This window comes from Lactuca virosa, chromosome 3 (assembly GCF_052849685.1).
Source record: "Lactuca virosa cultivar CGN04683 chromosome 3, Lactuca_virosa_CGN04683_v6, whole genome shotgun sequence".
NCBI lineage: Eukaryota > Viridiplantae > Streptophyta > Magnoliopsida > Asterales > Asteraceae > Lactuca > Lactuca virosa.
The window spans coordinates 109,241,960-109,386,138 of NC_136428.1; the positions used below are offsets into that span (position 1 = coordinate 109,241,960).

At 38.8% G+C, this 144,179-nt stretch overlaps 1 pseudogene; it reads left to right on the forward strand.

Annotated features, from left to right (window-relative positions):
- Positions 1–17,261: 17,261 nt before the first annotated feature.
- Positions 17,262–83,279, forward strand: LOC145163917 (transcription factor ICE1-like; annotated as a pseudogene).
- The last annotated feature ends 60,900 nt before the right edge of the window (positions 83,280–144,179 follow it).

The following is a 144,179-nucleotide window of genomic DNA, read 5'->3' on the forward strand; positions in this document are numbered from 1 at the left end:
TTTTTAAATTACTTTTTCAACCAAAAAATTTAGATTTTAATTTTTGACTTTTAATTTTGACTTTTTACTTAAGATTTTGACTTTGACTTTCAAGTTTCACCTTTGACTTTAAACTTTGACTTTCTCGTTTAACCTTCAAATTTTCAAATTTAGCTTTTCGGTTTGACTTCTCAAGTTTGACTTTTTAAATTTGATTTTTTTAAGGTTGACTTTTGAGTTTTCAAGTTAAAGGGCATTTTTGGTAAACAATGAGTTCTTCAAAAATCAATATCAATGAAATTTCCTTGGAAAATTTACGTGAACACTATGAATTATTACGTAGAGAGAATGAGGACCTAATATATGAGAGGTACACTATTAGGAAAGAACAAATACCATTAAAAGCACAACTAGAAGCCAAAATCAAGGATTTCCGAAAACTTCAGGAAGAGTACAGCAATAAATGTGCTAACTATAGATATTTGACAGAACAACTTGTTGCTGTAACTGCCGAACTTGATGCATTGAAGGCTAAATTTAATGATGTTGAATTTAATTTTAAGAAATTTGATGTGTCGAGTGAAGTAGTTGCGACAATGATGGAAAATAGTTTGAGATTTAAAAATAATCAGTCAAAGGGTTTAGGGTATGATAAAGTGCCTCCTCCTTTTAATCACACCTATCAGTATAACCCTTTGACAAAGGAGGAAATGGACAGAGACCCACATCTCAAATATGGATTTGTGTCAGGAGGTAGTATTAATGTTGAAAGTACTAATGTTTCTACTTCTTCTACAGATCAACCACTAAGTCATTTCAAGCAAGCAGCTGAAGAGAGTGTGTCTGATAATGAAACTGTGTCAAAGTCTGATGACTTAAATTTTTTCGATATATTTGATGATATCTTTGATAATTTTGACGTGGATGTTCCAGAAAGTGTTGAGCTGAACGATTCTAATGCTTCTACTTCTTGTGCAGGTAAAGTAACGGAAGATGAGAACAAGGAGAAAACTATTGAACAAACCAATGTCTCCTTGAACTCTGAATCTGTTGCTTCGAACTCAGTTACTTATGATCAACCTGCCATTGAGAAGTACAGGCCACCAAATCAAGCGAAACAGAGTTCCTGGTGCAAGTGTGCATGTGGGAACAACCAGGAACAAGGCAAGGACACGCCACCAGGGGCAGGAAGAAACAACTCATATGTGAAGAAGCAGACTTGCTTTCACTGTGGGACACTTGGACACATTGCCAGACATTGTCCAAATCGCGCATACATTCCCTATTACGCACAAGGCTGACAAAATGCGCCAAGAAGGAGATTTTCCAAAAGAAATCCCTCAAGGTCACGATCAGACATTGGCGAATGGAATGCCAAGAAGGCCAAGAATTCAACTCCCAAGGCCAAGAATCAAAATCCCAAGGGCAAGAAGGGAATGTCGGCCAAGAAGTCCAATCCAAGAGATGCTCCAGTGAAATCAAGATCAATCAGATCAAAGTCATCTCAATGATCGGATTCCAGTTCAAAATCAAGTACCGAGACACCCATCGGATCGAAAAAGAAATGGGTTAAGCCCAACTACAGATGGGTACCAAATGTTCAATCTCCCAAATCACCCAATGACTCTAATATTTCTACATCTTCTGTTTGTGATAAACATGATATGTCATGGGAGAGAGTATCGTGCAAGGATGACAAAGGTCAACCCAGTTTCAAAATGGACTGGGTTCCAAAGACCAACTAATCCCGCTCTGTGTCGGAGCAGCTATGGAGGCATATCATCAGACTTCGGTTTGTTGGTAGTGGCTGTTCCAGGTACATGATAGGAGGCATCTCTCAACTGTACAACATTCAGAACATTGTTTGAGAGTATGTGTCCTTTGCGGGAAAGGAAGAAAGGAAGGGATCACTCATGGGGTTTGTGCTTAACGACATGAAGAATTTTCGGATCTGTTCTGAGATTATGTGTGCTGTTCTCAGACCTTCTGGATGCAAATTCAATCGGTGACTTACGGTTTGATTTTTCTTCTTGATACTCCTGAGTTTATCTTACATTGATTCATTTCAAAGACAATTTTCTTTAATTTCCTTATATGTCTTTCTTTAGTAGGCGTTTTTGGGAAGTGATATGAAGTCTAGTGCTAAAGGGCAATATGCAATTCGTGTAATGCACTAAAGCCGAATTGTCTAGACTCTGTATTCAATGTGCTGGTAGGCACAATGGATTCAAAAGGACTAGACATTGATTGACCATGAAAGGACTTGGCTAATATGAACTTAGATAGTTTCATTTGGACTGACCATACGACGCTCGGGTAGATTGAGCAGTGAGATAAACATGGGAACCTGCGAGATACACTAAAAGTTAATTATCTAGAACTGTGGCTCAACATTTCCTAGATGTATGGATTCATGTCCTTAATTCCGGTATTGATAGGGCAACTGGGGGGTTCTGATAAAGTAGGTCTGTAGGAAATTATTTTCTTGCTTTCTATTTTTCATTCATATGTTGCTTCCTTTGCGTGATTGGAACATATCCGACCTGGAATGCAACATATGCAACTCTATCTCTATGCATTTCCATATCTATGAAATTCTTTCTATCTGTTAGCCATATGTTGTTCCCTCTGCGTGATTGGAAGACATCCGACCTGGGATACAACATATGCACTTCTATATCTGACTTCTTTCTTAATGATTGAATACTCACCTAAAGTAAGGAGTTCTTTGGAAGTTCTTGATTACCGGGGTATATCGAGAAGTGGAAAACATGTTCTAGTTCATCTAAAATTGAACCATTTAATAGGTTGTCTGTAGATCTTGCTGCTTAATTTAAGTGGACAACAATATCCTTGGTCGTCGTCAGCTAAATGTCCATTTAGGAATATATATATATATATATCACAATGACTTGTCACTTATAATCTGTCCAAATTGTCAACATCCTTTGTGTTTAAGTGGACTACAATACCGGTGATTGACAAGATCTAGACATGCAGGCGTGTGCTGATAAACGATATTGGATTGCTTGACAACTTTGATCCCAAAATATTTTTGTTTTTGTTAAATTTTTTCATAGCTTTCCTCTATGCACAAATTTAGGGGGGAATTAAAAAAATTCAAAAATCAACCAAAAATCAGAAAATTAAAAATCCAAAAATAGTGTTATTTCTGTTTTATTTCTTGTTCAAGAAAATCAAAAATCCAAAGATATTTTTGTTTATGTTTTATTTTTTTAGAAAATATGAAAAATCCAAAAATATTGTGTGCTAAGTTTTCTTTTAGTTTTGTTTTGTCTTGAAAAGTGAATTTAGATGTAGATGAGACTCATGGAGACTGAATCGAAAATTTCCAAGCCAAGGCTTCATCCGTGATTATCGAAGAATTCTCATTCGAAGGAGCAAGAAATGAAGATTATTCTTTCAACATTCAATCCTTCAACCCCAGAAGCAAGGTCAAGCTGTTCTTGAAAATTATGTGACAGATTGTATTGAAACCTCCTCAATCAGTCTGCTGGTATCTATGAACCTGCTGAAGTGATCCAGAAGATTAGATTTCTCTATTGTTCTCTCTAAAGATTCTCAAGCCGAAAGCGCTATTTTTCAAGAATCTTTTCAAGAAGCCTCCTCACCCAACGTGCGTTCAAAGCCAAATCCTGAAGAAAAGCCCAACCGCTCAAGATGAAGTCATTCATTGAAGATTCATCAAGCTGTAAAGAAATTTGAAGATTAATGCTGAAGCCAAGCTCCCGATGAAGATTGACAAGAATAGCCAGCTACTTTTAGGGGGAGTTTGTTGGGTCAGTTACAAAAGAAAGCTATAAACCAAGGGGGAGATTGTTGGGTCAATATATTGGTTTATACTTTGCTTTTCTAGGAAAATATATTTTTATGTAATGTTGTATGTGTTTGCGGTTTGTGTGTATGGTCGTACACGGGTGTATGGCCGTACACCCATGTACGTCCCATATCTCATATATATATGGTGAGGAATGTGTAGAGGAGTGTAAGACTAGAGAGAAGAGGAGCATGTTCTAGAGAGAGAAACTAGAGAGAAGAATAGTGTGTGTGAGAGAATCTTGTGTAAGGAGCATCATTCATATCTTCAATACATTCAAGATTCAAGTTATTCTTCTTCTCCTTCTCTTCTATTTTGATCTGGCATCATCTATTTGATTGGGATTCCGCACCATCAAACGGATCTGATTGATACACAAGCAGATTGGGGACTTACACTTCCCTTGGCAGAGTTTTCCTACAATAATAGCCATCACGCGAGCATTGACCGTCCTCCCTTCGAGATGCTATACGGGAGGAAGTGCAGAACCCCGATATGTTGGGGTGAGGTTGGGCAGAGGGTCATGGGGAGTACCGAAGTGGTACTCAAGATGACGGAGAGGATCCAACATATCCGGATCAGGATTCAAAATGCTTATAGGCAGCAGAAAAGTTATGCCGACAAGCGTCGTTCGGACCTGGAGTTCCAGGTCGGGGATATGGTCCTCCTGAAGGTGTCATCCGGTTCAGGAAACGGGGCAAGTTGGGCCCCAGGTACATTCGGCCTTTCAGGGTTGCTGCCCGAGTGGGCAAGGTGGCGTATAGGCTGGATCTGCCAACTGAGCTTAGCCAGATACACAACACCTTTCACGTCTCCCAGCTGCGGAAGTGCCTGGTAGACGATTAAGAAGTGGTGCCTCTAGAGGATATTCAGGTGGATGACAGCCCGAACTACATCGAGCGGCCAGTATCTATCCTCGACAGGAAGTCGAAGGATCTGAGGAACAAGAGGGTCGAGCTGGTGAAGGTGCAATAGTAGCACCGCCAGGGCTCAGAATGGACTTGGGAGCCGGAGGACGAGATGAGAGAGCACTACCCCGAGCTTCTTCTAGACGCAGTAGCAGACTTCGGGGACGAAGTCTGAAATAAGTGGGGGAGATTTGTAGCGATCGGTTCCTGGTATGTACTTTAAATATGAATTTTTTTTTGAGAGTTTGCACCCTATTTAAACACCTTAACTGGCTTCATTTACAGCCTCCAGCACCCTCAGATCATCCTCACGAAACCCTAATCGATTTTTGAGTGTTCTTGAGCTCTTTGTGACATTTTATGTGTGTTAGAAGCTTGAGAAGAAAGAGAAGGCTTGAGAGATCAAGAGCAGGCAAGTAGATCCAGAAGTTTTGGCACATTTCCAGCTTGATTAAGGTAAAAAGCTTCAACCTTGACCATTTATGTCTTAGATCTCTAGTTAGGACAAGTTTCTACCTTTTCTAAGCTTTAGTAGAGCCACTTTCGGGATTTTGTGGTTCTAAGGGGGTATAACTTCAGATCTTGAACCATTGAGGGTTCCCATGGCATAAAGGTGCCAACTTTATTGCCATGGGAGTCCCATGCACCTTGTGGACCTCATTTTTGGGTCTTTTGAGCTTGAAGACCCATTCATGGACGTAAAGTTTGTGACTTTACGTGTAATATAGACCCTAGGAGGTTAGATCTATGTCCTGGAGGCATTAAGGCCGACTGAAATCGACCGAATAGTTTTGTACATGGAGGGACTCGGCGAGTCGCTCATATGACTCGGCGAGTCGAGTCGCAGTTACCCCCAAACCTTTTCTGATAACGAGCAATGTGTTGAGTTGGAAGAAGACTCGGCCAGTTGGGTTCGTTATGGACCTGAAGATCATGGAGCTAGGCAAGTTCAAGACTAAGTCCCAACTGCATGAAGAAGAACTCAACGATTTCATAGGGAACTCGGCGAGTCCAGGACTGGACGTGCCATTTTGCATGATGCAGGACTCAACAAGTTCAAGAATGAACTCGGCGAGTCAGTTGTAGAAGGTCCCGACCTTGTATGAAGGAGAACTCGGCGAGGTCTTGAAAGACTCGGCGAGTAGAGTCGAAGCTATTAGCATTCTAAGGATTATGGAACTCGGCGAGTTGATGGGTCAACTCGGCGAGTTGAGTCAACTAGATGTTGACTTTGACCCAAAAGTTAACTTTAACCAGGGTGTTGACCTTGACTTTGACCTGAGTTGACATTTGAAAGGGTCAAGTGTATGAAATGGTAATTAAGGAAGGTTGTTTTGTGTAGGAGTTGAGAGGAGTTGATCCCGTCATAAAGAATAGTTCAGACACTTCACGACATTGAGGTGAGTTACCTTCCAATAGGAGTGGGTCTAAAGCACCAAGGTTGGCCCACTAGTAAGATTTATAGTAGAGATGATTGTCTTCGTGATAATTATCTGGTATATGCTATTTGTTATGATTATGTACTAGCATGATATAATGTTAGGTAGTAGGGGGAATAGTCCCCATGTTACAGTCGTAAGGGCCGAAAGGTAGGTCGGGCACCCCATATATGCTCGACAGTATGTTTATGCTATGTGATTATGTGGTAGTAGTAGGGATGGAACAGTCCCCGTAGCTGGTTGAGTTAAGCCGGAGGGTAGGTCGGCACCCCCGAATAGCCCGACACGGTAGGTCGGCACCCCAGAATTGTCGGACAGGGTAAGTTGGTACCCCAAAATTGCCAGACAGGGTAGGTCGGGCACCCCAGAATTGTCCGACAGTATGTTAGTTATGTGGTATGTGGTATGATGGGGGAACTCACTAAGCTTCGTGCTTACAGTTTTCAGTTTTGTTTCAGGTACCTCTTCAACAAAGAGGAAAGAGCTGGCGCGGTAGCTGCGCATCACACACACAGGATTTCCGCACTATGACATTCTTGGGATTGTGCTCTGATAGTATTACTATTTTCATGATATGGTTTTGAGACATGTGATTGTGGTTTTGATGAAATGATATGACTTGATGATGTTTTCTTATAAATGTTTTTCTAAATTGTTATATCGAAAATGAATTTTATGGTCTTGAAAATTGGGATGTTACAAATATAATATAATATAATATAATATAATATAATATAATATAATATAATACGTATAATATAATATAATATAATATAATATAAAAAAGCTCGAGTAATCTAAGAGTTTAATTTTGTTATGATTGATTATCTTATTTTTAATTTATATAAGTTGTCTCAATAAAACCAAATCCAGATAATGTCTTTCTATAATCAAGTTCATAATAAATAACCATATGATATTGACTATTTTATATAACAAATTGTGATAAATATACATGTCCCAAACCCGGTTTTGAGCAGGGGCCACATGGGCATGTACACAGGGCCCTTTTTTTTTTCAGGGGCCCAAATTTTTTTTATATACATTCATTAATCAATCCCAAATGCAAAGGAAATGATAGTTAGATTAGTAGTCCGCACGTGAATGGGAAGGTAGTCGGCAAAAGCGAGCATGTGAGAAGCGGTCATTCAGCGAGAAGGCGAGAAACGATCATTCAGTCGATTACCAGGTCTGTCGTCCACTCCTGATTCCTGATAATCAGGTTATTAGGCAATCAATTATTCTAATCTTTATGTTATCATATTATCATAAATTGAATCTATTTATGTGATTAGAATTCAGTAATTGAATGAATCTGATTATCAAAAATTCTACTCATAAGGTTATAGATTAATAGAAACTGAATACTTGAAGTTAAGTGGTAGCTTTTCATATTTTTTTTTGAAGTTCTATTGTTGGACTAGGTTATATTGATTTTCATGTTAACTGGTTTTTGTAGTTCTATTGTTGGACTAGGTTACATTGATTTCCATGTTTTTGAAGTTGAGTGGTAGCTTTTCAAGAAATCGAAGTTACTTTGTTGAGGAATCTATAAACAAAGATGAATGAAAAGAAACACAATATGTAGGTGGAAGATGGATTATTGAATATACTTCTCAAATTCTTGATGCGTTTTTAAATGATGAAAGGTTATAAATTTTATGAAAAAGGTTATTTTGATAACATATGAATTATAAAGTATCATAAAATCTTGATTTTAGAGAAAAGAATATGCATAGTTGAGGGTATTTGAGCGTATTATTTTTTGTTAGTCTAATAATCATATCTAGATTTTATCTGTCTATACCATTTGTCATTTTTATTTTGTGGGTCTCATATGATAATGCTTAGTATTGTTGTATATGTTAGGTTTTCATAAACCATGAGATGCTATCATGCAAAACATAAGTAGCTTCCAATATTAATGTACTATATTTGACATCATGATAATTATATATTACACCTTAAAGATTTGTTTATTCAGAGATAATGAAAGATACAATAACTTGAGATGTCTTTTTACTCTAATCTTATATGTATCATGTGCATAATGTAATTTTAAACCACTTCAATCTTAATTTCCTAACAAGTGCAAAGTGCAGTCTTGAGATATAAGGATCATATGGTTACATGTGCAACTAGCCTCATAGCCTTATAGGACTTACTATACAATACCCAAAAGATATATACATGTATCATAATAACACTTATGAGACATCCACATTACAAATTATGATTTTGCTATGTTCTTTTGTTATAAAGTTCATTGTCATTAAAAAATTGTTATATAATTTAATTTGTTACATGTTAAGGTCTAACGGTCTTTTTTCGACACTTTCTAGATATTTAAATCCTGGTGACCGATCTTGACATGTACAAACATTCCCTTCAAAGTTCAAAACAAACAAAATTCAAATATAATGATTATTAAAATAAAGAAAAAGAATACGAAAACTTCATTGGCATTTACAAAGGGTTAAGGACTAAAATACGCCGTGGGCAAGATACACAAGTGTACAAGCCAACTTGCTTTTGTAGTACTCCAAAGAGGTAGGCCCCAGGTGGTTGATGGAGAAATGCAGGACCCTTTCTTTGATGAGTGAAAGTCTGTCTTGGACTGCTGTCAACACAATAATGTTTATTTATTTATTTGTTTAATATCGACAACTTTTAATTATGGCTAAACATGGTATCGTTTTGTTATTATTTACTATTACCGTATAAATATATTTGGTACCTTTTTTTTTTAATCAATAAGTTTGGTTTATACAAAATTGATGATATTGTATTACCAATTTTATTCTAATTTTTAATTGTTATAGTAAATAACTATTTTAATTATTAAAGAATTGTATTAAGTAACTTTGAATTAATTTTTCAGTTTTTTTCCTCTCATTTCGTTTTTTATTCATAATTTTTTTTTTAAAAAAATCTAATAAAACCAAAGTTCTTAAAATTTAATTTTCTACAAAATTAGCACAACCATTAAAATTTGAAAAAAAAATTAATTAATTTTTTTATAGAAAAATCTAGAAAAAGATTTTCTCCAAAAACCATAAAAATTTAAGGGATACTTCCACTCAATATACTAGTGACTTTGTAAAAAAATTCAAAAATAAGTATTTGAAGTATTTATTTTTAATTTTAAGAAATATTAATTTTATTGTAACACCACGTTTATTTATAAATTGATGAATGTATAGTAGCCCTAAAATCAATAATTATATATGCAGGGTGTTGGTTTCGAGGAGTTAATTGGCATAATTTAGAAGTTGAGGGTTAACAGTGCAAGTTTCGGACTCAGTTTATAATTATTTATGAAGACAGGGGGCTCCGTGGTAATTATTTGGATTTAATTTAAAAGGAAATGAGGTGGAAGGGCTGATTATGCCATAATTAAGATATTGGGGGCTGTTTGGTAAATTTTGTACCTATGGTGTAAAGGATTTTAATGTTGGGGTTTAAATCGTAGTTTATGGACTATGTTTGAAGAAATTGTGTATAGGAGGGACCGATTCTGCCACTTCTGTTATAATTTTGTATGGAAGCGGGATTTAACCCGAGGACCCCTTACCCTCCTGTTGCATTAGAAAAACCCAAGCCTCACTCGTTAGATCAGCCGCCACTACCCTTGGAACACCTCCAGTCGTCGCTGCTTCGCTGAGGAACTCCGCCATCACAGCTCCGCCACCGGAAACATTGTGTACAACCGGGATGGCCGCCAACTCCTCCGTTAATGTCGTTGTTGATCGTCACACTTACCTTCTGGCGAAGGTACGTCGACTACGCGATAATCGGGGGTGTCCGCTGCCACCACAATTCTACTCTCCTTCTCCCTCTATGTCGTTGCTACTGTTCGCAAGTCGGAGTCACGACTTCTTTTCTCCTTCGTTTTTCGGTGCCACGTCTCAGCCGCCGCCGCCGCAGCTCTGAGCGGCTGCCTCTTTGTGATTCGGTTGCCGTCTGTCACTAGAAGTGGCCGAGGTGGGTGTATGTTTCGTGTCGAACTCGTGTTTGTGTGGTTACTAATTCACTGTGAAGTGTCAATGGATGCTCCTTTGGCCAGCAAGCCCGAGAAAAACCACCATGGCTGCCAACCATGGTGGCTTCCGCCGCTATTTCTTTTCTGCCACCCTTAACCACCGTGTATGGGTGGCTGGGAGTGTGTGTATTGTGTGAGTGAGAGTATATTGTATGGGTTTGTCGGTATTATGGTGTATGTACGATTCCTTTGTCCGGAGATATAAAGAAAACCCTACTGCCACCACCGTGAGGTGGTGGCTGTCGTCCCAAAACCCCTGATGTCGCCGCCATGAGCCGCCATGTGGGTGGCTGAAGTGTATAGCGCAACATGAAGTGTGTGAATGTGTGTTTGGTGTAGCTGGAAGACCGAGAACTGCCACTGCCACCACCGTGAGGTGGTGGCTGCCGCCGCGTGCCACCGCCGGCCACCACAAGGTGGTTGCGGGTGTGTGTTTATTTAGTATAGTGTGTGTATTTATTTCGTGAGTTCATTGTAATTTGTAAAAAAATTGGAATAATGAAAGGAAAATCAAACCACCACTGTAGGGTGGTGGCTGCTGCTACCGGCCACCGTGTCGGGTGGCGGTGTGCTTGCCTTGTTGAGTTTGAATCGCTTGGGGTGCTTGAAACCCTAATGGGCCCAATGAAGCCCTATTGGACCTAAAAGCCCAAACATGAGACTGATGGGCCTAGTGAAAACCCTAATGGGTCTAATGGACCCTAATTGACCTAAGGAAAACCCTAATGGGCTTAAGGACCTAGCTATTGGGCGTATTGGGCTAATATGGGTTGGAAACCCTAATGCAATGAAACCCTAATTTGGGGAATTAATCGGGACACATGGGAATCATTTCATAACTTGAAATATTAAATAATAATCATTGGCAAAAATTAATCTAAGCAATATTGGACTTAATGGATTAAGTCCTTAATGGATTAAGTCCTTAATGGATTAAGTCCTTAGTGGATTAAGTCCTTAATGGGTTAAGTAGGAAACTTAACCCTAATCGTCATTTTATGTGAAACCCTAATTTCACTTGGGTTTATTGTTGGGCCTTTCTATTGGGCCTTGATGATTTGGGTTATTAATGGGTCATCCAAGATCAAGCAAATGGACTAGAATAATTAATGGGCCTTGAAGTAAGACCCATATGAGGAGTTGGGCCCAATTTGGAAATTTGGGCCATAGTTTGGGCCTTTATGATTATGTGATATTGGGCCATTAGAATATTGAATGTTGGACTGGACTAAATGGTTGGGCCTTATGGTAATACCTTATAAAGGTTTGGGCCCAATTTGGAAAATTGGGCCATATGTTAGGCTTTGAGCCATAGTTGGACTTTTGGGCCTTTGGACTAGGCCTCGGGCTTGAATCAAGCCAAGATAGGGGTAGAGTAGTCTTTTACCCCCAAGCATGGACTTATGGTTATGAATTGGAACCCAATTATTAATTGGGTGTTATTTTGGTGTTGACAGTTCGGGAACCTGTCATCCAGCAGCTGGGGTTGAATCTACGGGACTTCAGCAGTGTGGGGTTGAGTCTACGGGACTTCAGCAGTGTGAGGTGAGTTACCTTCCAGTACCGGTGGGTCTACGGCCACAATGTCGGCCCACTAGTAGAAGTTGTACGTTAGGTGATTGTCTTTGTGATATTCATCTAGGTTTGCTGCTATCTGTTATGTTTTATGTGCTAGCATGATATGATGTTATGTGATAGTGATAGTAGTTGGGGGTGAAATAGTCTCCGGTTACCGGTCGATAGGACCGAAGGTGTAGATTAGTACCCATCTATGCTAGACAAATTATGATATATGTGATATGATATTATGTGGTAGCAGTAGGGGGTGAAATAGTCCCCAGTTACCGGTCGAGAGGACCGAAGGGGTATGCCAGCACCCAGATATGCTAGGCAATGTCACCGGTCGAGAGGACCGAAGGGGTAGGCTAGCACCCAGATATGCTAGGCAAGGTCACCGGTCGAGAGGACCGAAGGGGTAGGTCGGGCACCCAGATATGCCTGGCAGTATGTATGTCATATGATTGTATGGTATGTGGTATGATGGGGGAACTCACTAAGCTTCGTGCTTACGGTTTTTAGTTTTGGTTTCAGGTACTTCATTTTCAAGGGAAAGGAGTCGGCTCGATCGCAGCGCATCACACTATGTTTTCCGCACATGAGATCTTTGGGATTACACTCTGATATTATTAAATGATAACATGTTTTGATTACTGACACTTTGTTTTTGACATGAGATGTTATTATGGATGTTTTCTTATACTGTTGATTTTATATTAACCTAATAAAAATGAAATTTTTGGTCTTGAATTTTGGGATGTTACAAGTTGGTATCAGAGCCTTGGTTTGAGGGATTCGGGCACACTCTCGGGTGGGTCTGGACTCAAACTAAGGACTTGGTATGAAAATTTTCAAAGAAAAAAAATCATTTTAAAAGAAGAAGTTTGAAAAGAATTTGAAAGAGAGAAAAGAAATTTTAAAAGAACAAGGTGTGTGATGCGTGCAATCAGCCGAGCTCAAGTAAGTTTACCCCAAGATACCCATACATGTTGTGTTATGAAATGATATGGTTATGAGAACTGCATGCTAGATTAGGGCTGAGGATCTAGGAGGTTGCCTTATATGTCTATTGTATGTGCTTGTAGACTTGCATGCTAGTACTGATCAGTCAGTGATAGGATAGCCTGTTTAGGTTATGCCTGATTGTATGAGCCTTTAAATTGCATGTACAGATTCCTGATTAGAGGATAGAACGGTTTGATTAGATTATGATGGTTAGATTTTCCATTGTCTGAATGCTGTTTGATTTGTGCTTTGTGGGACTCTTTGTGATGTGAGTTAGCTACTAGATGAATATGCTAAGTCACATGTGACACAGACCGGATAATCTCAGAGTGATGGACTTGACCATATTGTGCAACTCTTGTCTGAGTCCAACCGTTCTAGGGATGGGTCTCTTACTCGAAGGATTATCAGATCTCTGTTGCATGTGGCTATATTCATAAGGTAGCTAGTTAACATTACTGGGAATCTTTTAGCAGCTGAGGAATGGGTGAGTTCGGGAACCTAGGGAAGCCTAGGATATGTTTCAGTGGGTTAGTAGTGAGGATTAGTGAGACTTGGGTGCATCAGTTTGAGGAAGTGACTTGGAGGATTCGGGAGGATTACTGAGGAAAGTATGGATAGGTGTGGAAGGTAGTATTGGGCCCGTACTACTGAAAGAATAGGATCCATACTCGAATCGGTGAGAGTCCTGGAGAATCTGTAAAGCTTCAGGGAAGAGTTTGTGACCCAGTTTGGGGACAGAGGATGTTCCAGTTGTTACAGCTTAGTTGTTGGCAAGCGAGCTAGTGAGCGTGACAGGGTGTTAGACCCTGAAGGATATGATTTCTGGGAGTTGCAGATGCGAGATCGATTTGGAGCACCCTGGAAAGAGAGGGTTGTGCCAGGTGCGTATAGTAGAGGGTCCCGAGTAGAGACCCATGACTTATGATCATCTGGTGAAAGGCCAACAGGGCCGAAGTTAGTGCAGCACATACAGGAAAGTGCACAAGGGAGTTTTTCGCTCCAAGGGTTTAGGCTACTACAGGATAGCGGGGTTGGTCTTGTCAGGAGAAAGTGACCAGTATTCCTCCAAATGTTGCGGGTATGTCATCTTCTATTGCTACTAGATGGATGTTGGGGATTGTGAGTGATTTTGGATAAGTCAGATCTCGGGGCGGTTTCCTGCTAGTGTTTGGGTTATCAAGGATCATATATGCCATCCTGCATGCCGAAAGGTCCTTGATGAACCCACAGAGGGACGCATCTTGCGGAGTGGGTTCCGCGTGTACCGTTATCATTCCGGATCTTTGTCGGGTTCTATGCAGGAGTATTATTTAGAAGATACTCGGTCAGGGTTGGAGTGATAGTTCTCCAGTGAAGTCAGTGTTCAGGGGTTCTAACATTGTTCAGGTATGGTCGGTAATTGTCTATGGATGAACTTTGGAGTTCAAGGCACTACCGTTGCTAGGACAGAGCTGGTAACATGAAGAGGGTAGTGTCAGTCGCTGGTGTTATATGCATAAGTGGTTGGTCATCGCATGTTCAAGAGAATTGTATTTTCGCATGGGCTGTGTTCGATTAGAGTTCAGTGGTACTGCAAGATTGGAAGTGGGAACGAGGATTCGCCAGCCAGAGTGAAGATTGACGCCTTCAATTAACAGCATGGGAGGTGGATGGAGGTGTCAGACTGGACCAGATTTCAAGATTACTCATCAAGATTTCCGAGGATAGGCGATCTTAAGGTTTAACCGGTGGCTAATCGCTAGCATGGGTAAGCACAGGTTGTCATCAGGGGGATACTAGAAAGCGAGAATGATTGGGGATCCTTCAATTCTCGCGTGTCGTGAAGATTTAGTCGAATCTAAGTGGGGGAGAGACTTGTTATAAAGTTCCCCAAATGTGAATTCTGATTGCGTGAGGTGCAATCTCTTAGGCACCTTGTCAACCAGAAGGGTATTCTGGTCGATCCGACCAAGATAGAGGTTGTGATGCAGTGGGAGATTCCGACGTCCCCATCTGAGATTCGGAGTTTCCTGAGTCTAGCGGGTTATTACCAGAGGTTTATACGGTACTTCTCTAAGATTGTAGTTCCTTTGAACCGACTGACCAAGAAGTCGGTGGCCTTTCGTTGGGGGCCTGAGCAGCAGACAGCCTTCGAGATTCTCGGACAGCGATTGTGCGAGGCACCGATCCTCACCCTGCCAGAGGGTGTAAATGATTTCGTGGTTTACTGTGACGCTTTGATCACAGGCATGGGTGCGGAACTGATACAGTGGGGTCACATGATGGCAGGTTTCGGGAACCAAGTTAGAGTTCCGGTTAGGACTCAAGTTCAGTGGTGTGTTAGGTCGAGTGCATGTTCGACCCGGTATGGAAAGTGTTGTAAGACTACGGGGGTAGCCGTAGCATTCACTAACAGTCAGTTAGCATGGTAGGTGTTGTAAGTCTGCGGGTGTCGCCGTAGCATTCACCAGGTTTGCAGATAGTGTGAGGAGTGTTGTAAGTCTGTGGGTGTAGCTGTAGCATTCACCAGGTTAGCGGATAGTGCTAGAGTGTTGTAAGGCTGCGAGTGTAGCTGTAGCATACACTAGGTTGGTAGATGGCATGAGCGTGTTGTTAGATCGCGGAAGGAACAGTAGTAACCACCAGTTCGGGTGCAGCAGTGAGGATATGGAAATCCACGGATTGGATTTCGGAATTACCCAGATGGATTAGATCTGGTTGAGTCAGTGATAAGACTGTAGGAGCACCACTACAGTTATGGGATCAGGGAAGCAATGAACTGTATAATATTGCTTGTGATATAAGGCTACCATCGCTTAGGTAGCAATCAATTTTAGTCTTGGATTTGATGATGTCAGGATTCGACTCATGGACCCGATCGGTTAGATCAGGAGGTTGTTAGAGCCACAATGGTATGATAACTAGTGGAAACTAGTTCCAGAGAAGTAATTCGTTCAGAAGTCGTGTAAGGCGACTAAGTGGGAATCCCTTGGCTCCGCAGCCGTACCGGAACCTGGTAATTCAGAGGACTGACAAATGAACTTAGACCAGGAAGGTCTCAATAGTTTTGGAAAGCAACTATGTAGCAGCATGCTGTTTCAGGCAGTTTCAGCAGTTGGGCAGTATTAGTATTTGTGTTTTGGGTTGCAAATACGGACGAAATAGCTGGTTGATTGGGAAGTGACAAGTCACTCACAGCGGGATTAGCTGAACCTTGGCCAAGTATAAGTGACCAACAGGGATACTTGGGTTGGTTATCTTGTTATAGTGGGAACCTCGAGTTATCAAAATTTGAGTAATCAGTTGAGAGACAAGTGGACTGGTTCAACAATAATATTTTAGTATGAGTGGTATGTCAGGGATTCAGACCATCTCGAGACAGCAGGTTTCAGACGGAGTACATATGATCTTGTTGCGAGGAATTCGTTCACCGGCGGATTTTAGGGCTTAGCCCAAGGTTGGTCACGGTTACCCTGGAAATGCTAGGGTGTGACTAGGATGGTAACCATGTTACTTGAGTAGTTGGGCGTGCAAGGAGTGGTAAGGAATGATTTCGAGGATGAAATCTAATTTAAGTGGGGGAGAGTTGAAACACCCCGTTTATTTATAAATTGATGAATGTATAGTAACCCTAAAATTAATAATTATATATGCAGGGTGTTGGTTTCGAGGAGTTAATTGGCATAATTTAGAAGTTGAGGGTTAAAAGTGCAAGTTCCGGACTCAGTTTATAATTATTTATGAAGACAGGGGCTTCGTGGTAATTATTTGGATTTAATTTAAAAGGAAATGAGGTGGAAGGGCTGATTATGCCATAATTAAGATATTGGGGGCTGTTTGGTAAATTTTGTACCTAAGGTGTAAAGGATTTTAATGTTGGGGTTTAAATCGTAATTTATGGACTATGTTTGAAGAAATTGTGTATAGGAGGGACCGATTCTGCCACTTCTGTTATAATTTTGTATGGAAGCGGGATTTAACCCGAGGACCCCTTACCCTCCTGTTGCATTAGAAAAACCCTAGCCTCACTCGTTGGATCAGCTGCCACTACCCTTGGAACACCTCCAGCCGTCGCTGCTTTGCTGAGGAACTCCCCCATCACAGCTCCGCCACCGAAAACGTTGTATACAACCGAGATGGCCGCCAAATCCTCCGTTAATGCCGTCGTTGATCGTCACAACTACCTTCCGGCAAAGGTACGTCGACTACGCGATAACCGGGGGTTTCCGCTGGCACCACAATTCTACTCTCCTTCTCCCTCTCTGTCGCTGCTACTGTTCGCAAGTCGGAGTCACAACTTCTTTTCTCCTCCGTTCTTCGGTGCCACGTCTCAGCCGCCGCCGCCGCCGCAGCTCCGAGCGGCTGCCTCTTTGTGATTCGGTTGCCGTCTCTCACTAGAAGTGGCCGAGGTGGGTGCATGGTTCGTGTCGAACTCATGTTTGTGTGGTTACTACTTCACTGTGAAGTGTCAATGGATGCTCGTTTGGCCAGCAAGCCCGAGAAAAACCACCATGGCTGCCAACCATGGTGGTTGCCGCCGCTATTTCTTTTCTGCCACCCTTAACCACCGTGTATCGGTGGCTGGGAGTGTGTATGTTGTGTGAGTGAGAGTATATTATATGGGTTTGTGGGTTTTATGTTGTATGTACGATTCCTTTGCCCGGAGATATAATGAAAACCCTACTGCCACCACCGTAAGGCGATGGCTGTCGTCCCAAAACCCTTGATGTCGCCACCATGAGCCGCCATGTGGGTGGCTGAAGTGTATAACACAACATGAAGTGTGTGAATGTGTGTTTGGTGTAGCTGGAAGACCGAGAACCGCCACTGCCACCACCGTGAGGTGGTGGCTGCCGTCGCGTGCCACCGCCGGCTACCACAAGGTGGTTGCGGGTGTTTGTTTATTTAGTATAGTGTGTGTGTTTATTTCGTGAGTTCATTGTAAATTGTAAAAAATTGGAATAATGAAAGGAAAATCAAACCACCACCGTAGGGTGGTGGCTGCTGCCATCGGCCGCCGTGTCGGGTGGCAGTGTGCTTGCCTTGTTGAGTTTGAATCCCTTGGGGTGCTTGAAACCCTAATGGGCCCAATGAAGCCCTATTGGACCTAAAAGCCCAAACATGAGAATGATGGGCCTATTGAAAACCCTAATGGGTCTAATGGACCCTAATTGACCTAAGGAAAACCCTAATGGGCTTAAGGACCTAGCTATTGGGCCTATTGGGCTAATATGGGTTGGAAACCATAATTAGGGTTTGGAAAACCCTAATGCAATAAAACCCTAATTCGGGGAATTAATCGGGACAAACGGGAATCATTTGATAAATTGAAATATTAAATAATAATCATTGGAAAAAATTAATCTAAGCAATATTGGACTTAATGGATTAAGTCCTTAATGGATTAAGTCCTTAGTGGATTAAGTCCTTAATGGGTTAAGTAGGAAAATTAACCCTAATCGTCATTTAATGTGAAACCCTAATTTCACTTGGGTGTATTGTTGGGCCTTTCTATTGGGCCTTGATGATTTGGATTATTAATGGGACATCCAAGATCAAGCAAATGGACTAGAATAATTAATGGGCTTTGAGGTAAGGCCCATATGAGGAGTTGGGCCCAATTTGGAAAATTGGGCCATAGATGGGCCATAGTTTGGGCCTTTATGATTATGTGATATTGGGCCATTAGAATATTGAATGTTGGAGTGGACTAAATGGTTGGGCCTTATGGTAAGACCTTATAAAGGTTTGGGCCCAATTTGGAAAATTGGGCCATATGTTGGGCTTTGAGCCATAGTTGGACTTTTGGGCCTTTGGACTAGCGCTCGGGCTTGAATCAAGCCAAGTTAGGGGTAGAGTAGTCTTTTACCCCCAAGCATGGACTTATGGTTATGTATTGGAACCCAATTATTAATTGGGAGTTATTTTGGTGTTGACAGTTCGGGAACCTGTCATCCAGCAGCTGGGGTTGAATCTACGGGACTTTAGCAGTGTGGGGTTGAGTCTACGGGACTTCAGCAGTGTGAGGTGAGTTACCTTCCAGTAGCGGTGGGACTACGGCCACAATGTCGGCCCACTAGTAGGAGTTGTACGTTAGGTGATTGTCTTTGTGATATTCATTTAGGTTTGCTGCTATCTGTTATGTTTTATGTGCTAGCATAATATGATGTTATGTGATAGTGATAGTAGTAGGGGGTGAAATAGTCCTCGGTTACCGGTCGATAGGGCCGAAGGGGTAGATTAGTACCCAGATATGCTAGACAGATTATGATATATGTGATATGATATTATGTGGTAGTAGTAGGGGGTGAAATAGTCCCCAGTTACCAGTCGAGAGGACCGTAGGGGTAGGCCAGCACCCAGATATGTTAGGCAAGGTCACCGGTCGAGAGGACCGAAGGGGTAGGCCAGCACCCAGATATGCTAGGCAAGGTCACCGGTCGAGAGGACCAAAGGGGTATGTCGGGCACCCAAATATGCCTGGCAGTATGTATGTCATATGATTGTATGGTATGTGGTATGATGGGGGAACTCACTAAGTTTCGTGCTTACGGTTTTTAGTTTTGGTTTCAGGTACTTCATTTTCAAGGGAAAGGAGTCGGCTCGATCACAGCGCATCACACTATGTTTTCCGCACATGTGATCTTTGGGATTACACTCTGATATTATTTTATGATAACATGTTTTGATTACTGACACTTTGTTTTTGACATGAGATGTTATTATGGATGTTTTCTTATACTGTTGGTTTTATATTAACCTAATAAAAATGAAATTTTTGGTCTTGAATTTTGGGATGTTACATTTATAAAAAAAATATTGAACATAATTGATCCAAAATGTAATGACTCAAGATATTTATGATTCAAAAAAACTTTTGATTCAACTTGTTTATGATCTTTAATTTATTATAATCTAAAAATATTTAGACTCAAATATTTTATAATCTTTAATTATATATTTTATGATTTAAATTTAAATAATTCAAAATATATAATGATCCATATTTTTTTTTGAACAAAAACTATATTTAACTGAATATATTATTGATCCAAAATCATATGACTCAAAATATTACGATTCAAAATAATTTGATTCAAAATTTTATGATTCAAAAATAGTATGATTCAAAAAAAACTATGAACGAAAAATATTATAATCTTTAATATATTCTTATTATTTAAAATTTTATAATTATTAAACATTAAAAACTCAAATCGATAATTAGTTTAAAAAATCTAAAAAACCTAAAAAACAAAACAAAATCAAAAAATAAAAACAAAAATGAAGAAAAACACTTGTACCTTCATGTACGTAGTAAATATATTTAAAAAAACAAAAAAATGAAAAAAGAAATAATTTCTTTTTAAAAAAAAAAACAAAAAAAAAAATTTAAAAACGAAAAAAATTAAAAACGTTAAACCGAGCATATATCTATTTAAAAAAATAAATATTTTTAACGAAAAATAAAAATAAATAATAAATAATAAAATCCACTTAAATGACGTTCGCCGCAAGTGATTAAATCCTCGGGTCCGTATTGGTTATCACGGACACTGATCGCATGCGGACGCACCACAACTAACTATTTGGGTTTTACGTTTGTGTAATTGACGAAATGGTTGGTGGAGAATTGTCCTCGCAGTCATCACTATTTTTTTAGTATTCACTAGAACCGGACCATATATATATATATATATATATATATATATATATATATATATATATATATATATATATATATATATATATATTTTGGTACTTTATTATCATGTTATTTAAAATTTAATATCGTTATCATACTAAGTTTATTCAATTGGTACGGTACTACCAATCAAACATGTTAGCTACCAAACATATTGGTAACCAATTTTCTTGGTTCTGTTGGTAGTATGTTGGTAGGTTGTTTGTGGTAAATATTTGACAACCTTACTTTGTGATATATATATATATATATATATATATATATATATATATATATATATATATATATATATATATATATATATATATTACAATATAATTATATGTGAGAATCCCGTAGCATAATCAATAACATAATTTATGTAATGTCTCAAATTGATCATCAATTTTATTTGTTAGATCATTAAAGTTAATTATTTATTAATAGTTACACAACTTTAAGAATTGTGAAGCCGTCAATCAGTATGACATCTAAACAAAAGTCGTAGTAATCGTAAAAGCGAGAACGCGCATATATACAACGCCTAAATCTAACATCATATGAAAAAGCTACGATTTTTGAAAGTTTCACCACATCAGTGTGAACACATAAATCGAATTTTAAGATTGGTTGATTGTTAACCAAAACAATGTAAATGAGAATCGATGATCTCACAAGTATGATTCCATCAATATAAAAATAGTCAAGAACATTCTCGGGATTTGTATGGAAGAGTTATGATTTTTATACAAATTTTAACAGTCTAAGACTGTTAAAAATATAACTTTATAAATAAAATGAGAATTAGTGACGGAGTCTAAACGAAAGTTGTAGTACTCGTTGATAGCTACGTGTGGATACAAAGTACGTCAAAAATAGAGCTTGTATGAGAAATATACGATTTAAAAAAAAAGTTGAAAATTTGGGCGACATGCAAAAAGCGTGCGGCGCAAACCTTCTAGAAGGGTGACGAGGACCACCATCTTTTCGACACGTGTCACAAAGCTGAAAGAGCGGTGTAACTGGAGCGCGCAACGTGCAAAAATCATGAGAGACGCCTGGTAAAAATATGCCTATAAATATGTTGCAACCCCCCCCCCCCCCCAATTCATTCCTACACATATCTAGAACCATTCTCTGGAAAATTTGACCCTTTAGTCCCGAATTTCTTTAGAAACTAAGAGATCTTAGCAAGGCTTTGGGCATCTGAGAGTCCAACAGATTGAAGCTTTCAGGTCGGGTTTCTGCCTGCGAACTTTCCAGACTTTTTGTTAGAAATCTTTGTAAGTTAAGCTACACTTATTATGTTTTAGGTGTAACTTATATTTATGTTCATAGTCATTGTTATGAATTTATAAACAAGATTTATCAGTGATTCAAAATCATAATACTGATTGATCTACTTACGGGGTTGATGTATAGGCTAGATTTAGTGAAGTGTTTAAAGTGGGATTTCCAAACAGTATACTTTGTATACCAAATGGATCCTACATCCGATATGATCTTACCTAGTTGCTCCTTATCAGCTATAAATCAGTAGACATTGGGATTTTTGAGGAATCTAGACTATCATTAGTCGCAATACATGTAAGACCAAGACTTAGTGATAATTATATATGGGTCTTTCAAAAGGAAAAGCTAAGGTGTTAGGCAAAGCTCTGCTCAAATCACAAGTCATCCACTTTATCAAGTGAGTGCATAATTACTTTCAACTTACACATAAATATGAAGTATTTAGATAATTAAATTCTATACGTGTTGATTATCTGTGATTAAGATATTTCTTGTTAAGATGAAAACTATGAGATGATTTTGATTTAATCGTATGTGTATTTTCATACTATTAATATATTGGGTAGTACAGGGTGATGAGAGACGAAAATGATGATAAGAGGCTATGACTTTTATAGTACGATGAGAGATGAAAATGATGATAGGATGCCATGACTTTATTAGTACTATTATACTAATGATGTAGTAGTCTAACAAAGTATATATAACAACCACAGACTATTCAAGATAGTCCAGTGGAACATAGTCAGGTCCACAACCTGTAGGTGATGAACTACGTATTCATACAATGTACTTTATTCCTTATTGATACGTATTGTGGAGACATCCTCGAAGCAATATTGTCTACTTAATATTCACGATGATCCTTAGGATAGATCCTTGGAGATGAATATATAAGAAAACGGGGATGAGTAATCTGGTTATTTGTTTGATGCGAAATATATAATTGAAACAAATTAATTATAATATTGTGGGTTGAAAACCCTATGTACTCACCAGATTTCCCCGCCTGACCCATTCAATTTCTTTATATCACAAGTAGTAGTACAAAGGTACTTAGATAATGATGTTTGGATCTGATGAGAGATTTGAGGAGATATAGGGTGCTAGCATGATAAGATGTTGTAAGGCCTGTAAAGATTATGTTTATGCTTATGTTTCTTGTATCACTTATGACATCCCAAGTTTTAATAATCAATGAAAAATGTTTCTTCAGAAATACTTTTTATGGGACAAATTCTGCATTTATAAATAATACTCTATTTTAATACGCATAAACGAAAAAGGTATTATCGGGCTGTGAAAATGGTGATGTCACATATGCCAACAAAAATGAGCAAGAACTATATATAGAAACATACAAAATCAGCAACAATCGAACATGAACCCTTAGCCAATAAAAATAGAACCCACATCTTGAACCCTCGATGTAACATTCATAAAATTTCATAAAAACTTTAAACTTTTCCAAGCCAACCAAAAATCATAATTGTTTACATAATAGTTTTCAAAAAATGTTTATCATCAGAATTTTTCCCAAAATCCCAAAACATAACATGAGGAGGTGCACGATCACACCTTCGCCTTTCCGCGATCCTCTGAGGTACCTGAAACATAAACCAAAACTGTAAGCCCAAAGCTTAGTGAGTTTCCCCCAATGTACCAACACAACATAAAACCAAAATAATACAATAAAAAACATACATACAGAGCCTTCAATCTGACTGGAACGCCCCAACGGCCTACAATCTATCTAGTATGCTCACAAAACCTTCAGCATGACTGGTACGCCACTTCGGACCTTCAGTGTATCTGGAACGTTCTCCAGGCCTTCGGCCTGAATGGTACACCCGACTGGCCTTCAGTCTATCCGAGACACCCTGGGTCTGTTTGCCTTCAGCACAAAGCAGGTCCGCCTCAACCCAACCACTCATACCCGTGTCGACACACACACACACACACACACACACACACATATATATATATATATATATATATATATATATATATATATATATATATATATATATATATATATATATATATAGTTGGCTCACTAAAATCCCGAACTATCACAACAAATACACATCCAATTAAAAATTGAATTACCATCCTTGACTAATGATCCAAACAAAGGGTAAATGGACACTTTACCCTATCTATAGTTGGCTCCAAGAACCAGGCCCAATTCTTGATCCAAGAAGCCCAAAATTATACAAGGCCCATTATTGGCCCAATTTTCCAAATTGGGCCCAAACTCCTTATTGGGCCTTATCCGAAGGTACAATTATTCACTTGGCGCAAAACACTCATACTCAGGTAGACCAATATGGGCCCAAGAATTCAACCCCAAAAGGTGGCCCAACACCTGAAGCCCAAAATCCGAAATCCAACAGAAGGCGTACGCGGGGCGTACTCCTTTGGTACGCAGGGTGTACACCGAGCCTCGCATTGACCCACAACAAGGTGGCTGACCGAGTACCCGGACGTACCCTCGTAGAGTCCAAAATCCCAATAAGTGCTTAATGGCTTAAGCACTTAAGCCCAAACTTCAGATCCATGGTCCAAATGCACCTTATAGTCATAAAATCTCCAACTTTATGACTTTAGACGTCCAAAAAGTCCTTAATACATGGTCTTAATCCATTAAGACCTTCCATAAGAAGCATGGAGCAAAACAAGCTAAAGGGACCTCATTTTTATAGCTTAGAACCCAACCTAGGGTCTGAAAGGACTGCCCAAAACGACCAACACAAAGTGTGACATCCCCATTTTCACGGCCAGAAAATACCGATTATGTTTATGCTTTATAAAAATCAGAGTACCTCTTTTAATAAAAATGGTGCGGAATTTGTTCCCAGAAAAACATGATAAATACGTTATCAAAGCATTTCCGAAGAAATGTATTTTTATTCATTTTCAAAACCTTGGGATGTCATCGTCAATACAGAAACATAAGCATAAACAGAACTTACATTCATTTACACTAGTGATCTACATCTCTTTTAAATCCCTCAGTGTAAAGTAGCTTCATATCGACACCTGTGATACAAATAAGCTTGAGTGGGTTAGGTTGGGAAACCTGGTGAGTACATAGGGTTTTCAACCCACAATAATATAGTTAATTTTTTTCTTCACATAATACATGTCAAACAATTAACCCGATTGCCCATCCTCATTTTCTTCATTTAATATTCCCTAAAGAATTATCTTAAGGGTCATCTCCTATATCGTATTTACCTCTCATCTCTTTACATCACATTTCCTTATATGTTCGTTCCTAAGGACTTTTCCTGAGGATCATTGCCTACATCACATAATCAGTAATGATTCGGGGATTACCCCCTCAATATGCGCCTAGTAAGGGATGAAGTATCATCGCATGAATACGTAGTTACAACATCGCCTGAACTCGTAATTCATAGTAAGGGTTAGAGTATCATTACATGAATACGTAGTTACAACATCTCCTGAACTTGTAATTCATCACCTACAGGTTATGAGCCTGCTGGTGTTTCCATGGGGTTGTCTAGAATAGTCCGTGGTCGCCATCTATACTCTGGTAGATGACTACATCTCCACATTGTCGGACAAGGTTATGGTATTTTTCATCCTACATCACCAATTCATCATCACCTATCTCTCATCATTTTATTTCATTACACACCAACTATTTTATCTACCCATGTCATACCCAACATATTTGTAGATATAAAATACATATATAGTTTAAATCATTTTAAAACATGTATAAAATCATTCATCCAGCATAGACAGCAAGTATTCAGATAGTATGCACACATTGCACGTAATTTATATAAAATACTTCATATCTATGTGTAAGATGAAAGTAACTATGCACTCACTTGATAAGGTGGTGACTCGGTACTCGGACAACACTTCGTTATCTCAAAACAATTTTCCCTTGACAAAACCTAGTATCAATACCACTAGGGTTTAGTCTAACGTTAACCGTGACTAATTAATAGTCTAGCTATTATTACTATTATATAAGTGTTAAGCAACACTCTTATATAACTCATAATAATAGCCCAAATAATTATTTTAAGGTTCTAATAATGTTACTATATTAAAACATAAGTTATACTAAAGATAGGGTAGTCGTAGCTCACTTACAGCGAGTTTTTCTTAAAACTAGGCTCCGCCGAAGCAGAGTTTCTGAGCCGAAGGCTCTTCTTTTCGGAGCCGTCGGGCGCTCCAGGGCTTCCGCCTCGTGCTATGGGGTTCCCTAGGCTTTTTGGGGGGTTTTAGGGCTTAGAGAGTTGTTCTAGAGAGAGAGGAAGAAGTTGGAAGGTGTGAGGAATGAAGGGAACTTGGCACCTCTATTTATAGGCTTCCTGGAGCGTCACCACGTCGTGGTGTTGCGTAGGCTCCAAGGTTTCGCCTGGTGCTGACATGTGGCATCGCACACAGGGTGGAAATCAGCCGATTTTCAAAAATTCATAACTTTCGCATACGAGCTTCGTTTTCGACATTCTTTATATCCACGCGTAGGTAAAAATAAGATCTACAACTTTCATTTTGACTCCGTTGGCTAATTCTCGACCGATCTTAAATTTAACAGTACGAGGAGATTATACTATTAATTGTCCGCGTAAAATTCATAACTTCTACATACAGACTCTGTTTTCATCTGTCTTTTTGCCGTTGAGTTCCTATTAATGAGATCTTCAACTCTCATTTAGGTCGCGTAGGCCAAAAACCGCTCGATCTAAAATTCGAGTTTCGGGCCGTGCACTGCTATGCCAAATCTTAGAAAATTCATAACTTCCTCATACAAAGTCAGATTTGGGCGTTCTTTTTTTGTATGTTCTCGGTTTAACGTATACTACAACTTTTGTTTAGATTTATAAGGCTAAAAAGTCCTCCATCGTAAATTCACTATTTACGTCTCCTGGTGACGTGCCGGTTTTGCCGAAAAACTTCGACGGGTCATAACTTCTTCGTTATAACTCGGACTCCAACGTTCTTTATATGTACGGAACCCTTGTAATATATACAACCACTTGGAAAATATTATTCCTTCTAAATAATTTTCCATCAAAAACTCATTTTTGATGCTTATTGTCTCTAAATTGACTCGCCCGGATCTGTGGGCGTTACAATTATCTCCCCCTTAGGATGATTACGTCCCGAAATCATCAACAAAACAGGGCTGTATAATGACTCCATACATTATCTCTTCATCCTAGGTAATAATCGTAACTTCTATGCTCCTTCGAATGCGTATTTAACTCTTTGACTTCTTGACTGCAGGCGGTGCTCGATCTTGCACTTGCTCCCTATCTCACGTTAGACTCCAAATTATGGCCTTCAAGTCACAATCTCAATCCTCACTGGATACGAACTTAAGATAAGTTCTTTTATTACTACAATGGAATGATGTGTCATATTCTAATGACCCATCATCGTATGTTGAAACGCTTAGACTCAGGTCTCTTAGAGTCTTCCAGAACAGACTATAGTTTCATTCCTGTTCTAATCTCATCTTAAAAGGTAGCATTTCTAGCTACAAGCAACTATAACGATACCTCTACTGATCGCTTTGATTATCTTTTATTTCAATCTTCCGACTTAAGTTGGATGCTACATCGAACTTGGCTCTCTGAACCACGTAACATACTCCTCGTAGTTGGACTCAATTCGATATGACCACTAGGGTCGGAATAACAACAATCTTCTTAGTCATTACCGAAACAATGGTAACGACATACTTGAATAAAATGGTATCAATTACTAGCTTCTTGGTAACCTTGTGACTTTCACTGATCCAAGTGTGAGTCCTGTGCTTCCGGTAGTAGGCCTCTACTACCATTCACACCTACTCATACTCGTCCCAAGTATTGTCTCGTAGTTTTCCAATTAACCATACAAAAAAATCACATAACAACTTGACACATCAGATTACAAAGCCAGGGTTTATATTATTTCTTGAAAGTATTACATAGGTGTTCAAGTTCACCCTATACTATGCCTCTAATAGGCTACACTTCCTAATACTATCCACATGGCTACTTCATATCTTGATCTTTGGATATAAAGTCCTCATCCTTGGTTCCTCGCGTTGTTATCTGCTTCATCGATGATCATGTGGAATGCCCTTGGCTTTGGCGGTGCATTTGGTCTTTCTACTTCGTTTTTCTTTGGACAATTCTTCGAAATATGCCCATCATTTCCACATTCGTAGCACTTCTTGTTGTCGAATGTACAATGTCTGGAATAGTGATCGGTCCTACCACACCTATAGCACGTCACTTCTCCATCGCATCTTCCGAAGTGCTTCTTCTTGCACTTCTCACACCACTTTGTTCACCTCCTCCGTCTCCAGACTTTGAGAATTTGCTTTCCTTGTTAGGCCTTGAAGATCCTTCAAACTTCCTCTTTTCTCCCGCCTTATCCTTTTCTAGACCCTTTTCTCTTATCTGGGTCTCTACATTCTTAGCTGCTTTAACGGCTGTCTTTAAAGTAGTTGTCATTTTAACCGTTGGGCCAAAGTCTATTGGCAGTCCGTTAGCAAACCTATCTATCTTGGAGAGTTCAGTAGGCACCAAGTAGGGAAACAACTTCATCCTCTCAGTGAATGCGGTGGCATACTCATCGATATTCATTTTCCCTTTCTTCAGGCTCTGAAACTCGTTGTTTAGGTCTATCAGATCTATCTGTATGCAGTATTGCATTTTCAGCTGTTCCATGAATGCTTCCCAAGATATCCGCATGGCTTCTCCCCGTGGCATTGTATCTGCCAAAAACTTCCACCAACTTAAAACACCAGTCTTTAGTTGTCTGACTGCAAAGACTGTCTTTTGCTTATTACTACATTCGCAGCTCTCAAATACCATCTCCATCTCGGAGATCCAGTCCATAATCTCCACTGGTTTTGGGCTTCCAGCAAGACTTGGTGGTTTGGCACTCAAAAAGTTCTTATACATCCACCCATCCTTGTTATTTCCCCTATCCGGGCCATTCATCCTTGCCCCTTGGGTTCCAGCTTGACTAATAATGCGGGTGTAGTTTCCTTCCTCCGATTGCTCGGGAACCAGTTCAGGTTGCACGATCGGTATTGTAGCTTCCTCTCGGTTCTGTTGAAGTAAACGCTTTGTTTCCTCCATTTGACGATCCAACATCATATGGATCATTGCTTGTACTCCGGCCATCGTGATTGGCTCAGGAGCGGCTACGAAAACAGGTATTTGCTCAATCACTGGTGGTTGATTCCTATTTCCATTCGCATTCCTAACTCCACTTCGAGTTCTTTCCATTTCGATCTATACACCAAATCAGACGTCCGGTGTGCAATGACGAGAATTAAGATAGGAAAGATTTTATTTACGATCGACGTGTAAATCTCCCTATTACTCCGAAAAATTACATGTCAGTTCTAATACTGTATTTAAACGTTTAGAAATCTGAACACATAAAGTTTCCAGATCCGGTCGGTAACAGACCATAGATCCGCTCAAACGATAGCATAAATCATCACAAATTATTTAGCACATAAAAGCGTTTTAGGCATCTTCCCTAATTAAGCTAGTGCTTGTGTCTATTCAGGTGTACTTCCTAAAATATATTAGACACACTCCTCACGATCATTGCTTAACATTCTAAGTTTAAGTCTAGAAATAAATCCTTATTCCTAGTTCGCTTAAACTAATGCTCTGATACCAACTGTGACATCCCCATTTTCACGGCCAGAAAATACCGATTATGTTTATGCTTTATAAAAATCAGAGTACCTCTTTTAATAAAAATGGTGCGGAATTTGTTCCCAGAAAAACATGATAAATACGTTATCAAAGCATTTCCAAAGAAATGTATTTTTATTCATTTTCAAAAACTTGGGATGTCATCGTCAATACAGAAACATAAGCATAAACAGAACTTACATTCATTTACACTAGTGATCTACATCTCTTTTAAATCCCTCAGTGTAAAGTAGCTTCATATCGACACCTGTGATACAAATAAGCTTGAGTGGGTCAGGTTGGGAAACCTGGTGAGTACATAGGGTTTTCAACCCACAATAATATAGTTAATTTTTTTCTTCACATAATACATGTCAAACAATTAACCCGATTGCCCATCCCCATTTTCTTCATTTAATATTCCCTAAAGAATTATCTTAAGGGTCATCTCCTATATCGTATTTACCTATCATCTCTTTACATCACATTTCCTTATATGTTCGTTCCTAAGGACTTTTCCTGAGGATCATTGCCTACATCACATAATCAGTAATGATTCGGGGATTACCCCCTCAATACGCGCCTAGTAAGGGATGGAGTATCATCGCATGAATACGTAGTTACAACATTGCCTGAACTCGTAATTCATAGTAAGGGTTAGAGTATTATCACATGAATACGTAGTTACAACATCTACTGAACTCGTAATTCATCACCTACAGGTTATGAGCCTACTGGTGTTTCCACGGGGTTGTCTAGAATAGTCCGTGGTCGCCATCTATACTCTGGTAGATGACTACATCTCCACATTGTCGGACAAAGTTATGGTATTTTTCATCCTACATCACCAATTCATGATCACCTATCTATCCTCACCTAATTATCATCACCTTCCTATCATCACCTATCTCTCATCATTTTATTTCATTACACACCAACTATTTTATCTACCCATGTCATACCCAACATATTTGTAGATATAAAATACATATACAGTTTAAATCATTTTAAAACATGTATAAAATCATTCATCCATCATAGACAACAAGTATTCGGATAGTATGCACACATTGCACGTAATTTATATAAAATACTTCATATCTATGTGTAAGATGAAAGTAACTATGCACTCACTTGATAAGGTGGTGACTCGGTACTCGGACAGCACTTCGTTATCTCAAAACAATTTTCCCTTGACAAAACCTAGTATCAATACCACTAGGGTTTAGTCTAACGTTAACCGTGACTAATTAATAGTCTAGCTATTATTACTATTATATAAGTGTTAAGCAACACTCTTATATAACTCATAATAATAGCCGAAATAATTATTTTATGGTCCTAATAATGTTACTATATTAAAACATAAGTTATACTAAAGATAGGGTAGTCGTAGCTCACTTACAGCGGGTTTTTCTCAAAACGGGGCTCCGCCGAAGCAGATTTTCTGAGCCGAAGGCTCTTTTTTTTGGAGCCGTCGGGCGCTCCGGGGCTTCTGCCTCGTGCTGGGGGGTTCCCTAGGCTTTTTGGGGGGTTTTAGGGCTTAGAGAGATGTTCTAGAGATAGAGGAAGAAGTTGGAAGGTGTAAGGAATGAAGGGAACTCGACACCTCTATTTATAGGCTTCCTGTAGCGTCACCACGTCGTGGTGCCTCTCACCACGTCGTGGTGTTGCGTAGGCTCCAAGGTTTCGCCTGGTGCTAACACGTGGCATCACACATAGGGTGGAAATCAGCCGATTTTCAAAAATTCATAACTTTTGCATACGAGCTCCGTTTTCGACGTTCTTTATATCCACGCGTAGGTAAAAATAAGATCTACAACTTTCATTTTGACTCTATTGGCTAATATTTGACCGATCTTAAATTTAGCAGTACGAGGAGATTATACTGTTAAATGTCCGCGTAAAATTCATAAGTTCTACATACGGACTCCGTTTTCGTCTGTCTTTTTACCGTTGAGTTCCTATTAATGATATCTTCAACTCTCATTTAGGTCGCGTAGGCCAAAAACCGCTCGATCTAAAATTCGAGTTTCGGGTCGTGCATTGCTATGCCAAATCTTAGAAAATTCATAACTTCCTCATACGAAGTCAGATTTTGGCGTTCTTTTTTTGTATGTTTTCGGTTTAACGTATACTACAACTTTTGTTTAGATTTCTAAGGCTAAAATGTCCTCCATCATAAATTCACTATTTACGTCTCCTGGTGCCGTGTCGGTTTTGCCGAAAAACTTCGACGGGTCATAACTTCTTCGTTATAACTCGGATTCCAGCGTTCTTTATATGTACAGAACCCTTGTAATATATTAAACCACTTGGAAAATATTATTCCTTCTAAATAATCTTCCATCAAAAAACTCATTTTTGATGCTTATTGTCTCTAAATTGACTCGCCTAATCTGCGGGCGTTACACAAAGCATGCACAACAATGTGACTTTTTGGGACAAAAGAACATCATAAAACCACCAAGATGAGATCCAAGAAAACCAAGCATAAAGGTAGCAAGTTTTTACCTTCTGAAGCTTACAAGGAAGATGATAATCCCAGATCTACAAGCTTGCTTTCCTTCCTAGACTCCTTGATGGACTTCCTTCTCCTTTAAGTATACAAATAACACACTTTAAGCTCAAAACACTCATTTATGGGGCTAGGGTTTGCAAAGAACGACTCAAGGACTTGGAGGCTGAAAGAGTGAGGCTAAATGATCCATAAAGATGTTTAAATACTCCTCAAACCCTAAAGATTAGGGTTTCACCCGGACTTTAGTACGCCCAGCGTACATATGTGTATGTCGAGCGTACTAGGGTGCACCCTAGTATGCTTAGCGTACTCAAACGTACGCCCAACATACTACTCCTGCCCCAAAAATTACTGTCGCACCCCCGAACCGATGAGACGGCGGAAACGTCCGGGGGTGGGCGACGTCATGTACAATATCATAACAATTAGATAATAAAGATCAAAGCAAACAAAACCATCATAAATATAATTCATAAAGTTACATGGTTTGTATGTGTTACATGTTTTAAAAATCAATTACAATATGATGATTTAAGACTTGACTGACGTCTTAGCGTCTCGTCTTCAAAAGCTTGTTGTTACCTCTCTTAATGATTCCCTGAGAATACAAGTAGTTTTGAAAAAGTGTCAACAATTAAGTTGGTGAGTTCATAAGCATTTTGTATGAGAAATATGTGTCTTTGTTCCTTGAAAATGGTAGTGTGTTCTTCCAGAAAATCCAATATTTTCTTTTATATGTAATGTAGTCTTAAATGTTCCAAGACCGTGGTGTACAAGTATTTTCCATACCTAAAATAGTAATATGTAGTTTTATACTTATATAAAACCATTTGAATGCAAGTTTCCAGAAATGTAAACTGTATTGTACTGAAAAAAAATGTTCCGTCGTCGTATGTATGTAAAACCCTATAAATGTATGTTTCCAGAATTTAAATTGTATTATACTTGAAAATCGTGTAATGTAGTTTGATCGTTAAATAAAATCGGTTGAAGATATGTTCGTATTTGTAAACCAAACATATTTTTATTACCCACTTGTGAGTTATTATAACCATACTTGATGACTGATGGCCTGTTACGACGTTCTTCAGGTGTCGGAATGGTACGACAGTTGTCACCCCAGACCTGCCGGCTAACTGTAGCTAACAGTTTAGGTGTGGGATGGTTAGTCTCGTATAGATCTATACACAAGTGTCACGTTCTCCCTCCAGGAGACTCTGGTTATAATACAAGACTTTTGTTGGTACTTAGGTAAGTACTTGAAGATAATGTCTCACAAAGCTATATCAGCGGTTTACGTATAGTGTAGAGAAAGCCCTTTTTCTTGTAATGTTTGTATGTATTACCTCTTCATAGTGTCTACATTGTATGAAAAATAATTATTCTTTTAAATAATTATTGTTCTATGCCCCAACTGGGTAAAATAGTGTGTATGTTCCATAAACTATACCTATTATAGTTTATATAAATGTTTCGCTGAAATAGTGACCCCTTTGTATGTTATTATCAAATTTGTCATGATAATAAATTGAAATGAAATAATTATATATGTTCGTTTATATAATTATACCCTTTTTGCTCGACATGTTACAAAAGGGTTAAAGTTTTATTGTAATCAAATATGTATCCATATGTATATTTATATTTTGTAAAAATATAAATGTAGCGGTTTGTATTTTAACACAAGTTTTCTGGTGTTTTACTTGTATCCCCCCCTCCTAAAAACATGGAAAAATCGTAAAAATTGTAGGGGTATGAATTCACCTCGGGTGTGTTCTTGGATGGATAACGAAGTGAGTGTCAATATTCTTCAAGTTAGAACACATGAATATAGTTGTATCCTAATTTGTTTTAAATACATAACAACATGTGTAAATTAGATAAATTAATATGTAAGTGTTATAATAACACTAGTTGTGTAAGGATACTTACAAGGTTTGAAGGGGTTTCCTGGGAAATTTTGATGAGGTTACTGGGCAAATATATGAATATTTGAAGATTGCTTGTAGATGGTTTGAAGATTGGGAGGATTTCTTATGAACTTTGAGAGCAAAAATGGGGTGAGTTTGGACGTAAATGAGGATTTGTGGATGGTGGTTTTCGGCCCTATATTTATATATGGAATAAAATTTGATATGAAAGATGCATTGGGATGTGTAATTTATCTAATTGGAAGGTGTGCCACCGTTTAAAAATGAGATTTCGGCTTGTCATACAAACCGAGAACAAGGTCTCAAAGGAGATTTCGGTCCAAGAGTTCTCGGTATCGCATGGTTCTCGGTCTAGGTTGGGTTTTCGGCTAAGAAAGTTCTCGCTCTAGGTAGGTCCTCGGCAAAAAATGGTTCTCGGTGGAGTTTGATTTCGGTTAGTAGGATTCTCGGCCATGAATAGATTTCGGTCTAGGATAAGATTTGATTCCTAAAACCGAAAACTCTAAATTAAGGCTTAATTTTGTACTTTATGCTTTATGAATAACTAAATTGACTTTTAATTTGACGTGTTTGACTTTATTGACTTGCTTTGAGTTTTGTTGACCCGAAATAACCGATTATTACATTATCCCCCCGTTAGAGGAATTTCGTCCCGAAATTGTTTCTAAAGTGGGTACTCCTGAACTAGTGAAAGAGATGCGGGTATTTTTGTTTCATCTGGTTTTCTCGTTCCCAAGTGAATTCAGGTCTTTGCTTGGCGTTCCAGTGGACCTTCACTATTGGTATACGACTTTGTTTCGTTCTCTTGATTTCCTTATCCATGATTTCTACAGGTTCTTCTACGAAGTGTAGCCTCTCGTTTATCTTGATTTCATCGAGTGGGATTACAAGGATCTCGTCGGATAGACACTTCTTTAGACTGGACACGTGGAAGGTGGGATGTATGTTACTGAGTTCCTACGGTAGTTGGAGTTTGTAAGCCACCGAGCCGATTCTAGCAAGAATCTCGAATGGCCCGATATACCTTGGATTTAGTTTCCCACGTTTTCTAAAATGTATCATTCCTTTCCAGGGTGAGACCTTTAACAGAACACGGTCACTAACCTGAAACTCCAAGGGTTTTCGTCGTTTATCAGCATAACTCTTTTGTCGATCTCTAGATGCTTTCAATCGTTCCCATATCTGAACAATCTTCTCTGCAGTTTCTCGTATTTTCTCGGGGCCGGTAAGAGTGCTGTCAGGAACTTGTCATTTTACTAGTTGCATGTCACCGATTTTAGCCCAGCATAGAGGGGATCTGCACTTACAGCCATAGAGGGCTTCAAACGAAGCAACTTTGATGCTAGTGTGATAACTAATGTTGTATGAGAATTCTATAAGTGGTAAATGGGTATCCCAAGCTTTACCAAAGTCTATCACACAAGCTCTCAACATGTCTTCCAGCATCTGAATGGTTCTCTTTCTTTTACCATCAGTTTGAGGATGGTACGCTGTACTCATGTCGAGTTTGGTTCCTAAGGACCTTTGTAATGATTGCCAAAACTGCAAGGTAAATCTACTATCTCGTTCGGAGATAATGGATATTGGCACACCATGCAATCGTACGATCTCTTTAATGTACGTCCTGGTCAACTTTTCCATTTTGTCTGTCTCTTTTATTGGTAGGAAGTGTGTGGATTTGGTTAGTCGTTCGATGATTACCCAAATAGTGTCAAGACCACCCGTTGTCTTGGGTAACATGGTTATGAAATCCAGGTACATCTTGTCTGAACCGGGATGAACAAAATATCTAGTCTTGTGAGCTTCGCTTATGACAACATCTCTGAATCCGCCGAATCTCAGTATCCAAATTCGATCCATGAGATAGCGAGTTTCGTCATCCTTGACTTCAAGGTTTTTGTCCATTACTCTTAAGGCTTCACCTGCCACATTCTCGAGTTTTAAGGCTTCCAGTTGAGCCTCTCTGATCTGTGGGGACATGTGTGAATGGATGGTCATGGTTAATGACATCACTCGGCGGCCCGAGTACTCCTTTCGACTAAGAACATCTGCTACTACATTAGGTTTGCCTGTATGATAGCGAATTTCGCATTCATAATCATTTAGTAGTTCCACCCATCATTGTTGCCTCATGTTGATTTCTTTTTGATCGAAGATGTGCTGGAGACTTTTATGATCCGTGAAGATTGTGCACTTCGTACCATAAAGGTAATGTCTCCAGATCTTCAGAGCAAATACTACTGCTCCTAGTTCAAGGTCGTGTGTGGTATAGTTGACCTCGTGGTTCTTAAGTTTTCTTGAGGCATAAGAAATGACATTTCCTCGTTGCATAAGAACACAGCCTAGCCATTGCTTGGATGCATAGTAGTAAACTACAAAATCTTCCGTCCCTTCTAGAAGGGACAAGATCGGTACGCTGCATAGAGCTTGCTTTAGTGTTTGGAAAGCAGTTTCCTGTTTCTCCTCCCAGTTGAAAGTTACACCCTTTTTAGTCAAGGTGGTGAGTGGCTTCGCGATCTTGGAGAAGTTTTGTATGAACCTCCTGTAGTAGCAAACGAGGCCTAAGAATTGACGAATTTCGGTTGGCGTTCTTGGGGTTGCCCAGTTTTTGATTGCCTTGATTTTGAAGGGATCCACATGAATTCCTTCCTCACTAACTACGTGACCTAGGAAGTCCACCTTTCGAATCCAAAATTCACATTTCGAGAACTTCGCATACAGCTTCTCTGCCCTTAATGTCTCCAAAACCTGTCGTAGGTGTTAATTATGTTCTTCCTTACTTCATGAGTAGACTAGTATGTCGTCAATGAATACTATCATGAATTTGTCTAAGTAAGGTTGGCATACACGGTTCACTAGATCCATGAACGCCGCAGACGCGTTAGTCAATCCGAAGGGCATCACTACAAACTCGTAGTGACCGTAACGAGTTCTGAATGCAGTCTTTGGGATATCTTCCTCCTGGACTCAGAGCTGATGGTATCCAGATCTTATGTCGATCTTTAAGAAGTAACTTGCTCCTTGTAGTTGGTCAAAGAGGTCGTCAATTCGGGGTAAAGGGTATCGTTTTTTATAGTGAGTTTATTTAGTTCCCGGTAGTCTATATACATGCGGAATGATCTATCATTCTTCTTCACGAACAAGACCGGTGCTCCCCAAGGTGAGAAGATTGGTCTGATGAACCCTTTGCTAAGTAGTTCGTTCAGTTGGCTGGATAATTCCTGTATTTCTGCCGGTGCTAAACGGTACGGGGATTTGGCTACAGGGGTAGCTCCGGGAATCAAGTCGATTCTGAACTCGACTTGGCGTTCGGGTGGTACTCCCGGAAGATCTTCGGAAAATACATCGGCGAAGTTACAGACTTCTGGAATATCCTTGATGTCTGTCACTTCTTGTTTCTTATCCACCACGTGAGCTATGAAAGAGTAGTATTCTTTGCGAATATACTTTTGAGCCTTGACACAAGAAATGATTGGAAGGTTCGTGTCGGGTTTATCGCCATAAATGACGAGGGTTTCATTATTGGGAAGATTTAGGCGAATGACTTTTTCATAACATAGGATATCGGCATGGTGAGGACTTAACCAATCCATGCCAATGATGACGTCAAAACTTTTTATTGTGACCGGCATCAGGTCGATTTGGAAAGAGTAGTTGTTTCGAGTGAGGGTACATCCTATGTATATATCATTTGTGTTCTCTGCCTTACCATTTGCCATTTATACGGTGAATGTGTCTTTTAGTGATTGAGGATTTTGTTTAAGTAAGTGTTTAAACTTGGGGCTCATGAAACTTCTCTCTGCACCAGTATCGAAAAGTATGCATGCATATGAGTTATTGAGGAGGAACGTACCGATAACCACATTGGGTCATTCATGGCTTCCTCATGCCCCATCGTTAAAAATCTTCCCACGCCTCCGGTATTCCTCGCTTTTGGGCAGTCCCTTTTGAAATGCCCTGTTTCACCACATCCGTAGCAAGCCTGGCTCACTCTGGCATTAGTGGTTTGGGTGTTTTGCTGTGCCGGTGTCTTGCAGCATTGGGCATTATGCCCTTTCTTTTTTCAATTGTTTCAGTACAGTTCTCGGCAGTCTCCAGTGTGATGGAAGTTGCACTTGTTACACTTTGGGAGGGTTCCAGCATATGGTTTGGTGGGTGTTGGAGTGTCAGGCACAATAACAGCGTTGACTGCCATCGTTTGTTGTTTCTTTGCGGGCTCTTGTGTCGATTGGCCCTTCCGTTTGTTCCAAAACTTATTCCTATTGTCGCCTCCTTTGGTTTGCTCCGGAGTGGCTGTCATAAAGCCCTGGAGGACTCCATAATCCACAAGTGTTTGTGCCAGGCATTTGGCACTGTCAAATGTAGATGGGTTGGCATCAATCACATTTCCTTGAATTTGGGGGGATTGTCCCCACATGTATCGTTCCACTTTCTTACTTTCCGGGGTGACCATCCCGAGATATAATACAGTCAGGTCACGAAATCTGGGTGTGTAGGCTGCAATGTCAGAGTCCTTCACGGTAAGTTTCTAGAGTTCTTTCTCTAGATTTTGTACCTCGCCCCTCGGGCAATATTCTGCTAGCATTAGAATTTTCAAGTCTTCCCAGCTCAAGGCGTTGGCCACTGGGAGAGTTAACGATTTAACATAACCGTTCTACCAGGAGAGTGCTCTATCAGCGAAAGTGCATGCTGCAAGTTTGACTTTGCTTCCCTCTGGGCATGCACAAATTTCAAACACCGACTTTGTTTTCTCGAACCACCATGGTAAGGCAATGACACCTCTGGTGCCATCGAAAGACTTTGGTTTACAATTGGTGAAGGCTTTGTAGGAGCATTCCCATGGGTGCCTCTGGCTATTCCCCTGGTTAGTATTACTTGTACCACCTCCCGTCCCACTTGCACTATTCGTGCTTATTTGCGCCATGGCGGCTGCCACAGCGGCTGTTACCGCAACTTAGAAGATGGCAGTGTCCATCTGTGGCGGTGATGGTGGTGGTGGAGTTGTTGGGGTGTTTTTTTGTTCCTGTTTGACATCTTTGGTGGCATATTGTTGCCATAAGGTTTAAAGATGTTATGGAATTAGAACATCTTAATTACAGGCCTGTTTATGTCAACTGTGCATAATAACAGTATGAAAGACACATAATGAGCCTAATTAAATAGTTCCATAGTATCATAAAATACTCCTATAGTATTTTTAATATTTATCTTTGGTTCTAGAGTTTCCTTGTATGAAGTGTTGGTAAGTTTTAGACTTGTTGTTCACCACAACCATTCCCAAACACATGCTGGTCGTATCTTGAATAAAAATAGTTGATCAGACTATATTTATCCCATATATGATTACATAACTATCTGACCTTAATCGTAGTGTTCAACTTATCTAAATACTTTCATATGGTTCTTACCATGATACTGTTTCTGGTATGTATGCATGTATGTATACTTTTATAAAAATATTATTATATTTTAAAAGTATACTTATCGGTCAGAGTGTTTTAGTCCCATTGTGTTTATAGTTGTATATCTTATGTGGTTTGATATACTTAGTTCACTATAAACAATGCTCTGATACCTATCTGTCGCACCCCCGAATCGATGAGACGGCAGAAACGTCCGGGGGCGGGCGACGTCATGTACAGTATCATAACAATTAGATAATAGAGATCAAAGAAAACACAACCATCATAAATATAATTGATAAAGTTACATGGTTTGTATGTGTTACATGTTTCAAAAATAAATTACAATATGATGATTTAAGACTTGACTGACGTCTTAGCGTCTCGTCTTCAAAAGCTTGTTGTTACCTGTCTTAATGATTCCCTGAGAATACAAGTAGTTTTGAAAAAGTGTCAACAATTAAGTTGGTGAGTTCATAAGCATTTTGTATGAGAAATATGTGTCTTTGTTCCTTGAAAATGGTAGTGTGTTCTTCCAGAAAATCCAATATTTTCTTTTATATGTAATGTAGTCTTAAATGGTCCAAGACCGTAGTGTACAAGTATTTTCCATACTTAAAATAGTAATATGTAGTTTTATACTTATATAAAACCATTTGAATGAAAGTTTCCAGAAATGTAAACTGTATTGTACTGGAAAATAATGTTCCGTCGTCGTATCTATGTAAAACCCTGTAAATGTATGTTTCCAGAATGTAAATTGTATTGTACTTGAAAATCGTGTAATGTAGTTTGATCGTTAAATAAAACCGGTTGAAGATATATTCGTATTTGTAAACCAAACATATTGTTATTATCCAATTGTGAGTTATTATAACCATACTTGATGACTGATGACCTGTTTTGACGTTCTTCAGGTGTCGGAATGGTACGACATTTGTCACCCCAGACCTGCCGATCTAACTATAGCTAATATTTTAGGTGCAGGATTGTCAGTCCCGTATAGATCTATACACAAGTGTCACGTTCTCCCACCAGGACACTCTGGTTATAATACAAGACTTTTGTTGGTACCTAGGTAAGTACTTGAAGATAATGTCTCACCAAGCTATATCAACGGTTTACGTATAGTGTAGTGAAATCCTTTTTTCTTGTAATGTTTATATGTATTAACTCTTCATAGTGTTTACATTGTTTGAAAAATAATTATTCTTTTAAATAATTATTTTTCTATGCCCCCAACTGGGTAAAATAGTGTGTATGTTCCATGAACTATACCTATTATAATTTATATAAATGTTTCGTTGAAATACTGACCCATTTTTATGTTATTATCAAATTTGTCATGATAATAAATTGAAATGAAATAATTATATATGTTCGTTTATATAATTATACCCTTTTTGCTCGACATGTTACGAAAGAGTTAAAGTTTTATTGTAATCAAATATTTATCCATATGTATATTTATATTTTGTAAAAATATAAATGTAGCGGTTTGTATTTTAACACAAGTTTTCTTGTGTTTTACTTGTATCCCCCCCCTAAAAACATGGAAAAATCATAAAAATTGTAGTGGTATGAACTTAACTCGGGTGTGTTCTAAGATGGATAACTAAGTGGGTGTCGATATTCTTCAAGTCAGAACACGTGAATATAGTTGTATCCTAATTTGTTTTAAACACATAACAGCATGTGTAAATTAGATTAATTAATATGTAAGTGTTATAATAACACTAGTTGTGTAAGGATACTTACAAGGTTTGAAGGGGTTTCCTGGGAAAGTTTGATGAGGTTACTGGGCAAATATATGAATATTTGAAGATTGCTTGTAGATGGTTTGAAGATTAGGAGGATCTCTTATGAACTTTGAGAGCAAAATGGAGTGAGTTTGGACGTAAATGAGGATTTGTGGATGGTGGTTTTCGGCCCTATATTTATATATGGAATAAAATTTGATATGACACATGGATTGGGATGTGTAATTTATCTAATTAGAAGGTGTGCCACCGTTCAAAAATGAGATTTCGGCTTATCTTACAAACCGAGAACAAGGTCTTCGGTGCAAAGGAGATTTCGGTCTCTCATGGTTCTCGGTCTAGGTGGGTTTTCGGCTAAGAGAGTTCTCGCTCTAGGTGGGCCCTCGGCAAAGAAGGGTTCTCGGTGGAGTTTGATTTCGGTTAGTAGGGTTCTCGGCCATGAATAGATTTCGGTCTAGGATAAGATTTGATTCCTAAAACGGAAAACTCTAAATTAAGGCTCAATTTTGAACTTTACACTCGAGTTTTGACTTTTAGACCACCAATAATAGCAGCATCACATGCGATATTGGAGGACTTGGGTTTAATCTGCCATTAACAACATTTGACGGTTTTCATGGCACATATCCTTATTTTGCAGCTAGTCTGAGGTTCTAAGGCCACTTGAGATTTCACCACTGGTCGAAGCTCAGCCTAACCTGTTTAAAAAAACAAGTTGCGTTAATATAGAGTTCACTTAAATTGGGGAAATTGGGAGGTGCAAATTGGGGGAAGGGAGCAGAGGAAATCAATAAGCATATGAGATTCAATGATCTTCATAGCAAACTATTGATAAGAAGAGGAAGATGAGCACGACAGAGGAGGGTGAACTTGACGAAACAACTATATGTATTAGGATTTAACTATGATTTTGATGAAATTTGACCAACTAGTGAAAATGCAAGCAGAAATGTAAGCAATTCCAATGCAAAGAGCTTTGTTACGATCGGCGTCGGGGATCATGAAAGGAAAAAGAAGGATTTTCTTGCTAAAAATTTAATGGTGAATAGATGCTAGAGGAAGAAGCTTAACGATAATCTTTATATGATTCGGTCCATTGTCGCCCAAATTAACAAATTATTGATTAATGAAATTTATGCAATTTTTCGATTCTTTTCTAGTTATTATAACATATGAATTGTGTTTCAGATGGTTATAACTTAAATTCTTGTGATGCTATTGATTACTTGAAGGAGCTTGTACAAACAATTAATGATCTTCATAACGAACTAGTGGCAACACCATAAGTTATTTAATTAAAAATTCACCAAGCTTCTATCCATTGACACCCACCCCGTCGACGCTTCTTTAACATGTGAAAGAAGAACTATGCCCAACCACCGTTTCCAACCCCAAAAACCACCTTACAAAAGGCAGTTAAAGCTCTTGACTCCATCATCGGAGCTGTGAATCTTGATTAAGTGAATGATTGACTCAAAACTTTTTTGTGTCTTAAATTTTGTAGGATGAGGTACAAGCGAGAGAATAGAGGGGTGTTAACATCCACAATTATGTGGGTGGTGACTAGGGTTTTTTCTTTGGACATTGAGAGTTTTGGATAATCTTGGGTTGCATATTCTGTAAGAGGTTATAAGTTGTTTTAATATGTTTGATTCGGGTGTATTTCAAGCCCAACAAGCGATTTCATTTGCAAAAACACATGTTGAATGATTCCATGAGGGTTTTGAAGGAGGGTGCAAAGTGTGATGGTGAAGAGACATTTAGGTCAATATAGAAAGGAATTATTTACCACATCATCAAATGCATGTTCTTTTGTAAAATATATTACAAGTTGTGTTGTTTTCACGTGCATTATGTCTCTCTACATCATATGTGCCACATAATTTAAGCAACCTGATTATTAGATTGAGTTTGTATAGTTCCCCTATTTAAAAAGGTAAAATGTTACTTTAACGAGTTATTGTGAAAAAAATAACTTTTATGACTAAATCGGGACAAAAACAAACTTCGTTATAATACAATGTCATTTTCGCTAATTATATAACATGTCTATTAACAAATAATAAAAATAGTTATTAAGTTTGAAATTTTGTAATTTTAAAATAAGGATATTAACTAAATTGCCATCTATATATGAGCTAATTAACAAAAATAACTTAGTTATTTCAAAATTTGAAGAAAAAAAACATTTTCTTTGGAATGCCGCATCCTAGACGAGTTATGTTCACTTCAGAATTGATAGAGGTTTCAGAATTGATGGAGGTAGGTGAGATGTGACATAAACGAATTATAGAATCTAAAATCCTACATTCCGGACCGAGATAAGTATAGTCTGAAATGTGATGTTGCAGAGTTACAAAAACCAGTCATTTTATATCTATTCTTGGTCCATTTTGAAGAAATGTTTTAGAAATTGTTTAGATAATCTTCACATTTTGTTTTTTATTATTGAAAATAAGAATTTGTAATAAGTTTTTTAGAGTACATGTTTGTAGTGGAGGACAAGGGGAGCAAATAAAATGTTATGTTCATTATATTGCTAAATGTTTGCACATGTTATGTTGTAGATTTAACAAATTATATCAACTTTTATGGATTGGTTAAAGTGGTTGCTTCGGAGTCCAAATTACATACTAATAAAAAAATGTCTGTCTTTTCATTATCCTTAATCAAATATAGTTATACAGATCATTGACGACAGTAATGTCAGATATTTTCTTAGGACTGTATTTAATATGTCTCCTAACACAACACACTTGTTTGTTGTTAATTATGTTATAGAAAGTGGTGTTAATCGAATCACGACGAGAAAATCATTTTGGTGGCAATGAGTCTTCCGATGCCAAAAATAACAAAATATGTAATTTATTACCTACGACAGCAAATCAAGTTGCTTGTTATGATAGGCTTGTATATAGGGGTGATGTTATGTATAAATGTAATGTTGTTGATGATGATGGTCCATCATTTGATGGTGATGAATCAAAAATCGATCAGTCAAATTAACGATGTTTGTTGATGCTGCAAACTTACTTCCACATGGAAACTCAGTGGAAAAATTGTAGTGTTTTGAGAATATGATGATGGTAACAATGATTAGACAAAACTGCAAGATTGGTCCCTCTGGTATTCAAAAACTTTGCATGAGGTCCAAAAACTTTCTCATTTGCAGAGAAGGTCCAAAATCAAGGTTTTTCCTTGTTTTTTTTTTCCAAAAAAATTTGAAAAGACGGTTATGCCCTTTTACGTTCTTTTTTGTATTTTTTATAATATTTCAAATACTAATTTAATTTAAAAATAAAAAGAAAATAAAATAATTATCCCCCAACCCCACCTCTCTCTCTCTCTCTCTCTCTCTCTCTCTCTCTCTCCTCCCCCTCATTTTAATACCCAGAATACAATCCATCACCATCATCTTCTTCAAAACCCAGCTCCACCCTTCTTCCTTTCTCACTCATCGGTCCTCTCCCCCATCTAGTCGAGCACCAAGTTCACATATTAGATGGAAGAAAAAGAAACCCATCAAGCAACACAACAACCATCATTGTCGAAAAAATCAACCCAAAATCTTTGTCGAGCTCCACCATCCACGAGACTAGAGCACTTAAAAAAAAACAAATCGGTGGTCTAACTGCCACCAACATCTTCGTCCTTAGATATACTGGAAAAGGAAACCCGTTTTTGTGTTGTGGTTTTGATCTTAAAGGTTAATCTACATATTCACATTCACTGGTGGGTTTCTATTACGGGGGTTAGCGAAATCGACGTCGCCGCCATCTAATTCCCATACTCTGCCACCAACAATAACCACCGCTGCAACCAACAGCGACCACTGTCGCTGCAATCTCATATAGGTTTTCTAACCTGCAAAACAACCAATCTATGATGGGTAGAAATTAAAAGTCTAGAATCGATCATCATAGCATTCTTTCAAGCTGGAAATCCACAGACCCTTATTACTGTTCTTGGTTTAGAGTCTCGTGAAACTCACTTGATAAAGTTTCTAAACTGAGGATACCAGGAGGAAATTTTGCTCATTCGATTTCTTGTTTGAGTAATCACCGTTTTGTGTAACAACCCAGAAACCAGGAGAAAATTTTCATTTTTAATTAAGTTTTACAACCATAAGTTTGATTCCAAAATCCATTACATAATCATCATAACAAATCATCAGAGTGTCAATATCAGTAAGTAGTGGAGAGTGAATGTTGTGCCATCAAGCTGGGCCCTTCCCTTTACTACCGGAAGTACCTGAAATCACGAAACAAGTTGTAAGCAAAAGCTTAGTGAGGTTTCCAAATACCACATAACATACAATCGCTAAATACCACACAACATACATATGATTGCAATGGGATACCCCCATGGTCTGATATCCAAGTGTGATGGGCTACCCCCATGGTCTTCCATGCAATGGGCTACCCCCATAGTCTTCCATACAAGTGCCACAGGCTACCCCGAGGTCTTTCAGACAAGCAAACACATAGACAACTAGTATTCCACATGTCAAGTAATGGGTTGGCATTGGTGCCTTCGACCCATTGATATAGTGAGAAGACTTACCTCGGTCTACTGATAAATACTAACTGCTCAGCTACCACTCCAACAATCTCACATTGAATACACAAATCACCCTAATCAGAATTAGGGCACAATCCCAAATCATGGGCCAAAACCCTAAGTCCAAACTCCTAAATTAAAAGCCCGATGCTTTTTCTTTTAATGGCCAAACTATTCCTGGTCCAAAAGCCATAACGGGCCTCAAGGCCCAAAAGTCCCAACAATGCCACTTAGGGCCCATTAGCAAGTTCAAAGGCCCACCCACTCTAAAAAGATCAAGGCCCAAAACAAAAGAGGGCCCAAATGAATTAAGAGCCCAACACAAGCCCAAAGGCTCACTGGAAGCATACGCGTGGCGTAATCCCCATGCACACAACGTACTAGCCCTCCATACGGTACGCGCTGCGTACACCATTGTACACTCAACATATTGCTCAGCCTACTACATTCAGCCGTTTGGTACTTAACCCATGTAGACTTTTGTAAGGGTCGAATTGTTGTAATTAGTCGAAATATATTTTGTCTCTTCGAATGTTTTGTAATGTATTTTACTAGGACGCTTTTATTCGAAGCTTAAGTGTCTATGCCTTAGTATATTTTTTGTACGCTTTCGGTTCCCTATAAATAGGGTTATTTACTAGAGTTAGATAAGAGTTTTTACAGACCTGTCTATTGTACTCTGTAAACATACGAAAGCGTAATAAAGCTGAAACAATATCATATTTAATCCCAATACCAGATCTCGATTACTAAAAGGGTCTTAGGGCATAAAGTTGGCAACTTTATGCCTTAGCATGAATTATGGGAGTCCAACATCCATTTTTGTTCATTAAAGCTCACTTAAAGATCCTTGACTCATGCATGGCTTCATATCCATCAACAAGTTGACATTTTTATGCTTCTAACATGCCAAAGGGACTAATATCTAGCATTTCTAACCTCTTTAGTTGCTGAAACGCACAAGAGAGAATCCATGGACCAAAAATGAGCTTAAAACCAAACCCTAACTCTCTCTAACAAAAGGATCAACAAGGTATGAGGTTTTTACCCCCAAAAGCTTCCCAAGATGATGTAAATTCAGGATCTTTAAGCTCAACCGCATCCAAGGCTTGCTCACTAACTTATTCTTCTTGCAAACACACCAAAAAGGGCCACTAATGTCACTTTCAAGCTCAAATATCACTCTCAATGGAAACTACGTTTTTTGGGATGTTCAAAGGAAGTGGAGGCTGATAAGAATGAGGGTTTAAGGTCATAAGTGAGCTTAAATAGGGCTCAAGCCTTAAAAATAGGGTTTTAGGGAATGGCTACGTACTCCTCGCGTACTCTTCGTACCCCCTGTGTACATGGCTTAAGGTCCCGACTTAGCATTCCCATCTACGCTAAGCGTACATAAACGTACGCCCAACATACGAAGGAGTCCTGTGTAATGAATTTAATAAGTCAAGGACTAAAAGTGACATACCAGAATCTGAGTGTTACAACTCTCCCCCACTTGAATTAGAGTTCATCCTCGAAGTAGCTACCACGAACAAATCTGGGTAGTGCTCCCTCATCTCGTCCTCTGGCTCCCACGTCCACTCGGAGCCCCTTTGGTTCTGCCATTGCACCTTCACCAAATTCACCACCTTGTTACGTAGAGTTTTAGTCTTCGTATCAAGAATCGCAATGGGCTTCTCCACATAATTCAGACACTTATCCACCTGAATATCATCTAATGAGATCACGGCAGAATCATCGGCTACACATTTCCGTAACTGAGATACATGGAAAGTGTTATCGATCTGACTGGGCTCATCAGGAAGATCCAGTCGATATGTAACCCTACCAACCCGGGCAGAAATCCTAAATGGACCAATAAATCGGGGACCCAGCTTGCCCCTATTCCGAAATCGGATGACACCTTTCCAAGGTGACACCTTCAGCAACACAAAGACTCCCACCTGAAACTCGAGATCCGAGCGACGTCGGTCAGCATAACTCTTCTGACGACTCCACGCGACCCTCAGGCTGTCGTGTACCTGCTGAATCAACTCAACGGGCTTAAGCACCACCTCTGTGCTTCCCATGACCCGATGTCCAACTTCCCCCCAACAAATCGGGGTCCTACACCTTCTCCCATACAACATCTCGAACGGTGGTCGACCAATACTAGCATGATAACTGTTGTTGTAGGAGAACTCTTCCATTGGAAGGCAAGTATCCCAAATCCTTCCAAAATCCAACACGCAAGCCCTAAGCATATCCCCGAGCGTCTGCATCGTCCGCTTGCTCTAACCGTCGGTCTGGGGGTGGTATGTCATACTGAAATGTAATTGTGTGCCCAACTCCTCATGGAACTTCCTCCAAAATCTAGAGGTGAAACGAACATCGCAGTCCGAGACCACGGATACTGGCACCCCGTGCCTGACTCCCACCTCCCGAACATAGATATCCGCTAACTTTTCTGTGGATATAGTCTCGGAAATCGGAATAAAATGCGTACTTTTACTCAATCTGTCCACAATGACCCAAATAGAATCAACACCCTACGCCGTACTAGGCAATTTCGTGATAAACTCCATAGTAATCTCTTCCCATTTCCACATAGGGATGGGTAACGGATACACCTTTCCATGAGGTCTCTGGTGTTCGGCTTTGACCTTCCTCCAATTCAAACACCGCTCAACAAACCAAGTAACTTCCATTGTCATACAGGGTCACCAGTAACTCAAACTCAAATCTTGGTACATCTTCGTGGCCCCCGGGTGAATAGAAAACTTTGGTTTATGCGCTTCCTCCAAAATCGTCCTTCTCACCCCACCTGATGTCGGAACCCAGACCCTACCACACTGAGTCAATAACCCCCGACTGTCTCTAACAAACAAAGGAATTTACCCTCTAATCTGCCCAGTCTTCCAATTTTCCTTCTTCAATCCTTCTACCAAAACCTCCTTGATCAAATCCATCAAGGGCGAAGTAATAGTCATCCTCAAACAAATATCTCGAATTGATGAGCACGCCGCCTTATGGCTCAAAGCATCGGCCACCACATTGGCCTTCTCGGGGTGATACAAAATCTCACAGTCACAGTCTTTTACCACATCTAACCACCTCCGTTGCTGCATATTCAAGTTTGGTTGATCCATAAAATACTTCAAACTATTATGATCAGTGTAGATAGTGCATCTGAACCCGTACAAGTAGTGCCTCCAGATTTTGAGGGCAAACACCACCGCCCCCAATTCCAAATCATGTGTGGGGTAATTCGCCTCATGAGGATTCTGCTGCCTTGAGGCGTAAGCAATCACATGCCCTGTTTGCATAAGGATATCTCTTAATCCAAAAAAATAGAAGCGTCACAATAAAGCACAAAATCATCCAATCCCTTAGGCAACACGAGAATCATGGACTCGCACAATCTCAGCATCAAAGTCTCAAAGGCCAACTGCTGATTCGGACCCCACCGAAAGGTCACATTCTTCTTGGTGAGGCGGGTCAAAGGCACTACAATCTTGGAGAAGTCCTGAATAAATCTCCGATAATACCCCACAAGACCCAAGAAACTCTTAATCTCAGGTGCGTTCTTCGGAACTTCCCAACGCATCACAACCTTGATGTTGGTCGGGTCCACCAAGATACCACCCTGGTTGATGATGTGCCCCAAAAACTGCACCTCACGCAACCAAAACTCACATTTGGAGAATTTGTCATAAAGCATCTCCCTCCTCAAGGTCTCCAACACCTCTCACAAATGGTGCTCATGCTACTCCTTGGACTTGGAGTACACCGGAATATCATTAATGAAAACAATCACAAAACGATCCAGCATCGGCCTGCAAACCCGGTTCATGAGATCCATGAACGCTACTAGTGCATTGGTGAGCTCGAAAGGCATCACCACAAACTCATAATGACCATAACGAGTTCTAAAGGTCGTCTTCTATACATCCTCATACCTGATCCTCATCTAATGGTATCCTGATCGAAGGTTAATCTTGGAGAATGAAGATGCACCCTGAAGCTGATCAAATAAGTCTTCGATCCTCAGAAGTGGGTAACGGTTCTTCACCGTTAGTTTGTTTAATTTACGATAATCGATACACATCCTGTGTGACCCGTCCTTATTTTTCACAAATAGAATCGGTGCTCCCAATGGGGAACTGCTCGGATGGATAAAACCCTTTCCTAATAGCTCCTGTAGCTGTGTGGACAACTCCTGCATCTCAGGCGGTGCTAGGTGATATGGCGCCTTGGCTATCGGAGCCGAACCAGGCACCAGATCAATCTGAAACTCAACCTGGCTCTTGGGAGGCACTCCCGACAACTCCTCGGGAAAAAAGTCGCGAAAATTCCCGCATAATGGGTACCCTACTCAATTCTGACATGGTCTCAGCCCGTGAATCCAAAACATATGCCAAAAACCCAGAACAACCCTGCTAAAGAAGCCTCCTAGACCTTGCATCAGAACAGAGAGTTGGCCCATGCGAAGCTCTCTCACCAGTAATGACTAGTTCTCCCCTACTTGGGGTTCGAACTCTCACCAACTTCCTCACACAATCAATCACAACCCCATTGGGCGCCAACAAGTCCATCCCGATGATCACCTCCAATCCCCTCAAGGGGATTGGTACCAAATCGATAGGAAACCTATCACTGAACATGTTCAGAACACATCCTCAGAATAACCTTGCAACGCTCACAGTACGATCATCTGTGATCTCCACCTCCAGAGGGGAGTCCAAATTTACCAGAGCGTCTCGAAACTTCTTGCTGAGCGCAAGACATACAAAAGATCGGGTAGCCCCCGAATCAAATAAAACATGAGCTGACAATCCATTGAGCAAATAGGTGCCTAAAAACGATCATAAAAAATATAAGCATAACAAGAAAACAATAAAAGATAGAGTTAAGTCACATACCAGTAACTACATCCTGCACTGCTCGGGCCTCATCGGTGGTCAACTAAAATGCTATGCTCTTCACCGCATGAGTCTCCGCCTTGCCCTGGCAGCCATCGGTAATCCTCGAGGTGGTTGGCGCATGCGCCACCACTGCACCCCAGAAAACCTTGGATAATCGGCCTTTTATGGTCGGTCTGGTTGTAGTGAAAAGAAACCAAGCCCTTCTTGGGGCACTCCCTGATCATGTGGCCCGACTGACCACAACTATAACGTACTGAGCCTGCTACCCGACAGGCCCTGCTGTGCGGCTTGCCACACTTGGCACAATGAGCCCAGCCCTGCTGGCCTCTGCTATAAGTATCGGAGGTCTTGGACTTCTTGGCCTGGCCCACTACTGTATGCACCTGCTTTGGCTTCCGCTTCGTCCGGAGCTCCAACTCGATTTCCCGCTCACAGGCCTTCTCAATCGTATCATTCAGGGTCTTGCACCCATAAAAGCTCACGAACTCCCTGATATCATCCCTCAACATTGTTGGGTTATGAGCATTCTAACACTCCTAAGTGTACATGCAACCCTAAATACCTTAGATCTATGTTTTCTCTATTATACATATAATTATGAACATCCAAGGTATTATCCTAATCTAGCATACAAAATAATAAATATAACAAGATAGAATACATACCTCTTTAATGTAGAATGTCTTCATGAAGCTTGAGTGCCTAGTGCCCCAAGTGTGACACCTCAAATGGTTCACACAACACCAAATACACTTGGAATAACTTGAGAGAAATGGAACACTCCTTGAAATCGTCTAGCCCTCATATTCACACATTAGTGCACGATTTCTTGAGCCATGGGATTCTTTTATATGGTGGCTATTAGGGTTACACCATGTAACTCATAACTTTACCCATTCCTTATGCTCCATGGATTTTAACCTCCATGGAGTATCCATGGGTCACCCCATGGACTTAGTCCAACATAAGGAATCTTGGATCACAAGCCCACATATACAAGAATGAATGATTTACACAATCAACCCATATATTTAATTAGTCTCCTTTTGATCACTTAATTAATTCCAAATTAATTCTTGATCAATACTAATTAAATAACCTTATTAATATATTAGAACTTATAATATATTAACCAACCTTAAGTGTTATTTCTCTCATTATAGTCTATCCAAATGCATGATGCCATGCAACCCAAATGGACCATGCCGGGTCGGGTCAAGTCTTACCAATTATAGTTATGGACTTAGACATTAATCCAACAGTCTCCCACTTGGATAAGTCTAAAACTATTATTGCGTATGACTTCAGGAACCGATCAGCAATCGTAGCTCTCAAAAGCTTTTGTCGAACTCTGACCTTGTCGATGAACTCTGACCTTTGTCAATGACTTGTCCATTAGATAAGGGATCATATATTCCTCCATTCTAGATATCATATGGACTGAGACATGGATTATCAATCATTCTCTCTGTCCATTTGTTGTTTCCCGATTCCCGATTCATGATAACTGACTGATTGAACAAATCAAATCAGTCCTGGCTTGGCCAAGCACTCACATGTGTCATCACTAAATTATCGAGGGGCCCACAGATATCACTTTTATCCCGAAGGTAAAAGGAATGGATAAACTTCGACTCATATGGCTTGTTCTACTACTTGTTGAATCATACACAAAGACACGTTTTATAACATCGAGTTACCAATGCGTTTTCGTGCAATCAATGTATAACCAACTCATGGTAACAACTCATATCTCTAGGTTTTAAGAATATAAGATATTATCGTCTCATGATCACTCGTGATAAAATCCATGAAGTGATTCAAATGAGCGCGGGTTGAATCCAATACTCAGAACTTATGAGCACTCATGAGTGTTGTAGCCCTTTGTCCAACATCTTAGACCTCTACAAGCCAACCCATGACAGTCTTGATTCATATCTACTTCCAACATATGACCGACTGTGGATGGTTTGAATAACTTAGTCATCCAGAACAATGACCTAGTTATTCTGGAAGTTAAAACATGCACAGTGAAACACAATAATAATTGAATCCAATATGGTATCAAAACCTATGAACATAAATAAAACACCTTTTATTTATCACCATATGATTACACATTATTCATTGTATACTGTTTCAGCTATCAACTTTATTCTTGAATTTAAAACAATAGTTGTCCCATGCTCCAAGCATGTACACTATGTTTTCTAAACACTAGTCATGCCATACACCAAGTATGCATACTATGTTTGTCTATGATCTTTACTTTGTAAAATAGATCAATTGAACATCACTCCAATGATCCTCTTTTCACAGTCCCAAATCCTTACTGCAAATGCAAGAATTCCAAATTCATGCCATTTACTGAAATCTGTTAGATTCTAAACTTATATGCATTGATCCTCTTAATGATTATGCACAAAGTCAGAAAGACTTGACAACAATCATTACAGAGCATTCCAAAGGAGATCAGCTCCTTGGAAACATCCTTCTTTCATTAAGTTTCCTAATCTTACACAGATTGAATAATTTCTAACTTTGAAACATTTCCATATTCCATTTTGACTATCACTTCTGAACAAGAGTTGCCTCCTTACAGATTATGTCAATATGGTCCTTCCAGAATTAACATTATACTTCCAACTGTCCTTGAGCAACCAATCTTTGGTAAACCTTAGATTGTCCTCGACAATTGCTTAATCATTTTAGTCATATCCAATTCTAGACCTTTTCCCTTCATAATGCCCCAGGCATTTGGAAAATTTTAGAAAGGATGAATATAGCACATGTAATCGATCCTATATCCGAAGCATATGGGACACGATTCATGATGTCTCACATAAAGACTAAACCAGTCTTTTGCTATAATATTTCCATTTCAATTTGCCAAGTTCTCAAAATTCAGATTATGAAAAGGGATGCCGTAATCATAATCGAATTTTAGAACGCATATAATGGACCCATATATAGAATTTCCTTATGTTGAGCCATTCCAACATGAAATTCATATATATATATATATATCCTTGATTAAATACGATTAAAATCTCAATCTAAGGTTTTAGAATTGAAATGAAGTATAATTTCCTCTCCCTTAATTATAGCAAAACAACTTTTTCAACCCCTGCAACCTCACGAATTGAAACTTTTGTTTTCTATAATTAACATTGCTAACTTGCAACCTTTGTCATAATTATCATGCTCCCACTAACATGATGATTATTAGCATAACACTTATGCTCCCACTAGCTTTGACATGTACTCATAAATCAGCTGACTTTCTTACCAAAGTTCAGATTTCTGATACTAGATTGTTTTGATAAAACTTTATCAAAATCATACACCTCTCTTAGATAGCTCACATGTGTGTCTAAACAATTTTAGAACTATGAAAAGGGATGCCGTAATCATAGTCTCAATTGTTTAGACCTTTGCCACTTCTCACAAGTCCATGTTAGTGTGCCGGTAAACCACACACGCTCCACTAACGACTTTGAGAATGCAAATATCACAATTGCTATCTAGCTAAAATCTACTTAGTGAAAGTGTTTCCTCACCATCATTTTCATGAATCGGAGAGAAACCTTATGACACTTAGATTTAATAGTGTATGTGTTCTTATCCACGTGAATTTGTCAAAACCATAATCACAAGACAAGGTTAGTGACAAATCCAAACTCATATTGATTAAACTTGTGCAATCTTAAATTCTTGCCATTTGGCAGCTCAGGTGCCTGCCATTACTTCCAAGTAGTTGTGCAACCAATTGAGAACTCTCAGAACTCCTATGCAAAGCCAACTTGAATAGGCACAAAAATTTCAACACGATAGGTTATAAACCTCAAGTCGTGTGCTAGTGAAGGACTTTAGGTTTTATTCTTGATTAAGTCTTGAAACTTTCAAGAGCTTTAAGAGCATTCTTAGAGGGGAAGAATGGAAGATTGAATGCTGATGTTGAGGGGGAGCATAATGTTGAGGGGGAGCATTTAGAAAACAGTGAGAATAATAATGATTTTGATGATGTTTGTTCGATTGCAGGATCAGTGAATGATGATATGTATGAAGATGCACCTTTGGAATTTGATCCAGCATATCCACCAATGGAAAAGTGGACAAAAGATCATCCGAAGGTTCAAGTAATTGGGAATCCACAAGAGGGAGTATTAACAAGAGCTCAAATTCGTGCAAAGAATGAGGTATTGAATACTCATCAAGAATTTTGCATGTTCAATGTTTTCATCTCTAAAATTGAACCAAAAACAGTTAAGAATGCAATGGAACACTCAGATTGGGTTGTTGCAATGCAATCTGAATTGTCTGAATTTGAACAAAACAAGGTTTGGAGATTAATTCCTAAACCTGAAAATGTTTCAATTGTTGGGTTTAAATGGATTTTCAAAAATAAAACCGTCAAAGATGGAAACATTGTTCGAAACAAAGCCAGACTTGTTGTTAAAGGATATTCACAACAAGAAGGAATCGACTATGAAGAAACTTTTGCCCCTGTCGCAAGACTCGAGGCTGATCGTATATTTCTGGCTTATGCAGCTCACAAAGATTTTGATGTTTATCAAATGGTCGTGAAGTGTGCATTTCTAAATGGAGAGCTTGAAGAAACGGTTTACGTGGAACAACCCCAGGTTTTATTAACGAAGAATTTTGAAATCATGTTTATATTTTAGATAAGGCAGATTATGGTTTGAAACAAGCACCACGAGCATGGTATGCAACACTTACTTCATTTTTGAAACAATCTAAATTTAAACAAGGATCTGTTGATCCCACATTATTTCGAAAGAAAGTTGGGAATCATCTAATGCTTGTTCAAATATATGTTGATGATATTATTTTTGGCTTAACTAACCCTGCCTTGTCTAGAGAATTCAAAGATCTGATGAAAAGCAAGTTTGAAATGAGCATGATGGGAAAAATCAATAATTTTCTTGGACTGAATATTCGTCAAAACAGAGAAGGGATTTTTATTAATCAGGAAAAATATACGAAAAATCTTCTAGAGAAGTTTGGATTGACGAATAGCACAAAGTTACGAGTTCCTATGGCAACTGGCATAAAATTGACACCTTCGTTAGATAAACCTGCAGTTGACCTAACTCTGTACAGGAGCATGCTTGGTTCATTACTTTATCTTACAGCAAGTAGACCTGATATCATGTTTTCTGTGTGTAATTGTGCTAGGTATCAGTCAAATCCACGAGAACCACATCTCACTGTTGTGAAGAATATATTTCGTTATCTTAAAGGAACAATTTCGTTAGGATTGTGGTATCCTTCGAACACTGGGTTCTTTGTACAAGCATATTCGGATGCAGACTTGGGTGGTTGTAATCTTGATAGGAAAAGCACAAGTGGTGGATGTCAATTTCTTGATGGCAAATTGGTGAGCTGGCAGTCGAAAAAGCAAACATGTGTCTCAATCTCAACAGCTGAAGCAGAATATGTGGCTGCTGCTGGTTGCACTTCACAAATTATATGGATTCAAAGTCAATTGCGTGATTATGCAATCAATATGAAAAAGATTCCATTATATTGTGATTCTCAAAGTGCAATAAGAATTTGTCATAATCCTGTGCAGCATTCGAAAACTAAACATATAGCACTTCGTTATCATTTCATCAAAGATCACGTGGAAGATGGAAATATTGAAGTGCATTTCGTGAAAACAACTGATCAGTTAGCTGACATTTTCACGAAACCTTTGGATGAAAAATCCCTTGTGAAAATTATAGAAGGACTTGGAATGATCGATGGAAATTATGTTCCATGCGAAAAAGGAGAATGACGGTTGACAAGAAATGATTCAGAGGCAGTGAATAAAAGACAATGCAAAGTCATTCAACATTCAGAGGTTACTGTTCATAGTCAATGCTTCGACCCATTCGAATTCGTAAATTTGTTACTTATTTTACGGGTTGATTCAGAGGTTACTGTTCATAGTCAACGCTTCGACCCCTTCGAATTCGTACATTTGTCACTAATGAGGGAATGATAAAATTTCGTGTTTTTGCAACAATTATAGTATATTTTCATTTTCGAAAATTCAAAAATCCAAAAAGATTTTCGTTTGTTTTGTCATTTAATTTTCGAAAATTCAAAAATCCAAAAATATTTTCGTTTGTTTTGTCATTTAATTTTCGAAAATTCAAAAATCCAAAAAGATTTTCGTTTGTTTTGTCATTTAATTTTCGAAAATTCAAAAATCCAAAAATATTTTCGTTTGTTTTGTCATTTAATTTTCGAAAATTCAAAAATCCAAAAAGATTTTCGGTTGTTTTGTCATTTAATTTTCGAAAATTCAAAAATCCAAAAAGATTTTCGTTTGTTTCGTCATTTAATTTTCGAAAATTTAAAAATCCAAAAAGATTTTCGTTTGTTCTGTCTTTACTTTCGAAAAATCAAAACAACAAAAATATTTTGATTCTTATTTTTTTTTAGTATTTTGTTGCAGTTAATCTTGAAGATACAGAGTGGATTATGCTAGCAATTCTAGGGTCAGGTATCTTTTTCGTTTGAATTGATAAATTTTTCATCCTTTGAACTAGTTAAGATGTCCCTAGAAGTATGCTGCTGCATGTTGTCCAAAAGCCTCCAATGACTCAATGTGTGTGTACGAAAGCCTTAATGAAATTTTTCATACGAAAATTTCTTCCCAATCAGGCTTACATTCACATTAGTCTCTGAGCTACCTGACTCTTCTCAAAATGAGTTAAGAGTTTACTATTTGGTCCTACTATAACAGAGGTACTTTTCGTGTCTTACAACAATCTTTTTCATCTATAAAATTCTTACACAATCACACACGAAGACATATGTCCGAGAGGTCTCTGATCAAACCCATCGAGACTTAGACATATCAAAAATCTGTGTTTATGATCTGACATCATGAGACCGTGATGAAAGTGAAACCCAATTTTCACTATCCTTTTAAGAAATTGACGGGGATCAATGATCCAGATTCTCACGAAACTTTTGTTTCTGTACCAAAATTCGAAACTCCAAATCATATTCATTTCGAATGAGTGGTCTTGATCAAACATTCGAAACCTATGATGTTTCTTATCCAACAAGATCCAACACAAATTTTTGTTCTTGAATATGATTTCCGTGTGAGTTTCATTCGAATGTCAAAGTCATTTCAAATTTCTCAAAGCAAACTTGTCACTGACTACACTGGTCAAACAAGTCATTTCGGTTACAATTTATCACCTTATGTTTAGGTTGACATGTAACGAAATATTTTAACTAGCCACGATGCTTAATAAAAGAAGCCCTTCGATACTTATCAACAAGTATTCGATTGTAATTCACGGGAACCCACACAAGCAATTGATCATTTCTCTTAATGATTAATGAAGTAATCTTTGCCCGGGATTTTATCTGCTTTTGTGTCAATTGTTTGACATCACGATATTCTAAAATTTTCTTATATTTGTTTCTCGTCTACATTCTTTGGAACACTGCACTCACGAAATATTTGAGGTTCTGAGTAATACCAAATCAGGCTGATGATTTCAAAACTTCTGGCATATGACTTTGCTTTTCATCCCAAAAGTGAAAGAGCCTTGCTTCCATTCGAAGGGTTCTGACGGTTACAATATTCTAAGGGAAAACAAGACAGGCTGTTTATAAATGACGTATAGTATTCTGTTTGTTTTTCAAGGCGATGTGACAGCTACTTTTTGACGCATGGCTACTTTTACGCAGTAATGGTCCGATTTTCAAGGTGCCACGTCGGATATCATTAATTATCAATCCCGCTTCAAATTCAAACTTCAGGGTTACATATAAAAAGGGGATTCAAGGGTTCATTATCAGTTTACGCGAACAAAAAGAAAAAAAATTCCCAAATTCTCTGCTCATCAAAATCTTCAAACCCTAACAATGGCGACTTCTGCTCATGTTGATTCTCATACCACTGAAGATGCCTCTTCATTACCAATAATGAAGATTCAAGCAACAAACTATCACTTGGAGGGTGATGTTTCTCAATACCCAGAAGACTTGAAGATGCTAATTGTTGCTTTGAAGAATTCTGTTCTGTCAAAGGCGATGTTTAGTTCATTCTCTGTTCCAATGTCATGGCTGTCTCAAGTAGGATCTACTGCTACATACAACAAAGCTTCTGATACAATTACTTTTCATCTGGTGAATGACAAAAAGGTCAGGCTAACCAAGAAACTCTTTTGTCAAATTCTTGAAATTCCGAATTCACCTCCCTATGTTGCTTTCACATTCCCTCAAATCGTTAACATGTTTAATGAGATGGGATATCAGCCTCCATTGTCTAAGATCAGTGATTTTAAGAAATCTGGTCTTCCACGACTATGGAATTTCTTGTATGGAATCTTTCTACGATGTTTAACAGGGAGAACAGTTGGTCTGGATAAGGGAAGAATGGAGGTTTATGCTATGGTTGCTGGCATCTATTATGATCTGCAAGTGGACTATTCTACACAATTATGGAAGGAATTCCAAAAGGGTGTAGAACATACGAATGCTATTCATGGTATTTCGTGTGCAAGATACTGGAGCTTGATTTTGCAGTATTTTTACAACAAGGAAGGGATTTTGGTACCCAATGATGAAGAAAGAGCCGTTTTTCAGTCGTACCACTATCCGAAGGATGTCATAGACAGTGGTGAAGTTTTTCCATCAGTTGCTCGTATTCCTGATGCAATGCTTAAAAGAGTTGATCCTTCGAATTCTGTTTTGGTAGCATATTTGAAGACTATTGATTCAACAATCGAAACTGGCATACTATTAGGAAGAGATGATAAGAAATCCAAGAAGACGAAGAAGAATGAAACTGAGTCAAAATCTTCGAAATCTCCAAAGAAGAAGCCTGAAACCATTGATGTGTCTGTTGCTGAGACTCAAGTGATTGAGCCTATTAATGAAGAAACACAAGAGAATGTAATTATTCCTTCGAAGACTGGTATGTTTCGAAGAATCAAAATGAAGTCATCCCATAAAAGCAAGTCTCCTACACACAAAGTGATTCGAAAACCTCAAATCACTCATCAAGGTGTGTTAATTCGAGAAGTGCCAGCACCTGTTTCTCCGGTGTCCAAGAAACGACGGGCTGAGGATATGGCAAAACAGTTGTCAAAGAAGAAGAAGAAGAAGAAGACTCGAAAACTCGTGATTTCTACTGAGTCAACAGAAGATGATGATGAAAGAATTCCAGAAACCCCAGAGTTAAATCCTAATGCAGGAAGTTCAACTCCTGAGCAGACAGTCATCATTCCACCCGAAGATTCGGTTGCCAAATCAGTTTCTGAGGCGGTACGAACTTCAGGCATCCCTGCAAACGTATCTGCGGATGCACATGTTCATATGGGTGATGGAGGTTCGAAAAATGATGATCAAAATAAATCTATTTCTGCCCCTTTTGAAAGTATTGTTTCTTTACCTTCATCCACTATTCCCATTACATCTACCACTGATTCTCCTACATTCTAACACATTATCAATCAACCATTCACTTCTATTTTTTCTTCTCAATCCACTAACACACCCAAACCGACTTCGAATGTTCAAGAAACCATTTTTATGGAGACAGATGCTGATACTGAGGGGTTTGGAGGCACGTTTGACGAATTGGAATTTTATGAAGAAGAAGAGCAATTTCCAGATCATATGCTGATGACCATGAAGCAGTTTAAAATTCTGAATCAGAAGTTGAATTTGATAATTCAATCTCAAGCTGATCTGGGGGGTGGTTCATCTGTTTCTAGTTTGGAGGTTGATTCAATGTTGAAAATGCTCGAAGCCAGAGTTGTGAGCAAAGTCTCTGGCATGATTACTGATTCCGAATCTCGAATTTTGGAGAAAGTTGATTATAATGATCAAAATAATGAACTTCGGATCAAATCTCAAAATTCAATGTTTTCTAGTGATGTGAAAAATTTGAAGAATGTCACAAAGGAAAGGCATGTTCTTTTTGTCCAAGAAGTGAAGAAGGTCAGGGAGGATGTAAATTTGCAGATTCACGAACTTCGTGAAGACATGCAAAAAGAAGTTGCTACTGTTCAACAAGATTATTCATCCTTGAATCAAAAGGTTGATATAATTTGTGATGCAGTCACAAGATTTGTTAAATTGTATGAAAATTTGAGTCCGCAACTTACTCAACTTTCAACATCCGAAAAAACAAACTTTGAGGAAGTGATAACTTTGCTCAATGAGTTAAAAGAAATTTTTGACAGACCGGTTTCTTCTTCCTTGATTACTCCTGAATTTTTATCATAGAAGTTTATCCAATTCGAAGCCATCCTCAACAAACAACTTGCTCCTCTCTTTTGAATATCTAGCCTACTTCCAACAACAAATGCCCCACCTGTTTTCATAGGGGTGCAAGGGGGAGAAAGAAAAATTGGTGAATCGAAGGTTGGCGGTGAAAATGCAAAAGTTGTAGGAAAAGTATTTTCTTCGAAGATCCCAACAACAAAGCCAGTTATAGTTTCTGCTGGGATGGTGACTTCAACAGTCGTAACAACATTGCCTATTACAAGATCTATTTCGAAAGGAATTGTAATTGGTAAATCCACAAAGACTGGTGAAAGTGGTTCGAAACCAAAAGAGGCAATTGACAATCCAGCTTTGAAAGATAAAGGAAAGTCGATTGTAGTGGAATTGTCAAAAGAAGAAAAGAAGGCTGCAGCAGAAGCTGAAATCGAAAAATTGAGATTGATTCAAAGCATTATGGCTCAGCGTGCTGGTGATACGAAGGGAATGAATAAAGGTGATCCTGCCAAACACTACAATTACGAAACAATCGAGGCCAAAGTAGCGTATAATCACATTTATTCATTTAAGAAGAAACCAAAACAAAGTTATTTGATTATGAATACTGATACAAGTCAGCTGGATTTTCCGATAAATGAAATGATGTTCATCATGCCTCAGTTCAAAGCTGAAGGAAATTTTCAAAATAAGGATGAAGGTACTCACATGAAAATTCGTTTTCATGCTGTTCTTGCAAAAGCCCCTGAGGAAGTGTGGTCACTGGTTAAAATCAAGAAAGTGATCAGTATGAAAAAGGATGTGGTATTCGAAAACACAATTCAAAATTTCAAGTATGTGGTTGCCAGGGCAAATGGAAATATTTGCGAATTCACTGTTGCAGATTTTCCATTAATGAACTTGTATGATCTTATACAAGTTGCATTACTTTTAAAAGACAAATCATTTTCATATCTTCAAAACACAGAACCTGATGAATTCAAGCTTGGAGTTGCTCACATCAAGATTTTCATAGAAAATTACTACGAGTGTTTGGCTCTTACAGATGTGGAGTTAGCTACGGCTAAAGGTATGGAAATTAAAGCTCCGATGACTCCAACAAAGACTCAAGAAGAATTGAAAAAGTATGCTGATGGTGAAATCTGCTTGAAGCCTTTTGGAATGGTATTCGCAGGAAAAGACAAAGCTGGAAAAGCTAAACGGTTCTTATTTCAGGCATGCGAAGTGGAGAGATATTCAACGTCTCAATACTGTTCGTATGAATCATTGCCAGAAGAACAATTAAGGAGATAAGAAAGAGCTGAAGAAGATTATCTCCTGGTACACGGAGATTCGAAGAGTGCTACTGTATTCCATCACACTTCTTACGAATTAAGGATTTCGACTATGGTTACAAAGGGGGAGATTGTAAGGGTCGAATTGTTGTAATTAGTCGAAATATATTTTGTCTCTTCGAATGTTTTGTAATGTATTTTACTAGGACGCTTTTATTCGAAGCTTAAGTGTCTATGCCTTAGTATATTTTTTGTACGCTCTCGGTTCCCTATAAATAGGGTTATTTACTAGAGTTAGATAAGAGTTTTTACAGACCTGTCTATTGTACTCTGTAAACATACGAAAGCGTAATAAAGTTGAAACAAGATCATATTTAATCCCAATACCAGATCTCGATTACTAAAAGGGTCTTGGGGCATAAAGTTGGCAACTTTATGCCTTAGCATGAATTATGGGAGTCCAACATCCATTTTTGTTCATTAAAGCTCACTTAAAGATCCTTGACTCATGCATGGCTTCATATCCATCAACAAGTTGACATTTTTATGCTTCTAACATGCTAAAGGGACTAATATCTAGCATTTCTAACCTCTTTAGTTGCCGAAACGCACAAGAGAGAATCCATGGACCAAAAATGAGCTTAAAACCAAACCCTAACTCTCTCTAACAAAAGGATCAACAAGGTATGAGGTTTTTACCTCCAAAAGCTTCCCAAGATGATGTAAATTCAGGATCTTTAAGCTCAACCACATCCAAGGCTTGCTCACTAACTTATTCTTCTTGCAAACACACCAAAAAGGGCCACTAATGTCACTTTCAAGCTCAAATATCACTCTCAATGGAAACTACGTTTTTTGGGATGTTCAAAGGAAGTGGAGCCTGATAAGAATGAGGGTCTAAGGTCATAAGTGAGCTTAAATAGGGCTCAAACCTTAAAAATAGGGTTTTAGGGAATGGCTACGTACTCCTCGCGTACTCTTCGTACCCCCTTGTGTACATGGCTTAAGGTCCCGACTTAGCATTCCCATCTACGCTAAGCGTACATAAACGTACGCCCAACATACGAAGGAGTCCTTTGTAATGAATTTAATAAGTCAAGGACTAAAAGTGACATACCAGAATCTGAGATTTACAACTCTCCCCCACTTGAATTAGAGTTCATCCTCGAAGTAGCTACCACGAACAAATCTGGGTAGTGCTCCATCATCTCGTCCTCTGGCTCCCACGTCCACTCGGAGCCCCTTTGGTTCTGCCATTGCACCTTCACCAGATTCACCACATTGTTACGTAGAGTTTTAGTCTTCGTATCAAGAATCGCAATGGGCTTCTCCACATAATTCAGACACTTATCCACCTGAATATCATCTAATGAGATCACGGCAGAATCATCGGCTACACATTTCCGTAACTGAGATACATGGAAAGTGTTATCGATCTGACTGGGCTCATCAGGAAGATCCAGCCGATATGTAACCCTACCAACCCGGGCAGAAATCCTAAATGGACCAATAAATCGGGGACCCAGCTTGCCCCTCTTCCGAAATCGGATGACACCTTTCCAAGGTGACACCTTCAGCAACACAAAGTCTCCCACCTGAAACTCGAGATCCGAGCGACGTCGGTCAGCATAACTCTTCTGACGACTCTACGCGACCCTCAGGCTGTCGTGTACCTTCTGAATCAACTCAACGGGCTTAAGCACCACCTCGGTGCTTCCCATGACCCGATGTCCAACTTCCCCCCAACAAATCGGGGTCCTACACCTTCTCCCATACAACATCTCAAACGGTGGTCGACCAATACTAGCATGATAACTGTTGTTGTAGGAGAACTCTTCCATTGGAAGGCAAGTATCCCAAATCCTTCCAAAATCCAACACGCAAGCCCTAAGCATATCCCCGAGCGTCTGCATCGTCCGCTTGCTCTAACCGTCGGTCTGGGGGTGGTATGTCATACTGAAATGTAATTGTGTGCCCAACTCCTCATGGAACTTCCTCCAAAATCTAGAGGTGAAACGAACATCGCAGTCCGAGACCACGGATACTGGCACCCCGTGCCTGACTCCCACCTCCCGAACATAGATATCCGCTAACTTTTCTGCGGATATAGTCTAGGAAATCGGAATAAAATGCGTACTTTTACTCAATCTGTCCACAATGACCCAAATAGAATCAACACCCTACGCCGTACTAGGCAATTTCGTGATAAACTCCATAGTAATCTCTTCCCATTTCCACATAGGGATGGGTAACGGATACACCTTTCCATGAGGTCTCTGGTGTTCGGCTTTGACCTTCCTCCAATTCAAACACCGCTCAACAAACCAAGTAACTTCCATTATCATACAGGGTCACCAGTAACTCAAACTCAAATCTTGGTACATCTTCGTGGCCCCCGGGTGAATAGAAAACTTTGGTTTATGTGCTTCCTCCAAAATCGTCCTTCTCACCCCACCTGATGTCGGAACCCAGACCCTACCACACTGAGTCAATAACCCCCGACTGTCTCTAACAAACAAAGGAATTTACCCTCTAATCTGCCCAGTCTTCCAATTTTCCTTCTTCAATCCTTCTACCAAAACCTCCTTGATCAAATCCATCAAGGGCGAAGTAATAGTCATCCTCAAACAAATATCTCGAATTGATGAGCACGCCGCCTTATGGCTCAAAGCATCGGCCACCACATTGGCCTTCTCGGGGTGATACAAAATCTCACAGTCATAGTCTTTTACCACATCTAACCACCTCCGTTGCTGCATATTCAAGTTTGGTTGATCCATAAAATACTTCAAACTATTATGATCAGTGTAGATAGTGCATCTGAACCCGTACAAGTAGTGCCTCCAGATTTTGAGGGCAAACACCACCGCCCCCAATTCCAAATCATGTGTGGGGTAATTCGCCTCATGAGGATTCTGCTGCCTTGAGGCGTAAGCAATCACATGCCCTGTCTGCATAAGGATATCTCTTAATCCAAAAAAATAGAAGCGTCACAATAAAGCACAAAATCATCCAATCCCTTAGGCAACACGAGAATCATGGACTCGCACAATCTCAGCATCAAAGTCTCAAAGGTCAACTACTGATTCGGACCCCACCGAAAGGTCACATTCTTCTTGGTGAGGCGGGTCAAAGGCACTACAATCTTGGAGAAGTCCTGAATAAATCTCCGATAATACCCCACAAGACCCAAGAAACTCTTAATCTCAGGTGCGTTCTTTGGAACTTCCCAACGCATCACAACCTTGATGTTGGTCGGGTCCACCAAGATACCACCCTGGTTGATGATGTGCCCCAAAAACTGCACCTCACGCAACCAAAACTTACATTTGGAGAATTTGTCATAAAGCATCTCCCTCCTCAAGGTCTCCAACACCTCTCACAAATGGTGCTCATGCTACTCCTTGGACTTGGAGTACACCGGAATATCATTAATGAAAACAATCACAAAACGATCCAGCATCGGCCTGCAAACCCGGTTCATGAGATCCATGAACGCTACTAGTGCATTGGTGAGCTCGAAAGGCATCACCACAAACTCATAATGACCATAACGAGTTCTAAAGGTCGTCTTCTGTACATCCTCATACCTGATCCTCATCTAATGGTATCCTGATCGAAGGTTAATCTTGGAGAATGAAGATGCACCCTGAAGCTGATCAAATAAGTCTTCGATCCTCAGAAGTGGGTAACGGTTCTTCACCGTTAGTTTGTTTAATTTACGATAATCGATACACATCCTGTGTGACCCGTCCTTATTTTTCACAAATAGAATCGGTGCTCCCAATGGGGAACTGCTCGGATGGATAAAACCATTTCCTAATAGCTCCTGTAGCTGTGTGGACAACTCCTGCATCTCAGGCGGTGCTAGGTGATATGGCGCCTTGGCTATCGGAGCCGAACCAGGCACCAGATCAATCTGAAACTCAACCTGGCTCTCGGGAGGCACTCCCGGCAACTCCTCGGGAAAAAAGTCGCGAAAATTCCCGCATAATGGGTACCCTACTCAATTCTGACATGGTCTCAGCCTGTGAATCCAAAACATATGCCAAAAACCCAGAACAACCCTGCTAAAGAAGCCTCCTAGACCTTGCATCAGAACAGAGAGTTGGCCCATGCGAAGCTCTCTCACCAGTAATGACTAGTTCTCCCCTACTTGGGGTTCCAACTCTCACCAACTTCCTCACACAATCAATCACAACCCCATTGGGCGCCAACAAGTCCATCCCGATGATCACCTCCAATCCCCTCAAGGGGATTGGTACCAAATCGATAGGAAACCTATCACTGAACATGTTCAGAACATATCCTCAGAATAACCTTGCAACACTCACAGTACGATCATCTGTGATCTCCACCTCCAGAGGGGAGTCCAAATTTACCAGAGCGTCTCGAAACTTCTTGCTGAGCGCAAGACATACAAAAGATCGGGTAGCCCCCGAATCAAATAAAACATGAGCTGACAATCCATTGAGCAAATAGGTGCCTAAAAACGATCATAAAAAAATATAAGCATAACAAGAAAACAATAAAAGATAGAGTTCAGTCACATACCAGTAACTACATCCTGCACTGCTCGGGCCTCATCGGTGGTCAACTAAAATGCTATGCTCGTCACCGCATGAGTCTCTGCCTTGCCCTGGCAGCCATCGGTAATCCTCGAGGTGTTTGGCGCATGCGCCACCACTGCACCCCAGAAAACCTTGGATAATCGGCCTTTTATGGTCGGTCTGGTTGCAGTGAAAAGAAACCAAGCCCTTCTTGGGGTACTCCCTGATCATGTGGCCCGACTGACCACAACTATAACGTACTGAGCCTGCTACCCGACAGGCCCTGCTGTGCGGCTTGCCACACTTGGCACAATGAGCCCAGCCCTGCTGGCCTTTGCTATAAGTATCGGAGGTCTTGGACTTCTTGGCCTGGCCCACTACTGTATGCACCTGCTTTGGCTTCCGCTTCGTCCGGAGCTCCAACTCGATTTCCCGCTCACAGGCCTTCTCAATCGTATCATTCAGGGTCTTGCACCCATAAAAGCTCACGAACTCCCTGATATCATCCCTCAACATTGTTGGGTTATGAGCATTCTAACACTCCTAAGTGTACATGCAACCCTAAATACCTTGGATCTATGTTTTCTCTATTATACATACAATTATGAACATCCAAGGTATTATCCTAATCTAGCATACAAAATAATAAATATAACAAGATAGAATACATACCTCTTTGATGTAGAATGTCTTCATGAAGCTTGAGTGCCTAGTGCCCCAAGTGTGACACCTCAAATGGTTCACACAACACCAAATACACTTGGAATAACTTGAGAGAAATGGAACACTCCTTGAAATCGTCTAGCCCTCATATTCACACATTAGTGCACGATTTCTTGAGCCATGGGATTCTTTTATATGGTGGCTATTAGGGTTACACCATGTAACTCATAACTTTACCCATTCCTTATGCTCCATGGATTTTAACCTCCATGGAGTATCCATGGTTCACCCCATGGACTTAGTCCAACATAAGGAATCTTGGATCACAAGCCCACATATACAAGAATGAATGATTTACACAATCAACCCATATATTTAATTAGTCTCCTTTTGATCACTTAATTAATTCCAAATTAATTCTTGATCAATACTAATTAAATAACCTTATTAATATATTAGAACTTATAATATATTAACCAACCTTAAGTGTTATTTCTCTCATTATAGTCTATCCAAATGCATGATGCCATGCAACCCAAATGGACCATGCCGGGTCGGGTCAAGTCTTACCAATTATAGTTATGGACTTAGACATTAATCCAACAGTCTCCCACTTGGATAAGTCTAAAACTATTATTGCGTATGACTTCAGGAACCGATCAGCAATCGTAGCTCTCAAAAGCTTCTGTCGAACTCTGACCTTGTCGATGAACTCTGACCTTTGTCAATGACTTGTCCATTAGCTAAGGGATCATATATTCCTCCATTCTAGATATCATATGGACTGAGACATGGATTATCAATCATTCTCTCTGTCCATTTGTTGTTTCCCGATTCTCGATTCATGATAACTGACTGATTGAACAAATCAAATCAGTCCTGGCTTGGCCAAGCACTCACATGTGTCATCACTAAATCATCGAGGGGCCCACAGATATCACTTTTATCCCGAAGGTAAAAGGAATGGATAAACTTCGAATCATATGGCTTGTTCTACTACTTGTTGAATCATACACAAAGACACGTTTTATAACATCGAGTTACCAATGCGTTTTCGTGCAATCAATGTATAACCAACTCATGGTAACAACTCATATCTCTAGGTTTTAAGAATATAAGATATTATCGTCTCATGATCACTCGTGATAAAATCCATGAAGTGATTCAAATGAGCGCGGGTTGAATCCAATACTCAGAACTTATGAGCACTCATGAGTGTTGTAGCCCTTTGTCCAACATCTTAGACCTCTACAAGCCAACCCATGACAGTCTTGATTCATATCTACTTCCAACATATGACCGACTGTGGATGGTTTGAATAACTTAGTCATCCAGAACAATGACCTAGTTATTCTGGAAGTTAAAACATGCACAGTGAAACACAATAATAATTGAATCCAATATGGTATCAAAACCTATGAACATAAATAAAACACCTTTTATTTATCACCATATGATTACACATTATTCATTGTATACTGTTTCAGCTATCAACTTTATTCTTGAATTTAAAACAATAGTTGTCCCATGCTCCAAGCATCTACACTATGTTTTCTAAACACTAGTCATGCCATACACCAAGTATGCATACTATGTTTGTCTATGATCTTTACTTTGTAAAATAGATCAATTGAACATCACTCCAATGATCCTCTTTTCACAGTCCCAAATCCTTACTGCAAATGCAAGAATTCCAAATTCATGCCATTTACTGAAATCTGTTAGATTCTAAACTTATATGCATTGATCCTCTTAATGATTATGCACAAAGTCAGAAAGACTTGAAAACAATCATTACAAAGCATTCCAAAGGAGATCAGCTCCTTGGAAACATCCTTCTTTCATTAAGTTTCCTAATCTTACACAGATTGAATAATTTCTAACTTTGAAACATTTCCATATTCCATTTTGACTATCACTTCTGAACAAGAGTTGCCTCCTTACATATTATGTCAATATGGTCCTTCCAGAATTAACATTATACTTCCAACTGTCCTTGAGCAACCAATCTTTGGTAAACCTTAGATTGTCCTCGACAATTGCTTAATCATTTTAGTCATATCCAATTCTAGACCTTTTCCCTTCATAATGCCCCAGGCATTTGGAAAATTTTAGAAAGGATGAATATAGCACATGTAATCGATCCTATATCCGAAGCATATGGGACACGATTCATGATGTCTCACATAAAGACTAAACCAGTCTTTTGCTATAATATTTCCATTTCAATTTGCCAAGTTCTCAAAATTCAGATTATGAAAAGGGATGCCGTAATCATAATCGAATTTTAGAACGTAAATAATGGACCCATATATAGAATTTCCTTATGTTGAGCCATTCCAACATGAAATTCATATATATATCCTTGATTAAATACGATTAAAATCTCAATCTAAGGTTTTAGAATTGAAATGAAGTATAATTTCCTCTCCCTTAATTATAGCAAAACAACTTTTTCAACCCCTGCAACCTCACGAATTGAAACTTTTGTTTTCTATAATTAACATTGCTAACTTGCAACCTTTGTCATAATTATCATGCTCCCACTAACATGATGATTATTAGCATAACACTTATGCTCCCACTAGCTTTGACATGTACTCATAAATCAGCTGACTTTCTTACCAAAGTTCAGATTTCTGATACTAGATTGTTTTGATAAAACTTTATCAAAATCATACACCTCTCTTAGATAGCTCACATGTGTGTCTAAACAATTTTAGAACGATGAAAAGGGATGCCGTAATCATAGTCTCAATTGTTTAGACCTTTGCCACTTCTCACAAGTCCATGTTAGTGTGCCGGTAAACCACACACGCTCCACTAACGACTTTGAGAATGCAAATATCACAATTGCTATCTAGCTAAAATCTACTTAGTGAAAGTGTTTCCTCACCATCATTTTCATGAATCGAAGAGAAACCTTATGACACTTAGATTTAATAGTGTATGTGTTCTTATCCATGTGAATTTGTTAAAACCATAATCACAAGACAAGGTTAGTGACAAATCCAAACTCATATTGATTAAACTTGTGCAATCTTAAATTTTTGCCATTTGGCAGCTCAGGTGCCTGCCATTGCTTCCAAGTAGTTGTGCAACCAATTGAGAACTCTCAGAACTTCTATGCAAAGCCAACTTGAATAGGCACAAAAATTTCAACACGATAGGTTATAAACCTCAAGTCGTGTGCTAGTGAAGGACTTTAGGTTTTATTGTTGATTAAGTCTTGAAACTTTCAAGAGCTTTAAGACTCCCACTGTCCTCTTGACATATAAGACTCCCTTGTCAAATATTCAAGAGATAGTGCGGATTCTTTATCAAGACTAACACTTTACACAATTGGCCTAAGTTGGTCTCTATTTTATCCAAAACATCACAACTTACCAATTTCAAATATACAAGAGTAGATAACCTTTTACTCTTACATTTGTATAGTGTTAACAAACCCTCTTTAAGATATATCACTCAAGTTACAATCTTGGAGTATGACTCTAAGAATTGTTTTGGAACGAAGTATGACTCATCTTTTTGATTTAACCATTTCAACAATTCATGACTCCTCTTCTTAGTCATAAGAATGCACTAAGATGACTTTAGAGGACCAATTGTGATATGGTATCTTAATCATTAAGATGATCATAAACATGATACTAAAGTACTCTCCCATCTTTTCAGATTTGAGAAACTTTTATCTTTCTGCCATATTTTGATTCTTCTTATTCGTTCTGTCTCACATTGAAACTTCTCCAATGCTACAGACTTATACTTAAACTTATAAGTATAACCATATTTACTGAACTTAAGTAAATCATGACGAATAGTCTTCTTGATCTTTTGTGGTGGACTTGACCAGTGCACAAGAATGTGTACTCGATCCCTTAGTCCTTTCCTTATTCACATAAGGAATTAGTCTTAATTTTCCAAGCTGAAAGTTCTCATTCATCATACTATACAACTTGCATGATTCCAAGTTTCGGTCCAATTGAACCTTGGGTGATCAGAATCTTTCCTTATTTGGTAATATTAGACACTACCACAACCGAAAGAATCAAATCCATTTTTCCAATATTGCTATCAATGGAATCTTATAAGCAACAACTTTTCACAAATGCCATTGTAAGGATACTTAAAATAAATAAAATCAAAACCTTTTTCTTTTATTTTAAAACTTTGCGGAAAAACTTATCCTTACAATCCATATGAAAACCTTGTTGTTATCTATTCCTAAGCAATATAAATATCATAACTCTTAAGTAATAGCCCAAAATTCTGATCACCGAACCATGCGATTGAAATCCATCTTCGCGATCAGAATCAGCATGTACTTAATAGAGTTAGACAATGGACTTTACCTGAAGTAGAGCCAAACTTATTGACTTTAACATCCTTAGGTAAATTTGGCAGCTTCGCAACCAATGCCCCTTCCTTTGGCAATAGTTACCTATGGACCCTTGATAATGGGACTATCTCAGACTTCGCCTCTCTCTTTACCATTGGGTCAACCGAGTTGAGTATGGCTGATCCCTTTCTATTGGGAAGAGAATGCTTTTTCTGGATTTCCAGTGTCATCATTGTCACTGTCCATAAAGTTTTTGGGAATTTGATCTTCTAATCAAATTTGCTTTACTATCGTTCCAAATCATTGCTGATTCAGCAGCACCAAGCAAATAGATATGATCATTAAGGTTCATGTCATAGTCTGTTTCATAGTAGTCCCAAAGTAACTCACTATGTGACTTAGAAAGTGATTGAACATCCAACTTTCTCAAGACTTTGACACCCAACTCTCCCGGCTTGTCGATATGTGACTTCATCTCTAAGATGTGATCACACATAGACCTTGCTTGCCATTAGGTCTTGAGTGACCTTGAACTTGTGGGTTAGGGAGAATAATTAGAGGAGGTGGAGGACGAGAAGTATGACTTCCATGAGCCAAACTCAGGAAGTCATATTCATTAGGAAAGCTTGGTTTGGGAAGATCATTGTTGTCTAAACCAGACATCAACAATGGGAGAAATTCACGTAAAGTTGATTTAAGTCCTTAATATAACACCCAATATGATATATTAAGGCTAGGACCCAACAAACTATTTTATAACTTGGAAGAGGGATGCCGTAATCCAAGCTATAAAATATTTGAAGGTAGGTGAATGACGATTCACCAATTTCCACCAAGATAAACGAAATGTATTATTAGGTTTTAATTGGTTTTTAAACTCCTAGATTCTTTTGAGATTCATTGAACTTTTCAATGGCATGTTTCAATCTCGAGTGTGCCCTTCAGGTTTTGTGACTGGGATGCCGAGGATCACAAAACAAGGTGTGAAGTAACCATGCAAATATACTTGGTACCCTTAATATTTACCCCTCAATCGATGTGCCGGTTAACCACACGAGCTCCACCGATACTATGATAAATATTAAGTTACCCTTTGCCTACTTTGTTAAATCCAGGTTAGTGTGCCGGTTAACCACACACGCTCCACTAACGGTTTAAACAAAGTGCAAAGTGTAACGACCCTCCACCAGTCAAGGAAGCGGTGAGTGAGAGTGGACACCCATTAAACTGCCATTTTATAGGCAGTAACCTTATACCCCCCTTATAGACCGGCTTCGTGAATGAGGCCTACTAACGGTAAGACTGACTTTCTCTTATACATATATTTATTATTAACTTATAATACTATAAAGTATAAGGGTTGAATTTTAACTTTTAAAATTCTAAGGGCTAACTTGGAATTAAAGTATTCATAAGTGAAAACTTTTCAAATTCCAAAACTTGAGGGCAAGTTTTGAAACTATTCAAAACTAATTAATTCCATAACTTATGAGTTTAAAGTAGTTTTAATTAAAAAAAAAACTCTTCAAGTTCCATAACCTGAGGACAAGTTATGGAAGACTTTAAACTAATTAATAAAAAAAATAACTTTTTTTTATTGTAACTTATGGAACTAATTAAGGTTACACTTTTTTTTTAATTTAATGAAGAGACTCTTGAACCTCCATAACTTGAGGACAAGTTATGGAGTCATAAAACCATTTAATTAGAACTAGACTCTTCATTACCTTTGCCAACTTTTATGAGTTTTATGATTCTTAAATGTGACTTTTCATATAACTTGAGGACAAGTTACAAAAACACACTTTGGAATCAACTCTTAGATTAAAATGGATTGAAAACAACTATTTCACACAACTTTTCTATTAATCTAAGAACCTCATAAGAACAAGATAATTCAAATCATCAATCTTCAAGAAATTAGCATGAACATACAAACTAATACAAATCTTGAAATTATGACAATTACCTTAGAAATTGGATTAGCATGAACATTACCACATCAAAAACAAGTTTATAAGTCCAAAAACATCTTAGGGTAATGTTCCTAGTCCAATTCCAGCCAAAACAATCGAATATATGCATCCAACTCGATTTTTCAGCTACTTTTGCAAGTATAACAAGAAAACAAGCCTAGGCTCTGATACCACTGTTGGGTTATGAGCATTCTAACACTCCTAAGTGTACATGCAACCCTAAATACCTTGGATCTATGTTTTCTCTATTATACATACAATTATGAACATCCAAGGTATTATCCTAATCTAGCATACAAAATAATAAATATAACAAGATAGAATACATACCTCTTTGATGTAGAATGTCTTCATGAAGCTTGAGTGCCTAGTGCCCCAAGTGTGACACCTCAAATGGTTCACACAACACCAAATACACTTGGAATAACTTGAGAGAAATGGAACACTCCTTGAAATCGTCTAGCCCTCATATTCACACATTAGTGCACAATTTCTTGAGCCATGGGATTCTTTTATATGGTGGCTATTAGGGTTACACCATGTAACTCATAACTTTACCCATTCCTTATGCTCCATGGATTTTAACCTCCATGGAGTATCCATGGGTCACCCCATGGACTTAGTCCAACATAAGGAATCTTGGATCACAAGCCCACATATACAAGAATGAATGATTTACACAATCAACCCATATATTTAATTAGTCTCCTTTTGATCACTTAATTAATTCCAAATTAATTCTTGATCAATACTAATTAAATAACCTTATTAATATATTAGAACTTATAATATATTAACCAACCTTAAGTGTTATTTCTCTCATTATAGTCTATCCAAATGCATGATGCCATGCAACCCAAATGGACCATGCCGGGTCGGGTCAAGTCTTACCAATTATAGTTATGGACTTAGACATTAATCTAACAAACATATCATGATATCTCTTCTTCCTCATCTCCTCATGTACAACATACTGTGGGACTAGAAATTCCCTCTCTCTGAACTTGGCGGTAATCTCCGCCATAGTCTCTGTAGTCTGGTGAAGGTCTGGAAACTCCCTTACCAGCAGATGCACCTCAATGGCTGCTGTAAACTCCCGATTAAACCTCTGCACAAAATCCTCCCAAGTCATCACTATAACTGCCACCGAACCAACCTCTTGGGTAACCTCCTCCCACCAGTCCCGCGCTCGGTCCCTCAGCAAACAGGACGCGAATCATACCTTTGTCACGTCAGGGAAAAAACTCGTGCGCTGAGCATTCTCCATGTCAGCGTTCCAACGGAGACTTGCGATGGGGTCCTTAACCCCAAAGATCTCAGGCGCTCCGCACACCTTGAACTCCCGAAATGATGGAGTTCGAGTCCTAATATGACCCGTGGCAATCTCGGCTCGAAACGATCTGACCCGCTCATCCATGATCTCCATAGAGTTTCCAGGTCTACTCTTGTATCGGGTACAAGTCCTGTGCTATCAGTAGTACGAGCATAATACTACATTCCACACCTATATGTACCATCCTCAAGGTCATAGCTAATAACTCTATTTCACCCAACTATACTCAGAAACATAACTCATATAACACAACACACAGACATCCTAGACTCTTCTAGGATTTCTCAATCCTCCCAGAACCAGAAACCTCAATCAACACTGCAGGTTGCCTTATGCATGCAAGTTATACACAAATAGAATCACATAGACTATCAAATAAAGTTTCTACCCTAGGTCCACAACCAAATAAGGAACAAGAAATGAGGTAGAATCCATCATTCTAGGGCTATGCAATCCTAATCGTATATAACTTTGAAAGCATACACTTAGAAAATACAGAGTCAACATCGATTCCAAGAAATATATAGCATCCAATTTTCCTAGGCTATAAAGCCTCACACAAATCAGGCAATTCTATCTCATAATCCCTGAAGGTATCCATAGCCCTACTCTAGCATGCACTTCACATATCAATCATACTAGTCGCAATACATAAGCATGGGTAATTTGGGAAACACTTACTTGAACTCGGCCGATCGCACGCATTGCACACTTCCTTTTCCTTAAGAAAACATTTTTTAGAAAAATTCAGTTCTTTTTCTTTTGAAAAGATTATCATTTCCTCAGTTTGAGTTCTGACACACCCAGGAGTGTGCCCGAATACCTCAAACCAAGGCTCTAATACTAACTTGTAACAGCCAGAAAGTAGGAGAAAATTTTTCATTTTTATTTAAGTTTTATAACCATAAGTATGATTCCAAAATCCATTAGATAATCATCATAACAAATCATCAGAGTGTCAATATCCGTAAGTGCGGAAAATAATGGAGAGTGAATGTTGCGTCATCAAGTCGGGCCCTTCCCTTTAGTACCAGAAGTACCTGAAACAACGAAACAAGTTGTAAGTAAAAGCTTAGTGAGTTTTCCAAATACCACATAACATACAATCGCAAAATAGTGAAATACCACACAACATACATATGAATGCCATGGGCTACCCCCATGGTCTTTTCCGTGGAATGCCATGGGCTACCCCCATGGTCTGATATCAAAGTGCCATGGGCTACCCACATGGTCTTCCATGCCATAGGCTTGATGGTTTTTGCGCATTACAACATTCCTATGGTGCACATGCAACCCTAATTGCTTTGGATCTAGGTTTTTCTCAAGTTATACATGCAAATTTATATTTCCAAGGCAAGAACTCTAATTCTAAGATATAAAATAGAAATCTAATCTATTAGGGTTTAGATGAATACCTTTCTTGTTGAGTGCTTGATCCTGACCTTCAAGAGCTTAGTGCCTCAAGTGTTGCACCTCTAATGGAGTCACAAACATCACTTAGCAAAGAATTAGGAGAAGGAAAGGCAGAAATCGGCTAGGGTTTCATCTAAGGAAGTAGTGGCCGAAATCTGGAGGCTGGGGGGTTCCTTTTATAGTTGAGGCTGCTAAGGTTTTCAATTGGAAACACTAATTCATTAGCTTAGGCCCTAAGCAATCCATTAACCCCCACATGATAGGCCTTGGACGAAAATGCTATGGGCTTCCCATAGGTTTTCGTCCACCCTATACCAATAGAGTCCATTTGCCCAAACTACAACTGTTACTGATTTACATAATCAGTCCCCGTTCTTTTAATCAGTCTCTTTTGATCACTAACTTAATTCCAAATTAATTTCTAATCAATACTAATTAAATAATATGATTTCTCAATTAATATATTGTTCTTATAATATATTAATAAATCATTAATTAACCTCTTACTCCAAATACATGGAACACAATCATTCTCAATGTCTAACAGTTTTTTCCCGACTTCTGATTTGTTTGACATAGAACTTAGTTGAACACATCAATTCAGTCCTGACCGGTCCCAACACATAAGTCAACAAAAAATCATCGAGGGGCCCAAGATATCGCTTTTACCCTCTTAGGATAAAAGGAACAGATAAACTTTGACTTATATGCTTGTACTATTTACTCGTCAAATCATACACAACAATATGTTTTATAACATCAAGTTACTGATGCGTTTACGCATCATCAATGCACAACCAACTTATAAACAAAAACTTATATATCTCGGTTTAAATATTATACGATATTATCGTCTCACAATCACTCGTGATAAATTCCATGAAGTGATTCACATGAGCTTGGGTTTAATCCAATACTCAAATTTTATTTCAGAAGTACTCATGAACATTGCAGCAAACCTTTTCTACGTCTAAGCACTTAGACAATCTACAAACCAATTCATGACAGTCTAACCTCATAACTTACTCCCAAAGTATGATTGACCGTGGATAATTTGAAAAATCTAATTATTCTGGAAGTAAAACAAGCAAAAGTGAAACAATAGTAAACAATTGACACAAGATAGTAAACTTTACTCATAAATAAATATCCATTACTTAATCATCAAATGTCAATTACATTTATCTATTACAAGTTTCAAAACATCTATCTAATCACTAAAACTAATATCGTCCTTCAGACCAATGCTCCTCACATGTTGTAAGTGCTTAACCCTGCTCAGACCTCTTGACTACGAGAAGTCCCTATTCTACCCGATGTCGAATGAAGTGGTATTTTCTGTCGATGTGTCTGGATCTACCATGATCCCTTGGTTCCTTGGTTAAGGTAACCGCTCCTTCATTATCACAGAAAATATCCATAGGATCCTTTATGGATAGTACAACTCCAAAGTCTCCAATGAAGTTCTTCAACCATATTGCATCCTTCGACGCTTCGCTCGCTGCTATGTACTATGATTTGCGCGTTGAATCAGCCACGGTCTCATGCTTGGAACTTTTCCAAGTAACCGTTCCTCCATTTAGGGTATACTGAGAGCGGAAGTTATCTCTATCGGTCTGAAAGTTGGCGTCACTATACCCTTTCACTCTCAAGTCATCACTCCCACCAAGTGTAAGGACCCAGTCCTTAGTCCTTCGCAGGTACTTAAGAATGTTTTTAACTGTTGTCCAATAAGCTCTACCTAGGTTCCCTTGATATCGGCTGACCATGCTCAAGGCAAAAGCCACATCAGGGAGAGTACATGTCATAGCGTACATGATTGAGCCAACGGCGGAAACATATGGCACTCGACTCGTTTCCGCTATCTCGGCATCAATACTTGGACTCCGAGTCTTACTCAGCTTGGTATTGCTTTGGATTGGCAGTTCCCCTTTCTTGGAATTCTCCATGCTAAAATGTTTTAGCACCTTGTCCAAGTAAGTACTTTGACTAAGTCCTATTGGTCTCCTACTTCTATTTCTAAATATCCTTATCCCAGAATGTAAGCAGCTACTCCAAGATCCTTCATAGCGAAACACTTCCAAATCCAGGACTTAACCTCCTAAAATGTCGGGATGTCGTTACCTATGAGTAGTATGTCATCAACATACAAAACTAGAAAGCTAACTATACTCCCACTAGCCTTGACATACACACAGGACTCATCCTCGCTTCTAGAAAATCCAAACTCTTTGACTTTCTCATAGACACAAAGATTCCATCTGCGAGATGCTTGTTTTAATCCATAGATGGATTTCTCAAGCTTGCACACTCTACTAGGATATTTAGCATCCACAAAACCCTCTGGCTGACACATGTAAACATCTTCAGCCAGTTTCCCGTTAAGGAAGGCAGTTTTGACATCCATCTTCCAAATTTCATAATCATGAAACGCAACGATAGCTAACATAACCCTAATAGACTTGATCTTGGCTACTGTTGAGAAGGTCTCATATAGTCAACACATGGAGTTTGAGTAAAGCCCTTTGCAACCAGCCGTGCCTTGAACGTATGCACTTTTCCTTGTATGTCGGTCTTCTTCTTGAAGATCCATTTGCACCCAACTGTATTTCGATCTGGTACATTGTCAACCAAGTTCCAAACTAGATTATCATACATGGACTGGATCTCGTTGTCCATTGCCTCTTTCCATTTTGCAGACTCGGGGCCCGCCATGGCTTCCTTGTAGTTAGTAGGCTCATCCAAATTTACCAGTGTACTATCACTGATAAACGTATCACCTTCCGTAGTAATATGAAAACCATAAAACTTGGGTGTCATCCTAACTCGAGAGGAACGTATTAGAGGTAATGACTGGTCATTTGGTTCAACAGGAATCTCTTCCTCATGTTGAGCGCTAGTGTTAGAGGTTCCTTCACCGCTTGACTCTTGAAGCTCTTCAAGATCAATTTTGTGACAACTAGAAAATTTCGGGTCAAACAAAGTCTAAGAAGTATTGTGTATAAGTGTACCCACAACGTATGTGTATTTAACCTAGTTTCAATAAAACTATGAAAGCCAAAAGGGAACATTATTTGTATATATATATATATATATATATATATATATATATATATATATATATATGTGTGTGTGTGTGTGTGTGTGTACGTTGAAAATCATGTGGGTATTAAACACTTAAAGGTCAAACAAGTCAAATAATGGATACAAATCATGAAATTAAAACTTTACAGTATAACCCACCTTGGGATTTCAGTTATGAGGAGGCCGAAATCTCATCTTGGAACACCCATTAAGGCCAAAATCCCATCCTAGAACATCCTAGGACCGAAATCACCAAGATCTAAGCCACTAGGACCGAAATCTCCTCCCCTAGGCCGAAATCACATGGGGGTTTCGGCCAAATTAAAGTAGATATCAATTGTTGACTTTATGATTTGATGCCTAATTCCTTTTCCCATACACAATTCGACAGTATACCAAGCAAACCTCCAGTGAATAAACATATTATCCAACAAATAACTAGGCATGAGTCCTATCACCTTTCCTTTTTAAAATCCCCACGAAGCACCCCAAACCCCACCATTTCATTCATCTTACTTCCAGTTAACTTCACTTCTCTCTCAATGATTCATTTCCAAGTTTCAAAGGATTATAAGCTCCAAGATCATCCTTAGATTTTTGTAAGTATTTTCGAGATCATCTAGCACTCTATACATTTTTATTTTAAGTTCATCCTATTTACACACATTAAAATGTATTAAAACCTTTAGGATAACATTATTCTCAAGGAAGTCCATCAACTCCATTCAAGAGTTTAGGCTTGAAATCTTCACTTCATCACTTCAAACAACCCACAAATCCACTCAAGGTGAGTTCATACCCCCACATTTTCAAGCTTTTTCATGATTTAGGGGGGGGGGGGGGAGGGAGTACTAGTCCAAAATGTGTTTATTATACAAATATTTACATGTTTCATCTTTATGTTAAAATATGAGATATGGTTTGCATAAGATGTGGTTATCACTAGCTTTACCCAAATATTTGTGATATATTAGTTATAAAATGTAAAACTAACAAAACAAAACGTGACCCATGTTATAAAAATCATGAGGAAAATTTATGATTTTCAAAACTATAAGGTTTTTGGAAACTTTCTACCAAAAATATAGTTTTCTCACAAAAAGGGGTACATTTTAGTTATGTCACTATTCTGAGGGTTACAACCCAAAAATATAATGTTCAACTTACACTATGAAACTAGACTAAATATTTATTATCTGTTTATATAAATCTTTATATAAATGTTCTTGACAAACAGACATGATAAACTATAATTGGTATAGTTTGGGAGTTACAAACACTACACTATCATTTCCAGAAGAGATAAATAATTATTAAGGGAGTAATTAATTTACTTACACTAAGATAATAAATTTTCAGTACACTAGACGTAAACCGGTTAATACAGACTTGTGAGACACTACTTCATTGTACCCACCAGAGTACCTACTAAAGTCCTGAATTATAATCAGAGTCTCTTGTAGGGAGAGTGTGACACTTGTGTATAGATCTATACGAGATTGACAACCCCGCACCTAAATTGTTAGCTGCAGTTAGACCGACAGGTCTGGGGTGACAAATGTCGTACCATTCTGATGCCTGAAGAACGTCGTTCATGCCACTAGTCGTATTAGTATGGTTATAATAACTCACATAGGGTATTAACAACCATTTGGTTTACGGGATAAGCATACCTTCAAGTAGTTTTATATAATGATAAAATTACTTAACATTATTTTCAGTACAGCACTACTTACGCTTTTAGTTTTTGGATTGAGATTTACAGTTCATACATATAAGAAAATAATGGATTTTCTGGAAGTATACACTATCTTTTTACACGAAACAGTTACAATCTGCTTTGCATACAAAAACGCTTATGAAGTCACCAACTTAATTGTTGACACTTTTCAAAATCACTTGTATTCTTAGGAAACCAGTAAACAGGTAACCACGAGGGTATTTTGGAGGATGGGGCGTCTTTACATCATTTCATTCATTTTCTTCACATGCATCTGGTGTCATGTAAACAACATTTGAGTACAGTGTAAACTTATTTACTATTAAATGTAATGGTTTTGATGCTTGTTTCATTCATATTCAATTGTTATGATACTGTCCAATGAAGTCCTCCGCCCCCGAACGTTTCTGTCGTTCCGGTTCGGGGGTGTGACAGATTGGTATCAGAGCATTTTTTATAGTGAACTAAGTATATCAAACCATGAAAGATATACAACTATAAACACAATGGGACTAAAACACTCTGACTAAAGGTATATTTTTAAAATATAAGTATTTTTGTAAGAGTATATGTATATGCATGCATACATACTAGGGCAGTGTCGTAATAAGAAAACCTATATAAGTATTTAGATGAGTTAAACACTGCGATTAAGCCTGGGCAGTTATGTAATCATATATGGGATAAATATTGCCTGATCAACTATATTTATACGAGATAAGACCAACATGTGTTTAGGAATGGTCGTAGTGGGTAACGAATCTAAAACTTACCAACCCTAAATACCAAGATACCCTAAAGACAAACATAAAATTTTAAAATACTATAGGAGTATTTTAGCATACTACAAAACCATACACTTAAGTCTTTAATGTATTTATCACATCTCCATTCTCGCATAGACATCATGGCAGGATTCCACGTACCTGGAGACCCCTATTTCCCTAACCAGGGAAATGGTGGGTGGATCGAAGAGGATCCTGAGGAACTAATGGAAAAGAACCTGAGGAAGAACTCGAAGAAGATCCGGAGGTGGAGGAAGAAGAAGACGAGGAAGAGGAAGAGGAAGAGGAGGAAGAGGATGCAGAGTCCAAAGTCATAAATCCTCCTTACGTCGCTCGAGTCCCCGCACACCGTTTAGGCTACAATGGACCCACGCCCCGCTGGGCGGAAGACTTGGAAAGGTGGAGCCGGCAGCAACACCAGCGCTCGGAGTAAGACATGTAGCAAGGTTTCTACAACCTCAGCCATGGAGGACCGGCTGACAAGAATCTTCCTGTCATGGTACAACGCATCTCCCACCTCGGAGATCAGACTAGGGCGTCGGCCAACAGGATCGTCGAGCTAGGAGCTGCTACTGAGGCAGCCAACGCCCGAGACCGATGGATGGAGAGGGACTACCCTCGGACATGTCACCTCATTGACAGCCTCCACGAGGACCTTACCACAGCTAGAGCGGAAGTGCGAGAGTATCAAGAGAGGCATACGACTCTAGAGGAACAAGTGATTGCAGTCGAGCGTCGGATAGCAGAATTGCAGGGCGCCTCGACTTCATCCTCCGGCCCACAAAACACTACCCGCCGTGAGTAGGGCATGTACTACTCATATCTTGTTCTCATTTACGAGTAAGCGTTAGTGCTACTCTTTCATGTAGACCTTCCTAAAAGTCAATTTTCCCTAAACTATGTACTAGAACCATGTTATCAATGAAATATTTATGCATTTTTAATTCATTGGATGCCACTATTTATTATGCAATTGTTACTTGTTATAGTAAATTTCATTCGTAAATTGCTTGAAAATTTCAAAAAACGACTAGAATGGATACACATACATAAACAAGGCATTCAGTTACGATAAATGCCTGATTCATGACTATTCTCAAAACTTATCATCCTTCCACCTTTTAACTTTATTGCAGAAAAATGCCACAAAGGAAGTCAAACCGGCGCAAGAACAACACACCAACCGTTCCATCAGCGTCGCCACCGCCACCTCCCCCACCAATAGACTCTGCAGTGTTTCAGGCTGCAGTGACGGCTGTTGTGGCTGTTGTTGTAGCCCAAATCAGCAATAATGACAATGGAGGCAGAAACGGAACCAAGAGTTCCAACCAAAGCGAGAATCAAGGGCACCAGCGGCCGTGATCATACAAAGAGTTTATGAACTGCAAACCTAGAACGTACCATGGTGACGATGGAGTCGTGACTCTAACAATATGGTTTGAAAAGACTAAGTCCGACTTCGAAATTTGCACATGTCCCGATGAATTCAAGGTCAAATACGCTGCCTGCACCTTTGCAGATTCAGCCTTGTCGTGGTGGAACAGCCACGTTAAAACTTTGACTCTAGCTGTGGCCAACGCAATGAGTTGGGACGACTTAAAAGCGATGATGCTCATGGAATACTGTCCAAGGAGCGAGATGCAAAATCTTGAACAGGAACTGTGGGAACACTACATGGAGGGCTCCGACATTGCCACTTACACTTCCCGATTCAACGAATTGGAGAATCTATGCCCGGGAATGGTCACTTTGGAGGCCAAGAAGGTGGAGCGTTACATTTGGGGGCTATCCCCTCATATCCAAGGGATGGTCATATCTACCAACCCGAGCACCCTCGACAGTGCCAAACGCCTGACACAAACTTTGGTCGACCAGGGAGTTTGACAAGGTATTATAACCCCCACGCCCGAGCAACCAAAAGAAGGTAACAACAAGATGAAGTTTTGGAACAGGAAGAAAGGGCAACCAGCTCAGGACCCAGCCAATAAGCAACAAACTGTGGTTTTCCATGCCATCACCACCCTTACCGCCCCTGCTCTAGCCAAGCAATATGCTGGAAACCTTCCGAAATGTGACAAGTGTTTCCACCACCATGGCGCCTACCGATAATTACAATGTAATAACTGCAACAAGAAAGGACACACGGCCCATTTCTGCAAAACAACTGCACAACCGACCACCCAGGCCGCAAATGCTGGGGTGAGTCACGCCTGCTACGGCTGCGGTGAAATCGGGCATTTCAAAAGGGATTGCTCGAAGGCACAAAACAGTAATGGTGGCGGTGCAACAAGAGTTCTAACAATGGGTCATGAAGAGGCAGTAACGGATCCCACCGTGGTTAATGGTACGTTCCTCCTAAACAACTCATATGCATGCATACTATTTGATAGTGGTGCGGAGAAAAGCTTCGTGAGCCACCAGTTCAAACACTTACTCAAACAGAAGCCCCAAACACTAAATGAAACATTCACCGTAGAAATGGCTAATGGAAAGACAGAACACACTAACGATATATTTGTAGGATGCACACTAACTCTAAACAATCATTCATTCCAAATCGACCTGATGTCGGTTATAATCAGTAGTTTCGATGTCATCATCGGCATGGATTGATTAAGCCCCCATCGTGCCGAAATTCTGTGTTACGAAAAGGCCGTCCGCCTTAACCTACCAAATGATGAAACCCTTGTCATTTATGGCGATAAATTCGGGAAGAATCTGCAAATAATCTCTTGCATCAAGGCTCAGAAGTACCTGCACAAGGAATATCACGCCTTTTTAGCCCATGTCGTTGATAAGAAACAAGAAGTGAAAGACATCAAGGATACTCCCAAGGACTGTAACTTCCCTGATATGTTCCAGAAGACCTCCCGGGAATACCTCCCGTACGCCAAGTCGAGTTCAGAATCGACTTGATTCCTGGAGCCACCCCCATAGCCAAATCCCATTATCGCCTAGCACCAGCGGAAATGCAAGAACTGTCCAACCAACTAAACGAATTGCTGAGCAAAGGATTTATCCGACCGAGCTTCTCACCTTGGGGAGCACCGGTCTTATTCGTAAAGAAGAAGGACGGAACGTTCCGCATGTGCATAGATTATCGAGAACTAAACCAGCTCACTATCAAGAACCATTACCCCTTACCTCGAATCGACGACTTATTCGATCAGCTATAAGGATCAAGCTACTTCTCAAAGATTGATCTAAGTTCGGGGTACCACCAATTACGAACTCAGGAGGAGGATATCCCTAAGACCGTATTCAGAACTCACTACGGTTATTACGAGTTTGTAGTGATGCCCTTCGGTCTAACGAATGCACCCATAATATTCATGGACCTGATGAATCGTGTGTGCCGACCTCATCTGGATAAATTCATGATAGTATTCATAGATGATATACTAGTTTATTCACGAAGTGAGGAAGAACACCGACAACATCTATGGCAAGTCTTGGAGACACTAAGGGCATAAAAGCTATACGCAAAATTCTCGAAATGCAAATTTTGGATCCGGAAAGTAGATTTCTTAGGGCATGTGGTCAGTAAGGAAGGAATACATGTGGATCCTTCCAAGGTCAAGGCGATTGCAAACTGGGCAACACTAAGAACGCCGACGGAGATAAGCCAATTTTTGGGCCTTGCTAGCTACTATCGAAGATTCATACAAAGCTTCTCTAAGATCACAAAGCCGCTCACAACCCTAACACAGAAGGGAGTAACTTTCAGCTGGGGAAAAGAACAAGAAGCTGCCTTCCAAACACTTAAGAAAGCTCTGTGAAGTGCACCAATCCTGACCCTCCCAGAAGGGACCAAAGACTTTGTGGTCTATTGTGATGCATCCAAACAGGGCCTGGGATGTGTGCTCATGCATCGAGGAAAGGTCATTGCCTATGCCTCAAGACAACTCAAGACGCATGAGGTCAATTACACCACGCACAACCTTGAATTAGGGGCAGTGGTGTTTGCCCTAACGATCTGGAGACATTACTTGTACGGAACTAAATGCACCATCTTCACAGGTCATAAGAGTCTTCAACACATCCTAAACCAAAAGGAGCTTAATACGAGGCAACGACGATGGGTTGAACTGCTAAGTGACTACGACTACGAAATCCATTATCACCCTGGCAAAGCTAACGCAGTAGCAGACGCCCTAAGCCGGAAGGAATACTCGGGTCGCCAGGTAAAGTTGTTGACTATAACCATCCATTCCCACTTATCCGCACAGATCCAGGAGGCACAACTAGAAGCCTTGAAACCCGATAACGTCGCAGGAGAAGCATTGCGGGGAATGGATAAGAACTTTGAAGTCAGGGATGACGGAACTCATTACTTCATGAATCGAATCTGGACACCGAGATTCGGCGGGTACAGGGATGTGGTCATGAATGAAGCTCACAAGACAAAATATTACGTTCACCCCGGTTCGGACAAGATGTACCTGGACCTCAAGAAACTTTATTGGTGGTCGAACATGAAATACGAGATCGCTACCTGCGTGGGCAAGTGTCTGACTTGTGCCACGGTCAAGGTAGAATATCAGAAGCCCTCAGGTTTGCTCCAACAATTGGACATACCCGAGTGGAAGTGTGAGCGGATAATCATGGACTTCATTATCAAGTTGCCCAAGACAGTGGGAGGACTTGACACCATCTGGGTGATCGTTGACAAGTTAACCAAATCCGCACACTTCCTGCCAATAAAGGAGATCGACAAGATGGAGAAGCTAACCAGGACGTGCATAAAAGAGATCGTACGATTACATGGCATCCCAATATCCATTATCTCCGACAGAGATAGTAGATTTACCTCACGGTTTTGGCGGTCACTTCAGAAGTCCTTGGGGACAAAACTCGATATGAGTATAACTTACCATCCTCAAACCGACGCGCAAAGTGAGAGGAACATTCAGACACTAGACGATATGCTAAGAGCTTGTGTGATACACTTTGGCAAGGCATTGGATACCCATTTTCCACTCATCGAGTTCTCATACAACAACAGATATCACACTAGTATCAAGGTCGCTCCATTTGAGGCTCTATATGGACGCAAATGCAGATCACCTCTGTGTTGGGCTGAGGTGGGAGAGACAGAGCTGGAAAGAGGGCAAGTCCCCGATAGCACTCTCACCGATCCCAAGATCATCAGAGAGACCATCGCGAAGATCGTCCACATTTGGGAACGACTAAAGGCATCCAGGGACCGACAAAAGAGCTACGCGGATAAAAAATGGAAACCCTTGGAATTCCAAGTCGACGACAACGTAATGGTAAAGGTCTCGCCCTGGAAAGGGATGATACACTTTGGGAAGTGTGGAAAATTGAATCTGAGGTACATTGGACTATTCAAGATCCTCGCCAGGATCGATCCAGTGGCCTATAGACTTCGATTATCACAAGAACTCAACAACATACATCCTACGTTACAGGTGTCCAATTTGAAGAAATGCATGTCTGACGAAACTCTTGTCATCCCACTCGACAAGATCGAGGTGAACGAGAGTCTACACTTCATAGAGGAATCTGTTGAAATTATGGACAGGGAAGTCAAAAGGACGAAACAGAGCCGAATACCCATAGTGAAGGTCCGTTGGAATGCCAAACGAGGACCTGAATTCACTTGGGAGCATGAAGATCAAATGAAACAGAAGTACCCACAAGTTTTCCGATAGTTGCAAGAACCCGTGCAAGATGCCAATTTCGGGACGAAATTCCCTATGACGGGGGGATGATGTGATAACTAGAAAATTTTGGGTCAAACAAAGTCTAAGAATTCTTGTGTATAAGTGTACTCACAACGTATGTGTATATAACCTAGTTGCAATAAAACTTTGAAAGCCAAAAGGGGACATTATTTGTATAAGTATATATATATATATATATATATATATATATATACATATATATATATATATATATATATATATATATATATATATATATATATATATATATATATGTATTTATGTATACATTGAAAATCATGTGGGTATTAAACACTTAAAGGTCAAACAAGTCAAATAATGGATACAAATCATGAAATTAAAACTTTATTGTATAATTTATGGCCTTATACCCCACCCACCTTGGGATCTTGGTTATGAGGATGCCAAAATCTCATCCTAGAACACCCACTAAGGCCGAAATCCCATCCCTGAACATCCTAGGACCGAAATCACCAAGATCCAAGCCACTAGGACCGAAATCTCCTCCCCTAGGCCGAAATCACATGTGATTTCGGCCATACAAAGGAGTTTCAAGGGGGTTTCGTCCAAATTAAAGTAGATATGAAGTGTTGACTTTATGATTTGACGACTAATTCCTTTTCCCATGCACAAGTCGACAGTATCCCAAGCAAACCTCCAGTGAATAAACATATTATCCAACAAATAACTAGGCATGAGTCCTATCACCTTTCCTTCTTAAAATCCCCAGGAAGCACCTCAAACCCCACCATTTCCTTCATCTTACTTCCAGTTAACTTCTCTTCTCTCTCAAGGATTCATTTCTATGACAACCCGAAATTTCTATTCTGTACAACCATTCACTTCAATAGGAGTCAAAACTGTTTCTACTAATTTTCAAGCTTTTTGGAATAAGTTTGAGTATTTTAAGATTAGTACTTCAGGAGATAACAGGAGAGAGGATGCCCTAGGGTTTATTGTGCAACAATATTATTCCAAAACTCCAAGAGTTTGGAGTTTACGGCCTAAACAAAGGTGTTTACGGTCGTAAACCCTAAAAGGGGGTATAAATATGACACTTAGTCATATTTTACCATTTTTCACATTTTCAAGATCCAAATCTCAATTCTCTCTCAAGTATCATCCAACATTTCTTCAAGATCTTCAACTTGTAAGTGTTTCTTACCCTAATAAGTTGATATATACCTTAATCTAGTGATCTAACATGATTTCATCCGTGAAATCATTCCAAAAGTGTAGATCTTCAAGTTTCACCAAGAACACCAAGAACACACACTAGTGTTCTTGGACTTTTAGCACCTTTTCAAGCTTCTACCTAGTAAGTACTTCTATCCTAGAGTATTATAGAGCTTGTTACACTTCTAAACATCAAGAAAACACCCTAGAAACCAAGGATCAAAGGTGTTTACGGTCCAAGATGTTCTTGGACCGTAAACCCCAAAAAGGGTGCCAAAGTGTGCCCTAGTCCCTTATACGCCTTGGAAACTAGCCTAGATCCCTTCCTTGATGTGCTTAGTACTTGAAAACATCAAAAGACCATAAACCAATTGGGTTTACGGCTGTAAACCCAAAGGGAAATGGTCCAAGGACCGTAAACTCCTAAAAGGAGTGAAATGGTGCCCTAATCTCTTCCTAAGGTTTAAACATGAAGTAGGAATGCTTCTTATGATCTTTAAGGCTTCAAAACACAAAATGGTCAAAGAAACATGAGTTTACGGCCGTAAAATCATGGGTTTACGACCGTAAACTCAATGAGTTATGGTCACAAAACCGTAAACTCAAATAAAGGGTCCCCTTGAACCCTAAACTCAATAGCAATGTCCTACAACACTTAGATGCAATCCTTAGGACTTATAGCACTTAAATAAGGTGTTTTACATGTCCTAGGATGTCTTAAATTTGTTAATTAGTTGTTTAAAGACTAATTGGATACATATATGTGATATTATATGTTAAACTAGGATCATTGTGTGTGTACAAGTCTTCACTTAACACCTAGCATCCTATACATTCCGTTCATCCAAACCACTCACTACAGGTGAGTTCATACCCCTTAATTAACCTTTTAAATGTTTTTAAATGCTTTTATGGGGGATACAAGTTGAACTATTATAGTTATTATATCAATCACATGTGATTAATAACTACCAAACAAGTGGATTTCTTACTTTTCAAACTGTGTTATCAAACTGTTTTACTTCAAACTGTTTTACAAACTCTTTTACATATCAAATACTTTTATTAAACTCTTTTAACTTATATTTTGTGTATCTATATGGATATAATTATATAAGTAGGATTGAAAGGACTTAGGACTGATAGCTCACCTTACTTCCTGTTCCTTGTTTGGTTGTGGACTTAGGGTATTCGGGTTATTTGTCCGAAGGTCGTTTGAATCCTAGTTATATATCATGTATATGTGTATAGATATAAAAGGTTACTTCTTTCATTCAGTACACTAGACGTAAACTTGTTGATACAGACTTGTGAGACACTACTTCATTGTACCCACCAGAGTACCCACTAAAGTCCTGAATTATAATCAGAGTCTCTTGTAGGGAGAGCGTGACACTTGTGTATAGATCTATACAGGATTGACAACCCCGCACCTAAACTGTTAGCTGCAGTTAGACCGGCAGGTCTGGGGTGAAAAATGTCATACCATTCCGACGCCTGAAGAACGTCGTTCGGGCCACTAGTCGTATTAGTATGGTTATAAAAACTCACATAGGGTATTAACAAACATTTGGTTTACGGGATAAGCATACCTTCAAGTAGTTTTATATAATGATAAAATTACTTAACACTATTTTCAGTACATCACTACTTATGCTTTTAGTTTTTGGATTGAGATTTACAGTTCATACATATAAGAAAATAATGGATTTTCTGGAAGTATACACTATCTTTTTACACGAAACAGCTACAATCTGCTTTGCATACAAAAACGCTTATGAACTCACCAACTTAAATGTTGACACTTTTCAAAATCACTTGTATTCTCAGGAAACCAGTAAACAGGTAACCACGATGCTATTTTGGAGGATGGGACGTCTTCACATCATTTCATTCATTTTTGTCACATGTATCTGGTGTCATGTAAACAACATTTGAGTACAGTATAAACTTCTTTACTATTAAATGTAATGGTTGTGATGCTTGTTTCATTCATATTCAATTGTTATGATACTGTCCAATGAAGTCCTCCGCCCCCGGACTTTTCCGTCGTTCCGGTTCGGGGGTGTGACAAATTTTCCTCCCACTGTCCTCTTGGAATATGATCTCTCTTTCGCAGAAAACCCCTCTCCAAAAGATTTTTGTGGGTAGCCGATGAAAATACACCGCTCATTGTGAGGTTCAAGCTTGTCGTAAGTCTCTCGTCTTACGAAATCCTCGCAACCCCAAACCTTGATATGTGCCAACGAGGGAACCTTCCTTGTCCACATTTCGTGAGGTGTTTTGGCAACCTTCTTAGTTGGGACTAGATTAAGGATATGGGCAGAAGTCTCTAAGGCATACCCCCAAAATGTGATAGGTAACGAAGCTCGAGTCATCATGGAATAAACCATGTCCAACAAGGTTCGATTGCGCCTCTCAGCCACACCATTGAGTTGTGGTGTCCTAGGTGGCGTCAATTGTGAAACAATTCCACATTCCTTAAGATAGTCATGGAACTCGATTCTAAGATACTCACCACCCCTATCGGATCTGAGCATCTTTATCTTCCTGTCCAATTGATTCTCCACTTCTTTCTTAAACTCTTTGAACTTTTCGAAGGTTTCCGACTTGTGCTTGATTAAGTAGATATATACATAGCTGCTATAATCGTCGGTAAAAGTCACATAGAAGCGGTATGCATCCCTTGTGGTGGATCTAAAGGGTCCACACACATCTGTATGTATGAGATCCAACAATCCCTCACCTCTTTCATAAGTGGCAGTGAAAGGTGATCTAGTCATCTTTCCAAGGAAACTAGATTCGCACGTGTCATCTGACTTTAGGTCAAATGACTCCAAGACTCCATCCATTTGGAGTTGGGCTATGCGCTTCTTGTTGACATGTCCAAGATGACAATGCCACAAGCATGCCTTGTCTAAACCATTAAACGAAACGATATGCAACACATTATTTCCTAAGTTATTTACAACCATCACAATTTCATATACACCATTACAAGGCAATGCTTCAAAATATAAAGTATCGTTATAGAAAGCATTAATAAAAGCAACTTCATTATTAAATGAAAATCTAAAACCTTGTCTGTATAAACCATGAAAAGAAATAATATTCCTTGTCATCTCTGGCAAGTAGCAACAATCATTCAAGTCTAATCCTAACCCACTACTAAGCACAAAAGAGTAAATCCCGATCTTGGTAACATGCGACGATTTCCTATTCCCCATTATCAGGTTCATGTTCCCATGCTCCACATCCCTACTTCTTCTTAGCCCCTGCAAATCAGAACAAATGTGAAAACCACATCTTGTATTAAGGACCCAAGAACTAGCATGTGATAAGTTATTAGATTGAATAGTATAAATACATGCGAAGGAGGGCTTTATCTTCCCATCCTTGATGTCCTGCAAGTATTTCGGGCAGCATCGTTTCCAATGCCCCTTGTCGTTACAGTAGAAACACATTGCTTCTTTAGGATCAGATGAGGGAGTGGCAGAACCGGGTTTACCTCTGGATCCATTTGAAGAGGATCCATCATGGGACTTTCCCTTGTGGCTCTTAGAGGGAGCTTTCCTCTTCTTCCCTTTTCCATGTCCTATAGCGAGGACGGGGCAGCAGCAGTATGGGTGGACTCGACAGCTTTTCCTTTAAATCCACTTTCAGCAATTCTCAACAAACCTTGAAGTTTGCTCAAGGTGACTTCCTCCTTGTTCATATGAGAAGTCATCTTGAACTGATAATAACAAGGAGGTAAAGAGTGGAGAATAATATCAATCGCCAACTCTTCGTCAAAGTTGACATTCAACTTGAGCAACCGATCCACATACCTTTGCATACTTTGCAAGTGGCTCGTGATGGACTCTCTATCTTTCATCTTGGTTGTTATCAGCGAGGCGACAATCTCGTACCTTTCCTGACGTGCGCTTTGATGGTACTTTTCCATCAAATCCTGGAACATGTCATAAGGCCGGTAGTCCTCGTAGAACCGATGTAGCTCAGGAGTCATAGTGGCTACCATTATACACGACACCTTTGTCGCGTCTTTTTTGTGAGCCCTATACTCAGCTATTTGTTCAGCAGAAGCTTTGGTTTCATCTATCTCTTTGAGTTCTTTGTCGAGGACATATTCTTTCTCTTCATATCGCAAGTCCATACGAATGTTGCGAATCCAATCATTAAAATTGGATCCATCAAAGGTGACCCTGCCACAAATGTTCAATAGAGAAAAGGAGCTTGAGGAGTTGGAGTTCGAGCCAGAAGCGTTGTTTGAGCCAGACATCTGAAAAAGAAAAGGAACAAATTTTTGATTAGATAAAGAATCCTTAATACAACACCCAAATGAAAAATTAAGGCAAGGACCCAACACAATAATTCACAATTCAGAAGAGGGATGCCGTAATCCAATTGCAAATTATTTGAAGGTAGGTAAATGACGATTTACCAATTCCACCACGAAAAACGAAATGAAGAACTAGGTTTTAAATGAAATGAAATTCCTAGATTCTTTTGAGATTCATTGAACTTTTCAATGGCATGTTTAATCTCAATTATGCCCTTCAAGTTTGTGACTGGGATACCGAGGATCACAAACAAAGTGTGAATAACCATGCAAATTAGCTTGGCACTCTCGATGTCATTTACCACCTAATCAATCTGACGGTTAACCACACACGCTGCATTGATCTATGGTAATTCTCGAGCTACCCTTTGCCACCCCTGTTAGTACAAGTTAGTATGTCGGTTAATCACACACTGTAACACCCAAAAATTTCATGCCAGTTTAAAACTTTTTCAAAACATTTAAAAACCAATCATCATTACAAAGTTGTTTTCAAAATATCTAACATCAGATTTTTCCCAGAAACCTAAACAAATCATGAGGAGCTGTACGATCATGCCTTCGCCTTGCCGCGATCCCCTGATGTACCTGAAACAATAAACTGAAACTGTAAGCCCGAAAGCTTAGTGAGCTCCCCCAAAATACCAACTCCATACCAAAATAACCACAACAAATAACATTTTCAGATCAGCATGCATAATGAGCCTTCAGCCTGACTGGACCGCCTCACAGAGCCTACAGCCTATCTGGACCGCTCCCGAGCCTTTGGCATGACTGGACCGCCTCGCAGGGCCTACAGCCTATCCGGACCGCTCCCCGGGTATGTTGGCCTACAGCACAAAGCAGGACCGCCTCAACCCAACCCCCAATCAACGAACATGTGCACATAAATACCATACTCTAGCTCTAACATATCACTAATCATAGCAACATCCCAATAACCAGGATACAGACCTAACCGGTCACTAACATAGCATTATCCTATAACCAAGACGTTGACCTAACCAGGTCGCTACGCATAAGCATACCATTATCCTAACTACCAGGATGTAATCAATAAACATATCATGCCATAATCCCGATACAATATATAAAGGGCCGGCCTTGGTGCCTTAGACCCTGTTGATATAGTGAGGATAACTCACCTTGCGACTGCCGACTGGAAATAGAAAGCTCAACTCTTGAATCACCGCCACGAACCCCACCACCTATACCCAACAGATCATAAGGTTTATAAATTCCTGAATACCCCAAAAGTCAACTGGTCAACCCTTGGTCAAAGTCAAAGTCAACTGTCAAGGTCAACAGTCCATGTTGACCTCAACTCGTCGAGTACCCTCAGCTACTCGCTGAGTTTCTTGCAATACTTGTCCACTCGCCGAGTCACCAGAGTGATTCGTCGAGTTCCTAAAGCTCGTGGTCGAAGCTCCACGGCTACTCGTCGGGTTTCCTTCTTACACTCGACAAGTCCACACGCATCCTTTAATTGGCAAACCCTAATTGACTCGCCGAGTTGTTCATCCAACTCGTCGAGTCTACAGCAATCTTCATCGGGCTCGCCGAGTTGTTCATCCAACTCGTCGGGTCCATGCCCATCTTCATATGACTCGCCGAGTCGACCATGCGACTCGCCGAGTCCCTTCAGTCCTTCAACCATACAGACACTTTTTAAGCCATGCCAAGGCTCCAAATTGCAGATCCAACTTCCTTAGGCATGCTTATCACGTAAAGTTGCAAACTTTACGTGCATGCAAGGCTTTTAAGACCCTAAAATAACAAAACTAAGCTTGCAATGAAGTTACACCCTTGAGGGAAGGCTTATACTAGGCAAAGCTGATGACTTTATGAATCTAGAGGTCAAGGGGAGTCCAGATCTGAAGTTACAACTTCGGATCTTGGCTTAAGCACAAGAAACCTTTCTTAAAACTCATGCAAAAGAGGTGAAGAGAGAGATGAGCCAAAGAAACAGCTTAATACCTTCCAGAGAGTGACAACTGATGAATCTCTTAGCTCCCCACGAGTTCCTAGCCTTGATTTCCTTGCTTCCCAAAGTGTTTTCTCCTCCAAAATTCCTCCTCCAAGCTTGAACACACCAAAAGAACACACACACTCGATTTAGGGTCTGAGAGGGACAAGGAGCAGTAAAGGGGAGGCTGGGGGAGGCCAATGATCCTTTAAATAGGGTGCAAAACCCCGGAAATTAGGGTTTCATCCTCCAGCTCCTACTCGTCGAGTCCCTTCTTGGACTCGGCGAGTAGGTCAATAAAACATGCGGACAAACCCGCTGCTACTCGACGAGTAGGGCAACCAACTCGTCGAGTAGACCTTGAAATCAAGAAAATTTTTATATAAAATCGATACCTGAGAATTGGGGCGTTACACACACGCTCCACTAACGACTTGGCAAGGTGCAAAGTGCAATTTCATGGACTAGCATCATTTTCACATTTTTCCTAAAGTAACTAAGATTGGGAATTTATAAGAACATTTAGCTACTATATAATATTCATTATACTTATTAATGAGGAATTAATTTCCTATCTTACCCGTTCGGCTAACGACCCTCCACCAGTCAAGAGTGTGGTGGGTAAGAGTGCAATGGCGGATCTACTATGGTGCCAACGGTGGCACCGGCAACACCTAGTTTTTCCTGACGTAGTGCAAAATTTTTGATTTTTTTTTCTTTTTTCAACTATATAATGTGCCACTGGAAACACCTACTATGAATCGGCAACACCTACTACAGAATCTTGCGTCCGCCCCTGTAAGAGTGGATACCCAATGGTAGTTCTTTTATAGGCCGCTTCCATAAACACCCCTTATAGACCAGCTTCGTGAATGAGGCCTACTAACGGTAAAACTGACTCATTTATACATATATATATATATATATATATATATATACATATTAATCTTTTAATATTATAATAGTATAAGGGTTTTATTTGAAACTTTTAAATCACTAGGGTTTTAGAATTTAATATTTCAAAATTAAAACTTTTAATCAAATTTTAAAATCCAAAACTTTAGGGAAAATTTTGAAACTTTTCAAAACTTCTAGATCAAATTTTAAATAATTAAACTAATCACATAATTTTGGACATTATCTTAAAATTTGACCATTATCTTTTAATTAGATGAGGATATTCATTACCATATCAGAAAATTCAAATTTTAACAGTTAAAACAATTTAAGGTAATGATCCTTATCTAATTTAGGCATGAAATCCGAAAAATCTACCAACTGACGAACCAACTGGTCAAGTCAGGGCATGGACTCGTTGAGTTGGTCCAACTCGTCAAGTCCATCTTTGGACTCGTCGAGTTCATCAGGCAGTGAACAAAAAACGATTTTGTTTCAGCTTTGGCAAAACACAATAACATCAAATATAACAGAAAAACAACCTGGCTCTGATACCACTGATGGGTTTTCATCATTACAACATTCCTATGGTGCACATGCAACCCTAATTGCTTTGGATCTAGTTTTTTCTCAAGTTATACATGCAAATTTAATTTTCTAAAGCAAGAACCCTAATTCTAAGATATAAAATCGAAATCTGATCTATTAGGGTTTAGATGAATACCTTTCTTGTTGAGTGCTTAATCTTGACCTTCAAGAGCTTAGTGCCTCAAGTGCTGCACCTCTAATGGAGTGACAAACACCACTTAGCAAAGAATTAGGAGAAGGAAAAGCAGAAATCGGCTAGGGTTTCTTCTAAGGAAGCAGTGGCCGAAATCTGGAGGCTGGGGGGTTCCTTTTATAATTGAGTCTGCTAGGGTTTTCAACTGGAAACCCTAATTCCTTTGCTTAGGCCCTAAGAAATCCACAGACCCCCACATGATAGGCCTTAGACGAAAATTCTATGGGCTTCCCATAGATTTTCGTCCACCCCATATCAATAGAGTCCATTAGCCCAAACTACAACTATTACTGATTTACATAATCAGTCGCCATTCTTTTAATCAGTCTCTTTTGATCACTAAATTAATTTCTGATCAATATTAATTAAATAATATGATTTCTCAATTAATATATTATTCTTATAATATATTAATAAATCATTAATTAACCTCTTACTCCAAAACTCATTTTGTCCAGCTGCTATGATGAAGGCAACCCAAAAGGATCATGCTACTATCGGGTCAAGTACATACTAATTATAGTTATGGGCTTAAACACCTAATCCAACAAGGCTACCCCGATGGTCTTCCATACAAGTGCCATGGGATACCGCCGAGGTCTTTCAGACAAGAAAACACATAGACAACTAGTATTTTACATGTTAAGTAATGGGTTGGCATTGGCACCTTCGACCCATTGATATAGTGAGAAGACTTACCTCGGTCTGCTGATAAATACTAACTGCTTAGCTACCACTCCAGCAATCTCACACTGAATACACAAATTACCCTAATGAAAATTAGGGCACAATCCCAATTCATGGGCTAAAACCCTAAGTCCAAACTCCTAAAATAAGGGCCCAATGCTTTTTCATTTAATGGCCTAACTATTCATGGTCCAAAAGCAATAACGGGCCTCAAGGCCCAGAAGGCCCAACAACGCCACTTAGGGCCCATTAGCAAGTTCAAAGGCCTACCCACTCTAAACAGATCAAGGTTCAAAACCAAAAAGGCCCAAATGCCTCTAAAGCCCAATACAAGCCCAAAGGCTCAGTGGAAGCATACGCGCAACGTAATCCCCGTACGCGCAGTGTACTAGCCTGCCATACAGTACGCGTTGCGTACACCTTGGTACGCTCAGCGTATTACTCAGTCTATTATATTCAGCCGTTTGGTACTTAACCCATGCAGACACTTAATCCCAATACCAAATCTTGATTACTAAAAGGGTCTTAGGGCATAAAGTTGGCAACTTTATGCCTTAGAATGACTTATGGGAGTCCAACATTCATTTTTTTCATCAAAGCTCACTTAAAGATCCTTGACTCATGCATGGCTTCAAATCCATCAACAAGTTGGCATTTTTATGCTTCTAACATGCCAACGGGACTAATATCTAGCATATCTAACCTCTTGAGTTGCCCAAACTCACAAAAGAGAATCCATGGACTAAAAATGAGCTTAAAACCAAACCCTAACTCACTCTAACAAAAGGATCAACAAGGTATGAGCTTTTTACCTCCAAAAGCTTCCCAAGATGATGTAGATTCAGGATCTTGAAGCTCAACCACGTCCAAGGCTTGCTCACTAACTTATTCTTCTTGCAAACACACTAAAAAGGGCCACTAATGTCACTTTCAAGCTCAAAGATCACTTTCTATGGAAACTTAGGTTTTGGGGACATTCAAAGGCAGTGGAGGCTGATAAGAATGAGGGTCCAAGGTCATAAGTGAGCTTAAATAGGGTTCATGCCTTAAAATTGGGGTTTTAGGGAATGGCTATGTATGCCCCGCGTACTCTTCGTACGCCTTGCGTACGTGGCTTAAGGTCCCGACTCTGCATGCCCATGTACGCTAAGCGTACATAGATGTACGCCCAGCGTACGAAGGGATTCCTTTGCAATGAATTTAATAACTCAAGGAGTAAAAGTGACATACCAGAATCCGAGTGTTACATTTTGACCTTAAAAGGAATTGTTCTTCTGCTAAAAAAGGGATAATTTTTGGGTGGGAAATTGTCAAATGTAATTGGGAAGCTCTTGGAATTTAAGGCTTTTTCACTTCCATTTAAGAATCACCGGTGAGTTGCCTAATAAAATTTGGGGGTTAAAGAGTGTTGAAGTGATCGACATTAAAGGGAATTTGGTTACTAGAGGCTTATCCATGATCAATTTCTCCAATTTAAAGAAGTTGCAGGTTCTTTGATTGGAACCCTAAGATTATGTTGACAAACGATTTGTTGTTGGTTTTTGGATTTTGACTTGGGTAAGATGATAGAGTAGTGTGTTGTTGAAGGGGAAGGGGGTTTCATTGTGTGTTTATGGGAACGGTGGTGGGGTTCGATCAGCAGGACGCTGACCAAAGGGAGGGATATGTCGATGGAGTTGTGGAAGATTCTTAAAGATGAATAGGATTGAATATGGGTTAGATTAGGAGAGTGAGTGATATATATATATATATATATATATATATATATATATATATATATATATATATAGAGAGAGAGAGAGAGAGAGAGAGATAGAGGGTATCGGTGAGAGGGTTCGGCAAGATTTTATTTTTTATTTTATTTTTAGTTATTTAAATACCAAAATAAATAAAGAAAATAGAAAAAAAAATGAAAAATGTAAAATCGACTTTTCAAGTGTATCAGGGACCAAAAACACGGTAAAACCTTGATTTTGAACATTTCATGCAAGTTGAAAACTTTTTGGGCCTAATCCAATGTTTTTGAATATCACGGGCACCAATCTTGCAGTTTTGTCCAATAAATCTAATAATGATTATGAAATTGAACTAAACAAGAAAGAATAAGGTCGTGGTGGGTCGCTGCATGCCTAACATCTCACCACGTCACATCCTCACCATGCCAAATGGGTGGTGTTTCCGCGTTGCCAGGCAAGCCACATCAACAACCATGTCTTGTACGTGGTCAGTACATCGAGGAACTTAAGTGACACTATTTGAAATGAACTTATATTTTTATATTTTTCATGATTCCATTAAGAGTAAGACAACACCTTAAATTGGTTAAACATAAATAACTAAATTGAGATTTTGGGGTTTATTTTTTGAAAAAAAAAATACTATCATTATTAGTATTGTTATTTTCAAAAATGATGATCAAAAAATTCAAAATAGTCAATATCTGTTTACTCAAAATATTTTTTCCAAACGTATCTAAAACTACTGCCTAGAAATCATAGATTTCTGAATTCTACTGTAAAACCAATATGTACGTGGTGCGTAAGAGACAGGCGAAGTTAATAGCTTTCAAATTGCAACCATCCTCCTCCAATGATGTTGTACACATTGCCTTGGATAATATTGGATCCTCTTTTTGAGTTTCCTACATTCTTTTATAAAATTAAATAAAGAAAATTTTATATTTGTGATAAATATAATATGATTGCTATTATACATACCTCTTTTTACTCATATAGAATATCAAATTATTATATATATATATATATATATATATATATATATATATATATATATATATATTCATCCATTCCCACTCACACAGGTGTAAACGAAACAAGTAGGGATACATATAAAATTAACCTATAATATACCTGATATTATTAACTTATCATTTATCAATTGTGAATTTGTGATAACATCTTTAAGAAATTTTGTAATATAATGATCATACTGATTTTTATGGAGTATTGTTTTTTTAACGACAAGTATAAGAAATTTTAAGAAGAAAATGCAGCATCTGATATTATCGTTAGACAAAAAGCCATTTGGTTATAAGAAATTTTACCGTATAGCTTTTTTTCACTGTATTAGGCCATTAAAATGTTATTATATAGTTATAATGAGAGCATTTATGATTTTTGAACAACAGGCCTAGCTCAAATGAACTAATAACATTTGAAAGATTTAATCTTAAATTTATTTAATAAAATCGCACATCTTAATATTATTGAATTGCAAAATAGAAATAAAATACAACGTACCAAGGTCCATCAATAAATGGTTTGAAAAGGGAATATTTCCCCATTTATCTTTTGATCATAAATGTTTTGATTCAATACGTAACAACTTAAGAGGATTATCGTGTGGTTTTTAATTTTTTAAAATAGTCATCAATTTATTACAAAAAATAAAAATTGCAAAAATCTTTTAATCTAAAAGTTTTGCTGGTAAATAAATTAGCTACTTTTTTATGGCTTTTTCGGAAAATATATATATATATATATATATATATATATATATATATATATATATATATATATATATATATATATATATATATATATCATGGTTCTTTAGAAATAAATAAATAAACAAGTCGATATATTTATAATTATTATATTATAACTTTATTATATTATTTACGTACAGTAGAAAGGATATTTGTTATTGATTGCATATCAATATAATTTTATTGTTATTTTATTATTTATTATATTTTCTCAATCTTATCCTGATATATCCGGAGCAAAAAGGGACATGAAAGGGTGAGATTAAGGTGTTGAAAATATGATATTATGTTTGTGGCAAATAATTTTATTATGATCATATTTTATTCTTTTTGTCTCTGTATCAAATAAAGAGAAAAACAACGAGACAATAGAGATGTTAAAAATTGTAACATTAGTTGTCGATCAAAATAATTTTGCTGCAATCTTAATCTATTATTTCCAGGTTCCAACTGAACTAAATATATTGAGACAAAAAGGCCCGATTTAAAATACTAACATTTTACTTTTGAAAACCATATATTCTATTAAAACTATTTTAAAAAATATAATTACTCCATAAATATCTGTAGTGTCACACGAGGTGTTTAATCAACATCATTAACATACATAGCTGAAATAATAATACTAAAATTAAAGGCCAACATCAATGTAAATCAACTCCCACCTAGTTTCTTTTACTAATTTAGTTTCTATCGCAAAAAATTAAATCTTACCAGATAAAAGACATAATCAAATAATATGTTGACTGAGAAACTTAATTAGACACATGAGTTATAACTCCATAAGTAATCATATGAATTTCAACAAACCACATTTATGAAATTATCGTCTTATTTAATAAACACGTAATTTGCACAATTTTCGTCTACATCACATCAATACAATTTGATAATTGTAATACATAGAACCATCCACAATAGATATAAGTATACATCAAATAATATAAAATCTCCGTATATATAACCTCATAACAAATCAACATATTATCTATGTAATGGAAATAGCCACACAATAAAGCCAGATGAATGAAAAACCATTTATCCTAGGTAAGTGCTCATCTCAACCACCGCTATCTAAAACCCCATTAAGTATGGGACATCAAGGATTCCTACACACATGCAGGGGCGGACGCAGAAATATGTAGGAGTAGGTGCACCAAAAAAAAGTTTCGATCAAATGTAATAATGTTAAAAAAATTACGAGCGCATTAAATATAACAAACTAGTGTAGACAAATTTTCTGAAGGACAAATTGGTCATTTCATTGGCATGTTGTTGGCCTTGTGGGAGTTTATTTCCGTGTTGGTACCATCATCACAAAATGTTGCTTGCCCAAGATACTATAAAAGCTACGAATGCAAAATAATTCGACATATTCCATTGTTTAGAGCAAAATATAATACACAAATGCCAACTAATTAATGCATTTTTATCATTTCGATATTTTTTTTTGCTTGACAGAACAAACAAGTCAATTCAAAATGTAGAATGAAACATAAATTGAGTTGAACAACTTAATGATGTAATAGTGAAGAAAATCCCTTGTTTAGTTTGAAACAAATGTAATGCATCCATGTATATGTGTAACTCGTATATGAAAGAAAATTTAAAAGATAGGATCCCGGCTACAGGAGACTAAGGTAATTACTTTACATATATATGATTTTGTTGGCTATAAAATTTTTGGAGCCCAATAACAAAAGGTGCATTAAAAGGAAAATCGACGGTAAAATTAAAATAGAAAATTGTTTTGAGCAAGAATTGAACTCGAGCACTCATTAAAACAAGAAACTTAACTTCGCTCTTTAACCAACTCAACCACCTCAACTTTTAATCAAACTTTTAAACTACAATGTTAATATTAAGTATTTTTATCGGTGCACATTTATATAAAAATATTAAACTTTTTTATACTAATACAAAAAAATTGAGTAGTTGCACGTGCAACCCCATGCACCACTATAGATCCGCCCATGCACACATGGCATAAGAATAAGGGGCGTGTGGAGTAAATGCATTGGTAATCAAAATGTAAAGCAACGGATATGGTAAGACAATGTAATGATTCCAAAAAGACTTATAGATAGCTAACTCGCTAGTGTCCAAAGACCCTTCTCAAATCATGACCTTACATCTTAACCCTCAACAAGTCAACGTGTACGCTACAAGGATATGAAATGAGCATACATGTGAGGCTAATATGGAAAGTGATGTTGCCAAAATATGCCAGGGCTAAAGTAGTGTTCTATAAAGCTCCTATAAGCTTCATGGGTTGGTACTTGATTACAATGAATACAAGGTCAATCGTATGCTTAGGGTAGAAACCTTAAACCAAACTTTCCAATTTTAGAAACTTAACTTTGATTATGACTTAATTAGGTTAGGGTCTAAATGTTAAGATCTAACTAAATAGGGTGGGTATAGTAAATATAACAAGTTAGTCAATGTGTTGGAGTTTTTTGGGGATAAATGGAATATAAGGGGCCATAAGTGTCATATGAACAACGCTAAGTACATAAGAGCCCCATATCTTTCTTTCCGTATCCATTTTTACGATTTGAAAGTTTGAGGGGAGCTAGGGGACTGTTTTAGTGACCGGTAATAGAGGCAAATGAAAGTCTAGAAACAAAACCTTGTACTAAGACCTTGAGGTAACATTCTTCTTCCTTTTTTGATGTTTAGATGTAGAATTTGAACTCCATCAGTGGTGAACCACTCATTTGGTTCATCAATCTCGAATTAATGATGATCTTCTTAGACTCGATTTGTTCCATAGTAGATTCTAGTATTAGATCATTCATCTATGGGATAAGATCATTTGTAGGGCTATAAACGAACCGAACGTTCATCGAACTGTCTGTGAACCGTTCGGCGGAAAGTTCGTTTATTTAATAAATGAACGAACATTAACACAAATTTCCATTCGTTTAGTTAAATGAACGAATATGAACAATGGTCTTGTTCGTTCAATTATGTTCGTGAACATTTGTTTATGTTGTTCGTTTATATTCGTTTATTTAAGTTCCTTTTATGTTAATATATGTTCAATTATGTTTTATTACATTACTATATTATATGTTCAATTATGTTTGTTTATCTCCGTTCGTTTAACATGTTCACAAACATAAATGAACGAACATAACCAATGTAATTTGTTAAATAAACGAACATGAGCAACAAAACCCATTCGTTTGTTTGACCAACTTAAACGAACGAATATTAACAATTTCCGTTCGTGTTCGTTCGGTTTGCTTATAACCTTAATCCTTTGTAATGGTCAAATTTGTGAATATGAAGCTTAGATGGATGTTTTAAGCCTTGGTCTTGATGAATCACTCATTGATTCAATTAAATACATATTTAGACTTTGAATTAGTGTTATCTTATGGTTTAATTTTAAATTTCATCTCTTAAGCTTAAACAATTGTCAAGGCTTCAACCTAGTAGTCAATTTTAAGTTGCTTAAACAATTGTCAAGGCTTCAACCTAGTAGTCAATTTTAAGTTTATGATGCCTTGTTTGATGGATATTCTTAACCTTGAAATGCTAGATCACCATTTGATCCATATAAATTAAAAAATGATTATGAAATTAAAGTTCTAATATGATCTAAATGTATATGTTCAAGTGTTTCTTTGTTAAAATAACTGAAAGAACTATAATATAGAAGTTATGAATAGTGTTTTAAACATTAAATGAAAAATAAGGATGACTATATCTATAATTCATGAATCAAACATGTTAATGATGTTAATTATGATGTTAATTAAGAATAAAACTTGTTATTGGGTGTTAAATAATCATAATAGATCATTCGAAGTGATTGGAAATAGGTTAGGATTTGTTTGGACTTGCTTAAAGGGATTAATACTAAAAAAATCTTCGATATTATGTTTCTAGGTGCTCCAATCAACTAAGTGGAATGTTCGGCATAATTCCACTCGACCGAGTAATTCCTATTCATAACTCTAATATCTTCTATAACTTTTCCATGCAAGCTCGTAATTAGGTCTAGTTTGTTCAAGTGCCTTCCTAAGCTCGTATTGAAGATATTTAATGGATATCCAACAATAAGGTATTTCATTGCTAATATATTATCTTGTGAGTATATGGAAGACTCACGGTTTCCATAAAGCGATCGGTGATGGCAGAAGAATGTTACGATGGTGGAGTAAGCCAGCGATGGTCATGCATACGACGATGGTGTAGGCCAGAGATGGCAAAAGCGATCATGGGAGCTGTAACATACACGTTCAGTTATCGTGTTTTGTTAGTTTAAAAGTTAATATTAATATATAATATATAATTTTGAGCGTTGCGTTCTAACAAGATAGTTTTTACGAGAATTGAAGTAAAACTATGTTTAGAATCATTCAGAAAGTGATGGGAAGTCTTATGAGATTCCAATCAAAAGTCAAATATTGAAATTAACGAAAATGTAAAATTTAAGTTGGAAATAATTAAAAATAATGTTATTGAAAGTTGTAAATTATCTCGTTAGAAACATTTAGACGAAAATCTCACTGAAATTCGAGTTATAACGAAGAAGTTATGACTTATTGAAGTTGTAAAAAGTGAGTTTACGATAAACTACTTTTTAGCGTTTATGATCTAAATGAAAGTCGTAGTATTCATTAAACCGAGAACTTTCATAAAAAGAACGTCCAAATCTGACTTCGTATGAGGAAGTTATGATTTTTCTAAGAATCGGCATAGCAGTGTACAACTCGAAATTCAAATTATAGATCGAGCGATTTTCATCCGATACAACCTAAACGAGAATCGAAGATCTCATCAATAGTAGTTCAACGGTAAAAAGACAGACAAAAACGAACGTCGAATGAAGAAGTTATGAATTTTTAACGGACTTTTCCTGTCCCGGCCTGGTAAAAATATAATATTAAAAATAAATTCAAAATTAGCCGACGGAGTCTAAACGAAAGTTGTAGAGTATAATTTCACCAACGAGTGGATATAAAGCACGTCAAAAACAGAGCTCGTATGCAAAATATATAAATTTTTGAAGTTTTAGGCACAAACTTCAAGGTTGGAAGAACGCCCAGCGTACAGATTTATACGCCCAGCGTACGACATATGTACGCCCAACGTACTTTTGTACACGGTCAGAGATTGGCCACATCGCCTACTCCTTCGCATGGCTTACACGTGTCGTAGCCTTGACACGCCAAAACTGATCCCCTCGTACGCCCAGCGTACTAAGGCGTACACCCAGCGTAGAAGTTCTCAAGGCAGTACGCCCCGCGTACTGAAACTTACGCCCAGCGTAATGCTGAGCTTCGGGTAACATAAATAGAAAGCGAAGGCTTCCGGTTTTTAGTTACAAATTCTCACATCTTACACCCGTTATTCTCTCTCAATTTACCCTAACACCCCCCGAAGCCTAGTAACATCCCCAGCATCCGTAGCAAGTCCCGACGCACCGAAGACCCGAGAAAATAATCTTTTCAAGTTGAAACTCTGTCTGCGCAAGGCCCGGTTTTCAACAAAAATCCCCTGTTTCGTCACAGAAAGTCATTTTTAGAGACGAAGTGCTGCCCAAATTATCATTTTATCATTCGGTTATTTCACGGTGAGTTCAATATATGGACAATTGTATGTTATGTGTTATATGTGCAATGTGCTTTCCCGTGTTATTATTATAATGGAGTTGTACCTTTGACCATGAAGTGAATGACTAAGCATCACTCTGGTATTGGTATGAAGCCTTTGATCATGAAGTGAATGACTAAGCCTCACTTTGGTATTGGCAAAATGCTAGATAGGGCTGAAAGCCTATATATTCTAGCAAAATGATAATTCAAAAATGTATTTTCTATGCCACTTGGGCTGAAGTTTTATTGATGTATATCAAGTTTAAATTGTTATGTCTCATTGATTGCAAATCTTTGAATCGATTTATTGGTTGATTTGGAAAGCCTGTCATATGATAACTCATTTACCTTTGTTGCTCTTTGTCCCTCTTTGTTTCTGTCATATTGATATATATATATATATATATATATATATATATATGGCATAGCGTTATATTGTAACTATTATTGAACTCACTAAGCGTCACCCGTTTATCCCTCTCAATGTTTAAAATAATGCAGGTGATAAGCATCCAGTATAGTCATGTACTGGTAGACGATATAGATTAGTTAATATTATCGCTTTTGTACTTAGTGTATAAATTCCTTGGAAATTATGTAATATATAAAACTTTATAAAAATTCTTATTAGTTGGTTTGTATCCAGTCTTTTGTAATTATTCAAACTTCTGTAAATTATATTATGAGTATGCATGTAGCATGTTTGGAGTTGTAAAGATATTAGAGAAGTAGTGGTTCTCTCAGGAGCCAAAGAGTCGTGCATTTGAGTCTAACGTCTAAGATACTTGGTAAAGGGTTTTTTATACTACTAGTGGGAGGGGGTAAAATGTACAACAAAGAAAGGGTATAGTTGTTTATTTCTGTAAAATTGTTGTGTATGACAAAAGATTTGCTTTCTTTGGGGAAAATTAACTTCTTCAATTTTTATGAATGCCATATGTTATATGAAGAAAGTTTGGACTACTTTGAAACACAATTCGTTTCTAGTTATTAAGTATTATCCGTTCAATCCAGTAGTGTCATAATATAATTCAAATTAATCAGCTTTTATATAAATACGTATAAATTACCAATGCCTGTCATGAAGTGCATAACATAAACAATTAATCAACCTAACTCTTTGATTAAGTGAGAAACAAAACTCAAAACTGAATTGGTTTCAGCATACATTAACATGACTCGTTATCTATGTATATATATACTCCTAAACTACCATACTTGTAGAATAAGAATAAAACTAAGACTAGGAAACTTAAACCAACTTTCTTAGCCCCCAAGAAATTGGATCCTAGAGCCCTACTTGACTTAGGAATTCCAACAATCACCCTCTAATTTCTAAGTCCTTCTAGAAATGTCTTCGATCCCAACCAAGGTCTTCATCTCCTTGAACTTTGTCCAGACTAATGGCTTTGTCAGAATATCCGCCCTTTGGTGCTTTGGAGTCAAAGGGTAAAATGGGAAAAGTGGTGTTTCAGACTTCTTTTATGAATTAAGGATTTTAGTTTGATGGGTTTTAAGTCAAAAGCAATTATATAGGGTTGTAGGCTCCTCAACACCTTTATGTGGATATAAATATCGTCGAAATCGGAGTTGAAACGGAGAAGTTATGACTGTTTGAAGTTGGGTCGGTTTTGGGTTAAGCCGCGTACGTTGAGCGTACTCAACATGTATACTGGGCGTACTTGGCATTCATGGAGTACGCTGGGCATACCTAGAGTACGTTGGGTGTACACGATTAGTGCCCAAATCATATTTTCGTGGTTTGAGCCCTATTTAAGCTCCTTAACTCCCCCAAACCCATTCCATAGGAAAGAGTTAATTGAAGTATTAGGTAATAATAAATCCTAATATTCTAAAATACTATATTACTCCGAAATTTCAGAGCAATGGCTGAACAAGTGAGTAGCTATACACCAGATGTGGGTGGAGAACCTCATCCTTATGAAGTAAATACTCCAGTATCCCCTTGTGAGGAGCGACTCTTGGATAAACTTACTGGTGTTATTCGGCAGACTCTCGAAGAACACAAGAAGAATAATGATAAAGGTAAAGAGAAAGTCATCGGTAAATCTTCAAAAAGGAAGGTGAAATGTCCCTCATTCAAAACATTCAAGAGTAATGGTGCTACGAAGTTTTTAGGTGTTCTTAATCCCATTGTTGTTCTTGCATGGATCCAGAACACAGAAAAAGTATTTTGTATCTCTCATGTGGTTAATAAAGACAAGGCCAATTATGCTTCTACAATGCTCATCGGAGAAGCCTTGGTCTGGTAGGAAGCAACATTCGAAGCTCTCAACAATTATGACCAAGAGAATTTATCTTGGGAAATGTTCAAAAATCGCTTGCTAGGAAAGTACTGTCCTCTAGACATGAGGAGAAGATTGGAGAAAGAATTCCTCGAGCTTAAACAATGAGGAATGACTGTGAATGATTATGAAACCCAATTCAATCAGAAAGCACGGTTTGCTGCAAAGTATATTCCAACTGAAGACGATAAAATTTAGTTATTCATGGAAGGACTACGGTATGAAATCCGCGATTTTGTGTTTAATCGGGACGTTCTATCATTCGATAAAGCTGTTGAGTATGCCTGCAAGCGCGAGCATGACTTAGAAATACGTGGTGCCACTCTTTCCGTTCCGAAGCATCCACGTATTGATCAAACTGTTCATGTTTCTTCTACTCCACTTGCTCAATCCGTTCGATCTAAACCTAGCAAACAAGTGCAATCTCATAATACCTCTCGTGGCCGCGGCATGTGTCCTGGAATTTGGTGGTAACTGGGACAAGTACTTACCGCTTGAGGAATTTTCATATAACAACAGCTACCACACTTCAATCAAAATGCCACCATATGAAGCATTATATGGTCGTAAGTACCATACTCCATTATGTTGGCGTGATGTAGGACAGAAAATCCTTGGAGGCCCTGAAATGATTCAAGACACCACTGACAAGATTTAAATTGTAGGAGAAAGGATGAAAGCAGCCCAGGATCGACAGAAGTCCTAATGCAGAAAAGAGAAGACGACCCATAGAATTCTAGTTGGGTGATTTTGTAATGCTGAAGGTATCCCCATGGAAAGGCATTATGCGATTTGGGAAGAAAGGAAAATTGAGTCCTAGATTTGTTGGACCTTTCAAAATTATCCAGAGAATTGGTAAGCAAGCATACCGTTTGGAATTGCCGGAAGATTTGGCAAGTATTCATGATGTGTTTCATGTGAGTTATCTGCGTAAATGTTTAAACATATATGATGAAACGGTCCCTTTATCCGAAGTGAAACAGGATAATAAATTAAGATATGTAGAAGAGCCTGAAGAGATCGTAAACGAAAGAACGACTGAATTGCGTAATAAAGAAGTGGACTTGGTGCTTGTCAAGTGGAAACACCATCGAGGCCCAAATTATACTTGGGAAAAAATGAGATAAGAGCGAAATATCCCCATTTGTTTAAATCATTGTAATTTCGGGGACGAAATCCTCAAAAGGAGGAGGTATTTGTAACATACACGTTCAGTTATCATGTTTTGTTAGTTTAAAAGTGAATATTAATATATAATATATAATTTTGAGCGTTGCATTCTAACAAGATAGTTTTTACGAGAATTGAAGTAAAACTATGTTTAGAATCATTCAGAAAGTGATGGGAAGTTTCATGAGATTCCAATCAAAAGTCAAATATTGAAATTAACGAAAATGTAAAATTTAATTTGGAAATAAGAAAAAATAATGTTATTGAAAGTTGTAAATTATCTCGTTAGAAACATTTAGGTGAAAACCTCACTGAAATCCGAGTTATAACGAAGAAGTTATGACTTATTGAAGTTTCGTGACAGAACCGGCACAACGCCATATGACGTAAAAAGTGAGTTTACGATAAACTACTTTTTATCATTTATGATCTAAATGAAAGTCATAGTATTCATTAAACCGAGAGCTTTCATAAAAAGAACGTCCAAATCTGACTTCGTATGAGAAAGTTATGATTTTTCTAACAATCGGCATAGCAGTGTACAGCTCGAAATTCAAATTATAGATCGAGCGATTTTCATCCGATACAACCTAAACGAGAATCGAAGATCTCGTCAATAGTAGTTCAACGGTAAAAAGACAGACGAAAACGAACGTCGAATGGAGAAGTTATGAATTTTTAACGGACTTTTCCTATCCCGGCCTATTAAAAATATAATATTAAAAATAATGTCAAAATTAGCCGACGGAGTCTAAACGAAAGTTGTACAGTATAATTTCACCTACGCGTGGAAATAAAGAACGTCAAAAACGAGCTGGTATGCAAAAGATATGAATTTTTGAAGTTTCAGGCACAAACTTCGAGGTTGGAAGAATGCCCAGGGTACAAGTGGTACGCTTAGCGTACAGATTTATACGCACAGCGTACGAGATATGTACGCCCAGAGTACTTTTGTACACGGTCATAGATTGGCCACGTCGCTTACAATTTCGCATGGATTACATGTGTCGTAGCCTTGACACGTCCGAACTGATCCCCTCGTACGCCCAACGTACGAAGGCGTACGCCCAGCGTAGAAGTTCTCAAGGCAGTACGCCCTGCGTACTGAAACTTACGCCCAACGTAATGCTAAGCTTCGGGTACTATAAATAGAAAGCAAAGGCTTCCGATTTTTGGTTACAAATTCTCACATCTTACACCCCTATTCTCTCTCAATTTACCCTAACACCCCCCCGAAGCCTAGGAAACATCCTCGACACCCGAAACAAGTCCCGACGCACCGAAGACCCGAGAAAATAATCTTTTCAAGTTGAAACACTGCCCGCGCAAGGCCCGGTTTTCAACAAAAATCCCCGGTTTCATCACAGAAAGTCATTTTTAGAGACGAAGTGCTGCCCAAATTATCATTTTATCATTTGGTTATTTCACGGTGAATTCAATATAGGGACAATTGTATGTTAAGTGGTATATGTGCAATGTGCTTTTCTGTGTTATTATGATAATGGAGCTGTACCTTTGACCATGAAGTGAATGACTAAGCATCACTTTGGTATTGGTATGAAGCCTTTGATCATGAAGTGAATGACTAAGCATCACTTTGGTATTGGCAGAATGCTAGATAGGGTTGAAAGCCTGTATATTCTAGCAAAATGATAATTCAAAATTGTATTTTCTATGCCACTTGGGCTGAAGTTTTATTGATGTATATCAAGTTGAAATTGTTATGTCTCATTGATTGCAAATCTTTGAATCGATTGGTTGGTTGATTTGGAAAGTTTGTCATATGATAACTCATTTAACTTTGTTGTTCTTTGTCCCTCTTTGTTTCTGTCATATTGATATTGATATATATATATATATATATATATATATATATATATATATATATATATATATATATATATATATATATATATATATATATATATATATATATATGTGGCATAGCGTTATATTAACTGTTATTGAACTCACTAAGCGTCACCCGCTTATCCCTCTCAATGTTTAAAATAATGCAGGTGATAAGCATCCAGTATAGTCATGTACTGGTAGACGATATAGATTAGTTAATATTATCGCTTTTGTACTTAGTGTATTAATTCCTGGGAAATTATGTAATATATAAAACTTTCTAAAAATTCTTAATAGTTGGTTTGTATCTAGTCTTTTGTAATTATTCAGACTTCTGAAAATTATATTTTGAATATGCATGTATCAAACTAACTCTTTGATTAAGTGAGAAAATAACTCAAAACTAAATTGGTTTCAACATACATTAACATGACTCGTTATCTATGTATATATATACTCCTAAACTACCATACTTGTAGAATAATAATAAAACTAAGACTAGGAAACTTAAAAAAGCTTTCTTAACCCCCAAGAAAATGGACCCTAGCGTCCTACTTTACTTAGGAATTCCAACAATCACCCTCTAATTTCTAAGTCCTTCTAGAAATGTCTTCGATCCCAACCAAGGTCTTCATCTCCTTGAACCTTGTCCAGACTAATGGCTTTGTCAGAATATCCGCCCTTTGTTCTTCACCGAGAATGTACTCCACCTCCACTTTGTAACACCTTGTTTCGAATCGTTTCATAATTTGGGTCCGTGACCTGAAGATCAAGTATCATAAGGCTTTGAGATTTAGGAAAGAGAGGTTTAGACCCATTTGGATGTGGGTAATGTAGATTACGGGATCCAATAGTTTGGTCGGTGCTTTGGAGTCAATGGGTAAAATGGGAAAAGTGTTGTTTCAGACTTCTTTTATGAATTAAGGATTTTAGTTTGATGTGTTTTAAGTCAAAAGTAATTAGATAGGGTAGTAGGCTCCTCAACACCTTTATGTGGATATAAATATCATCAAAATCGGAGTTGAAATGGAGAAGTTATGACCGTTTGAAGTTAGGGCGGTTTTGGGTTAAGCCGCGTACGTTGGGCGTACTCAACATGTATACTGGGCGTACTTAGCATTCATGGAGTACGCTGGGCATACCTGGTGTACGTTGGGCGTGCACGATTAGTACCGAAATCATATTTTCATGGTTTAAGCGCTATTTCAGCTCCTTAATTCCCCCAAACCCATTCCATTGTCACCCTCCACCTCTCCAACACCCTCCCTTGAAACCATAACCCTAGTTTGATCCTTGTGAGCAAAAAGAAGGTGTTCTTGAGTGCTTTGGAGTGTTCTTGGGGCATCTTGGTGAAGAAGGATGTCATTGGAGAAGTGTTGGTTGCATTGGAGCTTGTAGACCAGACTTGGTTCACCTTGATCTTTCTTTTAGAGGTAAAAAAAGTTGTAATGTTGATGATGCATTTGTTAGTGTTATGAGCTTTTGGTCACTTTAGTGCATAAATCTTAGATCTTGAAAGTTTGTGACCTTGTTATGGATAAAGTTTGAAACTTTATCCATCTAAACATCATATTGATTCAGATCTAAAGGTTGGAGACTTGGACTTACTAGATAAAGTTGAAAAAGATGCACTTTTGGTCCCTTTGAGACTTAAAGACTAGATCTTGGTTGTTTGGATCATTCAAATGGATAAAGTTTGAAACTTTATCCATTATGGAGTCATTATGAACCATAAAAATGTGACCTTGGTCCCTAGTTTTCCTCCATGCATAGTCTTGGATGTCTTAATGGGTTAAGAAGTTAGGGTTTTTGATTTTGAAGACTTAATAGCCATGTAACACCATAAAGTTGGAAACATTATGGTTAAGGATATCATTTGAGGGTTAGATTATGATTTTTGACGAAAGAGCTTAAAGGATTAAGCTCTTAATGGATTGAGAGGATGGCAACCACATATGTTGGGTGTACCAAAGGGTACGCTGCGCGTACGTGGTCAGCCCCTCGAATTATAGTCAAGGCGTAGTACGCCCCGCGTATGTGTTGAGTACACCCAACGTACTCAACTGAGTTGACCCGGTCGAATCGGTTGACTTTTGACTTTGACCAAGATTTTGACCAATTTTGACCTAAGGGCATTTTGGATAATTTGATTTATAGTTTGAGATTTGGGTTCATGTTAATTGTATAGGTGACCAGTAGAGATAGCTTTTAGAGTAGTGATCGGTGCAACTATTTTTTCAGAATGTGAGGTGAGTTTTCTCACTGTATTCGTGGGTTGAAGGCACCATTGCCAACCCATTACTTTGTTATGTAGAATGCTTGTTGTCTTTGTGATACTTGCATGAAATACCAGGATATGGCCAATGAAAATTGTATGAAAGACCAAGATGTGGCCCCTGGAACTTGTATGTAAGACCGGGATTTGGTCCTTGGCATTTCAAGGAAATACCATGGGGGTAGCCCATGGAACTTGTATGTAAGACCGGGATTTGGACCTCGACATTTCAAGGAAAGACCAAGGGAGTAGCCCATGACACTTGTATGTAAGACCGAGATTTGGCCCTCGACATTGCAAGGAAAGGCCATGGCAATTGTATGTTATGGTATGTGGTACTTTGGGGTACTCACTCAGCTTTGTGCTTATAGTTTACGTTTATGGTTTCAGGTATTTCCGGTACGAAAGGGAAGGGCTCGGCATGACTACACCACATCCACCAGAGTTTTTCTGCATTGGCAATTTTCAATATTTACTCTGATGTTTAAATAATATATTCACCTTGATCAGTTTTGGAACAACTCGTTTGTATGGCTCATTGTTTTAAAAATGAAAATTTTAGTATAAATTTTTGGGACGTTACAAGTTGGTATCAGAGCCTTTGTGTAACGACCCAATTTTCAAAAGAAATTTTTCATTTTTAAATAGTCAAAAACATTTCCAACAAACCAGAAAAACTCAAGTACATTTGTTTTTAAATTCATAACAACAACAATATTATTCCAATTATCAGAGTGTCCCATAAAAACGCCTGAGAGAGAGTGCACGCCGTGTCATCAAGCCTTGCCCTTGCCCTTAGGCTCAGATGTACCTGAAACAAATCCACAAACTGTAAGCTAATGCTCAGTGAGTTCCCCAGAGCATACCCCACACAATCCACATAATCATATAATCATATTAGCTATAAAAGCTACATAAACCACATAAGCTATGCATACAACATATAAGGAAGCCATGGAAACCCTCCAGGGTCTTACACCTAGTGCTACTGGAACCCCCACGTGGTCTTAACTAATTGTCATAGGAACCCCCACATGGTCTTCCTGCCATGGGAACCCCTACATGGTCTTCCTGCAGTGGGAACCCCCACACGGTCTTCCTACTGTGGGAACCCCCACACGGTCTTTACTACCAAGATATAACATACAAACCACACATGCAAATATACTAGAATGCCATGGAAACCCTCCAAGGTCTTACACATAAGTGCCTCGGGAACCCCCCGAGGTATTTCATGCGAGTGTCACGAATAACTAGCATACCACATATCTCATAACCAACTAATCATAACTCATAGCAATAATAGGCCGACCTTGGTGCCTTCGACCCATTGGTATGGTGAGGAGACTCACCTCTCAAGAATGTTGAACTGCTAAGATCGGATAATGTCACACCCCGACCGTCGGCGGAAACACCGGGCGGTGTAACGTCATTCCTTGTATCACAGTTATATAACATACATTGAACAGTACTAAAGAATTTTATAAAATACATACCTTTATTGATGGTTGAAAGTTACATTATTGTTTTTCTAGTACTTATTACATAATATCCGACTATTGTATACTTCTTAATGAACAGAAAGGGTAATATTAAAACTTCTCCTGTTCGAATAACATACCAGCTTTATCAAGTTCCTAAAAACACATGCATTTTGAAAATACGTCAACATAAAGTAGGTGAGTCCACGGGTTTTGACTCCATATAAAAATAATACATTTTCCAAGTTCAAAAGTATAGTTTTGAAAGTATCATTCTGACTCTCCAATGTTTAATAGATATATTAGGTATAATAGTTTACATATCAAATAAGTGATATACCTAAACATTCCATGTGCCTAGGGTATAAGTATGGGGAAACTTATACTAAACATTAATAATTTTATAACGACAAAGTATAATGTTTCTAACAATTTGCTACCATGAGTCTGTAACCGCTGCTATGACATACAAAGCCTCTGATAGATCCCACTCATGCTTTTCATGAGGACAGCCCACTCATGATTTCCATGAGGATTTCCACAACATATACACAATACCGTACGCTTCATCGACGCCGGAACAATAAACAAATAAAAGGACACTTCGTCACTTGCTTATGTTGGGTTGTAGCTAGCAACCACGAGTGGGGTTGTCAACCCGTATATTATGCATACACGACTTTCTCGCTCACACGGGATTAACGGTTACAGGTTAGAGGACTTTCACTTAGATCCCCAATCTTAGTTGATGAATACAATAACTCATGTAGACTTTGTCGGCTTCCTATAGCTCTAACAACAAAAGCATTTTCGTGTCTAAAACCCTAAGTTACTATACTATGCTTTTAAACATTACTCCTAAGTTCATAATACTTTAGGCAGTACAACAGTTATAACTTGAGGAAAAACCAGGTTTTATCTTAACATAAAACCAATAATAACAACATATAACATACGAGGTTTTATCTTGACATAAAACCAATAATAACAACATATAACATACCTGGTTTTATCTTGACATAAAACCAACAATAACAACATACTTCTCAATTAGCATATAGAACTTCCAAGTATAACTCTAGAACTATATCGCACACAACATATATATATATAGAATCCTAAGTATAACTCAAGATCTACATTAGTATACTTCTATAACAATAGCATGCTATCAATATTACGATAGTTGTATAGATACAAAATAATTATATCCCGATTAACGAACATACCATCATATATGTAACACTTGTTCCAGGTATTACTTAATTTAATTAAGTTTTAGGGTTTTGGTGTGTGGACTCGGCGAGTTGGGAGTCCAACTCGTCGAGTAGAGGGTATTTCAAGGACGCGGAATCTACACCCTACTCAACGAGTTGGAAGGCCGACTCGACGAATAGGCGTTGTAATAATAAAACCCTAATTTTAGGGTTTGCACCCTATATAATCTCCGTATGAGTCTTGAGGCTGACCTCCCATCAGCCTCCAAACCCTAAGAACGTCCGTGTTAACCCTAATCCCCATTCTCTTCCATTTTGTGAGCTAGAGTGACCTTTGAAGCTTAAGAAGAAGGAGATAGTGAGAAGATCCAACAAACCAAGCACCCATCCTTGAGCTTAGTCATCTTGTGGACTGCTGTAAGTCTTCAAGACTCGATTTTTATCAAAGAATATGGCTAGATCTTGAGTTTACTCTTCATTTCCTACCCCTCTTATTGAATGCATGCATGGGATTCATAAAGTTTTCAACTTTATGAATCTCCAGAGCAAAATGGTCCCAAGGTGGGCTAGATCTGGCCTTTGGTTGAGCAAGGACACAATTCAAGGGTTTTAGGGCATATTTCCCTCTTTTTGGCCATTTTGACCTAGGGACGTGCATGTCCATAAACCCTCCATCTTTGGAACGTTTTAAGGACTAGAAACCTTCCTGGAAAGAAGGGATTTCAGATCCCTAGAGTTTTGGACCATATGGCAAAGCTTTGGAGCATTTCAAGCTTTCTTAAGGGCCTTGGAGCATTTGGAACGATTCTAGAAGGTAAAGTTGGAAACTTTATCCTTCTAGACACCTTAGGGATTTAGATCTAAGACCTGGAGTCGGTGTATCATCACAACAAGCAAAAAGGAAGGGGGACTCGACGAGTTGCTCTAGGAACTCGACGAGTCGGATCGGTTTTCCCCGCCTTCTGAATATCAAGTGAACTCGTCGAGTTGATGAAACAACTCGGCGAGTTGGATAGGGTTTGATCAGGTTGTCTGGACTCGGTAGGAACTCGACGAGTCGCTAGATGCACTCAGCGAGTTGAGGTCAACATGGACTGTTGACTTTGACTGTTGACTTTGACTTTAACCAAGGTTGACCAGGATTAACCTTGAGGGTAATTCTGGGATTTTAACAAGTCTATCTTATGATGCTTACAGGCAATTGAGTTGGAGCAACACGTGGGACATATCTGGTTCTAGCATTGTCAGTTTCAAAATTTGAGAGAGGTGAGTCTTCTCACCATACCAATGGGTCTAAGGCACCAAGGCCGGCCCATTTTATGTTATGTGGTACACTAGCGTTTGTAGAGATATGTGGTATGATAGTTAGCTTTGTGCTAAATGGTATGCTAGTGATTGTATGTTTTTGCATGGAAGACCCCGGGGGAGCCCGTGGCAGTTGGATATAAGACCATGTGGGGTAGCCCATGACATTCCCAGGTAAAGACCATGTGGGGTAGCCCATGGCACGATGGTGTAAGTGTTGGATAAGGTGTCTAAGTCCATAACTATTTCTGGTATGTACTTGACCCGACCCGGCATGGTCCATTTGGGTTGCATGGCACCATGCAATTGGATAAACTAAAATGAGAGAAATAACACTTATGGTTTATTAATATATTATAAGTTCTAATATATTAATAATATTATTTAATTAGTTTGATCAAGAATTAATTTAGAATTAATTAAGTGATCAAAAGATAACTAATTAAATATATGGGTAGATTATGTAAATCTTCCATATCTTATATAGTGAGCTAAGAGGCTCCATGGATTATCAAGTTGGGTTCCACCCATAGGATGCTCCATGGAGGCTCCATGGGAGTTACAAACCCATGGGTCATGGAAATGAAGAGTCATTCCACATTAGGGTTTACATGGTGTAACCCTAGATGTGACACACTATATAAGCAACATGTTCTCCACCAAAATCGGCGACACTAAGAAACAAGAGGGCTAGAGCCGATTTTGCAAGTGTAAGATTCTCTCAAAGTTTACTCCTTTGCATTTGGTGTTGTGTGAATCATTTGAGGCATCACACTTGGGGTGCTAGGCTCACAAGGTTTCAAGGATCATAATCAACAACAAGGTAAGTTATTCTATCTTTCATTCAAGTTAAAAATGTTCCCCATGTATGCTAGATAGGAATATAACATTGGAATTCAACGTTGCATTATTATTAGACAAACATAGATCCAAGGTTATTAGGGTTGCATGTACACTTAGGAAGTGTTAGAATGCTCAAAACCCATCAGTGGTATCAGAGTCTAGGTTTGTTTGTTGTTTTTTTTTTTGTGTGCAAACAGCTTGAAAAAAAAAATCGTTTTTCTGTTTTCTGCTCGTATGAAAGTTTGCACATTTGTTGCTGGAAATGGACTAGAAACATTACCCTAAACTGTTTTGATGTTTTAAAGCTTGTTTTAGATGGTGTAATGTTTATGCTAATCCATTTACAATGGCAATTATTAAAATTACAAGTTTTTTTAAGTGTAATTTTTGATTCTTGAAAGTGTTCATATTCATGTTCTTGAACTTATGAAGATTAGATGATCATAGGAATTGTTTGTAACCTTCATGGTAGTTTAATTCATGATCATAATGTGTTTTAATGGAGTCCATAACTTGTCCTCAAGTTATGGAAAACCAAAAGTCTCACTTTTATTAAAGCCATTAAAAGAACACAAGAGTTATAAAAATGAAGAGTCTTCATTTTTATTACTCAATTAATTCATAAGTTATAAGAAATGAAAAGTTTTGGAAGTTTACAAAACTTGCCCTCAAGTTTTGGAACATGTAAAGTCTTGATTAAAACTTTAGTTCCAACCCTTAGAATTTTAAAAGTTAAAATTCAACCCTTATACTTTATAATATTATAAGTTACTAATATATATATGTATAACGTCAAGTAGTCTTACCGCTAGTACGCCTCATTCACGAAGTCGGTCTATAAGGGGGGTATAAGGTTGTTGCCTATAAAATGGCAACTTAATGGGTGTCCACTCTCACCCACCGCTTCCTTGATCGGTGGAGGGTCGTTAGCCGAACGGGTAAGACAAGGACTTATAAATTCTCATTAAAAGTATGATGAATATTATAAAGTAACTAAATGCTTTTATTAAATTCCCAATCTTAGTTACTTTAGGAAAATGTGAATAAGGTGTTAATCCATGAAATTACACTTTACACTTTGTTTAAGTCGTTGGTGGAGCGTGTGTGGTTAACCGACACACTAACTTGGACTTAACAAGGTAGGTAAAGGGTGACTTAAGGTTTACCATAGCATCGGTGGAGCGTGTGTGGTTTACCGGCACATCGATTGAGTGATAAACCTTGAGGGTACCAAGTGATTTGCATGGTTACTTCACACCTCGTTTTGTGATCCTCGGTATCTCAGTCACAAAACTTGGAGGGCACACTCGAGATTGAAACATGCCTTTGAAAAGTTCATTGAATCTCAAAAGAATCTAGGAATTTCTAAGAACCAATTAAAAACCTAATATTTATATTTCGTTTTTCATGGTGGAAATTGGTGAATCGTCATTTACCTACCTTTCGAATATGTTATAGCTTGGATTACGGCATACCTCTTCTAAGTTATAATATATTATGATTGGATCCTAGCCTTAATATTACATTTGGGTGTTTTATTAAGGACTCTCTTAATATCTAAACTAATCTTGTTCTCTTCTTTCAGATGTCTTCAAACAATGCTGCTTCTGGCTCTAATCCTAATGGCTCCTTTACCCTTATGAACTAGTGTGGGAAAGTCACTTTTGATGGATCCAACTTCAATGAATGGATCAGAAACATCATGATGATTACCCGCTACGAGGACAAAGAATATGTCCTTGACAAGGAGCTTAAGGAGATTGATGAGACCACTGCAACTCCCCAGGAGATCGCTGACTTTCGGGCACATGAAAGGGATGCTACAAAAGTGGCATGCATCATGTTGGCCACCAGGACAGCGGAACTCCAAAAGTCCTATGAGGACTTCTACCCTTTTGAAATGCACCAAGATCTGATGGAAAGATACCATCAAAGTGCACGACAAGAGAGGTATGAAATCATATGCTCTATCATAACAACCATGATGAAGGACGGGGAATCCGTCACGAGCCACATGCAGAAAATGCAAAGGTATGTGGATCAGTTGCTGAAGCTTAATGTGAACTTCCCTGAGGAGCTTGCAATAGATATCATTTTGCACTCCTTACCATCGTGCTATGATCAATTCCGCATGACATATCACATGAATAAGGAAGAGGTCACACTCAGCAAACTTTAGGGACTCCTCAAGACCGCAGAAACAGGTCTTAAGGGTAAGTCGGTTGTTAACACTCCTACTCCAAACTCCGCCTCGGTTTTGGCAATCGGGAAAGGTAGAGGGAAGAAGAGGAAGAGCTCTTCGAAGGGTACCAAGGCTAGGACCCTTGATGGCTCTTCTTCAAGTGGAACCAAGAAAGGTTTTGTCACTCCTTCTTCTGACCCTAAGGAGGCTGAATGCTTCTATTGCCATGAAAAGTCACATTGGAAGCGGAACTGCCCAAAGTACCAGCAAGATGTGAAGGATGGGAAAGTTAAACCCAACCATGCAGGTATTTACACTATCTTATCTAATAACTCACCCCATTCTAACTCTTGGGTCCTTGATACAGGTTGTGGTATTCATATCTGTTCTGATTTGCAGGGACTAAGAAGAAGTGAGAATGTGGAGCATGGAAGAATAAACTTAATCATGGGGAATAGGAAAGCTTTACCTGTCACCAAGATTGGAGTTTATACTTTATAGGTAAGTAGTGGGTTTAGTTTAGATTTGAATAAATGTTGTTATTCGCCAGAAATGGCAAGAAATATTATTTCCTTTCATGCATTGTATAAACAAGGTTTCACCTTTTCATTTGATAATGAAGTTGGTTCGATTAATGCTTTCTTTAATAATGTTCTTTATTTTAAAGCATTACCTTGTGATGGTGTGTATGAAACTGTATCTGTGGTTGATAACTTAGGAAATAATGTATTGTGTATTGATTCTGTTAATGATAATAACTTGGATAAAGCATCATTATGGCATTGTCGTCTTGGACATATAAGCAAGAAACGCATAGGCCAACTCCAAAAGGATGGAGTATTGGAGTCATTTGACCTAAAGTCAGATGATAGTTGCAAATCATGCTTACTTGGAAAAATGACAAAGTCACCCTTCACAGGTTCTTGTGAGAGGGGTGAAGGTTTGTTGGATCTTATACACACGGATGTGTGTGGGCCCTTCAAACATGCCACAAGGGATGCTAATCGTTATTATTTGACTTTTACTGATGATTACAGTAGATATGGATATGTCTACTTAATCAAGCATAAGTCAGAGACTTTTGAGAGGTTTAAAGAGTTTAAACAGGAAGTCGAGAATCAATTGGGCAGGAACATTAAGATGCTTCGATCCGATCGAGGTGGTGAGTATCTTAGTTCAGAGTTCCTCGAATATCTTAGGGAATGTGGGATTGTCTCACAATTGACACCTCCCAGGACACCGCAGTTGAATGGTATAGCTGAGAGGCGTAATCGAACCTTGTTGGATATGGTTCATTCCATGATGAGTCGAGCTTCGCTACCAATCTCATTTTGGGGGTATGCCTTAGAGACTGCCGCCCATATCCTTAATCTAGTTCCCACAAAGAAAGTTGCCAAAACTCCTCATGAGATGTGGACTGGTAAAGTACCCAAACTAGACCACATTAAGATTTGGGGTTACGAGGCTTTCGTGAGACGCGAGACTCATGATAAGCTCGAACCTCGAAGTGAGAGGTGTATTTTCATCGGCTACCCACAGAAATCCTTTGGTTACCTCTTCTACAGACCTAGTGAGAATGTGGTCTTTGTAGCTAGGAGGGCTTTCTTTCGAGTGAGAGAGTTCATAAGCCAAGGAGACAGTGGGAGGCAAGTTGACCTTGAAGAAATTCAAGAGTCAAGTGGTGAAGGAACTTCAAACCCTAGCACTTAACTTGAGGAGGAAACTCCTGTTGAGCCAATTGACAAGTCTGTACCTCTGAGGCGTTCCACAAGGGTTAGGAATGCACCTGAGCATTACTATGGATTCCATATTACTGCGGAAGGTGATACACTTATCAGTGATGAGACACTGATAGGTCTGGATGAACCTAACAGTTACGCGGAAGCCATGGCAGGCCCTGAGTCAGCCAAGTGGAAAGAGGCAATAGACAGCGAGATACAGTCCATGTATGACAATCAAGTTTGGAACTTGGTTGAGAATGTACCAGGTCGTAAGACTGTAGGGTGCAAATGGATCTTCAAGAAGAAGACCGACATGGATGGCAATGTACACACTTATAAGGCACGACTGGTTGTAAAGGGTTTCTCACAAACTCCGGGAGTTGATTATGATGAGACCTTTTCTCCAGTGGCCAAGATTAAGTCTATTAGGGTTCTGTTAGCCATAGCCGCATTTCATGACTATGAAATATGGCAAATGGATATCAAAACCGCTTTCCTTAATGGAAAGTTGGCTGAGGATGTTTACATGAGTCAGCCAGAGGGTTTTGTCAACACAGAGTACCCTAATAGAGTGTGTAAGCTTGAGAAATCCATTTATGGGTTAAAGCAAGCACCTCGCAGATGGAATCTTTGCTTTGATGAGAAAGTCAAGGAATTTGGCTTTTCTAGGAGTGAAGATGAATCTTGTGTATATGTCAAGGCTAGTGGGAGTATAGTTAGCTTTTTGGTATTGTATGTGGATGACATACTACTCATAGGAAATGACATCCCAACTCTGCAGGAAGTTAAGTCCTGGCTTGGGAAGTGTTTCTCTATGAAGGACCTAGGAGAAGCTGCCTATATTCTAGGGATAAGGATCTTGAGAGACCGGAGTAAAAGACTAATTGGACTTAGTCAGAGTACTTACTTGGATAAGGTGTTGAAGAGATTCGGCATGCAGGACTCCAAGAAAGGAGAGTTACCCATCCAGAGTAATGCCAGATTGAGTAAGACACAAAGCCCTAGTACTGAGGTTGAGATAGCAGAAATGAGTCGAATACCTTATGCTTCGGATGTAGGATCGATCATGTATGCTATGACGTGTACTCGACCTGATGTAGCCTTTGCTTTGAGCATGGTTAGCAGGTATCAGGGGAACCCTGGCAAGGCACACTGGACTGCGGTAAAGAATATCCTCAAGTACCTACGGAGGACTAAGGACTGGGTCCTTACCCTCGGTGGGAGTGAAGACTTGAGAGTTGTAGGGTATAGTGATGCTAGCTTTCAGACTGATAGGGATAATTTCCGCTCTCAGTCAGGCTGGGTCTTTACCTTAAATGGAGGAGCAATTTCTTGGAAGAGTTCCAAGCAAGAGACAGTGGTTGATTCAACTTGCGAATCAGAGTATATAGCAGCTAGCGAGGCAGCAAAGGAGGCGATATGGCTGAAGAACTTCATTGGAGACCTTGGAGTTGTACCAGCTATTAAAGAGCCAATGGAAATTTTATGTGATAGTGAAAGTGCAGTTGCCTTAGCCAAGGAACCAAGGGATCACGGGAGATCCAGACACATCGACAAAAAATACCATTTCATCAGACATCGAATAGAAGAAGGACTCCTCGTGGCAAAGAGGGTATCATCGGATGAGAATCCAGCAGATCCCCTCACGAAGGGACTGACTCGAGTTAAGCATCTCCAGCATGCTCGGAGCATAGGGCTGAAGGATGATATTAGATTTAGTAGTTAGATAACCTTGAAATTTGTAAAGTGTAATTGACATTAGATGATGAATAAAAGGTGTTTTATTTATGAGTAAAGTGTTGCTATCTCTTGTCGATCGTTTACTATATTTCTTTTTCATGTTTTGACTTCCAGAATAATTATGTTTGGTATATCATATTATTCGAACCTCCACAGTCGGTCATATGTCGGAAGTAGGTATGAATCAAGACTGTCATGATTGGTTGCAGAGGTCTAAGTTGTTGGACATGGCTACAACACTCATGAGTGCTCATAAGTTCTGAGCATTGGACTCAACCCACGCTCACTGGAATCACTTCATGGAATTTATCTCGAGTGATTGTGAGACGGTAATATCATATAAGTCTTCAAACCTAGAGATATGATTTGTTACTTATGAGTTGGTTATGCATTGATTGTACGTTAACGCATTGGTAACTCGATGTTATAAAACGTGCTTTTGTGTATAATTCAATGAGTGGTCGAACAAACATATGAGTCGAAGTTTATCTGTTCCTTCTTGGATTAGAAGCTGATATCTGGGCCCCTCGATGATTTTGTTTTGACCTATGTACCGGGCCCGGTCAGAACTAAGTTGATGTGTTCAATTAAGTTCTTTGTCAAACAAATCGGAAATCGGGAAACAAACTGCTGGACAATAAGTAAGACATTGTTCCATGTATTTGTCCGGCTGATATCTAGAACAGAGGATTATATGATCACTTATCTTAAATGGCGTATCATCATCTTCTCAGTTCCGAGAGACCTTGAAAGAGCTACGATTGCCGATCGGTTCCTGAAGTATTGCAGTTATAGTTATTAGACTTATCCAAGTGGGAGACTGTTGGATAAGGTGTCTAAGTCCATAACTATTTCTGGTATGTACTTGACCCGACCCGGCATGGTCCATTTGGGTTGCATGGCACCATGCAATTGGATAAACTAAAATGAGAAAAATAACACTTATGGTTTATTAATATATTATAAGTTCTAATATATTAATAATATTATTTAATTAGTTTGATCAAGAATTAATTTAGAATTAATTAAGTGATCAAAAGATAACTAATTAAATATATGGGTAGATTATGTAAATCTTCCATATCTTATATAGTGGGCTAAGAGGCTCCATGGATTATCAAGTTGGGTTCCACCCATAGGATGCTCCATGGAGGCTCCATGGGAGTTACAAACCCATGGGTCATGGAAATGAAGAGTCATGCCACATTAGGGTTTACATGGTGTAACCCTAGATGTGACACACTATATAAGCAACATGTTCTCCACCAAAATCGGCGACACTAAGAAACAAGAGGGCTAGAGCCGATTTTGCAAGTGTAAGATTCTCTCAAAGTTTACTCCTTTGCATTTGGTGTTGTGTGAAGCATTTGAGGCATCACACTTGGGGTGCTAGGCTCACAAGGTTTCAGGGATCATAATCAACAACAAGGTAAGTTATTCTATCTTTCATTCAAGTTAAAAATGTTCCCCATGTATGCTAGATAGGAATATAACCTTGGAATTCAACGTTGCATGATTATTAGACAAACATAGATCCAAGGTTATTAGGGTTGCATGTACACTTAGGAAGTGTTAGAATGCTCAAAACCCATCAGTAAGACCCTGGGAGGGAGCCCACGGCATCCTTACAGGTTTATGTATGTGTATGTAGTATGTTAGATACTTCTGTGATATGATATGCTAGGTTGATTATGTATGCTATTGCATAAAAGACCTCAGGGGGAGCCCGTGGCAGTTGGATATAAGACCATGTGGGGTAGCCCATTGAATTCCCTGGTAAATACCATGTGGGTTAGTCCATGGCACGAAGGTGTAAGACCTTGGGGGGAGCCCACGACATCCTTATAGGTTTATGTGTGCATGGCTTATGTGGTATGTGTAGCTTTATAGCTAATATGATATGTGTTATGTGGATTGTGTGTGGGGTATGCTCTGGGAACTCACTAAGCATTAGCTTACAGATTGTGGATTTGTTTCAGGTACATCGGATCCCAAGGGCAAGGGCAAGGCGTGATGGCGCGGCGTGCACTCTCACACAGGCGTTTTATGGACACTCTGATATTTTAAATAAAAGTTGTAACTAATATGAGTTTGAAAACAATTATATATGGGATTTTGTAATTCATGGAAATGTGTTTGTTTAATCAAAAATGAAAAGTTTCCTTTGAAAAAATCGGGTCGTTACAATATAAATATAGTATTAACTGTTGGATTAGGTGTCTAAGCCCATAACTATAATTGGTATGTACTTGAATTGATAGCAGCACAGTCCTTTTGGGTTGCCCTCAACTTAGCAACTGGACAAGGAAATTATGAAAGGAGAGATATTAATTTATAAGATTAATAAATTAATATAAATGATTTATTAATATGTTAAAAGATTAATATATTAATTATAAATCATTATGTTTAATTAATAGTTAGCCAGAAATTAATCAGAATTAATTTTGGGGTTAAAAGTATTAATTATAAAGTGCAGGGACTAGTTTGCAATTATCTAATAGTTGAGTGGAAGGCTCCAGAACCTCCTTGGAAGGAGGTGGACTAAATCTATAGGGGAAACCCTAAGGATTTCGTCCAAGGGGTTTTGGATAAGGCCTTTGGATTAGCTTAGGCCCCACGCAAAGGAGTATTAAGGTTTTCCCTAAACCCTAGATCCCTCAGCTATATAAGGAGCCTCCCAGCTCCTAAATTCGACTACTCCTACCTTGGAAGAAACCCTAGGCCGAATTTTGCATACCCTAGCCTCTCTCTCCTTCAAGTTTCCTTCTTGCTAGTTCTTGGGTGTGATTCCATTAGAGGCGTTACATTTGTGGTGCTAGGCTTCCAAGAAGATCAAGTTCAAGAGGATTAACAATTATTTGCTATAACAATTGAAAGGTATGTAATTCTGAAACCCTAGTTTGTTAATTTCGAAATTAGCCTCTCTCCTCTAGGGTTCTTGTTTGCAATTCAAAGTTATATGTTCAATAGTTAAAATATAGATCCAAAGTAGGTTGCATGTGAACTTAGGAATTGTTTTTCTAGTTTATTTGTTTTACCTAAAACCCATCAGTGGTATCAGAGCCATTGTTTGTTTTAAATTGAATTGCTATAATAGTTGAATTGCAAATTAGGGTTTATAGCCATTAAACCCTAAAGGCCAAAATTTTCGTTTTTTAGGGTTTTTGGTTCAAAGGGTTTTTCGAAAAACCCTAGCCTCCATGAACCCTAATCGAAATTAGGGTTAGGGTTTTGGAAAACCCTAGCCTCCTCCCTTGATTTTCGAAATTTGCTTGTTATTTTAGGGTTTTATCTTATTTTGGATAATTATTACTTGATTGGATAGTTATTGCCTAATTGGATAATTGAGAAAAATAAGGAAATTATCCTTTACCCTAATTTTCGAAATCTAGAGGGATAAGGATTAGGATTAAATTAATTGTTTAATTTGATTAGATAATCCTTACAAGATTTAATAAATTAATTAAAAGTTAATTAATAGATAATTATTAAATCTAGTTATTTGGTTTATTTTAAATTTAAATTAATAGTTTAATTTTTCGAAATTTATATAAACCTTAAAGTTTTAAAAAGTTAAAAACACACCTTATATATGTATTATAATTAAAAGTTTAATATTATATATGTATAAGAATATGGTCAGTCAAATCGCTAGTATGCCTCATTCACGAAGCTAGTCTATAAGGGGGTATAAGGAAACTGCCTATAAAATGGTAGTTGAATGGGTGTCCACTCTCACCCACCGCTTCCTTGATTAGTGGAGGGTCGTTAGCAGAACGGATTTGATAGGACAACTACATCTCATTAAAATTATAATGTTATTAAAGAAAGTACTAGAACATTATTTAACAAAATCCCAACTCTAGTTACTTTAGGAAAAATGTGAAAAGTATGCTAATCCATGAAATTGCACATTATGCTTTATTGGTCGTTAGTGGAGCGTGTGTGGTTAACCAGCACACTAAAAGGCACTAATAAAGAGTAGTAATGGGTATCTCATAATTGTCATTTTGATGGAGCGTGTGTGGTTTACCAGCACATCAATAGTTAATGATAAAGACAATGAGGTTACCAAGCACATTTGCATGGTTATTCACATCTTGTTTGTGATCCTCGGCATCCCAGTCACAAATAGAAGAGCATAATATGAGATTAAAACTTGCCATTGAATAGTTTCAATGTATCTCAAAAGAATTAGGAATTTCACTTCGTTTATTTCGTCTAATGGTGGAATTGGTGAATCGTCATTCACCTACCTTTATGAAATTTACACTTCGATCTCGGCATCCCATTTCTAAGTTGTGAATCTTCATAGTTGGATCCTAACCTTAATATTATATCTTTGGGTTATTATATTGAGGTATCTTGAAATCTAACTAAAACTTTCTTTCCTTTCAGATGTCTACTCCTGGAAACACTTCTGCTTCATCATCCTCCAACCACAACTTCTCTTTGCTCAACATTTGCTCCAAAGTCGTTATGGATGGCTCTAACTATAACGATTGTATGCGTAACATCAAGATGGCGCTTCGATTTGAGGACAAAGAATATGTCCTTGAAAAGGAGCTCAAAGAGCTTGATGATTCTAAAGCTACTCCTGAAGAATATGTTGCCTACAAGAAACATTATTATGATACTACCAAAGTGGCATGCATCATGGTCGCAACCATGTTCCCAGAACTGCAGAGGTACTATGAGGACTACTGGCCCTTTGAGATGAACAAGGACGTTATGGAGAAGTACCATAAGCGAGCTCGTCAAAAAAAGTTTGAAGTAGTCAAGTCACTCATGGCTTGCAAGATGAAAGAAGGGGAGTCGGTTGTGTCTCATGTGCAAAGAATGCAACGCTACATAGAGCGTTTGGTCAAGCTCAACATTCACTTTGATGAGGAATTAGCCATTGACATGGTCTTGAACTCATTACCTGATTGTTATGGTCAGTTTATTCTAACTTACCATTTGAACAACACTGAGCAGACACTGGCCCAATTGAATAACTTGTTGCAGACAGCTGAAGCAGGGATGAAGGGTAAAAGTATAGCCTCCACTCCTGCAAGTGCCCCTGTCTTGGCTATTGGACAGGGAAAGGGGAAAAAGAGGAAAGGTCCTCCTAAGCAAAACTGGAAGAACAAGGCTCAAGGTGGGTTATCTAGTAATGGCCCAAAGGCTAAGCCCAATGCTACCATTCCCCATGTTTCTGATCCAAAAGATGCAGATTGCTTTTATTGCAATGACAAAGGGCACTGGAAGAGAAGCTGCCCAAAATATCTGCAGGATATCAAAGATGGCAAAGTGAAGCCATCTTCAGCAGGTATTTACACTATTTCTTCTAATAACTCATTATCTTCTCGTTCATGGGTCCTTGATACAGGATGTGGTTCTCACATCTGTTCTGATTTACAGGGGCTAAAAGAAAGTGAGGAGATAGAGCGAGGAAGGATAAACTTGATTATGGGAAACAAGAAGTCTTCACCAGTGACCAAGATCGGAGTTTATCAACTTTTGCTTAGTAATGATGTTAGATTAGATTTATTAAATTGTTGCTATTCATCTGAGATGACGAGAAACATTATTTCATTTCATGCATTGTTCAGACAAGGTTTTAAATATTCTTTTAATGATTTGAATGGTTCAATTTATGTTTATAAGAATGGTGTTTTTGTATTTGAAGCTTTGCCTTGTGATGGCGTGTATGAAACAGTGACTTGTGTTGATAGCTTAGGAAATAGTGTATTTAATATTGACTTGTCTAATAATGTAGACAAGGCATGCTTGTGGCATTGTCGTCTTGGACACATTAACAAGAAATGCATAGCCCAACTCCAAAAGGATGGAGTGTTGGAATCATTTGACCTAAAATAAGATGATATGTGTGAATCTTGTCTTTTGGGAAAGATGACAAAATCACCATTCACAGGGTCTTGTGAAAGAGGTGAAGGTCTGTTGGATCTCATACACACAGATGTGTGTGGGCCCTTCAGATCAACTACAAGGGATGCTAATCGATTCTATGTGACTTTCACTGATGAGTATAGCAGATATGGCTATATCTACTTAATCAAACATAAGTCAGAAACCTTTGAAAAGTTCAAAGAGTTTAAGCATGAGGTCGAAAATCAATTGGGCAGGAAGATAAAGGTACTTAGATCCGACAGAGGCGGGGAGTATCTTAGTATCGAGTTCAACGACTATTTGAAAGAATGTGGGATAGTCTCACAATTAACTCCTCCTAGGACACCACAGTTAAATGGTGTAGTTGAGAGGCGTAATCGAACCTTGTTAGATATGGTTCGTTCTATGATGATTCGTGCTTCGCTTCCTATTCACTTCTGGGGGTATGCCTTAGAGACAGCCGCCCACATTCTCAATCTTGTCCCTACAAAGAAGGTTGCCAAAACACCTCATGAAATGTGGACGGGAAAAGTTCCCACGTTAGCACATATTAAAGTCTGGGGTTGTGAAGCTTTCGTAAGACGGGAGACTCACGACAAGCTAGCAGCTAGAAGTGAGAAATGTGTTTTCATTGGTTACCCAAAACAGTCTTTTGGATATTTGTTCTACAAACCTAGTGAAAACGTGGTCTTTATAGCACGAAGAGGAGTCTTTCTAGAAAGAGAGCTCATATTCAAAGAGGACAGTGGGAGCACCATTGACCTTGAAGAAATTCAAGAGTTAGCCAATGAAGGAACCTTAGATGACACTAGCACTCAACCAGAGGAAACAGTTCCTGTTGAACCAGTTGATAACTCATTACCTCTTCGAAGATCCACTAGGGTGAGTGTGCTACCTGAGTTGTATGGTTTTCATATTACTTCAGACGGTGACACCTTCATCAGTGATAGGATAATGGTAAATTTAGATGAACCAGTCACTTATAAGGAAGCAATGGCAGGCCCAGAGGCTTCCAAGTGGAAAGAGGCAATGGACAGCGAGATTAAGTCCATGTATGACAACCAAGTTTGGAATTTGGTTGATAGTGCACCAGGTCGTAAGACAGTTGGGTGCAAATGGATCTTCAAGAAGAAGACAGACATGGATGGAAATGTGCACACATTCAAGGCTCGACTGGTTGCAAAAGGTTTCACTCAAACCCCAGGGGTTGACTATGATGAGACCTTTTCGCCAGTAGCTATGATTAAATCTATTAGGATATTGCTCGCCATAGCTGCCTTTCATGACTATGAAATCTGGCAGATGGATGTCAAGACTGCTTTCCTTAACGGGAAGTTGGCTGAGGATGTTTACATGAATCAGCCAGAGGGTTTTGTTGATGCAAAGTTTCCCAATAGAGTGTGCAAGCTTGAGAAATCCATTTATGGATTGAAACAAGCATCTCGCAGCTGGAATCTTTTCTTCCATGAGAAAGTCAAAGAGTTTGGTTTCTCTAGAAGTGAAGATGAGTTTTGTGTGTATATCAAGGCTAGTGGGAGTATAGTAACTTTTCTGGTGTTATATGTCGATGACATATTACTCATTGGTAACGACGTTCCAACCTTGAAAGATGTTAAGTCTTGGCTTGGAAAGTGTTTTGCCATGAAAGACCTTGGAGAAGCTGCCTATATTCTTGGGATTAGAATATTGAGAGATAGAAAGAAGAGACTAATTGGACTTAGTCAGAGTACATACTTGGATAAGGTACTAAAGAGGTTTAGTATGGAAAATTCCAAGAAGGGAGAGCTACCTATCCAAAGCAATACCAAATTGAGTAAGACTCAATGCCCGAGTACAGATGAGGAAATAGCAGACATGAGTCGTGTACCTTATGCTTCCGCTGTCGGATCGATCATGTACGCTATGACATGTACTCGCCCTGATGTGGCATTTGCTTTGAGCATGGTCAGTCGCTATCAGGGAAACCCGGGTAGAGCTCATTGGATAGCGGTTAAGAATATACTCAAGTATTTGCGAAGGACAAAGGACTGGGTCCTTGTGCTTGGTGGCAATGATACTTTGAGAGTAGATGGTTACAGTGATGCCAGTTTTCAAACGGATAGAGATAACTTCCGTTCTCAATCTGGCTGGGTATTTTTACTAAATGGAGGAGCGGTTACTTGGAAAAGTTCCAAGCAAGATACGGTGGCTGATTCTACTTGTGAATCAGAGTACATAGCAGCGAGTGAAGCGTCGAAAGAAGCAGCTTGGTTAAGGAACTTCATCGGAGATCTCGGAATTGTTCCAACCATCCAGGAGCCTATGGAACTGTTCTGCGATAATGAGGGAGCGGTTGCCTTAACGAAGGAACCGAGAGATCATGGTAAAACCAGACATATCGACAGAAAGTACCATTTTATCAGACATTGAGTAGAAGAAGGCCATCTTGTAGTAAAGAGGGTGTCATCTGAAGATAACCCAGCAGACCCCCTCACAAAGGGTCTGAGTAGGGCTAAGCATATTCAGCATGCTCGGAGCATAGGACTGAAAGATGATATTAGTTTTAGTAGTTAGATTAGTTTTGTTCTGAAACTTGTAACAAAGTAAATGTAATTGACTTTTGGTGATTAAATAATAGAGTATTATTTATAAGTTTGGTTACTGCCTTTTGTCGATTGTTTATTATTATGTTTCATATTTTGCATATTTTACTTCCCGAATAATAAGATTATTCAAACTCCACAGTCGCTCGTACTTTTGGAAGTAAGTAGTGAATTAAGATTGTCGTGAATTGGATTGCAGATTGTCTGAGGATAGACATGGCAATAGAATTGCTGCAATGTTCATGAGTACTCAGAAATTGAGATTTGAGTATTGGATAAACCCTCGCTCAGAGTATCACTTCATGGAATTCATCACGAGTAATATTGAGACGATAATATCTTATAATCTTGAAACGAAGATATATGAGTTGTAATTTACAAGTCGGTCATGCATTGGTGATACGAAAACGCATCAGTAACTTGGTGTTATAAAACGTATTGTCATGTATAATTTGATGAGTAAAAGATATATGCATATGAGTCAACGTTTATTTGTTCCTTTTGCCTTAACCGGAAAAGCGATATCTGTAGGCCCCTCGATGATTTGGTGTTGACTTATGTGTTGGGCCCAGCCAGGACTAAATTGATGTGTTCAATTAGAAGTCCTACATCATCACAAATCAGAAATCGGGAAACATAGATTCTGGACAAAGAGATTGATTACATTCCATGTCTTATGTCTGGGGATATCTTGCAGAACGAAGGACTATATGATCACTTATCTAAGGACATGTTACTAACTGGGTCAGAGTTCAGCAGCAGCTTTTGGAAGCTACAATTTGCTGGTCAAATTTAGAAGTCATACTAGCAATTATAGTTACAGACTTATCCAAGTGGGAGACTGTTGGATTAGGTGTCTAAGCCCATAACTATAATTGGTATGTACTTGAATTGATAGCAGCACAGTCCTTTTGGGTTGCCCTCAACTTAGCAACTGGACAAGGAAATTATGAAAGGAGAGATATTAATTTATAAGATTAATAAATTAATATAAATGATTTATTAATATGTTAAAAGATTAATATATTAATTAGAAATCATTATGTTTAATTAATAGTTAGCCAGAAATTAATCAGAATTAATTTTGGGGTTAAAAGTATTAATTATAAAGTGCAGGGACTAGTTTGCAATTATCTAATAGTTGAGTGGAAGGCTCCAGAACCTCCTTGGAAGGAGGTGGACTAAATCTATAGGGGAAACCCTAAGGATTTCGTCCAAGGGGTTTTGGATAAGGCCTTTGGATTAGCTTAGGCCCCAAGCAAAGGAGTATTAAGGTTTTCCCTAAACCCTAGATCCCTCAGCTATATAAGGAGCCTCCCAGCTCCTAAATTCGACTACTCCTACCTTGGAAGAAACCCTAGGCCGAATTTTGCATACCCTAGCCTCTCTCTCCTTCAAGTTTCCTTCTTGCTAGTTCTTGGGTGTGATTCCATTAGAGGCGTTACATTTGTGGTGCTAGGCTTCCAAGAAGATCAAGTTCAAGAGGATTAACAATTGTTTGCTATAACAATTGAAAGGTATGTAATTCTGAAACCCTAGTTTGTTAATTTCGAAATTAGCCTCTCTCCTCTAGGGTTCTTGTTTGCAATTCAAAGTTATATGTTCAATAGTTAAAACATAGATCCAAAGTAGGTTGCATGTGAACTTAGGAATTGTTTTTCTAGTTTATTTGTTTTACCTAAAACCCATCATTAACTTGTATTCAATATTTAGCATGCGTTTTCCCCCGAAAACATTAAAAAGTGGGGCCGTGAAACTCACCCTAGTAGCGTGATTTTATGTAATCTAACTAGAAACGGTCAGCGGTTCGAGATCGTCAGGCTCGGGATGTGAAATGGCCTCAACAAACGAGAGAGAAGGAAAAGATTTTGGTGTAATAAGCCTTGGGGTCGAAATGGCTATTTATAGGCTGATTTTTGGCCTTTCATGACGTGACCAAGCATGCTCACATCGTGAGCTCGATCCTGCTCACTTCATAGACCCGCCATTTGGTCCCTAGCTTCGGATGGTGTCCCTTTGACTCCTCACGACGTGAGAAAATCCTTGCTCACGTCCTGAGCTTTTGACTTATCACTCTGTAGAATTGTCATGCGTCTTCTAGCTCTAAAATGTGGCGTTTTGAATCCTCATGTCGTGAACATCTATGCTCACATCGTGAGCTCAGTGAGATCAGGGTTTCTGACACGTGTCGCACTCTCAGACAGCTGTATCTTTGTAAGGTCGTAACTTTTGCATACGAACTCCGTTTTTGACATTCGTTATATCCATGCGTAGGTATTTACAAGTACTACAACTCTCTTTTAGACTCCAATAGCTAATTCTAAGTCTATTTTAAATTCCTCTTATTATAGAGATTTATAGTGTTAGGGTTTATCCTAACTTCTTCACGCAAAGTCAGATTTAGACGTTCTCTATATTTTTGGAATTGTATGTGTTAGAACAAATTTCTAGTAGGATCGATAGATTCTAAGCAGAAAAACAATAAATGACGTAATGAAGAACTCAAGAATGGTGTAACTGATGTCGAATGATTAAGCTTTAACACCTCAGAAGAGCTCGATTAAGAACTTCGACTGTAGAGGTGTTTAGGGTTACAAAGCAATAATAATAATAATAATCACGACCGTATCTAAGGCATACATGCATGCACTATTTATAGTTTAACCCTAATTAATAATCACGGATGGACAAGCCCAATCCGGATATACAAAACTAAGCCCATGACGCAACATAAAATACCCAATAATCTCCCCCTTTGCGTCAATGGAGCCGAGAGCTCAGTTCGGTTGAGCTATAGAAGACTTCTTGACAGTCTTGAACACCTTCGGTATAATGGCCAGTAGAGTATGACAAAAGTGATATACCACCGAAGCATGTCCGTGAAGTTCTTCTTGTCTGACTCAGTGTTTTGCTTGCATCGATGGATAATATTGATTATGATCCAAGCAATCATTTGAGAACAGATGCTTATCAACAAGAGCGAAAAGAAATTTGTTAGGTTCGCCTCTTGTGAACATCACTGTGAGATGTGTAGAATCAATTTGACCCATCTTCTTCTTGTTCACATCTCCAGGTTTTGCAGTTGGCTTTACAGTTGGTTTCTTCTTCAAAACTTTAGCAATCTCTTGATCCATTGCAGCAACTTCATGGATATAGGAAGCCAACATCCTCTTCGGATGATCTAGGATCGGCTCATACTCCTTCGCATTAGTGAGTAATATGTTGAACAACAAGATCCAATCATGAGGATTCAAGTTAGGAAGATCTGCCAGGGAAATAATAGAAACCGAGTTGTCTGAACCTCGAGTTATTTTGAAATTGACATTAACAAACTTCCCTGCAGGCGAAGGTTTCAGCACCTTGACTGTTATAATCTTCTATGCACTCCAAGTCAGGTACTGAGGCTGACCGAACTGGAGATAAAAATTGATAAGTTCACGATCAACTTGAGGGTGGGGTGAGGGAACTTGAACAGTTGAATCAAAGCAGTGAAAAGTAAATGTCTTTCGTGCTATAGGCATATCAAACTGTGAGTCCCTCGAATTCTCACAATCAAACGAAGCTACAGGTTCCAGCCAGTACACGCTTGGAAACTCTATCGCTTCTTTGATGAGCGTTTCCCTAGTCCAAGGAGGAAACAAGGCCTTTTTGCAAATTAAGGCATCTTGCTCTTCCTTGTTCTTTCGCTCTCTCTCTCTCTCTTCTGCTTCCTTTGCAACCCGAAGGGTTTCATCCAACTCCTTATCCCTTTTCTTCCGTTTCAGGGCATCGGCAATTGTTTCTTCTTCAACCCGAAGCTTCATTACCCTTCGGTTCTGTTTTGACAGTGACTTTCGGTTGAGTTGTCTGAACACCTTCTCCCCCTTGTTTTGGAGGTATGAATCGCTCCGAAACACCCTTCATTTCATGTAAAAGTGCAAGGGTAGGAAGAAGCTTCGAAGTCAGGTGAGTCCAGATGGTCAGCGTAAGAATCGGATCATGAGCACTAAGAACATTGTTTAGCATATTCTGAACATCACCAGCACAACTCCGGAAAACAGCACGCTCAGTTTTCAACAAGGAAATATCCCGCTCAGCTTGAGCCAATTGAACCTTCTGGACTTCAATGATAGAGGTTTGACGAGCAAGTTCCTCCCGTAATGCGCTCTCCTTTGCTAAATCAGCATGGAGTGTTTCAAGACGAGAATTCACTTAGCTAAGAAGATAAGTGTTCTCAGCTTGAATTGAAGAACGAACATGCTCGAATTTGGCTTGCTCCTCTTGAAGGGACTTTGATAGAGAGTCAACTGAAGCGTTCACTTTAGCTGCATTTGAATCAGCATGACCCTTGAGGGATTCAAGAAAAATCTTGGAACTGTGAATAAGTTCTAAAACTTCAGTTGTAGCCTTTTGGCAAGAAGATGTTGATGCTTCCACTGCCTTCGTTGATATGTCAATGGCCCCTGTATACTGCTCAAAAGCGGTGACAAGAAAAGCCTTGAGCACAACATCGTTATACGTCTTAGTATAGGCAAGCAATTGATCAAGCTTTTCATCTAGACTCTGCACTTGTTGTCTGGTGACAGGAGCATCTTCATCTTCATCAGTGGGAAGTCGATAAGGACTGTAATAGTTTGAGTCAAACTCAAGATTGTCACCACCGAGAGTATCACCAGAATCAGTTGAGGGTGAGGGTGAAAGAGGTTTGGATGTAACATAAGGTTCGGTTGTAGTGGTGGTAGTTGCTTGTGAAAATATAGGAGGTGGTAAAGGAGTGGTAGAGATTGGTATGGTACTAACTGGTGGTGGTGGTGGCACAGAAGTGGTGGTTTGAGACGTAGGAGGTGGTGGAATGGGAGCAACCGAAACTGGAACAGTAGATTTCGGTGGAGATGGAGGAGGAGTTGGAATCTTGCCATGAAGTTGTTCAGTAGGAGTTGGAGAACGAGGAGGTGTATTACCTCTTGGTGAACCATGATGTTGAACTTCTTCTTCCTCATCTGCCGATCGCTCCTCATCATGTTCTGAGCTTGAAGGAGAGGGACTTTTGGATTTCCTTGCCATCTTCTTAACTTTCTTTAGAGCCGAAGAATCAGCCTTTTCAGCCTTTCGCTTTTTAGACTTGACAGGCTTAGACGAAGGACCTTCGGTTGCCACTTTCTTGGTATCTGCCCTTTTTCCTTGCTTGGCTGGCTTCTCCACAGCATCTAAAGCAGCTTGCTATTCAAGAGTCAGTTCTCTTGGTCCTTTGGGAGTAAGCTTTTGGTAGTCAGCCATCACTTTACTTTTGCTTGACACACACCTGTACATCGTTTCAGGTATTGAACCATTATGAGAGAACTTGGTGGCATCTGAGAAGATGATCTTTTTCGTATGAAAAGTAGCCACAGAGGAGACCAATGCATCCTTCATGACTGGAATCTATAAAGTGTCAATGGCCTTCGGGTGACGATGGTCCAGAAACGACCACAAGAAATCTCTGAATGTCTCGTTGAGGTGTTGAGACTTTGCACCAGTTGCGACCAAATAATCAAGCCATAATCGAGTTTAATGCCATTGTAGAGACCATAGAGAATGGTCAGAAAACCCTTACTTGTACCATCTGACCCAGCAACCCTTTCCGCCAAACCCTTGTTGATAAGAGTAAGTAACCCATTCCATTGCGGCGGCAAACACGATTTCTTAAAATTCGTCACTGTGGTAAGAACATCAGTGTACCCCATCTCATAAAGCATTGTAAACAGCTGGGTTGTGGTGACGAAATCAGAAGAGATAACAGAAGCATCGACGGCAAGCTTTAACAGGGAACAGAATCGCCCTTTCGAAATCGATGCCTTGTGAGAGAAGATTTGAAAATAGATCCTCTCCTTGTTCTTGTCATAGGATGCAGTAGAATAGACTTGGGATAGTAGAGACATTGGAACAGATTCCATCTGCGTGAGTGTGATAACCAGAGGAGAGTACTTAAGACATTCAACAACGTGGAGCATGTACGAATCATACAAAAAGGGGTTCAGTTGAATGATCAAGTTCTGATTAGGTTTGATCACAAGCAATGATGATGAAGCAGTTTGATCTTGAACAGATGATGATTCCGCCATTGTTGATATAAGGAAGAAGATGAACAGTTGCCGATCGCCTTGTGTATTTGAGAGAGTTTGAAGAAGGTAAGAAGGTACATTTGGTGCGAGAAACCCTTTATATACCGTTGCCAGGAGAGAGAAAGTATCTTCGTGATGATGATACGATCACTGAAACGTCGCCTGAAAAAGCGCGATGTGACAGGTTGGTTACCCCAGATAAACGTCATCAAGCGTGGGTTTAGGAACTGTTCAAATTCACGCGCCCAAAATCTTATCCACATATCGTCTTTTCAAATTCACTTTCGCCTAAAAGAAACTTTAAACGAGCCATAAGGAACATCAACCAGAATTTTGGAAAATCATAAAGTATTTTCGTGTAAGAGTGTGCCAAAAATAAAGAAATAAAGCAAAATGTGTATAAGATGTGAGTGATGTCTTTAATAAGACATAAAGCAGATGATTCCGGGCAAGAATCTCTTCCTTCAAAGTTAAGATAAACTTGAAGTGCTTGCGTGGTTCCCCGAGAAAATACGATCGAGTGTTTGTAAAGAAACACCGAAAGGCTTCTTTTAAATAATAGTTTAAAGGGTGGCTTATCTTTAACCGAACATCGATTCTTAACATAAGACCGAACGTTGGATGAAGTACTTGTGAGACCGATGTGGTCTGTTGAACAAGTAGGTTGGATATAATTTGTTGTGACTAAAGATGTTATAAAAATCTCAAAACAAAAAACAAACTGGATCTTTTTGGGAAGAAATGCCTTGGTGTTAGACAATTTCACAAAAGACCACTCAAAAAATAAAATGAGATTTCGTTAGGTAACAAGTGAGATCTTGAATATTAATATTCACCGTCAATTCATTATTGGTATTGGATTTTGGGTCTCACTTAGCACGTGGTATACGCATCTAAGATCATAAACACAGATTTTGTGTAACCATAAACCTCAGTGGTAATATCTGAGAGTCTCAAGGGTTACCTTGTTGAAACAAAAGTTGATTGAGAATGTAAAAGAGGTGGTTTAGGAACCGAAAGTACATCTGCTATTTAAACGTGACAAAGCAGAAAACTCTTAACTCATTTGAGAAGAGTAAGGTAGCTCATGACTTGAGTGGATTTATCAGCCTGATTGGGAAGAAACGAGAGGTATAGATCGAATCATTAAGGCCTTGCTCCTAGTCTTAGAGGCTTCGGTCTACATGCAGCAGCATGCTTCTAGGGACACTTAACTAGTTCATATCAAAATAATCATACCTGCCCGACCTCCAATTTATGTAGCAATGATGTACTTGGTACCTAGCAAAGAGAATAAGCAAACAAACAAACCACACAAACAAAACAAACACAACAAAACAAAACAAAAAAAAATTAAAAGATAAAATAAAAGATAAAATCTTTTGGAATTTTGAATTTTCTGAAAAATAATAAAAACAGAAAAAATATTTTTGGATTTTTGAAGTTTCTGAAAAATAATGAAAACAGAAAAATAAACAAAATGAAATTAATACTAAACACTCTTGGAACAAAAATAAAAGAGAAAATAGAACAAGAAAAAGATTTAAAAATGAGTTTACAAACTATACAGCCGAAACCAAACCTTAAAATAATGAAGCGAAATAAGCCGAGCGTTCGGTTCATTTCGGTTCCCTAAAATTCCGGAGCCGAAATAGACCGAGCGTTCGGTTCATCTCGGTTCCCGAAAAATCCAGAACCGAAATAGACCGAGCATTCGGTTCATTTCGGTTCCCGAAAAATCCGGAACCGAAATAGACCGAGCGTTCGCTCTATTTCGCTTGTCTAAAATTTTAGAGAGAGGTTTGAGGGTTCGGTACCGACTCTACTTCCATCATTCCCAAACCTTGTAAAATTTTATTGAAGTTTGCTTCTGGTAAGGCTTTAGTGAAGATGTCAGCCAGTTGATCAGAGGACCGAATGAAATGTACTTCCACGTTCCCATCTTCAACATGGTCCTTGATGAAATGGTATCTTAGTGCAATATGTTTTGTCTTTGAGTGTTGCACTGGATTGTGACATATTCTTATCGCGCTTTCTGAGTCACAATAGAGAGGTATTTTCTTCATACTCAGTCCGTAGTCTCTTAGTTGGCTTTGTATCCATATCACTTGTGAGGTATAGGATGTTGCAGCTATGTACTCAGCTTCGGCTGTTGAAAGAGACACATAGGTTTGCTTCTTGGACTGCCAGCTTACAAGTTTACCGTCAAGAAATTGGCATCCTCCAGTTGTGCTCTTTCGGTCCAGACCGCATCCTCCAAGATCGGCGTCAGAAAAGGCTTGAACAAAGAATCCGGATCTAGCAGGGTACCAAAGACCGAGAGAAGAGGTTCGCTTCAGATAACGGAAAATATTTTTCACTGCCACCATGTGAGGTTCTCTTGGATTTGCTTGAAACCTGGCACAGTAACAAACAGAAAACATAATGTCTGGTCTACTAGCTGTTAGATACATAAGAGACCCTATCATTTGACGATAGAGTGTTACGTCAACGGCAGGTTTTTCCAGAGATGGTGTTAACTTTGTGCCAAACGCCATGGGAACCTTCACCTTCGAATCTCCCGTCATACCGAATTTCGCCAGCAAGTTCTTCGTGTAGGCCTCCTGGTTGATAAAAATTCCTTCTGGACCCTGTCTTATATTCAAACCAAGGAAAAAATTAATCGGACCCATTGCGCTCATTTCAAATTTAGTATCCATCAACTTCCTGAATTCAGCCGTTAAGCTAGGATTCGTGGAGCCGAAGATGATGTCATCGACACAAATCTGAACTATCATTAGATGTTCGCCTTCTTTCTTTCGGAAGAAGGTTGGGTCAACCGAACCTTGCTTGAATTTTGACATTTTAAGAAAGCGAGTTAGAGTTTCATACCAGGCCCTTGGTGCTTGCTTCAGACCATATACAGCTTTATCCAACACATAGCAGTGATCAGGGTATTTCTCGTTCACGAACCCAGGTGGTTGCTCAACATACACCGTTTCTTCTAGTTCTACATTTAAGAAAGCACATTTTACGTCCATTTGGAAAACTTCAAAGTTTTTATGAGCAGCATATGCCAGAAAGATTCTAACTGATTCCAACCTTGCTACAGGAGAGAAGGTTTCCTCATAGTCTATCCCCTCTTCTTGGCAATATCCCTTCACCACCAACCGAGCCTTATTGCGTATGACGTTGCCCTCTTTATCCAACTTATTCCTGAAGACCCATTTTAAGCCGACCACTGAAGCATCCTTTGGAGTGGGAATCAGCCTCCAAACTCGATTACGTTCAAACTCATGGAGTTCATCTTGCATTGCTTGTACCCAATCAGCGTGATCAAGTGCAGCATTAACCGTCTTCGGTTCAATTTTGGAGACAAACGAATTAAAGATACAGAATTCAACATTAGAGAATAATGCAGTTTGTTTCGCTTTCAGTTGAGAACGTGTGAGAACTCGCTCAGATGATTCACCAATAATTTGTGCTTTGGGATGATCCTTAGTCCATTTCATTAGAGGAGGGTAATTAGGGTCATAGGCAGGATCCAACTCTGCATTTACCTCTTCTTCAAGTTCTGATTGATCACCTTCGTCATTTGTATTCTCATTCTCCCCCTCAAATGGTGAAGCGTATCCCTTGTCAGGTTCAGGATTCTCCTCCTCTGTTGGAGTTGGATTCTCCCCCTCGATTGGACTATCATTGGTTGGGATTGAAGTTGGATTCTCCCCCTCGACTGGACTATCATTGGTTGGGATTGGAGTTGGATTCTCCCCCTCGACTGGACTATCATTGGTTGGGATTGGAGTTGGATTCTCCCCCTCGACTGGACTATCGGTTGTTTTTGGTACAGATAAACCCTCCCCCTTGAACGTTGAGCTGTTGTTTGGAGGGTCAGTTGAGGGTTGACCACCAGTCGGTTTAGGAGGTTCATTTTCCATTTCTTTTGCAGCTTCATCAATGATCTTTTTCAGATTGTCGATTTTGTTATCTGCTGCTTTCGCCTCTGAGTGTACAGCCTTTTCTAGTTCATCAAATAGCCTTATGTACTCTTCAAACAAGTTGGAAATGGGAACCGAGACTTGTCCTGATTCAGGAAATATTTCCCCCAAGGTACTTTCGCTTCTTTGAACTTTCTTCATGTAGTTGTCATCAAAGGTTACATAGTATGTTTCTTCAATACGTTTGGAGCGTTTATTCAAAACCATGTATGCCTTTGAAGTGAGTGAATAACCAAGAAAAATTCCCTCATCGGCTTTGACGTCAAACTTGTTTCGGTTCTCTTTGGAATTGAAAATGAAGCACCTTGAATCAAACACGTGGAAAAACTTAACGTTGGGTTTTCGATTGTTCAGAATCTCATACGGAGTGATGGAGAATCGCTTGTTAAGTAAGGATCGGTTCTGATTATAGCACGCGGTTGCAACTGCATCGGCCCAGAAGTATAGCGGAAGAGAAACGAAGCTTAGCATGGTTCGGGCTGCCTCACACAAGGAACGGTTTCGTATTTCAACAATTCCATTCTGTTGTGGTGTATAGGGGGCCGAGAAGTTATGAGATATCCCCTTTTCAGCCAGAAAATCCTCAAAATCTTTATTCTTGAATTCAAGCCCATTGTCGCTTCTAATATTCCTCACCATCTTTCGTAACTGCAATTCCACTTGCTTGATAAACGCCTTCAACTTCGGAGTCGCGTCTGATTTCTGTTTAAGAAAGAAACCCAGGTGAAGCGTGAAAAATCATCTACTATGACAAGAATGAACTTACTACCACCGAAGCTTTCGATAGCCGAAGGTCCACATAGGTCAATATGCAGAAGTTCAAGAGCTTCAACAATCTTTGTATTGATACGTGTAGGATGGCTCTTTCTGCTTTGTTTGCCCATCTTGCACGCTGCACATAAGTGTTCCTTATCAAACTTGAGAAGAGGAAGGCCTCGAACATGATCACCAAGCACCAACTTA